Source organism: Calonectris borealis, chromosome 1, assembly GCF_964195595.1.
Source record: "Calonectris borealis chromosome 1, bCalBor7.hap1.2, whole genome shotgun sequence".
Lineage (NCBI taxonomy): Eukaryota > Metazoa > Chordata > Aves > Procellariiformes > Procellariidae > Calonectris > Calonectris borealis.
Genome location: NC_134312.1, coordinates 121,863,372 through 121,977,209, shown reverse-complemented (window position 1 = coordinate 121,977,209; position 113,838 = coordinate 121,863,372). Strand labels below are relative to the sequence as shown.

At 40.9% G+C, this 113,838-nt stretch overlaps 3 protein-coding genes across 19 annotated transcripts; 1 reads left to right on the top strand and 2 right to left on the bottom strand.

Annotated features, from left to right (window-relative positions):
• Nucleotides 1–1,783: 1,783 nt before the first annotated feature.
• Nucleotides 1,784–49,739, bottom strand: PKNOX1 (PBX/knotted 1 homeobox 1). 12 transcript variants are annotated; one of them, XM_075173273.1, is made up of 13 exons: nucleotides 49,621–49,736; nucleotides 44,046–44,100; nucleotides 38,331–38,413; nucleotides 33,628–33,729; nucleotides 30,814–30,941; nucleotides 29,615–29,786; nucleotides 18,051–18,221; nucleotides 16,489–16,588; nucleotides 15,327–15,424; nucleotides 12,844–12,972; nucleotides 11,751–11,827; nucleotides 9,984–10,156; nucleotides 1,784–8,999 (listed from the first exon to the last, which is right to left on the bottom strand). In XM_075173273.1, exons 4-13 carry the CDS (start codon nucleotides 33,676–33,678, stop codon nucleotides 8,788–8,790), a joined length of 1,311 nt encoding a protein of 436 aa, XP_075029374.1. In that variant the 5' UTR covers nucleotides 33,679–33,729; nucleotides 38,331–38,413; nucleotides 44,046–44,100; nucleotides 49,621–49,736; the 3' UTR covers nucleotides 1,784–8,787. The 12 variants fall into 12 exon arrangements, with proteins under 12 accessions (XP_075029374.1, XP_075029346.1, XP_075029322.1 ...); XM_075173245.1 differs by lacking the exon at nucleotides 44,046–44,100 and adding an exon at nucleotides 19,788–19,802 and having other exon boundaries at nucleotides 33,628–33,779; XM_075173221.1 differs by lacking the exon at nucleotides 44,046–44,100 and adding an exon at nucleotides 19,788–19,802.
• A 19,843-nt stretch (nucleotides 49,740–69,582) lies between these two features.
• NDUFV3 (NADH:ubiquinone oxidoreductase subunit V3) lies at nucleotides 69,583–79,111 on the bottom strand. 5 transcript variants are annotated; one of them, XR_012677171.1, is made up of 5 exons: nucleotides 79,024–79,111; nucleotides 78,607–78,703; nucleotides 74,173–75,153; nucleotides 72,116–72,245; nucleotides 69,793–69,859 (listed from the first exon to the last, which is right to left on the bottom strand). XR_012677171.1 is itself a non-coding variant. In XM_075173200.1 (4 exons), exons 1-4 carry the CDS (start codon nucleotides 79,069–79,071, stop codon nucleotides 69,693–69,695), a joined length of 1,293 nt encoding a protein of 430 aa, XP_075029301.1. In that variant the 5' UTR covers nucleotides 79,072–79,111; the 3' UTR covers nucleotides 69,583–69,692. The 5 variants fall into 5 exon arrangements, 2 of the variants coding, with proteins under 2 accessions (XP_075029301.1, XP_075029309.1); XR_012677174.1 differs by lacking the exon at nucleotides 69,793–69,859 and adding an exon at nucleotides 71,946–72,013; XR_012677170.1 differs by lacking the exon at nucleotides 72,116–72,245 and having other exon boundaries at nucleotides 69,583–69,859; nucleotides 72,862–75,153.
• WDR4 (WDR4 tRNA N7-guanosine methyltransferase non-catalytic subunit) lies at nucleotides 78,972–100,867 on the top strand. 2 transcript variants are annotated; one of them, XM_075173165.1, is made up of 11 exons: nucleotides 78,972–79,243; nucleotides 80,071–80,130; nucleotides 80,872–81,018; nucleotides 83,237–83,393; nucleotides 83,958–84,070; nucleotides 87,243–87,303; nucleotides 88,619–88,717; nucleotides 94,558–94,622; nucleotides 96,150–96,333; nucleotides 97,232–97,301; nucleotides 99,870–100,867. In XM_075173165.1, exons 1-11 carry the CDS (start codon nucleotides 78,999–79,001, stop codon nucleotides 100,046–100,048), a joined length of 1,380 nt encoding a protein of 459 aa, XP_075029266.1. In that variant the 5' UTR covers nucleotides 78,972–78,998; the 3' UTR covers nucleotides 100,049–100,867. The 2 variants fall into 2 exon arrangements, with proteins under 2 accessions (XP_075029266.1, XP_075029275.1); XM_075173174.1 differs by lacking the exon at nucleotides 78,972–79,243 and adding an exon at nucleotides 79,260–79,424.
• The last annotated feature ends 12,971 nt before the right edge of the window (nucleotides 100,868–113,838 follow it).

Below are 113,838 nucleotides of genomic sequence, written 5' to 3'. Positions count from 1 at the left end.
AGAAGAAACTGCAAATCATATCGCATGGTCGTAAGAGAAGTCCCGATTGTTAGATGTTCTCTGCATTACAAATAGCAGCTTTTTCTTCTTCCATGTGGGTGGGCGGGGGGGGGGGGGGGCAAAAATGTAGATTTAGCATTTAAAACAGATGTCTTCTAGGAAGAGCAGAGGAGCTGACACTTGGGTTATCTCAGTCAAAATTACAGAACAGCAGCAAGGGGCTGCACAAGAGGGAGTTACTGGTCAGGAGTTTCACGGCAAACTCAATATATGCACACTTGATGCAGTATATATTTTGCTTCTGAAATTTAAAAGACCACTTATTAAGTGTAATTTCTTTAAATTAAGGATTTGCATGATTTAAGGGAGGATTTTTGCATATTTCCCTAAGATGTGCATATTTTGTTATGCAGAGTATTAAAATATGCATTTCTATGCCTTAAGACCTTTTACTGGAGCAAACACAAACATTCTAAAAAAAAAAAAAACATGTACGTGACAAAAATGACACACATTCATTTGGGAAAATAACGTACAAATTGTTTTAGGCCTGAAGTGATTTAGCTTTAACGTTATGCATCTAAAGACAGCTTATTTTTAGTTATCATTCCAATACTACATTCATAGTAGCATCCGCAACTCAGTTCTGCAAAGTTGTTGGGCTTTTCCAGCAAAGCTGGCTTTGAATCTTGGAATGATTTGCAGAGTCATTATTCAACACTATTCACAGCTGAAAAGCTCAAGAGACACAGAAAAAGTCTAGGGCACCTAATCAAGGATTAATTGTTGCCAGCTTTCGAAGAAAGGAGAGGGGGAGAAAAAAAAAATACAAAAACAGTTGTTTGAAAGCAGAATGAAGAATCTTGGAGGAAAATTATTATTTCTGTAGCTACTTAAAGTGTCACGGCGTTTACAGGTGAGTCAGGAGTAGTGTTTCCCCAGCATCTGAAAAGCTGGAAAGGCAGCGCAGGTATTATCTAACAAATGCCAACGCAGTTCCTCAAAATCTCCGAGTTTCATTTGATGATGCTTCTTAAAATTTTCAAGAGCTTTCAGGTCTCAATCCAGCTATAGTACTGAGTTAAGAAAGTTAATCAGAATCAGCTGTGCAAAATAGTCCTTTTGAGTATCAAAAACCAACCAAACAAAAAACCCACCCTCTTGTTCCAATATAAAAATACAGTGAGACACCAGCAACAGAAATATTCCCTCTCTCTCCCCTTCCTGGCTTTAATTTGGATCTCACCCATGGAGCCATATATACTGCTGAGTATCTTAGAAAAATCGGTACCTGTGCAGTAATTGATTTTGCTTCTGTAATCATACATATAATTAAGTCTCCTTGTCTTTTCTGTGTGCTAGCCTCTGCTGAAAGAAAGCGGGCTAAATCTTAAAGACCAAACAAGGTTATAAACTGAGCTACGCAGAAATGCATAGTAAACAATTTGATGAACGTTTAGACGTTAAGAAGAGTCTCTGCGGTTTGTAGCTCATGGTGAAAGGCTGGGGAGGGGAGGCACAGCAAAAATGGCATAAGTCAATCACTAGTTTCTTAAGTATGACTATTAAAAAAAAATCTAAGTTTAAAAATGCTTAACAAAAATGTCTCTAAATTAAATTTTATTATGCATTCACATTTAGCGTATGCATCAGTTTATATTCAGGATTCAGCGATCAACTTAACAAAACGTGTGCTAGGAGTAATGGTCAGGAGTAGGTCCAAGGGCCTAATCTTCTGACTTGTGCAAGTAGTGACACCAAAGTCCAAACACCAACAGAGATGATAAATATCCATAGGAGATTTTCCCCGATTACTTCATAAACTCTGGATCACATCCTAGTTGCATGAGGAAGACAAACCAAACCTGACCTACAAAGGTCACACTGCTTTCAGATTTTAGTAGGGTATCTAAACCGTGGTTTGTAATTTCATTTTGTTTTTAAATACGCCACAGGCTTAATCCTGCATACCCTGCACACTCCCAACTTGCATGAATTTAAATATGGATTTTGAATAAATAATGCAGTACCTAGTACGTGTCTCAGCCTTATCTGTTACTTTTTGCAGAATCCTCATTTTACGTTGTGCGTGCAGTTTGTTTTCCCTCATTTTAGCATTGAGAATACGGCTCTGGTTTTCTACGACGAGGGGTATTTAGAAACAGCCCTAAGCTGCATGCTAAAGGATTACTGTTTTGTAAACAGGTGCTCCACAAAAGCAAACAGGCTCATCAGTTGCTTAAGACTATGCTTCTAACTCCTGTAAAGCCTTCTTGAAGAAAGGGATTCATCTTTCAGGGGAATTTGAAACCAACGGACTAGGAATACACTACACTGGACATAATTTAGGTGAAATAATCCCCTTTAACAGGGTTTTTTGTTTGCTTGTTTGTTGGTTGGTTTTTTATTCTCTTCAGATTAAGGAAAAAATTGCTCCCTGGCAGCAGTGGAGTTAAAACTATTTGCAACGATATCACCAGGAGTTATCCTCAGGCACTCTTTTAATGTCAGGCAGAGAAATGATCAAATACTCCTGTGTCCAGAACACATACTACTCCGTTCATCACAGATTAACCCTTTAAAAACAAAATATGGTTCAAAAATCCTTGGGGACATGTTCTGGCATAAGTAAAAAGCTGTAAAAATTTGGCAGGGCATCACAAGGCTGCACCAGCTCAAGCCAGCGCAGTCACACACAGGACCCCTTCAGCCAGGTGTACTGGCCTCAGGGCTGTGCTGTCTGGGGATCACACTCGGATGTCACCGTGCCAGGTGCCGGGGAAGCAAGAGGAGGCATCAATAATGCTTCAGTGCTAAGCAAAAGTACATCTTATCTTCAGAGCACCCACGTCTGTCTTCATCATTGCTGAGTAAGACTCACACACCGGATGAAACGAGTTTGAGTTTCTTGCTAGAGAGGAATCGCTACCTTGTGATAATAAGGCTGCTCATTTCCTGAAGATTTCCGATCTAGAAGAACATGGTAATTCTACAAATGCGTTACAGTCTATCTGGCTCAACAAGTTAACACATGGGACTTGCACAAGGGGAAGTCTTTTCAAATATGTCGCTACCATATATGCTTGGAACCATTATTGAAAGTTTGATGTCCATGCCATTTTAATTAACAGTTTTGAAACAACAACAAAAAAAAACCCCAAAGTCACACACATTACGGACTATTTACCTGCTAATGCTTCCTTTCGTTGAAGCTGCTCCTGCATTACAAAAGCGTAATAAAAATCCCCATACTGGTAAGAACTAGTAAACATTTTTCTTCATTTGCATAAACAAGAAAACCCAAACAAATAAAAAGGCCGAGGATTGTCCCTGGCCAAGAACAGGTTAACTAGTGTCAAACTATGCTCAAGATCTCTTGAAAACGTATTTGTCTTTCAGGCAAACAATACTGTTAAAGTAATGCGAATGCTTCGCTTTAAAAATGTGCTTTTTCAATTCACAGAGAACAGTAGTGTAAAAATAAATCATCCACGAAGCATATTCTGATTTTTAATTTTATCTCTCGATAGATCAGTTGCTTCAAAATCCCTTAACAAGCAAGGAAAAAAAAAGTTACACATTTTAAAGATTGTCGATTGTATAGACCAAATGTTGCTAACCCATGGAAAGATTTATGGGCGACTTCTGTCATGGCCTGAAAACACTGGATTCTATTGACATGAAGTCAGTATCTTTGTAGTAGTCTACAAGGTTGGTAAGGCATTTCACTGCTTTCTCGCACCTTGCTTTTCTCTGGCAAAAACAGCTGTGATCACTCAGCAGGTCCTAAAGAACTAAGTCACAGAAAAGGAACAGATTTTATATTTCCAGGTGACAAGAATGAACAAATAACATGATTTGGGCAATCACTTAAAAGCACATTAGTGCCAATTTCACTACACTTTACACTGGATGATCAAGTTACTTTAGGACTTAAAAATTAAACAACCCAAAACCTATTTGAAGGAGGTTAGCAAGCCAAGGGCGGGGGTGGGGGGAAGGAATCCACACTGAGTTTGAGTTTCGCAAAACCAACCTGTTCAGCTACACTGAACAGTAAAAGAGCAAAGTGTATTCAGCACGAGGCTCATGATTTGATCATTTGCACTCTACAATTAAACCTGCATTTTTCATGGATATGCTCTGTTTTTAGGAGGTGGTGAGAGTTTGAATTTATTATCAGGAAACGAAAACATTTCACTTAATTGTTTAACATGCGATATTTTCATGAGGGAATGAAGGTTAGTTACATTTCCAACAGGATTTCAAAACTACATTTTGCCTATTCAACTCTAAAAACTAAGCTGAATATAAGGCTGAAAGGTTTAAAAGACTAATCAAAGTAACAGAAGTCAGAAAGACAATAACAATACAGCACCTAAAAATGGGTAATTCACACATTTTTGACATTTATGTCTTGCATAGACAAATACTTATTCATTTTTTTCCTCCCAAGATGACTCAGCTTCAGAAAATAAATCTTAAATCAACTTTAATTACAATTAAATGCATGTGTTCCAATTTTTCAAAATACCAGGGTGTTTTGGGTTTTTGTTTGTTTGTTTTAAGTGCTACAAGTCTTACGGTTTTATGAAACTATCATCCCTTGGAAAGGCTTTGTTTCATCTTTTGGCCTGTCAAGTTCATAAAGTCAGGAAGCTGAACTGCCTTCTAATTCATTTTCCATGTGATTAGAGAAACAAATAGATATATTATTCATGCGTTAAGTCTTTGTGGCCCTACTCCACCAGAATACCCATAAACCTGAAGCTACTTTTAAAGCACAGGAACTGGGAACCCTAATTCCTCAGTGTAGGTCTGCCTTCTGGCCATATTTTGAACATCAAAACGGTATGTAGTGCACACCAAGTCAACATGAAATCCTGCCCTTCTAAGCCCTTCACCCATACCCTGGTTTCCACTAGAAGAAAACCTAGGTATGTAGGCAAGATAAAGTTGGAGGGCTCTCCAAAAGGTTCCTAACAGTGATCCGGGACCAGAACAAGGAACCAATTCTCTCGCAGGTAAATGCAGCCGGACAGGCAGCCTTATGGAGTTTCCCTGAGGTCAGCAGGACTCCACTTTGACCCAATATCCAGATCTAGGAAACTCTCTGCAGAGCCAGAGCCATGCCTGTCGATTCTAAATGTTTTTCAACGTGATTATTTCTCTGCAACAGTCATTTAAAAATATATCCTGATCAATTTGGAATTGATTTACTAAAATGCAATGTTTCTAAAGTCAAAGAACAACAGGAAATTGCCTTGCCTGTTACAGAAATCTTGGAAAAATTGGACTGAGAACCCTGTTTTGGGTTAATGATCTAGATTACGTTGAAAAAAATTTAAAAGTTTCAATAATCATAATTTCAGAAGAACTACAGTGATTTTAAAAACCAATTAGTTCTATTGCATATGAACATGACTTTAATTGGGGGCGGGGGGGGGGGAATTATACATGGGTTTAAAGTTAGGTCCCCTATAAATACTTTTTAACTTTAACAAAGTAAACATGTACCTTTCCTGAATAGTGATGCTTTGCTTAAACCAGCAATCTTTCTTAAACAGCAAAAAAGGAAAGACACCATTTTTTTTTTTCCAAATCGTGAAAAGAACAAGCACTTCTGTGCAGTTCATACCCGCTACAGAGTTCTCACTGAATTAAAAGATAAGGTGTGAATTCCGTATGTTAAACAATACCTTTGATTACATTGGTAAAGCCTTTTCAGTTTTAGCAATTCACATCCCTATGTTTTTATGTTTCTAATTTGACAGTAAAACTATTCCATCTTCCCCCTTTCACAGTAAATTCTGTCAACTTCACTTCCCAGGTATTGATAAACTAGCTGAAGACAAGGTCGCAAACGTTTCAGAAGAATGAAACTTTGGCTGCACGTAAGGTGGGGGGAGTAAAAAAAGCTAACCAGGTAACGGTTCCTTTCTGAAAAATAAACTTTCAGAAGTTTGCAAACCCTGATGCCTGGTTGTTTCCAACTGGGTTCCAAGTGGCACACAAACTACATTTTCCTGAATCCTCTTCCAGCCAGCTGTATAGATATTAAATTGTTTTACATACTCTCTCTCTTTTTAAGATCTCAGTTCTCATAGTTTTGAAGTGTGGGCAAATGCCCGTTGCCACATTACCTCCAACCACAGAAGTTTTTTGCCCATTTTGGCTTACCCTTCCCTTCACTGCTGGCTACTTGTTACCCCAACAGATCTGCCGGCTGAGCTGCTTCCTAGATTACCTCAAAGCAGGCTGGGGAAGGCTCTGCTGGTAGATCTGAGGCAGCAACTGGTCAGGGAGGAAAAGGAGATCCTGAGAAATGGCCTGTTCCTCCAGCACAGGTTGATTTGGAAAAACACATATTTGTCCATAGGCCTGTACACACTGAGAAGTAGACTATTCATCTGCCTACGTGCTAGAAGTACAAGGATTAACGCACTATTAAATATGAACAAGGGTAGCTGAATAAAAACCCCAAACAAACCAACGAATATAAGCTACTATATAATGGAAACTGTGGGGGTGATGAAGCACTTACGGAGTTAAATCAAAAACAAAAGAAAAATACAAAATCTGTGTCTCGGTTCTAGTCATCTCAGGTATCCTTTGTAGGAGCAGTAGGTTGAATGTTTCCAAACGAGCATAATTTGTACACGATATCTGTCTTTTTAAGTGTTTTGGGGTCAAACTGGATTTGACAATAGCCTTTGAGACAGTTATGCTATGTCAAAGCTTTCCTAATTGAATCTTTCATTATTCGTTTACTATGCTCTTTAACAAACATGGCACATTAGTTAGAAGAAAACAAATTCTTTAGAAATTACCACTTCAGCTGGAGTGGATCATTACAGCATTTGAACTAAGAAGCAAGATCCTCAGCCAGGAACAAGCGAAAGCCATAGCAGAAGCATCATCTGTGCTGAGTAAAACCCAACGCCAATTCTTCAAAATAGCTACTAGTCATTGAAAACTAGTATTATTTTCCATGTATGTATGCCAATGCTACTGACGTTTCTTTCTGAAGTTATTCTTCATACCAACTTATACTTGCCTTGGAAGACAATCTTTAAAGATCAGCTTCCAACCATTTAAGCATGTCAAAAAGCACACACGTTAATCCTACTGAAATCAATGTGACCTAAGCACATGCCTGAGTGTTTTGTGAAGCAGAAATTAAGTATTCAATTAAATATTTGCATCTGTCAAAGGACTTTGTTCAAATACAATGTCTAAAGATTCTAAAAGCTAACATCTTTTCCCCTGTCACGTTAGAAATGTGATTTGGTCTAAAACAGAAGGAAGTTCTGGCTTTGATCTAACCCAACATTGTGACAAATGGACAGGGGGAAAAGAGGACATTGATCTTACCATGAGACTCTTGGAGTCTGCTATTTGTACTTAACAACGGGAAATACAAAGTTCCAAAAGCAAGTGTTCATGTATAGACAGACACAGACTCCAAACTTTGGGAAAAAAAGAAATGAACAGTTACCACAAAAAAAAAAGGCATTTTCATCACTAGCTCTTAGTTTTTAAATGACACACAAGGATTTTCTACTCTAATAAAGCCTGCTGTATATTCTGGTAGTAACCTTCAGATTTGAAGAAATTTTATGTAAATCCATAAGTTATATTTCTTTTTGTATTAGGGGAAAATATTTCAAATGCAATAAAATAGCAGAGTGATAGCAGAATTCGTGACTGTACAGTAGGCAACTTTTCATTTTTCAGATTCAGATGTACAAACTATAAACTGTTAAATTTCTCTAATAACTGGAAAAGCTGTGGGTATTTGAATTTACTTACCTGAATACTCATTTAGCAAATATCTTCAGATACAATTCTAGATACAGAGTTAATGTAATTTGAATATTAGTTTACACATAATATAAATCAATGTTTGACAATATCAAAATCCCATCAAACAGTGGGCCCTTCTTATGCTATTATCAAATATAGTATATCACTGTGGGATAGCTGAGAATCATAGAATGCTAGCGTAGGATTGTTTATTAAATTTGGTCAGTTTTCAGACCTTCCAAATAGGAATACTAAACATTTATTTTTCCCCTCTGGAAATTCTTTTTTTTTTTTTTTTTTTTCCTCCTGCTTAATACAGTTGTCATCCCAATTCCTAGTGAATTTATAAAAATATTTTTTTATCCAATAACCCCGGCAAGGTAAAAATAGGAGTTTTTATAGCAAATGATAAACAGGCTCACGGACTATGAGAGAAACTAAACTTATTTAAAATTGCCATACATTCGCTACTGAATCACACATCAACATTTTCTTTTTATGTGTGTTGCTGTCCACCTCAGACTAGCAGTTTTTAAGGTGCAGAAGCATCTTTCAAATATATGCATCTAACTTAATGATCAAGTTCCACACACTAGTGTCACATGCTTTAAATTTACATCACCTGCCCATCAAGAGCTGTGTTAAATAACAGCACTAATTGAAACTGCATAATTCTTTAGAAATTGCAGCACTTCCAATTCATGGAACAACGGGGTGCTTATGTGGTTCTTTATATTACTAGATATAATTTTCTGAAATAAGAAAAGGAAAAGAAATGAAAAAACACATTTGAAAGAAGTTGCTGCACCTGCAAAAACACTCTTTAAGCTTACTATGAAATACAAAAAAGTGCACCCTTCTATATCTACATATAAAACATATTAGAAATAAAACTTGTGTAAAATGTTTGCTGTGCAAACTATAAAAACAGTCAGTCAGTCCATTCTTTTTCCTAAACATTTTGTCACACTCTCTTGCTTCCTACTGCAGAGAATCGCTGTTATCCAAGACCAGCCCACTGATATTTGTTGTTGAGAGATCTCCTCCATCATCTTCACCGCTGTCTACTGACTCATCCTCACTTTGCCCTGCCATCATAACTTGCTGAACAGCCAAAGTAGCACCATCGGATGACAAAGACTGGAGACTGTCTACATTCATGTTGACTGGAGCTGTAATTGTGACAACAGCACCTGGAGAAGCACAATCGTAGTACTTTAGCAACTTTCTTGGCTTCTAATTTTAAGTAATACATATTTATACATAACAGAGTTTGTTTCTAATCAACAGGAAGAAAACCTAAGGAACTAAATTAAAATAAAAGCTACATAGGCTGTCAAACACTTAAATATCAGGAAACAGCAGAATTAAGTTGGCCAGGAATCTTAAATTTAGCTGTGTTATGGACACCCATTACAGCAATTCTCCAATCAAATCATCACAAGACCATTTCTGCAAAGTATTCCAGCTTAATTCATTGCAAAAAAAAAAAAAGAGAGTGTTCATAGAGATTCAAAGTGACTTAAATGGATGTTGTCAGATCCAGCGGAGGCTAAGGGAAAAGTTGCTACAAACTGGAAAGAAATAAAGCAGCAGGCGGCAGGACAGAAAGGATGGTCCTGAGATTAAAGCAGTTATTTATCTTTCTTAAATTGAGTCTATTTGTTTGATCTGATGCTAAGGAAGTTACTTCACTCAAAGTCTTTGGAGGCTCTATTACATTTCTCTGCTTCTCAATGTTCAACTTGAAACACATGAGGCATATATAGAATTGCAGATGCTCAGTCCCTCTAGCAATAATGAAAGGAACGTGAACAGGATGGGGAGTCATGAAACTGAAACTGCGGTCCGATACTGCTAATCAAACAGAATGCTGCTGATGTGCATACACATACTGAGAGAATGTAGTTGCACATCTAACCTTTGTTCTGCTGTTTCACAACTTCTGAAACAAAAGCAAGAGCCTCTCAACATAAATTCCAACAGAATACCCCGCCAAAACACAGAAAATTTTTAAAGATGGAAAAATTGACACATTTGTTATGTTTTTCCAGATTAAAAACATCTATACTGAAATATCAAGAAGTCCCCCTCCCCCTGAAAGGCATGAAAACCCTTCATTTCCCTGTTACAGAGGAACTAACTTTATTATCTGTGATTTAGCCAGTTCTCCTTACCATCTGACATCGTGAGCTCGTTAGATTGCTGCTGAGCAACTCCTGAGGCAATGGAGTCAGGCCAGAACCTCTGAACCGGTCGGTTCTGAGCTGTTTTCTTCTTTGTTTTTGGAGTTTCAGAACAACTGGAATCCAGCATTGGCTGAAGAATTCGCCTTCTAGCATTGATAAACCTAAACACAATCAAAGGCAAGAAGTACTTATGACCAGTTGGCTATAAATTCTCTCTCGCTCAGATTGACAAAGTATGCAGTGGGGAAAAAAAAATTAGGAGTATAAAATCTTCCCCCTACCGGTTTGGCTTGACATTCTTTTTAATGTGTAAAACTGCTCCTAGAACACTGGCACCCTTTGATTTTGGCAAACTAGCTAAGAAAGTACTTCTATCATTTTGCTGCTAGCAGCATTTTTTCTCCCACCTCAGAAGGGGAAATTCTCCAGACAGCATGACAGATGTACATTTCAAGATCTTATTAAAAACTAAGCACCAGAAAACTTGCTGACAACACAGCTCACAAAGCTGATACTCGTCTCATTAGGGTTCACCTGAAACCTAGCCCCTGCCTAACCTAGTTTGTTTGGTCTGGCTTCGTTTACTTCCTTAAGCTCCTGAATTACTTATTTTATGAGCTCCCTGGCTTTCCAAGGTCTGGTTCCTGATCCAGGAGACAATAGCAAACACATTTTTCAGATCTTTCCCAATTCCTTTTCGTTCCCTGATTTTCACTTATTTACTTTAGCATGCTAATTGCTGCCCTTCCCCTTTCTGCTAGCGAACAAGAAACTTAAACCATGTCTCACTCAGCTACCAGCAGTTAACTGAATCAGTTTCAACGTAGCTAGCTGCGGCAACGAGCTGTGACTGAGGATAGCATCCCTTGCTAAGTCTGACAAAACACATCCAGGACCCATCTTTACCTGCAATGGAAGGAAGTAGGGTGCAGCTGGCACGTTTACATAGTCAGATCCCAGTACCACAGAGCTCCGTTACCACCATGTCACACAGGCATAGTTACACTGTTCCACCTTTGGAACCAGCGTACTGCCACTAACTTGAGTATTTCCCCACTGGGCCCCTCTGCAGCCATGCAGCCAGTGTCATATTTAAAATCTGAAGAAGATCCCTGTTGGACTTAGCTGCAGTAATTTTAAAACCAATACCACAAGCAGAATAGAATGCATGTCAGCACCCTCGCTCCTCTCTTCTGCAGGGGCAGGTGTATTATCTTAAACCTCTAGTGATGATAAGGCATGTTAAAACATGTTGAACCATGAACTAGAGTAGTTGAGGTACTCACACTCCCCATTCGGACATCACTGCTCAGAGGATAGCATCCTTTGATACAAGAGCAGAATGAATATCTGTTGACAGTAACTTCTTAAACATTTGCAACCATGATTACCAGAGAACACTTTTCAGATATTCAGGTCACTAAATGCCTTTAAACTTCAAATTTCTTTACTTGCAGAAGAGACATGAGAGTACTTCCATCTCTTTCAGCAATAGAACAGAATGTAATTCCTTCATGTTGCAAAGTTTTCTGGAGTCCTTATATAATTTAAATGGCACCAGTATTATTATACCTTACTACAAAAATAATATGCTTATGTATCAGTGCATAATTCTTGTATTTTTATACATATTTTGTAACATATGCAGAACAGTAAGTTCAACTCCAGGTGTCCAAGTTATACTCTTAACAATTTCTCTATGTTGTAAGCATGTGGAGACAATAACAGACATTAAGTGAGAGTTTTCGCTCTTACCAATTGTTAACCTGGAGTAGTGTCAGATTTGTTTGTGCTGCAATCTGTTTCTTCTCATCTTCTGTTGGATATGGATGCTAAATGGGACAAAAAAGCAAACAAAAAAAGCATAAGCTTGTTTCATCTCCTCATCAAAAATAAGGACTCCTTTATTACAACTGATTAAAGCTGCTAGATTAAGACCATCTGACTTGTTAAAAAACAAACTTTAGAAACCTCACAAACTTTTACAGATAAAAATCATTTAACAAAGAGTGCTTTACTACACAAAACTGATGTTATCCTTGAAAGTGTATATGATACCGTTAAACTCCTGATGTGTAATTCAGAAGAAAAAGCTTCTCATGACTGACAGTCTTTATTAAACAGCGTGATGCCTGGGCAACACAGCATGTGATAAGATTTGATTAGTTATGCTGTCTAAAGGCAATGTCATATGAGAGTACTGACAAGCATTTTCTAGTTAAATAAAGCTACTCTGAACTAAACGGATGGAGAGAGTGTACGTAACATAAGAAGCGTACATGCAGTTTCTCTGTGTTATTTGTCTGTTGTAAAATAGTTGTAAAAGACTAAATATCAATCAACCAAACATTGTGATATAACTTGAGACCCATTTATCCTTTTAGGATAAGTATTCACGCAAAGAAAAGACATTCTACTGAAAGCACAAGTAGATAGTAACACACTTGGTATGCATTAGAAGGATTGTTGGAAAGAAGATAAAGCCAGAAAATTTGGAATTCTTCTCTACAAAAAAAACCCACAAAACACAGATGGAACTATTTTTCCTTGTGCCATGAACCAGGGTGTAGAGAGCATTAAGTTCTCAACACAATGAAATGAAGAAAGATCCCTTTTAACAATGTTTATTGACATCATGAGGTACAAATGTAACATACTTATTAAAATAATAATAAAATCAACCGACATTAGACTGTGGAACTACTCCAAATGACTTCAGGGAAAACTGAACTGAGATTATACAAACGACAACAGAATAAATTCACCTTTTTTATGAAGCAAAATCATAAGAGACCGCATAAAAGAGTTACATAAAAACCTGTGACTCCTGATCATGTTCAGTCCTTACCCCTATGTGCTGAAAAAGCCATGACCTCATCACATTTGTAGCGTGCTTGGGAAGAACTCCTCTTTTATTTTTTGATGAGCCATCATCTTGATGCAAGATGCCTAGATCTTGGTTTAATTGCAACTGAAGCTGCACATATAATTTTAGAAGAAATAAGGCAGTTAACATAATAATAGCAGTATTCTGTATCAATATATGAATAACTCATTTATAGAAGGAATGAAAAGAAATTAGGCTTGAGGCATGCTGATTATAAAAAGCTACTTTATTTGCTAGGGAAGACTTACATTAGCAGCTCTCCTACAATAGCATTCCAAAATGTCTTTATCCAAGGAAAATTCTGTATCAGATTTCTGTAGTTTTCACATTTTACGTGACTTCTGTTTAAGAATTACAGCTGTTATCAGGCTGTGTACGTGATCTTGTGACAACAGCCAAATGCTGATTTACTATAGTTTAGAATAAAATCCACCCATGTAGCACTTCAGGTTAATGATCCTCTGTACTAATCTACACTACCCTAGGGACCCGATTGCCTTGTCACCCTGTGTAGTCATTTGCACATGTAAAGAGCAATTGAAAAACACAATGCTGAATATACTCACTGTGTGCAAACATAAACAACTATGGAAGCTGTAAAATAGTACTGATTTAAGACTTAAACGAAGCACTTAAAGTAAAATTAATTATTACGCTAGAGTTGCAAACAAAGATGCTAAAGGTCCTGCTAAATAAATGCATCTAAATTCTCAAAAAGCAAGAAAATATATATATGGTACTCTTAATTCACTTTATAAGGCTCTTACTATTTTCCTAAAGGTTCATAGTTATTTCTCACTTTTGCTTTCTTTTTCACTTCCTATGGATACATCAAATCATTTGTACATGGGTTATCTAAACATTAGGGAATACATTTTTAGATGCTTACGCAGAGATAAGAAGAAACAGCATATAAATTGCATATGAGATTATATTTCAGACAATTATAACTGAAATAATTCTAAATCAGGTTTTTTTAGACAATACGGAGCTATTTCTTCAAGCCAGTCATTATGTCTATGTCCTGTATGAAACAAGTTTTAAATGAGGTTTAAGCTATCAAACTAGAACAAATATATATTTGGAGCATACTCTTATTTCCAAAATAATGCTTTACATGCTAAATAATCCGTTTGTATACAGAGGCCTCATAATGAACTTTCAATAGCTCTCCCCCAGTATTTTCCCCTTAACTCCACAGCATTCTGAAACACTGAAAACGAAGAACTTGAAGAAGGATTTCCTATGGGAGACAAGGAATACAGGTCCAAACCTATGCATAGGTGGGTTTGGAGATTCCTATTAACATCAAGAGTCGTCACAGATATATATACAGAAGGTCAAGTCCTTTTTTTGTTTATTTTTTCATCAGAGGTATAAAAAGCATTTTTCTTCAAAAACACTTCAGTTTAGGAGAGTAATTTTACACATTTCTTTCTGAAAGGTATCTGAGGACAGAACTGCATGCATTCTAGGGAAGAATACGGGCAAGTACATACATGTTACTGCCAATAAAAAGAAGATAAGAATACTCTAAGCATACTTTTCCAGTTGGAAGGTCAGAAGAAGGAAGAAGAGAAGACAGTGAGTCAGTGACTACCAACAGATGGAGATGGTAGGTCCTCATTCACATTTTTAACTGACTCTGGATTCCTGGAAGATTTGATTTACCACTTCCCGCTCCAAGAGAAAGCTAGCAAGGTTTTCCGTAACTGAAGACGTCTAGTTTTCATGTTTCCTTTTCCTTAGTTGTTTTTTTTGAGTTCTCCAGATCCAACTCTAAAAAGCCTCCCCAAAAAAGAGTGCTGGCCCTTATTTTTTAGGGTATGATATAATGAGCCCAATGTGAGGATCTCCCATAGTCTCAACTGAGTATTTTGAAGGTTTTATGCCAAAATGCTTCTCAACATACGTAAGTTCTGAAATACATACAGTTTCACAGTACTAGTGGTTGCCATCATGATAAAAAGTCAGATTTCTGACAACAGCAGTGGGGCACCATAATGCAATATAGTAAATCTATCCAGCCATAAACCTAGTTCAACAATTAGAAAAGTTTTAATCATTGAAAAAACGTCTATTTGATTCAGAGGATTTTTTGGTTTGCTTTGGTGGGTGTTGGTTTGTTTGTTTGTAGGGTTTGGGTTTGTTTTTTTTTTTTTTAAATCCATGTACCTATACTTTTCTGTCATCAGTAAAAAAAAGATATTTAACAGGTAGGAACTATGATGACCTGTCTTGCCAAGGGAGATCTGTCTAGGACCTTATGCCATGTTATACAACTTGTAACTCCTATAGCAGTGCTTGCATTAGTTTTACATTAGTGACTATGTGTGTGTACAAGAGCTCATTCTGACAGCATGTCAAATTTAAACCAAAACTCTTAAAACCAGTGAGATCTATTTGAACGCAGAATACTATTCCGTGAAGCCCATGAAACAAACCTGAGAGTTCTGGATACGAATAGTCCCAGGTGACAGTGCTTGTGTCACCACTTGACCTTGTGGAGTGACCACAGTGACTGGCTGATACACTGTCCCCCCTTAAAACAGAACACCAACAAAAATTATAGGTAAGTAAAAGCCCTTCAAATATTATTCTCTTTAAACACACAAACACAACAGCACTGCAGACCATGCAACAGTTTTGATAATATATCAACTATTCTTTTCTAGTAAGTATGTAAGATATGCTCTCTGCTACACTAAAATTTTTTCATCCACAAAAACCTGTACGAAATTTGATTACATTTCCCTGTATTTTAGACATTCCAAATCTATTTTCAAAGGAAAATGCCATGACTATCAGGTTATAAAATAGCTCATCGTTTTGTTTTAACTGAGCTAACTCTTCAGCCAACAAGGATCACAACACCAAAATCACACCTATGTGTATTGACTGGTTAGGGCAGTCAGCTGGGTGACACCTAGGTATTTGGGTCAACTAAGGTGACAGGATGTTGGTGAATGCATAGGGGGTCCTAGGCACCAAAGCCACAAAGCCCATATTGTGTCTCAGGATAACCTCTCTGCAAGTATATGCTGTAGGAGCAGACTACATTGCTTTGTTGCATTTGTAGTCAAGGCTTTTTTTTCCTGTTTGTTTGTTTTAAAACCTTGCTTAGAAGCAAAATAAAACATTTCAGTTAAAATGTCATCTCCATACAATAGTAGAACAACTTGGACATCAAGGATTTCACAGACTTGTAGGAGTGGTTCCAAACTCTATAGAGCATGATTCAGCTAGCAAGTGCAGTATTTTAGGTAATGCATATTTTTGTCAAACAGAATTCTTTTTTTGAAGGAAAAAAAAAAAAGAAAGAGTAAAACACCCCAGTCTCTGAAATGTCTTTTAACAAAAGTAGCGTTGCACAGAAAGATCTCTTAATATTATATATACGTAACCTCCACTCACATACGCATACTCAGTACACATATAAATTAAATGAACATTCAGAAACCAGTAAGGGACTTGACTGTATTATAATAACTTTTCAGGTATTAGAGTTAAAACACATTTTTAAAAGTATTCATGTATTTTTTGTAACAACTATAAAAGAAACCAAAATGAAGAGCAAGGTACCAGTTTTTCTTTACTGTGTCATACCTGCTACTGTTGCCATAGTTACATTTCCCTGCTGCAATGCTGATGCTGGCACCATAATCCCTTGGGGACTGAGTGTGCCTGCAATGGCACTTGGAATTTGCTAGAAAAATAAAACAATTAGTTGCTTGTATTTTTTAAAGATTTTTTTTTTTTAAGGAGATAAAGCATGCTTGTGTAATTTTGGCTCTAAAAATACATTTGGAGTTCAATCACAGCATTAACTTCAAAGAGAAAAAGACTTCATTAGAGGTTCATCATTACCTACATTAACTTTCTCATTATCACCAACTGTTACCTTTGAAAACCCTCATGAAAGCAACTGTTAGAAAAGACATAAAACTATCTTGAGAAATTTTAGGGAGAGAAATGGTTCTAGGTGTACAAATATTAAGAGAAACAGTTTCCAAAAGCACAAGGGGAAAAGGACAGATGAAATGGACCCTTGATGCTCTTATTACAAGCATCAAAGCTTTAGAATTTTAGTTATTACCTTAATTCCTTCAATTTCAAAATAATGTATTAAGTACTCAAGATGCCCAGAATGTTTTATTCTGCTCAGGATAGTTCTTACTGAACCCTGACCATGCAAACTCTTAGATATTCCTTAATATGTATGAATAATCTCTATTGTTACCAAATACAAAATTCAGTCCCTCCTGTCTCTACAGAAGACTGTAACAGACATACAAAAACCACCTTTTAGAAGTTGTTTTTGTCTGATTTTAGACTCTCCTTTTCACACTTCCAGACACCAAAACCTAAGTAAGGAGTCCAGACAGTGAAGTTTAAAAGTCATTGAGGATTTTCAGAATATGTAGGATCAGACACATTAGTAAGTCAGAGAAGGACCATCCCCTAAGACAAGATATCTAGTCGGTACTCGGATGGCAGGGCTCACTTTCCAGCATCTAACAGCAGAAGCATCAACCATAACGTACTAACTGTTGTTAATTAACTGTTGTCAATTTACTACAAAAAATTGTATTTAGGTAATGTCAACAACATATAAACTGAAGTTCACATGTATAGAAATGGGTACTGTTCATAACTATACAGTCACCCCAGGTGACATGCAATGGCATACATCTCAAATATTGCAAAATAATCCATCAGACATTGTCTACTTGTTCCAGAATACAGACTGTGTATAAAAAGCGTCAGTCATCTCAATATTTTAATGAAGCACACTAGACTAAAGAGACCTTCGTAACAAGAAATTTTTTTTCTTCTCCTTTGTTTATTGTTTCCTCCTTCCAACAAAATAGCAAATCCAGGCTACTCTGAGTATCTCCATTTTCTGAACTCAGGGAAAAATCATAAAAGGAAGACAGACAAAAAAAGTGACTCTATGTTCTGACACATTTCAATAAATTTGTCCATCAAGCAGTGGCACACAGGTGTGCACAAAAAAAAATACAGCTCTTTCTACTCTTAAGAATCTATTTTGAGGAAGTGAAAGAAACTGCAGAAACTCTGATTGTAAACTAATAGCAACAGAAGTGTAGTTATAACTTCCTAAAGAAATCTAAGCAAAAATACACTTAACTGTATTTGAAACATACCTGAGATTGCACAGGTGAATAAGGACTTCCAGGCTCTCCACTTAATAGAGTTTCACTGTTCATTTTTGTCTTCAGGCAGGCAATGTAACGACTACAGAAATCCTTGCAGAGTTCATTAACCTTTTCTAGCTCAAGCAGATGGATACGTAGAACTTGGATTGCTTTTACCATCTGGGGAGAGAATTGGAAAAAAATTTAGAAACAAAATAACCATTAATTTAAAAAATATTTAACGTGAGATTTAAGCAAACACTACTTTCCAGTAACAAAGACCATCCAATTAAAGCAGAGTTACTAATTGCTAAGTGCTGACTAGAGTTCTCTAGCTCTGACCATTATGCTCCTGAAATGTGAAAGGAACATGTTTACACACAAAATCTGTATCCTTCCACTGCAGAAGTAAACTACAATACAGAGGAAACAAAACACGACAATAATATAATCTTTGTCTCTGTCACATGTGACACATTAGGTAGACAGAGCATAGTTAAGGTGTACACGGAGCACAGAATGAGCCTACATGTCCATGTGTTTTTATCCCCATCATTCAACTCTGGGTTGTACACCACACAAGACCGAAAGTGAAGGAAAGTAATTCCATCCACACCTGTTATTTGGAAAGCGTGGCTGGAACAGCCTTGGTAAGCAACAGTTGTCTTGAGCTACATATCAGAAATATCAGGTTCAGTTCCACATTACACCCTCACCCAAGAAAACCAAAAGTGTCCAGATGAATTTGAGATACACTGAGAAGACCCTTCTGCGACTTAGCATAAATTTGCCACACAGATTGCTAGGGAGGGCGAAAGGTACAGGAAATGCCACCTCACCTATAACAAAAACACAATACCTTTTATTTTTCTATAAAATTAGACTAAATAGGTCCCGAAGTTTGTCACATTGTTTAACAAAGCTTAAAGTAATGAAACAGTTCTTCAGTCCTAGAGCTTTGAAGCTCCTCTGCAATTGTATGTCAAAGATTAACAACTCTGGGGTAAAATCTTGTAAGAACTTTCAGGTGAGGAGACTGTTTCTGAAATATAAACCATTAAATACAAAGCACTAAGTCCAGTAACAAATCCACGTTTAAACAAAAATTGGAAGTACGGGAGATATGTATGTGACAAGAATACTTATCATGCTTATTGCGAGAAAAAGATTCGTAAGCTTGTATAGCTAATGGTATTACATACTGCATAAAAATAGTTTAGGTGATTGTAAAGGGTCATAGCAGAAGATCAAAAGCTAAAACCAAATCCAGATGGTCTAAGTTTTCATGAAGCAGTAGGAAATCCAGGACATTCAAATATGTACATAACACATTGGCAAAGTAATTACTTACTTTATTTTTTATACAGCGTGCTATGCCAGATCTCCAAGAAAAATATCCTTCAGTTTTATGAAATGGAATAGGTTATAATTTCGAAACATAGTGCAGAGCTTGATTTTAGCATTATTTTGAAAAATTTGCCCTATATGAAGGGTCGGTCATTTAGCTGGCCAGAGCACTGAATCCAATGACCAGAAATGATAGCTTCTAAGTAATCCACGTATTACTTCTAACTAAAGAAGCCAACTGGGAGCTGAAGTTGCCTTTCTTCAAAGCACCCGAGGGAGATGAAGGCAGGCAAACTCCTGTGTGTACTCCCCTCTCCACCATGACAACTTTAGCTTTCATTGTGACAGATCTTTTCCCTGTTTTTTCAGTAGAAGGTATTCCAGTTGTATGACACTCACCCAGTGTAGAAAATTCTATATTAAAATAAACAAGAGAAAAAAAATGAAGTGATAACAAAAAAGGGAATCTTACCCCTTCTCAGGGTTAAAAAGAAAAAAAAACATATATCTTTAAAAGCACAGCTGCAGAAAAATCTGAGCTATAGACTTGAGGCAGTTGATCCAAATTAAAATCCGGTAACTCTTACGACCTATGACACCAAAAGCCTTTGAAATAGTAAGTGCAATGGCCCAGCACTGAGGTATATAAAACAGCAATCTTCTAAAACAGCCCTCAGCAATGGTTGGTGTTTAAACTGTGTTTAAGTACCTTTAAACACAACCAAGTTAAACTATGCAAATTTAACTAGATTTTAGCACAAAACAAAGGTCATCTATGTTTAAAGATATTCTGCTCCTTTCAGAATTATTAACGAATGTTCTGTAATACTGCAATAGCCAAAGAGTTTCAGAAACAAAAAAACTTAAATTATAAAATTCTTCATGTGTGGCAGACCAACACAGAGCACATATTAGTGAATGCCTTGAACATTCAGCTAAAACTGAGGTAACAAAAATATGCCTTTGGGCATATAATATTTGACTGTATTAGTGATTAGTTTTGCTCAGTCAGGAGGGTTTTTTTTTCTTAAACCGTTACCCATATTTATATTACTTATTTATCAGCATTTGTTTGGAGGAAAAATAAAAGTTCTTTCTTCAGCTTAGATTCAGTTTCAAATTCATGGTTGATACTTGAAGTGAAAATTCAATTAAACTAAAAATTAACCATAAACCAAGAATTAGTAACACTATCCAGGTTCCTGCAGAGCCACACACAGTCTCACTACTCTTACAGGAAGCTGTGCTACTGTGGCTAGGAAGGCAAACAAAACTTTGTAAATATGCTATGCCTGTCACCAGGACTTACTTACTCATTTACAACTACACTACTGTGGTCATATGGCTCCCGCTCTCTTGCAGCATGGGTGGACCAAACTTATATTTGTTGGCAGAAGTTCACTTTTTCCTTGAAACTGAAAAAATCAAGAACTCCTGATAAAATCACCCATGTTGAACAAAGGTCATACAAAGAAATGCTTCCGGACATATCACAGCAGCAGTAATATTTCATTCCTATGTTCTTAAAAGGCACATCTTCAAAATCTACAACCACCGTGTTTTTGTTATTTAGTGCTACTGAGTAGAATATGCCACAGAACAATGAATTTTTATAACCCACTTGATTCAGCCTTTTCAGCTGTAGAAATAAACCTGAGCATCGTTTCAAAGAAATGCACAAAGTCAGAAGTAACCATGAGATGTATGTATATTGTTGAAACTGTTGCAAATAAAGATAATGGTAAACTATTAAGCAGAGAAAGAAAGATTATTGAAAAACTTCCAGTTCTTGCTAAAACTGCTATCCAAAGCATATTCACAGATAAATATATCATATAATAAATTTGGAGACATCTTTAGCCCTAAAAATGCTTTAGATTGTGCCTGCGTCCTGACTTTTCAGTGCCTCAAGCACATCGTGCAAAGGGCACAAAACACACTATGCACTACCTTACTCAAAATCCACAGCTCACCTTGTTTATCTAAAACATATACCCACAATTTTTTTACGGATTTCAGGGCACATAACATAAGCCTATAGCAAATACATATGTGGACAACATATGTGAAAGAATCTCTATATACTGACAAGTAATCTTCTCACTCAAATGATTCTTCTCATTTGCAAAAAAACAATTAAAATATGTACATTCACAGCTCACCTACCTTCCTGCGCAAATCCTCTGGGGCAATTTAGGTCTTCAGAGGAAGAACACAAACTCTGGGAGAGGGGGTATTTTGTTTTCATTTGTTTTGATTTGATAACCTCTCTCCCCTATTTTGAGCCCCCAGCTATGAGACATAGCTAGGAAAGGTATGACTAGAGGTTCATGAGACAGTTCTGCACATTACAATCGTAAGAACACTCTTCAGAAATGCAATAGCGTGGATGTTTACTCAAGAATATTCAAACAACATCAGCTGGCTTCACCACCACCACAACTTTTCCTGACACAACTAAAAATTCTATAGGATAGTCTTTGAGAAGAGGGTACTGAACCAAAAATCCTTACCCCAAACGAAACAAAAAACTCGGGGGTCTTCAAAAAAGGCAGTGTCCTGTTCAAATACAAAAGTGAGAGTATATTTAACAGTCCATGTTTTGTATTGTTCCTAGACTTGATAAAGCCATAAGTAACCCGCTCTGACTTCACAGCTGACCCTACTTTGTGCAGGAAGTTGGACTACAGACCTCTTGAGCTTGTAATCCAACCTGAATCATCCTATGGTCCTATGAATGTGGGGAAATTAAAAAAGCCACCCATATACAGGAAAAGTTTACTCTGAACAGAAGCTATAGAAGAGGTAGGAACCATCTTGAGGTAACATGATGTTTCTGCAATGGCTGGGTTAACAGTAAGCAACAAAGAAGTGTTAAGTACTGAATGTCTTAAGACATAATGTAACCTGGGAAAGCTCTAGAAATTATCTGCAAACATTCATGCCGAACAACTTCTCAGACATGGAGGAACCTGTCCATGTAAGTCCTAAGCACACAAGGATACTAATGGAGAAAAAAAAAGAGAAGTTGGTTCATTGGTTCATTCCAAGATCTGTTTTACCTGTGAAAATGAGATAGCGATGTCAAAGGGTAAGGGGCAAAGGGTAAGCAGCTCCAACAGATGATACTCCATGTTATGGGGATACAGCTGAGTACACTTGCAGAAAGAAGTACATGTACTTGGGAACCTCTGGCTAGCAATACAGACCACCAAGATCTGCTTCTTAACAGCAAACACATCTCTTCTGGTACTGATGCTTGATATAATAAGCACTAAGGTGGATGCAAAGTAACAATCCAAAAAGATAAGGAGGAAGTTAAAGCTCCAGGAAAGAAAGCACACTTTCAGTTTAGTAAGTAAAACACGAGCACAACCTTCAGCCTTCCACTTCCTTCCCACAGGGACTAGGCTTTGAAAAGGGGAAGTCTGCAGGACTTCTTGCAGCTAATCAGCACTTATATCAAGTTCAGAGAAGATCAATGGAGACACGGACAGCACGAGTGACAAAGAATCAAAAAAGAGAACAAAAAACTGTTGAAAATCAGAAGATCCCTGTAGGAGACATTCCAAAATAAAGGATAATTCTGGTTCCAATAATATACTGTGCCATGCATATCTATGAGAGCTAAATATTTACTGCAAAAAGATCATTACCTTGTACCTCTCTCTTTTACCTCCCTGAATAGTCTAACCTGTGTGGTCAGAGCCAGTGAAGTTGGAGGGGAAAAGCTTCAAAGTTCTGTTTGCGGCCAATAGTTCCTAAAGAGCAAACATGTAACTACCACAGAAAAGCCACTTTCTTTGTGTATTTATTAGGGATGGACTGGAACTCCCGGGAGAGTTTTAGTCCAAGGACAACTACCTCTTCTGACTGGAAGATGAATCTGTGTTAAAAGTAAAGACATACCTAGAATATCAAGACTTCCTAGATCTCAAAGCAAGCTGATAAAATCTGTCCAGGAGCTAGCACTGAAGCTCTTCCGTCTTCTTTCAGCAGATCTTAGAACTGAACTTTGCATTTTCCTGCGATATGGTCTTCCTTGGAATGAAAAGAGGCATCTTATCCTCTCAGACAAAGGAAGGGACAACAACTGAAAATTCATGCTTCAGGGAAGCCATAACACAGTTTTGTGGTTTTTTTTAGGTTTTGAACACAAACCGTTGCTGACTCTATTACATGAATGCACATACAGAAAAATAATAGGAACATAGCAATAAATCAAATAAAAAAAAATGCTTAATCACGGTAATTTCACAGAGTACCTTAAAAATTCATTTAAGGAAAAAAAAACTTCCACAAGAAAGTGCCATTTTTTCCACCTCTTTCCAAATTCTTATAATCTATTCCGAGAAATTCTTGTTCTTCTAAATATGCTGAAACCTAATACCAAAGTCGTGCCCTGATCTAGAAGCCATCAATATTTATAGAAATGTTCCCATCCATTTCACTGCAAACACCCTATTTTGACAATGTGTCTGACAAAGTCAGACTTGGGAAAGACACTGCAAAAGTAAAAGGCCTAGTAACCTATTTCTGTGTTGACCACAACCTTTTGCCATGCCGCTTCAAGATCACCAACTGATGCTGTTGAAGTGGTTAACTAGAAAGAATGGAATCCCTCCACCTAGATAATAAAAAAGGATTGAAACTTGGTTTACAGGCCAGGCTTAGCAATATATGGATATCCTTAAAATTAAATTTCAGGTAGATGCTATCTGTATTTCCCAGTGCTGAAATCCTTTATACTATTAATGCAGGAAACCACCAATCAATTTAGAATGGGAACCATAATACCAAAGTAACAAGGTAATCTAGACTGTAGCTTACTAAGAGCTACTCAAGTTAGAACAACCTTACACTGCTCTTAATGAACTTCTTTCTGGTCAAACTGATCTAATGCCTGTGCTGTCCAGATTAACATTCTGTGGTCCTCTGGATGAAAATCAAACTCTTCCTTTGGAATGTTCAAGGCATTTCAAGTGAGTGCACAATGTGAAATATTGCCAGGATTGTAAGAGGCCCTACAATCAGTACCTGTGACTCTTCACAATTTCTGTCATCTAGCCAATTAGCCTATAAGCAGTATGGAGCCTGAAATGATACTCTGCTGTTTTGGAGCCATTAGTTTAAGCTCTGTCACAAAAAACGTGCTGTGTAGTTGAGTTCTACATGCCACTTCCAAAAGAAGTAAAAGGGAAAAAAAAGAAACAGCTGAATTAGTGGCCAATTTCCTTCCTGTAGGCAGGCCTGTGACTCTTTTCAGATAGGACTTGAATCTGGCTCTTTGTAGCACTATAATGTTCAATTCATCTCAGTTTAGCTCTGGCTCCAAGTTGAATGATTGCTACCGAGCAAGCATTTACACCTTTCTTGTTTGACTCTGCTGGGGTCAGATAAGAGCACAGGTGGAAAGCAAGTAGTCTGGCCTACCCCCTCCACCCTTCCTGGCTTGTTCTAATTAGCAGTCTTCACTAGCAAGAAGCTTTCACTTTCAAGTGAATGGTTGATTTAACATTGGAGTTAAAAAGGGAGGGACAGCAAGAACAGAAGACAAAACAAAGGTGCACAATATTAGAATCCCTCTCTACTAAAAAGAGATTTTTAATCTCTACAAAAATGTATATATTTATGTGACACAAGGCAGAAAAAACTGCGCAGCTACCACCTTCTCTGTGCAAGCACCGATATTTCAAGCTGAAGAAGAGACTGAAAACCATACTAGCTATTTCACAACTTGACAGAAACTCTTCTGCTTATTGCCCCTGACAAAATGAACAGCCTGTCAGAATGTCAGCTGTTCAGAGTCCCCAGCCTTCAGGACAGGCAGAGGACAAGTTGCACTCAGATTTCATTTGGTATCTAGTAATAGAAAGTCATAGCTAACAATACGACTACAGAACAGGAGTTCAATGCCAAAGATTTTTGATTTTGCAATGTGGTTCCAGTTTCAGATAGTACTGACCTCAGCAGGCACAGAATACAAGACATAAACAAATACTTCCTCATCCAACTCAAGGAAAATCAGCCAGATTTGTGCAGCCCATCAACAAAGGTGAATACCACTTAAACCAAGAGACTTTGTCACCACTAAGATCACAAACAGGTCAATCAGCAGGAAGGACTATTTGAACACAGCGGACCCATCTACAACCAAAGTAAGCTAGATCTGAGAGAATGTTTGTGTACAACCAAAAGCATGTGAAGCAGGCCAAGGCATGCAGGATCTTTGGGAAACCGATCTTTGAAGGCTCACAGAAACCACAGAACAGCTGAGCTTGGAAGGGACCTCTGGAGACTGTTTAATCCAACACCTCTGCTCAAAGCAAGGTCAACTAGGGCAGGTTGCTCAGGGCCACATCCAGTTGGGTTTTGACTATCTCCAAGGATGGAGACTCCACAACCTCTCTGGGCAACCTGCTCCAGCATTCAATCACCCGTACAGTAAAAATATTTTTTCTTATGTTTTAATGGAACTTCCTGTGTTTCAATTTATGTCCATTTCCTCTTGGCCTTTCACTGGGCACCACTGAAGGGTCAGAAAGTCCATCTTCTTTATTCCCCCATTAGGTACTTAGATACATTGATAATATCAATGAACTGTACCCAGCACTCCAGATGTGTCTCATCAGTGCCAAGCAGAGGGAAAGGATCACGTCCCTTGACCTGCTGACAATGCTCTTCCTAACACAGCCCAAGTGTGTTGAATTTCTTCGCCGCAAGGATGCATTGCTGTCTCACATTTGGCTTGGTGTCAACCAGGACTGTCAAGTCCTTTTCCGCAAAGCTGCTTTCCAGCTGGTTGGCCCCCAGAGTGTACCGGTGCATGGGGTTATTCCTCCCGAGGTACAGGACTTGACATTTCCCTTTATTGAACTAAATAAGATTCCTGTTTGACTATTTCTCCAAAAGTGACAAAGTACCTCTGAATGGTGGCACAGCCATCTGGTCATCAGCCACTCCTCCTACTTTTGCAACATCTGCAAACTTGCCGAGGGTACACTCTGTCCCATCATCCAGATCATTAATGAAGATGTTAAACAGTGTTGGTTCCAGTATCAATCCCTGGAGTACAGCACTAATGACTAGCCTTCAACTGGACTTCATGCTGCTGATCGCAATCCTTTGAGCCCAACAGTTCACCTAATTTTCAGTCCATTTCACTGCTCATTTATCTAGTCTGTATTTTATCAGTTTGTCTATGAGAACACTATAGGAGACAATGTCAAAAGCCTTACTAAAGTCAAGATAAACCACATCCATTGCTCTTTCCTCATCCACTGAGCCAGAACTACTACATTCCAACTATTAGATTTCAGATGTGCTTCTGAAAAGAAACTGGGATTAGAGAGAGAAAGAAAAACAGTATATTTGTGTTGAATTCAGAGTTGCAAATGAAGAAAATAACCTGAGGCTCAGCAAGTCAGTGGATCTGCTTCATGCAGAACAGAACTCTCATTTTTGAGTCAAGTACTGGAGGCAAGTATATTCAAAAAAGTCTTTGAAGAAAGAGGCATGGAAAATTTTATTGGTGTCTTCAAATTCACAGCTGATGTGCAAGCAGCACTCCAGAGGTGTCACTGATAGCAGTAATAAAACCCCAAACGTATTACAGAGTGAAAGAGATAAAGAAAGAAGCAATGCCAAAATTATAAGCATTCCTGGTAGTTAACTTTCTATGTACCTGGTCAAACCACAAGATCCTGAAACAGGTATGTTATTTGGGGAATTCTGTGTGCAATTCATTCTTTAACAACCAAAGGTCCCACAATATTTTGTACATGTGCAAATTAGCATCCTTGATGAACTGCAGTTTTTAGCCTGGATTTAGTCTTCCTCAGAAACTAATGGCTCTTCCAAGTATTTATCTCCTTCTCCCTCAATAATGCACTTTTTTCTCCCCAAAAATTTGCCCGAGTGCTTTCCTGTTCAAGAAAGATCTAAAATGATGGTATCAGTAGCCCTCAATCTCCAAGAATTTCTGCACCCCAATGGAACAACCATACTCTTCACAGACAGATCACCTCATTATAACCATTCTGAAGTACTTCTTTCTGCTTACCAATGTAAGACAATCATTATATTGTGCTACAAGTATTTCATAAATGTAATATTACACCACTCACATTTCAAATAAAAGAAAAATTGAAAAAGCAAAGCACCTCACACCACTGCTGCTCACACTAGGGCAGTAACTAAAGAAGAGAATTACCGTTTATTTCCCCCTGCCTTTATTTTTCTTCTTTCATATTCTATTTTTAATTGCTACAGTGGCAACAGTCATTCTGCTACAGGGTTTATTCATGGAACTGTTTTAGTAGGTATGTCAATGCTTCTTTCTACTTAGAAAACTAAGTCACTGTCTGTATCAATAAATATTTCTCAGGTGAGCTGCATCAAAATTTGCCCACAAAGATCTAACGATTCAGATGTTAAATTGAGATTTTGGGGGTTCGATTCTGTTCTAGTTGTAACTTTGGTCAAAGTGGCCAATGCCTGTTCTTCAGTTCTTCATTTATAAACTGAGAATCTTTACACTAATACTGAGAGTATCATTATGTATCATATTATGCGTCCTCCTTTGGCTGCTTTCCCATCATTCTGAAGGACACTGTGTTAGGAGATGACCCAAAACAAAAACCTTATTTGAGCCTCAAAAAGTTTCCAAACTGAAAATAAAAGCTTTTCTATAACAAATAGCTCCACAGCCAAAGCTGTTAGAGAACTTTTTGAAAGCACTCTTGCACGTGGATTAGTACAAAGTGAATTGGATTAGTACAAAGTGAATTGTGTTAACTTGATCCATATTTGAAGAAGCTTTAATCTAAGGTGACTTTATATTCCCATAGACTAAGATCATTGGCACAATGCATTAAGATATTTCAATCCTGGGCACCTACAGTTAAAAGGATATAACAAGTAGATGAGATGGTAATTTTTTATGCCTCTTCAGCTACAGCTGTAAAAGCTTGCCTCCTCTAGAACATACTGTCTTCTGCCTTCTTTATTCTCACGCTGGTCTAATTATATATAGACACTCTCGTAGCTTCATTTTCCATGACACTATTTAAATACTATCTTCCCAGAACTTAAGTACACTAACGATTGGTCATAAAGTGCTTGGAAAGAGATCAAGTTATGCAAAATTACTATTTAGGCTGCTTGCAAAAGCAGCCAAAATTGACCCCTTTTTTGCGACAATATGTGCCCCTCCTAACATGCTGTTCACTGCAATACTCCTGCCAATTCTAAACAGAATCTCAGATTTATTTCTTGTTTAAGTCTTGGTTTTGTTTAAGAGTTTTCTCCAAGTACATTACCTTAGCCTCCCACACAGGACATTATTTGCCCACATAAATCTTTCTAGGTATCAGCTTTAAAACATTACCATTTCTGTTGTTTACAACCTCCCATCAATTTAGTTTTGTTTGTGAGCTTCAATATTTTAAGTAGCCTTTCCTCCTATGAGATAGGCTCAAGGATGAAGACTTATTTTATTACACAGTCCCCTTAAAGGAACAGTTTTTCAAAAAATGAAACAAAACACTTGACCACTATAACTCTAACACTCTTGAATATGATAAAATCTAGTTGTAACATGACTCTAAAGAGATGAAGGCAGGTAGACAGTTTAGAAACTAGCATGCCAAGAGAGGTGTTCTCTAGAGATGTGATTCAAGAGGGAGACTAACGGATTGGGGAAATCAAAGCTTCATCACACGCAGGACTTTCAGAAAGCCTAAAGGAGACAATGACACATAAGAAAAAATTTGTATATGTTAAAGAGTTTCTAAGCCCATGTTATAACAGCTCTTCTCCCACATTAACTAGATGAACCCTGATTAAAAAAAACACAGTTGGAAAAAACTTACATCGATTACATGTTTTTGATAAACATATGTTATACACTTGACACTCTAAAATTGATTTGCAGAGTCAGTCTGGCTATGGCAAGCATATGTTTCTGTTCATCTGTAATACACTGATTTCAGCCAGTTTAGAATGGGAAACAACTGTGATGGGCCCAATGTAAGTTTACAGATAAGAGGGAAAAAAGGAGTCAGAAGAAATTTTAAAAAAATGCTTCTCAGCACTAACATAAAGAAGAATCTCTTTCGTAGGACGAAAAATGTGAGGAGAAACTATAAGCACCAGTTGAGATCAGAAATTAGGAAGAGGCAAATATGATGATTGTTTCAGAAATACAAGAAACAGCTTATACTTACCAAATTATCAGTTTCTGGATCTTCACAGAAAAAGGGTTTTCCTTCTTTCTCCTGCTTCCTTACAAAGTTTTCAATATCTACATCAAAACTAGCAGAAGTTGTGCCTTCTGAGCCTTGTGTAGATTGTTCACATTTTTCAAATAATAGTGCTAACAAGGGAAATAGTGGGTGCCTAGAATAAAAGTTAAAGTACATGAACAAGTATTTTCACTTAGATGTACACCACTGAAAAGTAAGACATCTAGAGGCAAGTAAAGCAGTAAAATATGTATATTTAAATAAAGAGAACAATCACAAGCTAAAAAGCTATGACATACTATTTAATTCACTGTAATTGAGTGACAATTACATTAATACAGTGCATTAGAAATGAGGATTAGGATTTACAAATAAGATGAATGCAGATTTAAATTATGAAATAGTCTGATAAAATTCATTTATTCTTCAGTGTGGGCCTTATTTATACATCACAAATAACTTCACAGAACTGAGAATAGTACGCAGGCTGTACTCTGAGGCCTCCTATGAAATCATGCTCAGAGCAGAAGATGATTTTGTTAGCACAAGTCTGTAAATGAGTCAATACGTCCTTCTGCTTCAGGTTTTTGGTTTGTTTGTTTTTTTTTTTTTTTTTTTGACCTGCAAACTGGTAATAATTATGACTTTATAAAGCACTTAAAGTGAAAGAACACTTAACCTCATCAAAACTGAGCATACTGCTTACCACAGCACTTAACACTGGAAAATCTCAAATTAGTATGTTTATACATCAACATTTAATCCAGTTTGAGCTAATTACAGGGCAATAGATTGTTATCCCTAAAGAAAAGGGAGTAAAGATTGACCTAATTACAATAAAAATAAAATCTCACATTAAAGATAAAAACTACAGTATAACAAATAGTGACCATAGTTCAACAGTCTGGGTAGCTTGCTAAATTTCACTTGTGCTTTAAAGGCAGCCACCTTGAGAATACCCTTTAAAACTATGCTGAAACTGAAGAATCCCACAAAAAAGGGAAGATTTTTTTCTTGGCTGAAGACTGACAGTGAAGCTAATTTGATCTCATCCTTTCCCTGCAAACTACTGAGACAGTTAGCCAAGAGATCATCTGATTTTAAGCTGCTTATTATTAATTTAAAAAAAAAATTCCTCTATTCTTTACCCTTCAAAAGATAGAATACAAGTCCATTACTACCTGTAAATGGCCTGCTTGTCTGCATCCATTGGAGTTTGAGATTCTACAGGGGCAGGACTCACCCCTTCTGCATCAGTTTCAGAGCAGTTGGGATCTTGTTCAGTTTTTAACTCTGTTACTACTTGCATCTGTAGAAAAAGAGTAAGTTATAAGTAAATCTCTCTGCTTGACGTAAAATAAGTGTACTGTTTTCTAAGGAAATAGCAATGCAAAGGGCTACTGAATTGCCAGAAGGTTGGTATGACTTGGCAGTTACACAAAAAGCCATAGCAGTAACAAAACCCCTCTTTTAATCCTTGACACTTTTTGATGGGTAGTTTAAAGGTCACTACAAGTTTCAGCACTCGGCTCCAAAATGGGAATGACAGATATTAGTAAATTGTTAAAGCATTTTGTCTCTGAAGTGGCTATTTTTGGAATAGGCTGGAGTACATTGCTCAAAAAAATTTATGGGGATGTCTGCATAAAAAGCCTTTAGGATGAAAACAACAGAAAGGAAAGTTTCTACTCTTAAGTTTTTTTTCTTATTTCTTGCTGTACATTATGTCAGGATACAGAAGGAAAGAGATCCTGAAGTTTTTCTTGTCCATTAAAATGCACATTTTCTTACAAAGAACTGAAATATTGTGCGTCACTCCAATCTTTCAATTATCAGGAGCATAACCTCCCCTGACCTTTACCACTCAAATTTACATATTGTAATAATAAATTATTTTAGGAATATCAAGCTACTGGAGAAAACAACAGTAACTGGTTCTACAAATCCACTGAACACAGTTACACAATCTGCCACCACTGGAAAAAGAACACAGAGCCACAGCTTCTACTGAGCACCTCCTAAAGTGTACTAGGTGGCTGGTAATGCTTTCAGGTGTTTTGAAGGTGTTGAAAGTAGTTTTCCCATCACCTCCAGCTAAATATCTTTCAGACTAAAAGGTCTTAAAGGAACCTGACCTCTGAAAGTCATAGTTTCTACCCCTCAACAAAAACACCTTGGTTTTCTCGCCTTTGAGCACTGGGAACATCTGCACAAAGACAAGAAATCACTGCAATCTTTTTTTTCTACTTTAACCTTAACAAGTTTTATCTCGAGTAGAGGACAGACACTGTTCTAGATATCACCAGGCAGCCAGAATTCACACCTGCAGAAAGGAAGTGTACAGAATGCAATCCTCTGCCCTCTTTTCCCACGAGATGTACGTATCACATCACTCACAGGAACCCTCCGTGAGGAGAGCTGGCCTCCAGAAACTATTAGAGAACCTGACTCTGACAGAATTTAATCTATTTCCACACAACATAAGCAAAAGGAATTTATAGTATTCCCAACAAGAAGTCTGGGAGAACCAAAAGGTTTGTGCTTTATTACCTGTCGGGGCCAAACCATCTCCTAGCAAAATCAGAAACTGAGAAAATGCCAGCATATCCTACCCTATCCTATCCTACCAACAGAGCAGCCTGCCTTGCAAAAAAGATGCGACTAATGGACTCATTTCTTGGCTAATGACAAGAAGGAGGAGAAAAATAAAAGGGGATGACTCATACAAGTGATTATAAATGTTGAGCCATACGTCTGCAGAGTTTGAAGGGAGAGGGCATGTTCAGTTAGGCCTCTATCTCAGTAAAAGGAGGAAATAGCTCACTTAAAACTGCAAGCTATTTTCTGTGGGCCATTTCCAAACTACAAAAGCAGCAGGCACCCAAATTACTTGTCTATCTTGGTCACCAAGAGCTTAAAATACAAAACAAATAGAAAGAAAATGCTCTCTCCCAATCCGTTCTTTACAAAAACAGGTATTACTTTCACTGACGTGTCACAGGATGGCATGTATTTGCTGGGGGAGTAAAGTAAAAGATGTAAGGTACATGAGAGGAGAGAGAAAGAAGTTAGAACTGCAATAAAAGAAGCAAACAACAACAAAAAAAATCAACAATCCCCGATTGCGTTCAGATAAACGTCTTTTTATAAGAGATGGGAAAAGTTGCTGATTTGCTTCTGACTGTTCGCCACTGTTGCCATCTGCTGACAGAAGCACTTGTATTTACTGCTTAGGGCTGACACATAGTAACGTAAAAATGGGTCTTCAGAGTACAGGCCACAGCATGACTTGTCTCCAGTTAACAGTATTTTAATTTAGTAATTCAAATTGTTGCAATATACAGCCTGTTGTACAAAAAAGAAACATCATGACCAGACATATCTGAGTATGTTTCATTACTGTAGCTGTTTGTTAACAGAAATAAGAAACTGGAAGCCCAATGACCAGCTTTCTAATTAACAATTCTAATCAATAACCTAATTAAAATGAATTCAGGTATTTTATCAGTTTTCAGCCTGTAGCATAATTGCATCAATTTAAATGCAGTCAAAGTAGCATATAATTCTAGATAAGTAAATTTATCCTTCACTTGCTGAAGACCAGCAAGTCTATGACTGCGTAAACTTCCATCTGTCTACTCTAACTGCAGACACATAAGAACACTGAAGTATCACATACACAAAATATTACGGATGCCCATTTGACTTTCCTAAAAATAGGAATATTACAGCACACAAATTGTCTAGAGCAGATTCAGAAGAAAACCCCTTATCTAACCATTCTTCCAGAAGTTAAGCAAAATCATGCAAAGATTAGCTAAGCCTTTAATAAGTATCCAAGTAATAAAGAATAGCAGCTTATCACTTTAAAGATCTTGTTTTACAAACAGGAACAGATAGTTAAACAATGCCAAAGCAGGCATTAAGGAAAAAGTCACTACCTTTTTTCTCGTACTAACTGTATTTAGTTCATAGACAAAGAAAAACACACCTACCTGTTGTCCATCTTGATAGTTGTCTATACTTAATGTCTGTGTTGCCATCATGGTTAATAAAACGTTAATTACGTCAAATCATCATAAGCACGAACAAATATTCTTTAAAAAAAAAAAAGTCAGTTACAAAAGCGACCACTTAGAATCCAGTTCTAAAAGATAAAAAAAGATACAGATTTATGCACACGTCTGACCAAAAAAATCAGCTAGTTTATTGACAATGATAGTTATGTGCATTTTCTCAAACAAACAAAAAAATCAAGTTGGAAAGTGCAACAGGTTTCATCAGCAAAAAGTTCATTGTATCATTTTATATTTTAATGTAAGGTTTTTAATAAGAGGCTGAGGTTCTTTTACATTCAAACTTCAAGTAAACTTTTTATTTTTACACTACTTAACTAACTTATTCTGAGGTAATACATAAAATCTAGAAATGAGCAAAGATCTATGTTTCTGTGTTCTGAAAAGGCTAAAAACACATTGAGCATTACTGTAACTGAAATAATAATAGTCTCCAACCAAATGTAAAAAGTGCTAAGGAATACCCTATTTACTTCTGAGTATGAGTCCCATATTCTGAAGTTAGGGCCTGAAATTACTTTTAGAAACTGAAGTCTTAAATCACTTCTGACATCAGGAATCTACCATCCAAGTCTTTTAAGGCTCAACAAAGAATTGAACAATATCTAACAACTTTTAAACAATTGAGCCTCTCTGATTACATAGTTTCAAAAGTGACCTAGGAATTCAGATGTCTCATTTTCATAGACATTTGATACTTTGGGAAATATTAATTTTAATAGAATTTATAACACAAGTAAATTTATGCATGTTATTCCCTCTAAGCATTAGCTGGAGTTTGGTGCCCAGATGAGTTAAACATTTTTTTAGAGTTAGATGTTCAGTAATTTAAAAAAAAAAAAAAATTTAGGATAGCACCACCACCAGATAGTTTATCCATCAAATTACTATTTTACATTTCATTTTCTTGTCAGATTAGCAGCCATTATAACTGAAATCACATAATTCACTAAGCTATTACCATTAAATATTACCATAGAACTCAATTTTCCTTGACACATAGGAGTCCTAACGTTTAGCTACTATAAAAAATATTCATATTAAGAAAGAAGACAGAGGTCATGTCTTGGAAAAGATTACATCCAAGTATTAATTCCATGTTTTCTGCTCTCTTCCACTTACGTCAGTATCAAAGAACTAAGTATCAGAATTTTCACCAGTTTAAGATCTGAAATAAAAACTTTTTTCTTTGTAATGTGTTCAATCACTACAGATTTTTCAACTATTTAAAAATCTTTCCTTCACCATTGCATGCTACTACAGTATATAACCATTTTGAAAGCAATTTTTACATTTCTGGATATTTTCTCCTATAGATTATAATAGTTTCAAGTAAATGTTTAATCTAGGAAACACAGGATAAATGTCAAGATTTTGTTTACTTAACAGTTTCAGGCACAGAGACATACCTAACTCCTCAAGACAAACCTCAAGCCTTAATTTGCATCAAGTTCTATTCAAAGTGCGATTCCTAAGCATTACTGCAATTTCTTTTTTTTTTTAAAAACAGCTTTAAAGACCAGAGAAATTCACCAGGATGACATAAGCATGACTTTCTTTACAAACAATGTTATTGACCTTCACTCACTAATGCTTAAATGGAGCTGTTACTCTTTGGGAATATATGCCATTTTAGTCACACAAAAGCATCTTGGGAACCACAAATATGAGCAGACAGAGCAGATCTTGGTTCTGGCATTGGGTCATGAGCTTGCAGAGCTGAACAAGTTTCTATTTGTAGCCAACATGCACATATCATCTTAAATCGCTTGTGGAATACTAGCTAAAAGATATGCTACAGCTTGGGAACTCCTATGCTAAAGTATGTTTTTCTTAAGAATACAATTTACAGAGGAAAAGAGTAAAGAATGCATTTAGAGTTTTTCTAATAGCTTTAATGAAAGTATTTTCTGGTTCTAGTTTGTCTATCTGTCTTTATAGAACATCAGTATCTCTTTCTTTGAAACTCCAAAAATATTACTGATTTCTCCACCAAAATTAAAAAAAAAAAAAAAAAAGGGAACAGCATAAATGCACTCACTGATAGAGGTACTTCAGATTTTTGATTTTTTTTTCATGGTTATGAGTCATTTAATGTTAAAGTTAAATCAGCACTTGCCACAACAGCAAAGTGAGAGATATCTTTCAAAATACTTCAGGGGGACATATTCTAAAACATCAGTCCTGTAAGCATTTGCCTTATGTTTAAACATTTATTTTCTTTCAAAAATGGTAGCTTACAACAGGGGCATTAGTGTCTTTAGTTATAGAGTGAAAGGGCACATACAAAATGCTGCTTTTCTTCCTTCTCAAAAGGCACACATTTAATTTCTGACGGTGATATCCAAAGCTCAGACCGAACTACCCTCGAAATAAAAGCAGAACAGTTGAAGAGATCAACAAAGAAAGAGTAAACACTATTCAGTGATTGTCTTAGAAAGTGAAGAAGTTCCTCAAAATGCTGATAAAGAAATTGTCTGGCTGTGGGAGAAGAAGTTCTTAGTCAGAAAGGAGGAAATAAGAACAGGTAAAACAGTCATAGAAGAGGAAGTGAGATCGTATTAGTGACACAAAGAACAACATGGAGAAGGAAGCAAAAAGATAACACGTGTAAACTGGTGAAGAGAATAGGACATAGCAAGAATTTCTGGAGAATCAGACAAGCTGATTTCCAGATTTCCATAAGGAAGACACATTCCACATCTGGAAATCCCTCAGGCCACACGAAGGAAGAAAGAGGTGCACAGCTTTGAGCTAGATCCATAGATTATTTCATCAAGAAGGACTTCTGCCCCCCTCTCTCCCAGGGGAACGCCTGGAACCAATTCTACGTGGGTATATCCTTTATTTCCCGTAAGAGCTTCCCCTCTGACTTATAATTACAGTAGAAGAAGATTAAGCTATTAGGCAAGATAGCAACTGATGAGATTTAGTGAAGACAACTACTGCAAATCAAGAAGAACAAATTGAGCTAATCACACACTTAAATTGAGGCAATTAACTGAGGAATTACTTTGGTTCACTAAAGAGAAACATCTTCTCATTAGCCAGTAGTGGTAAGAGACAAACTATGTTAAACTTTAAGAAAAATAACTGAAAAGGTATTTACACATTTGCCTTTTATAACCTAATTTAGGATACAGCATCCAGTTCTAGTTAGCAGATACACAGCCTAAGCAGATGTTCGTTCTGCAAACAACGATGCTAGATGAAGCTGGTATCGCTCCCAGATGTTTATCACTGCCACCCTGCCAGAGCTAATTACTTCCACAGCTCTACCACTGAGCCCACAGAACACGTGAACGATTTCTGATCGTTTTTACATAAAGTCAGCTAGGCCAGTTCAACCCGCTGTTAAAGGTGGCTATGATGTAAACCAGCTGACTTTGTCTGAAGCACATTGCTGTGCACTCATACAACCCCTGCTCTTAGCTGACCTATTAGTGTGGTAATTTCTGGCTCATGTGTGGCGATTATCAACTCACAGCAGGACCATCTTTAACCAGCACAGCTATACCCAATACTATATGGCCTAAGGTATCTGAAGTGGGCCTAAGAACACATGACTTCTGGACAACTTAGCTTTAAAAATGCCAATTATTTGTTAAAGAAATTGGGAGTAGAAGGAAAACTGCATTTGTGTTATATTCAAAGAGTTACAAAGAAAAAAAAAATAACCCGAGGCTGAGAGAGTCAGCCAGTATGCTTCACGCAGAACAGAATTAAGTCTCATTCTATTTATTTTGAAAACAAAGTGTGAGGAAAACCCAAGGAAATGTTTAAGGTCATGTAAACTGGAAGCTGATGCATGAACTGCAATCAGAAACTCCATTTATATCTGTTGCGAAAGGGAATTCATAAAAGCATTGTGTTCTGCAAAACAAAACGAAAGGAAAAAAAATTCAAGCCTTTAATAAAAATAAGTATGAAGGTAAAAGGTAGAGTAGAAAGGAATCTAAATTAAGAGGGGTAATCATAATTAGAAATGTGGAGACTTTGTGCAAGTTAAGAAGTATCTAAGAGAAGAGATTAAAGGTAAGCTGAAACATGTACACAAAGTGATCACTTAACATACATCACTCCTCACTTGCTCTACTTACTCCTTCATAATTAAAGAGCAAAGGGACCACCCAGTAACATTAACATACGGTGCAAGTGAGCTGTTGGAGTTCAGTAATATCATTTTTAACATATACAAGCTACAACAGATGTTTGTAAGAGATATAAATAGTTATGCTTCAGGGTATAAACCAACCACTAACCGTCTTAGGGTTGTGAAGAAACTACCCAACAGACTTGTTAACAAGTAATCGTTCCTTCTAATTTTCCCCTATACACATTCCTTTGAAGTCCTTCAGAGAGAAATGGACCATTGGCAGATTCAGCATGGCTATTTGTTCATTCTTACTTAACTTTAGTCCTGGCACTTGCTCTATAACATAGATCCTTATATTCACACACAAAGTTAAAAAGAAACAAAAATCAAAACAGCAAGCCTGTTTGACACGTGAAAAGCAACTAGAACTGGCTTCACTTTTCATCAAAATACGTAATGACATTTGGTTCCAGAGCACACTGCTTTCTAAAGGAGATAAAATACTGGCCGTGAGAAACCTGCTCACCCCTTTCATTCAGTGGGTTGAAGACGACATTATTTTTTCCAGCAGAGTGAATCCCACTGATGTACAACGTAGAGGACAGAAACCTAAAAACCAACAGAGAAATATTCAGAAGGAGACAACAACATAGAACATATTTTCCAAGGCAATATGATTAAAGAAAATATTTTGGTTTATTACGTGGTTCCCTTCCCAAGTTTAAATAAACTGACAGGATTTTTTTTGCATGTTTTGCAAAATTTTTTTTGCATTTTTAATAATCTCTAATCACACCTACTACCCCATGCTATTATTTGAACTTTCCCTCATGTTATTCCATTAATTCTCCATATTTACCTTTGTCTTTGCTGACACCTGTAACAGAAGGCTACATTTGGACTGCTAACTCACTTGCTGTTCAACCTTTGTATTTTACTCTCTGGCTCAGTGTCTGACTAGACAAGACACATCCCAAAAATAAAACTACGAAATGCAAATAGGAATAACTCATCAGTGTTGTAAAAATCAAGCATGAAACCAAGAAAGGTGAAAGACTTTTTTTAGATTTAAATCTCCTTCATAATCATGCTTTGATTGTACCATGGAACGTATTCTAATGATGGCTATGATCAAGTAATCTACTACATGATAAAAACTAATAGACTATAGGGAGGGGCACGAGCCATTTTTAGGATCACATGTTCTGTGAAGACAAGTTCTGCTACGGGATTATTCAGCAATTTTAAAAAGCTTTCAAAACATTACCACTTGAAATTACTTGAATTATATTTATTTTAATAGCACCTGTTTGATATATTAAAGCTATTTATAAAAAGTAGTAATGATTGTGAAAGCAAAGTAGCAAAGATTGTGAAAATGTATTTAGAAAACACAACTGCTGAAAAGCATTAAAAAAAGCCTGCAAAAAGTTCCAGACACTAATGTTGCACAAAGGCCATCTGAAATGGTATGATGGCTAAAACACACACCTGAGATCTTGAATCAGATTACCTCCATCTCTCACACAAAGTTTCTGTGTTCCCAGTTTTGCCAACTGCGTAAGAACTGGAATGAAAGTAACTCAAACATTTCTGATAGTGAAATGAAGTTGGTATTTGGATTTGAGAACAGAATTTTATCTATGCATAGTGTAGAAGTAATGTTTTTCAGACAAGTTCACAGAAAAACAAAATGCTAAGGTCCACTCAATATAGATGCCATCTCTGGTTCATGAAACCTAGCTCTAAAAGAGCAGGGAAGATATTCTGAAGAGTTACAAGGTGGTATAAGCTTCAGTCATTGGTTAGAGATGAAATACTGAGCTAGAAGGAGTTTCGGTCCAAACTGATACAACTGGTCTTGAAGCCTCAAGGGGCAGATGACACATTAAAAGTTCTTACCACTTTCTCTTAAACTGTCAAAGACCTATGTCCCCAAACAATGGGCTTCTCTCATTTTTGTAACTTCTTAATGCTGTTCTGAGAAGACAGCGTACTCTCTTACTCCCTTCTTCGCATGCTATTTATCTTCTATAATTTTGTTACTCATTTTCACCTACCTCAACTTACTGGGCTATTTTCCAGTAGAGGACATCTCACTATTCATAGCACCTTATATATAGGTCACTGCCAGATAAATTGGGATTATCTATTCCTTGTCTCTGCTCAGACATAGAGAAGGACTACTTCACCATTGCAAATCTGAAAAACCTACTCCCTTCATTCAGAAACAACTGCAGCAAAGAACCGATTGTGCCACTGCTGCCAGATCTGGTCACTCAAAAATATTTCATGTATGAAGAAGAAAGTAGCCCTTGCCTGCAAAGCCTTCCACTGAAACTCTGGGAATAGGCAAGTTTCTAGAGAGTGTATGAGATATCGAGGGCAGAAAGAAAGAGGTACTGAAGAAATGCAGACCCAGGTGAAAGATGCTGCAGAGGAAAAGGTTTGGCTGAGAAGGAGCCAGAGGACATTGCAGTCATATTGCCTTCCTCCAAGAGGCACTTGACAGCAATTGAGACTAGAGTCTACCCTAAAACGTATCAGACAAGAAAACAAGAGAGGTCTGAGCTTGTGTGTTTTGTCCTCTCGCATATTCCAGTCGGGGAAAAACAGGGAGCCCATACACCTGCTAAAGGATGGAGACAATACCAAGGCACTGTGGAGCCTAAACTTGGAATTGCTATTGCCAATTCATTTTTTCCTTTTATTCCTCTTGCAGACAAGCTTTAAAGTCATGTTATCATAATAAAGACGACACTTAACTATGAAACCAAAACGAAGGGCAACTTGCTTTGTCACTTAAAAAGCATATCACAATTGAAGTTTTTACTACAAAGTAAAATATGACCTTGTTCATTCAAGCGTAGAAGAACTCTCTGTTCAGTCATTCTCTCATATTGCATGTCAGCTAGTAAGAAACAAAGACCTGTGCATACATTCACATATAAAAATATCAGCAGACATTAAGATCAAGATACATTTATATTTTTATAGATTCAAATAATAATAGTGAAGCAATATGTAGAGTACATATGACAACATGCCACCAGGGATTCATTCTACCTTTGCTGCAGTGGTTACCTATCCCTAACCTGCCTACAAAGAGACATTCACTAAAATTAAGACAAACAAATCAATATGAAGTTGATGCACAGAACGTCATTAAAACTGTGCTCAATGAGAAAGTACTGCTCATTCAGCAGCAAGGTGGCTTCCATTTCCTCTATCTTACGTACTTACAAAGTATAGTAATTATTTGGAATATTATACTTTTAGAAAGATGATGTTCCTGTTCAGGAATATAATATCAGCCTCAGGAAGTTACACTATGCAGACACAGCTATTACTGACAGCTACGCTGTCAATTTCCCTGGGAGACAAGCCCTAAAAAGCCACAAAACCAATTTTCGGCTGCAGTAAAATGAGATTTACTTCTTGTCACTTTTTTCCCTTTATTGTTTGGTGGTGCAATAACGTTATTTATGTATTAATCTTGATGAGTATGAGATTACATTAAAAAACTGAATGCATATTATACTTTAAGAAACTGAAAATTAAAAATAAATTAAAATCCACCACTAAGGTTAAATTTCTTCAGAAATACAGGCTGCACTACTAGCTATCATCAACCTTTCTTTGCCTGTAGGATTTTGAACATATATACTATGTCACACTGACTTTATTCAGCAAGACCTCTCCCAACTCTATATATACTGCTTTGTTGTCCCATTAATCTTTCATAGCATCCTCTTTTCATATCATCCCATTTCAGAACTTAACAAGCCATACTAAGTATTTATATCACTATCTTCCAAGCATCACCACACAATGTCACACAGCATGGCAAACAACAAACCATCTCATGAAAAGATTTGTGTCCTTTTAGCAATCCACTCTTTGTGTAAACTCTGCTTTTGGTATTTTAAAGGCATTCTGGAAATTCTCCTATTTGCAGGTACCAAATATGAAAAAAAAATTATAAAAAAAAGTGCCACTTTACAAGCTAAAATTGCACATGCAGTAACACTGATAAAATGGATATTAAGGATGCATAAGACAATATAAATTTCTCAAGGCACAACAACAAAAGCAGAATTAAGGGCATCTGGGTCTTTTGAAGACCTTCAGCTCCTTAATTCTGCATCCATCCTTTGTGTTTACACCAGCATATTTCTTGGGAAGCATACATAATCATGGTTCACGTTCATGGTTCATGTAATCACTAATTTACCATAGCGCTTCTTAACAAGAAGGAAGACAAAGATGAGAAATCCTATCCAATCTAGTCATAAAATAATGTCCCCTCAGTATGCTTAGGTATCCTGCCTCCAGGTAGCTCTTGGCATTGCAGAAGGAAATCCTCAGGTTGCTCTCCTACCTTCTGCAAAATGAAAACCTCATTCTTGTAACTATTAAAAGATTCTCAAATTCAAGAAGCTTCCTGCTGCATCTCAGTTTCTCCTACCCATTTCACACTGTAATTTGACCCCACTTATAAAGTAGCTCCATAAAGTAATAGTAAGGAATTAAGGGGACTAAACAGAAATTTTGGTAAAAGGAAAACAAAACTTGGCAGAAAGGAAACCTCCCTTCTTTAATTGCTCCAAGACTCAGGAGGGATTAGGGTATGAGGGAGCAAAAATATTTCCCATCGCTCCCTCATTCATGCCCAATATTCACATAGTAAATGAAGATTCCTTCAGGGGTTTTTTTTTCCTGTATTCTTAACACTGCAAACTGAAGGACTTTTACAGTTCTTGCTTGTGAATCCTAGCATACACATCATGATTCCTCACACATATCTACTTGTCACAGGACAGAGAAGTACTTTCTTCCCCCTCAGTATTTACCCAATGTGCTGTCATCATAACATTTTAGACCCAAAAATCAAGAAGATAGTGTACAATCTGCCTTGCTGCTATTGTGGTAAGAGAGGACTGCATTAGAAAGACTACCAAAAAACCCTTACATACCAGAGGATGTGTATCAGCAACAGCTGCAACTGACTGTAGTACAACTTTCCTACTTAAATGATATTTAATTACTTTTTCAAACACAATTCCATTTAAAAAAACCAACCAAACAAAACAAAAAAAACAAACAAAAAAAACCAAAAAAAAACCCCAAAAAACAGGACTGCACCCTCCACATTTCTCCAGCATTCCCCACATGGATAAACTACAGGTTTGTGTATGTGCTAGACAAAATTCCATCCCTTTGCCATTGAAGCCTTTGGAATACCCACACAAGCGTGTAGTGAATCTCTCACTTCTGGAGACACTCATTTTATCATATCCTTCCAGGTGAATTAAACCAAAGCAAAGGGAAATCCTATTTTAATCATTATTTGTATCAGCACCCAATCAACTATGACTGAAATTAATCTTGTTTGTGTTTATACTTTGTGGTTTCATAAATAACCACCAATCTCACTATGCCTTTATTGCTATTGAATGTTAGCAATGTTAGCAAGCAGTTTATGTAAGTATATGTAAGTTTTCCAACATTTTTATTATAAAACCGTAAAAGTTACTAATGATTTTTTCTATGAAAGACAATTCCTAATGCTACTGAAGTGCACTTAAAGGATGAAGAGGAGTTTTATTTAACTAATAATTACATTTAAAATGGACTTAAGATGTTGAATGCAAAAGAAAATCCCCTCTACACATTTTCGGCATTTAAACATTTCACCAAAATTAAGATGTTCCATTGTCAGTTATTTAATTTCTATGTCCTTTATGATTTCAGAAGTAACAAGCCTGTCAACGAACCAAGTGTTAACTTGAACTCGTTGAATAAACTAAAGTGACACAAAATCCTAGTCCTGCAGCTCTCTGTCAAATCTGGTTGCAATCGTTGGTAACTTTTCCAGAATCTTCCCTCTTTTGACTCTTTAACATTTGGTCGAACATGAACAACTTTGTTTTGCTGCTAAGTGTAGGCCCTAAAATGAACTGTTCTTTTCTTTTCAGAATGGTAATTAAACAAAAATTCTTCCTTTCCTGCTCCACTTTGTCCACAACTCTTTAGCAATGGTGAACCAGAAGCAAGCAGTTCAACTGCAAGGAAGATGTGCTGTGTTCTAGCCTCTTCCTGCTGCCAACGCTCTTCATGCTTCCTTACTTTCCTATCCGAACACCAGTATTCATCCCCCCGTGAGTACGACTGCTGCCTAAGCATTCTGGGGTTGGGGGAGAAGCACAGATAGGGAATGACTATTTAGGATTAAACTTACCCATCACCTACTGCTGTGGGATGCATCATGCTTAACTACTTGGTCCAGATGACGACTGCACAGTCAGGTGACATGCAAGGACCAACAGACAGGAAGATACCCGTGTTACATGGAAAATTCAGAAAGTTTAGTTAATAAATATTTGCCGAGTAACATGCATGAACCAGTTTTTCAAGAGTTATGATTTGTTGAAGTTTCTGGAGGAACAGCCATACGCTCCGTGTGAATGTTTACGCTCTCTTCCCCTCTCTCCTCTGCAATGCTAAATTCCAGAACTGAGGTGTTGATATGCTCTTAAATAAGCCAAACAAGTATCTTCCCCCCTTTTAAATTAACATATTTACTTTCTCTTAAAGTAATTTTCAAATGCTGAGTCATTTTAGCCTCAAACATACTCATTATGGCAAATTTCAGTATGACTAAGAAATAAGCTACTGAAAACAACATCTCAAAATAAAAAAAAAAAAAAAACAACAGGTAACCTTACTCCTGGCATCACTACTATCGTGGCCTAGAACACACACAAATGGGCTAGAACCCATATAAATTCAGTGATCATAAACTGGCCTGGAAGTTCAAGTTCTTTAGTTATAAAATATACAACATAGCACACTCATTTTCATTCCCATATTCTCTAGGCGTGTTAAACATGTATACTACTCCAATTTCTGTTTCATAATCGCCTCCATTTTCTTTGAATATGAGAGACTTGGACTTTATTTTTCAGTAATAAGTATTATAATATCCTCTTCCCTTTGTTTTGTTTGCTATGTAATTTGAAAAAAAGCTAAGCAGGATGTGAAGTATAGCCACATTTCCTAGCTTCCTCTGTCCTCAAGAAAAAACACAGGCAATTCCAAAAGGTCACATATAAAATATAAATTGGAATTTGGTGGTTTAAAAAAATGGATCCCTCTTTTAGCACACCAGCAGGAAGCTACCACATTCTACTTTTTTTCCCAAATTTACCGTCAGCTGCAGAAGATGACAGTTACAGATCCATAGGTATAGCAGGCTAAGGGACAGTACGTGATTACCAGAGTCAGCTCCCATTTTCAAAAATCACCTTTTGACTGTCTAAGTTCTTAAATGGCCTTCCTGTTTAACAGCAAATAGCTCTTTTATACACATATGTAGAAAAAAAAGGAGTAGCTGCTATATTAAAAACAAACAAGCGTGTTCATATGAAGGATGACAAGCAAGCATGCGACAATAACTAGACCTAAGTTTTATTTCCACTTCTAACACCAATCTCCTTTTTGTCCTTCAGCAACATACACGACTTGGTAACCCCACACTGCTGGCAGGGGAACCAAGTTACTGCCCTTTACCAACTCCATAAAAGCATGCCAGTGCTCCATTAACAACGAAGATTAGTATTTCCAGATTCTTGGTGTCGTCATTTTATTTTCTACCCCACTCCTAGTTCCGTTTGATGATACCTGTGTTCTACAGTTATGATATGAAACAATCTTATCGAACAAAGTGAAGAACCTGCTAACAAACGTGCATACTTCAGCATTCAATTATCTTAGGGAGAGCTCTACTGGTCTGGGTAAAATACTTTGGTAACATCTGGCAGCAAGCAAGCAAATGAAAGAACTCTATCAGCAGCTTTTTTCCTTGCTCTTGGAATCCTCTGGCTTAGAAGAGCAATAAGTTGTTTTACATTTTGTACAGCATTGAGCTGTGGTAAAATAACCCCCCCCCAGAGACTTATCATTTGTAAACCTACAGACTCTTTTAACAAGTGAGATTGAAGCAACCAGCTGCTGCAAGAGAGAAGTAACATTTGTGGAATTTTAAATTTCACACACACAAAAAAATTCAGTCTTACTTACACCAAAATAAAAATATTAATCTGCTTTATTGTAAGCTTTCACATGTGTGCCAGTTTTGCAGAGGTAACATTTGGCTCCCAGACCACTACATAATATTCTGAAATACAATTTGGACTACATCTCTCTTTATTCAGGACATTAACAGAGCCATTAGAACAAGCAGTTCCACTATCACAGTAGTGGTTCTGTGGATCATTCACCCTTGGCTGTTAGCACAGGGCTTAATAACAGCAGAAGAGTTATTCTTTTCCAGGAAATAGAATTGCTCCTAAACACTTCTGATTGCTACCACAGCAAGTTTAGAATTATTATGACTTTGTTACAGCACTGCATTTACAGTACAGGAAAAGATATGAGAAAAATACAGTCAGAAAGCAAAATTCTGAAAAAGAAAGTACAGCTTCTAGAATACATATTCATTTTATAAGACTGAAGTATTTAGAATAAGCACATATATTTAATTTATTCTAAACTCCTCTCAGTTGCACTAATGAAAGACTGCACGGACTTAGTTTTAAAACATTATTTTTATATTCAAAAGATAATCCCAATCTTTAAAATTGTATCTAGATAGAGTACAAATCAAGGCTAACTTTTTACATGCCAAAGCGAAATTTCCAAATACAAAATAAAACCCCAACCAAGTGTAACAACAACATACAAAAAATTTGAAGAATTCTCAGTTTTCCTATTAGCACATAGGAAATGGTAACAAGATAAATTCCAGTCCAGCAAAGCACTTTCACTACATGATAATAAGACCCACTTCAGATATGAGACAGGTATTAGTATTCAATTTATGTAGAGAAGGATACACAGGCATAGATAAAAAAATGCATGCCCCAAAATCACTCAGAAGATCAATGAGAATGAACAGTATCAGTCTTCAAAGTCTCAGCGCAGTGCAATAGCCTCTACACTACCTATCTTTACCCTGCGAATGAAGTAAATGGCGCTATGCCTTTCACCACTTAACTGAAGCTTACGTTAAGAAAACACAGCGAAACCTATACTGAAGTTTTCCTGTGGCTACTTTAATCACAAGATGACAAAAAAATATGTAAAGCGGTAACAGTCAACAGTAAAAATATACTATACACTTCATAAAATAAACTGAAGACAGAAGATACATGAAAAAAAAATCAGAATTACTTATTTTGGATAGATTGAAAACAACGACATACCAAGAAGTGTGAAACTGTTTCTTCAGTCTGAATACATGTCAAATGTTTTGGGTTTTTTCCTCACAAGTTTTTGAAAACTTAAATGTAATGATTATATATGGCTACATACAGACTCAGAAAGGGATAATTCTGCAATTTTATTTTACAGAACTATTTAGAAAATGCACTTAAAATGCATTTGCTGTTGCTTGATACTCTAGCCATGACGAGGTCTGGAAATACATAGAAGGATTTTTGATACAATCACAAGAATTTGTTTCCTGGTTCAACAGAATCCACAAAATGTGTACATGCAGCTAACAAGGACAAACCAGGACTCATTCTTAAACAAGACTTCAGCGCTTACCCAGCTGCAGAAGCTATATCACTTTAACTACACATATAGTAGTTATATATATATAGTTACACATAACTAAAGGCATATAACCCCATAGCACAGACAGACCGTAAACAGTTTATATCCCATAGAGGAAAGGGAACAACCTGTAAGTGTATTCACAGTTCAGAGAATTGCAAGGTGCAAAAATTTCTTAAAATATAGTTGTTACAATTCCCCTAATCAAACAATCTACACTGCTGAGACTTTGTGCAGAGCATGCTCTAGAATAGAATTATGAACAGTATTATGAACTAACTGTATGTGCATGTTTTTATAAAGACTAACAAAGAATTCTTTAGCTTTTTAAAAAAACAATTCGATGAGACACTTAGCATACATTGAAAATGATCTACACCCTCCTGCTATCCTCCATGGGATGCTGGCTCAAGTGTTTTCCAACATCCGCAGACCAGAACATATTGTCCATGCTCCCTACTCCTGTGATCCATTTAATGGCATGCACACACCATATTCCAAATAGAGGCAAGACAAAAATGAATCTTGCCTGGGCAGCTCTTAACTGTATGTGACAAAAAAAAAAAAAAAAAAAAAAAAAAAAAAAAGTAATTCATTGCATGACATAAAAATTCACTTATAAGGGTATCGTACCAGATCTAGAGTCTCATTCTCCCTCCCAAAACCATACTAGTCATTTACTTAGACGTAACTGACAAAAAGGGGTCACAAACCACAGCAGCAGATTACAAAAAAAGAATAAATACTGTGACTCTGTCTCTAAAATTACATTATACATTCCCATTTAGGACAACAGAAAATATTTAAGAAATAATAAAAAAATATAGTGATAAGCTATACAGAGACGTATCACATGGACATGTTAAGTACTTGAACTGTTAACTGATGAACTCTGGGCCATACAGCTGGCGTTGCGTGAATGAGGGAAAGCTATCGACTACTCCATGGAGACCCGGGACATGTGGCTAATTGAGACAATATTTCAGGATAAAACCAGCACTTGATTTATTATTGTTTACACACATCATAAGCAGGGCCTCTGGGCAATGTCAAGTTCCAGCTCCTAATTGCGGCTGTGTAAACACTCAGGAAGCCTCAGTCTAGGTGTCAAGAAGCCTCTACTCGTAACCGAGCCAACAGACAATGAGGTCACATCAAAAATAAAAAAAAAATAAAAAAAAAAAAGAGGAAGAAACCACCTCACGCCAGAACTGCGCACACTGCCCCAAGTGCCAGCCGCTAACAGAATCTGCTTTCTATGAATAAGAGGGGAGGCGGGGGGGAAGCACAGCCAAAGACGCGCCAGCCCCCGCTCTCCCAGGGGCCGGGCCGGGCTCCGCCACCGTAGCGGCAACGGAGCCGGGGGCAGGGTCTGGGGGTCACCACCCCACCCCCGGCTGGCACCCCACGGCGCCGGCAAGGGGACTACGCGCGGCCGCAGCGGCCAACTGCCGTCAGCAGCCCCCTTCCTCCCCCCCCGGGCCGCACCCGGCCGGGCCGGGGCAGGTGCGGATGGGAGGCAGCTGCCGCGGCGGTTTGATCCCCGCCACAGGCGAGGGCTCCCCGGGCTGGGTTGGGCCGGGTCGGGTCAGCGGGGCCTCGCACGACAGCGAGGGGAGGCGGAAGCGAGGCGGAGGCGAGGAGGACCCCGAAGAGCCCCTGCCCCCCCACCCCCAAGGAACGCCTGCCAACACGGCACTGGCCCTTTAAGTATCCCGTCCCCCCCTCCCGTCGCCCCCTCTCCCTCCTCCTCTTCCTCCTCCTCCTGCCCCCCCTCCCCGGCCGCCGCCGCGTCCCTTCCGCGCGGCGCCGAACAGCGGCCCGCGCTCCCTCTCGCCCCGTCTCCCCTCCCCGCGCGCGCGCGCGGCGCCTGCGCGCCCCCGCCGGCGCGCGCCCACAGGAGACAACGGTTACACGGCGGCCGTTCCAGAAATTTCCTCGCTCTCGCCCCCCCCCCCCCAACTCCCCTCCCCGCGCCTGCCCGCCACCGCCCCTAACCCCCCTCTGGGCGAGTTGCGGAGTGCGGGTGCCCCCTCCCCGCTGTTCCGCGTGCCGGGCTCGCCCCCCCGTTCCTTCCCCAACCACCCCCCCGGTCTGGTGGTACGCCTGGGCCCGGCCGGCGGCGGCGGCGGCGGGCGCGCCGTGATGGATGGCTGGCTGGCTGGCTGGGAGCGGGTTTGAGTGACAGCGCTTACCTGGGTGCCAATCTTCGTCACACTGACAAGCGGCTGCAGCAATCGGGACCCGCACCGCCGCGACACGCGTCACCGCGCACACACGCACCCAGCCAATCACCGGCCGCGCCGCCCGAGACGACAGCACGCCGCGCATCACGCCTCATCAATATTCACCACGGGGGGCGGGGCACGCGCCGGCGTAGGGAGGTGGCGCGCGGCCGCCCCGCCCCGCCGCCACAGCGGCGGGGCGGGGCGGCCGCGCGCCACCTCCCTACGCCGGCACCTCCCGGCTCGCCCTCATGAATATGGACGAAGGGGGCGGTGAAACCCGAGCGGACCCGGCCACGCCCCTTCCCGGGTCGGAGGTGGGGGGGAGGTGAAACCACCTCCTCGGGGGGGGGGGGGGGGGAAGGGAGATACCAAGTGGCTCTGCCATACGGGGCGAGGGCGGCAGCCATGAGGCGGGGGCAGCCCCCGGTCGATTCCCGCCGGCCCCTCTTCAGGCAGAGCCCGCTGCCCTCCCTCGGGCCGCCTCGCCGCCTCAGGGCTGGGGATGTTGGCCCGCCTGGCACGGCCTGAGGAGGGGCTGAGGGCTTGCGGGGGGGTCCCCTGCCTCGGCCGGCTGCCCTCGGCCGTTGGGTCTGCGCTTGTCACCTTGTCAAGTGGCCCCGGGGAGGGTGGCAGGAGGCGCCTGGGGCTGGCGGGGTGTCACCCCGCGCCCCCGAGAAGGCGTCCCCGAAGTCTGTACAGGCCTGTGTCCCAGAAACTCGGGGCGGGGCGGTGGAACTTCTGCTCAGCACAGTGCGTGGTGCAGCTGCCTGGCGAAACTGCTCGGCAGATCCTTCTGCCATGCTGTGCCCCTTCCTCCCCCAACTTGCCCCTGTCTTCCTCCAAACCCCCATCCCACTGCAGGCACTGCAACCAGCATATCCCCAGGATCCCGCCCTGAGGTCCTGCCGTGACCCGAAATAAAGGTGCTGGGTGCAGACGTCTGTCTTTTACTGAAACTGCTTCCTTTCTCCACTTCGAAGAAAACAGCACTATCACAGCTCTTCCCTCCTGTTCTACCACTGTTAAACATGCCGTTTCCCTAAACTGTGCCTAAGTAAGGAGCAGGAGAATCGGGAAAATGTGGTTTCCGACAGATGCATGCCTCGTGGCTTAGCCATTTTGCTGCTGGGATATTTTAAAGTTCCTTTCTTGTAGATTCTCTGCTGTGCAAAAGGGCTTGAATGTACACCTTTCAGTTAAGTTGCTGAGATGACCTCTCATCTCTACCTTGCTCCTCAGATTCTTAAGACATCTGAAGGATCATCTTAGCAACCTCTCCCTCTCTCTTTGAGGGCAAAAGTTATGAAGGTGGGGAAGAAGCTATAGGTACAGAATATATACAGAGCAATATATACAGAGCAAATCTCATCTTACGAAGCTGAGCTCAAAACCAAAGCAGGTTTAGTTTCAGGTGTTGTAGTCCCTCTGCAGAACAGCAGCTGGAAATCTACTTGATTACCCTGTACCCTGGTAAACTGGGAATGCCCTACATTTTTGCAAGGTCCATGCCGCTCTTCCTGTTTGTTTAACAGTAGCAAGCCACCTAGTTTGTTTTATGTAACACTTTCCTGGGCCAGGCCACTTAAAGAAGATCTGGCTAATAGACTGGTAATAGAAACGGCTAGTTAAATGTTCCTGCGAGCCAGGTCTGCTTTCAGTCCTCTGAGTATAACTGCTGGGTCAAGACCCTGCTCAGCCAACACAGTTGCTCTTGGTCTTCAGCAATCTAGTCACTCTGTGCACACTGCCACCATTTGTCCACTAACAAAACAGTCATTTCATCCTCTCGCCAGACCGCTTGGAGCCTTTACAGGAGTTCGTTTTCGAGCCGTTTTTCCCTGTACGGTCAGAACCACGTGGATGTCAGGCTTGTGAACAGAGAAAGAACTTGTACACCATGCAGAGAGAGGGGAAAGAAAATGAACTATGCTAATCCAGAGTGCTCAGGTGTGTGAATCAGGTCTCAAAGTTCATGTGAATGACTTATATAAACAAGATTTTAAAAAAATTCAACTCTTAGTTTGGTTTACTCACAAGAGCTTCTTTCTGTATTGCAGTTACACTGCTCTTGAGCTGTGTAACACCACCTCTAAGAGAGTTCCTGTGGCCAGGCTGGCTTCTTCTACCACAAGTTTCATCTCTCATTATCCCTGACACATTCATTAGTGACACATTCACTAAACAGTGCTTAAAATTAACTGGTTCCCATGCCCAGACCTGCCTCTTCTTCAAATTTGATTCTCCCTGCAAACCCTTTGTTCTCCTTCTGCCTTGCCTGCACTTCTTTGGATAGGAGTTCACCAATTTCTTCTGAGAAAGTACAGATTAAATTCAAACTAATTTAGTTTCTGTTTAATCTCTTCTCACAGTGATCTTCAAAGCCTTTCTTGATGCCTTTCCCACCTTGACTTTTCCCTTCTCCTCCTGCTTCCCTTTGCTTTTCCTTCCCTTCCTGCCTGCCACTTGCTCTTCCCCAGCTCCCCCCTCACACACGGCAGGTGTAGAAATTCCTCGTCTGCTCTCTTCCCCTCACCCCAGTAATCCCATCTCTTGGTCTCCTTTGTAATTAAGGTTACTCCATCCTTTACTCTCCTCAGCCTTTTACGCTTTTCATAATATCAATAAATGTTCTACCTCCCTCGATCTTAAAGCACGTGACCCCCCAAGCACCAGAATTAAGAAAGCCTGATTCCCCACACATTTGTGCCTATGGTTTGTTATCTTTAGGGTCTAAGGTGCAAGCTTTGACTGAAATCTCTTCCAAAGTTGTGGTGTACATAAGGTCTCTCTTTAGTTAGTGGGTGCTGTTGCCTAAAAGCTTCCGCTGCAGACTTTCCATTATTCAGGAAGTACATGATACATCTTCCCTGCTCCACAACTTATTTTCATGAAAGTTACAGGAACTGAATTATTCTGACAGCTTTAATCCTATTTCCTACAGTGCTGGAGTAAGTCGCTATGTTCAAATGTTATCAAACGACATGGATACACCCCCAAATATACCTGTACCTGTACCTACATGATATGACCATATAAACATGATTCCCATAAGAAAGTAACCTAAAAATCACCCTTGATCTAACTTGTGCCTTCCAGCTGCCCATCTCTAAACTCACTGAATGCACTGTTCCCAACCACTGTCGAGAGGTCCCTGCTTTTCATTTTATCTTCAGCTTTCTCTGATACAGCCTCTGCAGGCTCAAAAGTTAAGCTTAATTTTTAAAATATCACAGCTGAAATGACTCCAGGAGATGAAGATTTAAGAAAAGCACTAAAAATTACAAGACTTTTGAGAGAAGCCTGCAACATTTGGAAAATAGAAGGAACTGGGAGGAGAGGAGCAGCAGGGGAAAAGAATGAAGAAGTAACTGAGATGAGTGATTCAAAGGCAACCCCCAGCCCCCAAAAAAAAAAAACCCAAAAAGGGAAAGGATAGGTACCCTTTTCTTTCTCTGTTTCTGATTATCCAAACAAACTGTGTTGACCATCATCAGTTCTGCAAAAGGACAAGGGTTCAATACATAGGACGGAAGACAGCAATCATGAGGAAATTCTCCATACTACACATTTTATAAGGATTATTACACAACTGATATAGTTTTATGCTATGAACTTGCATTGGTATGGGTGTACTCACTTAAATGCAATGGTGAGAGTGCTGCTTTTTTTTTCTAAAAAAGCAAAACCTATATGCCAGGGTGAATGCCATTTTAATATTTTGTAATTGCAAATTACAAGTAGTAAAAATGAGGTTCTGTAATATTTAGGCTTACAACTGCAAATACAGAATACTCAGATTCTCAAACTTCTGCTACTTTCTTCACATTGTAGGTATTAAATTGCAGTACTACTGCAAGGAGTTTCTATGTGGGGATCAAGATGCTCATTAAGTACATCTCATTACTTAAAGCACGCACAGATATGTTTGTAGGGTCAGGACCTTACTTGGTTACTGACAACAGTCCCGGATATATAAGAGCATTCCTCACAGTTGGACCAAGTATTTGCAAACACTTAAGCTATGAAGGTCCCGTCTCACCAAATGAGAAAAGCACTCTCCCAAATCTATTCTCTGAAACACACTTTCAGTTGCGATTTAGTGATATTAGGATTGCATAAATGTATTGGAGGGCAAAACTAGATCCTATGGACAGTTGCTAGGTGAATTAGGCTTACTCTGACATCCTTTAGTAACTTCCAAGTTGTAAATATTACAACTGTGTGCATAATATAACATTCATACGCATTTAGCCTATTCAGAAAAAGGAAACTTCTCATGGCTTTTGCAAAGTGTACTTTGCAACTCTTTCATAATTAAGATTTCAAAGGAAACATTTACATAGAGGTGAAGGGATGGGCTTCCATGCAGGTGGCAGTAATCTGTACTCATAACTTACTGAATAAAGAGTGTAATTGCAGTGATAAGACTGGAATAATCTAAACAGAGCAGGGTTTTCCCCAGATTTCCATAAAAATCAGGTGAGTTTTTAAGTGCTGATCTCTTAACAATGGGAGGCCTTTGCAGCAAACCATTTTCTTCTTTCATCACTCCAAGGGAAAAAAGTATGTAATAAGACATGTCAACAACTTAGATGTCCTCTGGCTGTTTGGAAAGCACTCCAAAAAGCAACTTCTGCGCGCTTTGTTTGCAGGCACAGCACATTCACATCTGCAGCCACAACTTTACGTGGTATAGGAGGAGCCTGGGAAAAATGTGTGACTTACTTTATAATGGATATGGCTTTTAAGATTTTAAAGCTGAAATTAATGAGTTAACTCAGTCTAAATAAATTCAAGCTTTGCTTGAACTAGATCATGGAGATCTGTGTAACTCAGCTGGGAACACTCCCTCTGGAGAAATTAAGAGCTCATGTTCCACAGCAGGACTTGGGCTCGGACCAAGAGCTGGCACTGCAGTGCAGTACTACTGCAAGGAGTTTCTATGTGGGGATCAAGATGCAATCCTTTTGATGAACTATTATTGTCCTTGTTTTTCCACCCTCTCTGTTCAGTAGAAAAACCAACGTACTTAAAGCCTCCTTCAAAAAAGGAAAAATTATAAATGTCTTATTCAACATTTCTCCTGTTGTCAAATCAAATTTGAATTTCGAGAGCTGTACATTAGCTGAATCACTGGCTGCATACTACTCACTCCATCTGTTTATATGGTTGAGTCACTGCATTACCAATATCTTAACACGTTACTTGGAAAGAATTTTAGGCGATCTGGAGGATAAAACCCCAAAGCTCTATAAGATAATGTTCCCTTCTGTATGTTCTGTAGTACCATACTCTACATCGCTCGCTTTCTGCTATCGGAGATGTTAATTTGAACAAACTGCTATTTTAGGAGAAAGAGCTTATCATAAAAGTACAGCTTCCACTTAAAAGCTGAAGACTGAGCTGTGATGTGGAAATCCACTGCCACCTCCCCACATGCAACGCCTTGCCCTGGGAACTGCGCGAGGAGTTCCATGGTGATGGAACAAACATCTTTCACAACCCAACGTATCTTTTTTCCACTTGAGATACTATAAACAGATTACCTTCTGAGGGCAAACTGGCCACTTTTAATGATGCCAAAGTTGAGAACATCTTGTTGTTTGACTGCAAAGTTTCTTCAAAAATGTGTTATACTTAAAAAGACATTTTCATTTACCTCATTGCGGAAGGGCTGGGGTGGGGGCGGGGGGGGACAAAAAACAGGGCAGAGGGGCAGAAAAGCAGAGTCAGAAGGACAGAGGTGGAATTGCTAATACATATCTTGATTTTTATTTTATGAAAAACATAAAAAGATAATATTTTGTATCACTCCCACCATGGAGGACTATGAATGCACTCACGTTATTCTGGGAGTTGAGAAGCAGAAAGTGAAACCAACTGAAATAAAAGAAAACCAGTGAGACTAGTTTTACCTTCCAGACCAGGGGCTAGGTCCAACTCTCACAGAAGTCGGTGGAACAATTCCCGCCAGCTTGAGCGGGATTTGGATTCGGCAAAGTGAAATGCAGAAAAAGTAACCAGGAAGCATTAATGAGAGGTTCTCAAACACTGGCCTACAGAGCACTTTCTTCAGTCCATAGAGACCTGTCTTTCCTCTCCATTACTCGTTTACTTCCAGCTGCTTTTATGGGTTTCTGCATTTTGGAGAGGCGTTGGTAACAGGGAATGAGAATGCCCAGCCAGCCAGCCTGCTCCCGACACTGTTTTGCAAATAGAAGAGGAAAGAATTCAACTGGTGAACAAATAGAGAAAAAATAAAGAAGGGACTATCTGAAGGAGTAGAAGGCCATTAAGCTGAGAGGATTAGGTGGCCTTCAGTGAGGATTAGGTGCTTTGCTGCCTAATGCAACTGTCTAGCCAGGCACCTGAGCGGCTAGCACAAAGCAAGAGAAAAGCTGAGCTCCACACAGACGTCTGCACTGAGCTAAAAGCAAATAGGAAATGCCAAGGCAGAAGCGTTCCACAAACATTCCCCTTCTCGTCTCCGCCGAGTGGGATTTGTGGAAACTACCATGCACACCCACCCCTGGGCTGAAAGTAGACAAGCCTGTCTCTGATGGTCCACGCTGCAGTACTTACACCATGTCCTCCAGGCCCACATCCACATTGTCATTCCAGGTGTGACACACATTCCTACCACCACATCTAGCTGAAGCCCTTCCTCTTTGGAGCAGTCAGGCATCTGGACCTGATGGCTCTGGATCAGCTGATGGTTGATGTTTGGGGCAGCATTCCCATTAACGCTTTCAGGTTCTTCCTCAACATGAAGGGCTGTTGTCATCTAAGTACAAGGCTAACACGTGCACGCATGACAGCCTGGATGGACCTAGCTGGCACCCAGTTCTTAAATGCAGGGCAATCCTTCCTTCCACGTGTACATGTGGGTCAAACTATCTTGAGTCCAACAGTGGCCAGTAGTAAGTGCTTAATGAAAGAGTGTAAGAAACATGAAAACAACTGGGTCAGCCTTCCTCTGGTGTGTCTTAGGAGCGCCTGGGGTCGATAGTTTAGCACCTTTCTGAATCAGAAGTTGCAATCAGACCATCATATTCAATGGCCACTGGCAGACTTCTCTTCCACTAATTCCTTTATTCCCTTTTTTGAACCCATTTACAGATTGCAAATCTATAATGTCCTTTTGCCTGCCAGTGAGTCTCTCCTGGAGTTAGACTACCTAAGTCAGCCTTTCCTCACAAGAAAGAGGAGATATAGGAGATTTTCTGGACATTTTTTCTAAGATTTATTGATGAGAAAACATTCTAGGAAAGAAAGGACTCGTCAACAGCTTGCAGAGCAATAAGATACAGACATCCCTATATTGGCTATGCATGAAATAGCTTTGGATCTAGAAGCAGTAGGAGTAATACCAGCCTCATGCTGTGCCCAGGTTAGTTGGTGGGCTGAGAGGCAAGGCAAATTAGCTTGAGACTGAGCGCTATGCTAGCGAGGCAATACTGTTTCTGGGATCCAAGCCTGTGTCCCTGCCAAGGTCTGCTCCTTCTTCCGAGAAAGACTGGCCCATTCAGACCTGGGTTGGGGATCTGCAGCACAGGGATGCATTGTGCCACACTGGCACATCCCGAGAGGCATGCTCCCAAATCTCTGCAATGCCTGAGGATACAGACCCACCTCCCCCATGGCCCATCTAACCTGGAAGCTGCACGGCAGAGACTTTTCTGCTCTTTTGAGTTTGCAACATCCTGTTTATTTCCCAGAGCGGGTGCAGATTCCCAGGGAGAGAATTAAGCCTCCTCCCATAGAAGGGGTGCATGAAATCCTACAGATCTGCAGACCACATGCCTCATACCATTGCTATAGGGCCTCCTGGGACAGGAGCTGCACCCATCCATTACTGACATTCTTTCTCATCGCACACAGTATTTATTGACCATTGGAGATGGCGATGGAATGATGCTTTGGAGGATTATTTAAACACATCTGATCCAGAATCAGACCAGAAATAAAATTTGCCTTGTACCATGCCCTGATTGCTCTCACGCCCCATGTCCAAGCCAAGTCACATCCTGCATCCATCAGAAAGCCCCATCGTGCTCTTAGGAAGGAGCTGAAGTGCAGCCCCTGATGCAAGGTGAATTGCTTGGTGTGCCCAACAGCCCACTGCTGTCACACACGGTTTCCCACTGATGGGACCTTGGTGAAGTTCTCCAGCAGACTTTGGGCTGCTGACCAAGACTCATCCGGACTAAACGAGTAACCCTGGTCGAGTGAGCGGCATACCAGGGAGAGGGGAGACCTAGGTCCCAGCCCACAGCCCCAGCCAACAGCCAATGCAGTCATGCTGGCTGGCTTTTTTTCTCTTATCCAAGGAATTTTGAGTCCTGGAGACAAGAGCTACTAGCAACTCATTCCCTTTTACTCATGTAAGGCATAAGTCACATCAGCAAGGGTTGGAATTTTTGTTTTTTTAAATCTAATAAGTGAAGTTCATGTAGATTGAATCTCTTTTCTAATAATCTGTATATTTTGGTAGCTTTACTTTCATAAATATGGCATTGAACAGGGTCAGAAAGAACACACTGGAATCAGCAGAGGCCTTTCAAAAAGTGCCAGAAACAATACTGCTTATGGCTTTGTATCTGTTTATAGAAATCAAGAGTCAGCATTGCAGTCCATTTCATAACTAACCCATACACTCCATAAGTAGTTTAAAGCATCAGAAAAGGCAGCGACGAAATCCGCTCTTCCTTGAGATGTGACTCTTGTTATGCTCCCTCACCATTTCAGAGATTTACAGCTGTCTCTAGGGTTTGCTTCCCTCAGTCCTACTTTGTGAGTATTATCACCAAACTCTGTCAAGATTGTGCTTTTGTTTTGCACTGCCTTCTCCAATTCTCTTCTAAAAATGATCATGCTTCTACTTTTCCAGTCGCACAGGAATGAAAAAGCTGTATCAAACCCAGCATGTTTATCTCAGTCTGACGTCCCACGTATAAAATGTGTGCCTATTTCGAATGTCGATCTTCATTCTTTTCTTTACTTTAATCAGACCTAGGAAAACCATCACAAAACATGCAGGGGATTTTTTTGCTTCCTCAGTACTATTTCAGAGTACTGTATGCATCCATAGGATGATGGCATTCCTTTGACTGCTAAGCATATTCCCTGACTGCACCGTCTCCATAGGCAGCAAGTAGCCGAGCTCCCATGCTGCGCAGTTTGTGTGACGGACTGCATTTGCACAGTGAGATTCAATTCTGTCTGCATGTAGGGACTGTAGTTTGCTTTTTCTTTTTAAAACACGGGAGCAAAGTTTTACATTATCAAAGGTTTGGTGTTTTGTGTTTTTTACCCAAGTAGTATAACATAAGCTGCATGTAGCCAGAATCTGTGGTGACTATAAATTCCAGCTCCTCCCCTAGTAGACCACGTAGTGGTAGGACACTACTGATAAACATGAAAAAAATGAAAGCTTTCAGAACCCCCATTTTCCTGTCGTACCTAGACCCAGCCTTGCCCTTTCCTCATACTCCAGTTCAGTTTTGTATCACCACCTCCACTGCTGACAATACTTTTTTCAATGGGAATATCACAGCCGCAGCCACTGCCAGAACCTCTTGGCAAACGAGCTGCTTTCTGAGTCAGAGCCTAATGCCATTACAAGGTCTGCAACAGCTGCAGCAGTCATACATCTGCAAGTCATTTGAACATTTTATGATGAATAAAAACTATCCATTACATAGACCTATACATTATATATTAACCCTAATACTTATTCAGTTACACTAACAATAACCTTTTCCCTCTGCATGCTGTAAACTTCTTTGGCTATAGCATGTGTTAACAGAGATACTTAGAGCTCCGGTCCATGGTGGAGCAGTCCCGGTGTACATATTACCTAACTTATTCTACCTATTTAAACACAAAATAGGATGATGGAAAGAAAGAAAGAAAGTGAATGTAAAGCTATAAAAATTCATACCATGCATAAGGAAACCATTTTTATATAATTGCATGAGACTGCATATACTCATACAAATAGAGAGGATACGAAACAATGAGAAATGCAGAAGAATGAAAACATGGACTCAAAATATATAGTTAAGAGATTTGATTATGATATGCGCAGCTCTCAAACCCATCCAGATGTCCCCAGCCGGCAACCTGATCCTCAACACCGTAGCCAAGATTTGAAATCTAAAAAGTCAGAATGCTGAAGATGGGGTAGCAGGGCTTATGGAAAAAGAAATGAGAGTTGTGCGTAGTTAAAAACCTTTAAAATAATAACGATAATAAAGAAACATAAATGTGGTTTCATGAAGGAAATATATACACAGCCGCAAATTATGAAGTCTGCCCTTCAGGACATTACATTCCTCATGCAAGTTGCTGAGTCTGCTCAACATAAATAGGTGTAAAATACACTCACCGGCTTAGTGACTTCAAGGATAGAGTCCCATATGTGATTCCCCACCAGTGAGTCTTCTACATATGTATACTTTTACAACAGTAAATGCGAACTGGGCAAGACATACCTCCCTATGAGTTTCACCATAAGAGTTTTAAAGAGACAAGGCGAAAGTCTGGCATGACAGAAATCTATCATAATTTTTCCATGAGATTCATCCAGAGCCAGAATTTTACTAGCAACCCATATGCATGTAAATACTATTTCCTCTTCGTTCATTACCTATCATTTGCACATTCTTTTTGGATTCTCAGAAATACATTTCTATTGCTTCCCATTCACTTTCACTCTGTATTTCATGTACCAGTTCAGTGCCCTTCATAATATCAGTATCGCTTTGGAAGCAGAATGTCAATTAACTTGCACTTCCACACCAAGTTAAATGTTTGGATTAGTAAGCTACAAAATAGTGTAGGTTTTAAATAAGAAGCAGCTATTAGAATAGACTTACAGTTAGAGAAGTGACTTTTAGGAAATGTTTTCTTGACTTGATCTGCTTCCTTTATGCAGTCAGAGGCCAAACTGTTTATTTTACTGGCAATCCATCTTTATTGCTTGTGCTGGCTTTAATATTTCCATTCAAACAATCCACATTAAAAATGAAAAAGAAAATCCAAATAAGGTTACAAACAGTTCATTTAAAGGGGATTCGAAAGGCGTCCAGCAGAGATCTTTTTTTAAGGGTCAGAAAAGCATTACATTTCAGGGCTGAAAAACCACCTTGCCACTGATGAATGGGACGCTTTACTCGACACGGCCAAATCCCCGTGGTCAATTTGCGGAGCACCTACCTCCCGCTTAAAAAAAAAGGGAAAATCCTGGCCCTTCTGATGGCAAAGATAACTTACCAAGCGTGACGTGACGCAATGATGTCTTTCTAAGTCAGCAGCCGGCCAGCTGTCTCTTTGCTGCTGCTCCTACTTTTCCCATGCTCCGGCAGAGCGGAGCTGAGCAGCCAGGCCAGTTGCACAGCCGCTATCGAGTCAAAGGGCAAGAGCGAAGCTTAGAATAAACACGTTGTTTTCACTCGCTTGCTTGAAGTGCTGCCAAATCTCTTAACATTAGCGCACATAAATCGGTGAGTATCATGAAGCCCGAGGCCCGAGCAGCTGGAATCTTGTAGTTGTTACCTGAAATCGTAACGTCCAAAAAAATAGCTTCCCCATTCCTCGAGGCTATGTGGAAAATCTCAAAAAACACAACCATAAAAGTACGACTAACATCAAGGAAAAGAACTCCTAATTATTTTTTTCTTTAGTTCTCTTTTTTTATAGTCATCTCAAATTTGCGGGGGCGGGGAATGGAGTGTCTTTCTCGAGATTTTCAAACATGCTGGTTTCCCAAGACTGTGCCAAAGAGAGCACTCATCGATTCGAGAGGTAAATCCTAAAGTTATTCAGAGGGGAGGAAGACTATGAAGATAAGCAGCTCAGTGCCCAGCAGTAAACAACCGTACAACAGGAGCTAAGCAGCCGGAGGAAGGTTGATTTTTCTCTGCCCAACGGCGACTTTCAGGAGGTGGGAGTCGGGGAAAAGAGCGATGTTCCTCCCCTGGACAACAGCTTTGAAACGGTTCTTCAGCAAGGACTTGAGAGAAAAAGCTCCTGCCTCCTTCTCCTTATCCAGTCGCCAAGAGAAAAGGAGTTGAAAAACACCGAATCCTTATGGCTAATGGGAGGGTGATATAAAGATGGAGGCCATTGACTGGTGTCCAGAGACAACAACCTGGTATGAATTCCAGCACCATTCCACTTCCCAGCAGCTGGATTTCTCACCAGGGTGGATTGCTGGTTTTGGACACCTCCCCATTTTTTCCCGTCTGTTAACAGTCTTCCACTAGTAAGTATTTGGAACAGTTGTAAAGCTTTTTTTGTATCTAAATGGCCTTGCCATTGCCTGAATGCAGTTTCAAAATTGCTGGCATTTCTGCGCAGACTATCTGAAGTGTATTTTTGCCATGCTGTTAATAAGCGTTGTGTCTCCTGGGAGAACCTCAGCTAGTTCAGAGTTTCTAAACGACGTGCACGCTCGACACAGAAGATGTAAGAAAAAATCTTTCCCATTTTTTACTAGTTTTTATTCTGAGTTGCTCGGTAAATAGATCTGATGTACAAAGAGAAAGTTGGGACCACTAACTCCTCATCTATAAAGTGAGGATGAGAACCCAAGAAATTATGCGACTTGCCAACGGTTACGCAGGCAGCCAGGGGTCCCACAAATGATCCAGAGCCAGTCCAATACCTGAGTCATAAGGACCATCCTTGCTCTCAGTTCCTACATTATCCTTCTGTTTTCTACATTCCGAACTTCTTTCCAGCTCCCCTCACATTTCTCCCAGTCCTCAAACAATAGAATATAGCTCACTTTTAGGGATACCCCAGGAGAGTTTGGGAAACATCAATACAGTTTAGAATGGCCTAGTCTGGCATGATTTTAAACTCAATTAAGCGTAGGAGATGCTTTCTGGAAGAGGATTGCATGAAAATGAGAAATGAAAGTGTCAAGGGGTGGTTCTTTCGAGTCCCTTTCCAAGCCTCCAAGGAAAAGTAACTATTGCCCCCTTCTTTGATACAAGACATTAGCATTTGCCTAGTACAAGGTGTGTTGTGGCTTGCATGTTCCCCCTCCAGTGCTAGATAGATGCTGTCATAGATTTTAGAAACCAGCGTATCTCCACTGTGCAAACAGCCCAACGGAATACCAAGAGCACCTCATAACCATGGGGACAGGTAAGACAGAAACTGAAACTGAATCAAAAACTCAACCAACAAAAAAAGAAAGCATAAATAATCTTAATTAGCTTGTTTTTTACATTACTGGATATTAACGGCTTTAGGAACTATCTATCCGGACTTGATAAAACACTCAGATTTGAAAAGGGCTACTGCCAGACTGGAGAAACAAAGACGGCATGACTGCTGCTAGGAATTTTAGGCATTAATTTTAACTAATAGACATGACATGAGTTCTGTGAGTATTAGAAGTTAACATGCCTTTAGGCTGTATTCAGTGATACTACAGATTTACAGAACCATGTCCCTGTTCATCTATTTTGCAGTTAAAAGTTTGTTGAGAGCACAGGGGAGCCCAAAAGAAATTTTGAGAGCTGACCCAGTGTCTCCATACACTGTCCCAAAGTTTGTGGGATACTTTATTACAATAAACACACATGCTTAAGGTTATATCCCTAACTATACATTACACAGTCTTTTCTATCCCAAAGCTGCCACATATCCTGAGACTTTCAGAGGTGGGTATGAATTTCCAAGTGGAATTAAATGTGTGTAGGCAAAAAAATATAAGGGAGCTCAAAAATACATGCAGATTATATTGCGAGTGGTATCATCCTGAGATGAACACTGAGGATAATAGGTAAGCACCAAAACCATAGAATCATAGAAAAGATAAATAAGTATTTATAATTCCGTGAAATAGAACCACATGAGAGGAGAAGGATGATCTGGAAACTTGACAGGATATTTTGTTTAGAGTCCTAAGAGTTTAACTAAAATCAACCAGAGTTTAGAGGAGTTTCTTGCAAAGGACAAAATTAAAACACATAAACAAACAAAGGCACATTACAAGAACACCATGATAGTAAAATGAATCACTCAAACATTCAAAGCACCTGTACTAAAGTCTCTGTATTACCCTCATTGTGTTAGCTCCTTTTGCCTAACTGTGTATGCAAACAACAGCATACAATACAGAATAGCATAGGAGGGTTATAAATCACACGCATATAGCAAATACTGGGGCTAAGAATGATTCCAAGACTTTTTTTTTTGTTTTTACAGCAGGACACAGTGGGAACCTGAACCTGCTCCCCACTACTGTCGCTGGGTAGCATCTTGAGGAACAGATGTCTCCCAGGTTCCTTCCCATTCATATGGAAGATTCCACGCTAAAAATTAGGAAAATTAACATAAGCCCCCTTCTAGCATGTTATACCTTGAAGCATAAGCTATGGGGAGGAAGACAGACAGGGACCACTTAGGCAACCTGCGTGGCTACAGAACAGAGTAGGATGCGCCAAGGGTGCACTGTGACCACGCAAAGATGCAAATAGACCTGGAGCATGTCGCACAAGATGAGCCTGAAAGAACTGAGTTTATCTAGTCTGAAGAAGACAGTAAGGAGAACCTTATTACTACCTTCAACTACCTCCTAGGAGGGTACAGAAAAGAAAAAGCCAGGTTTGTCTGAGGTGTGTAGTAAGGATGAGTGTCAGAAAACCAAAAACTCCAATTAGATAACGGGTAAAGGTTTTGCTTACTGTTTTTTTTTGTTTTGTTTTTTTAAATCGCAAGGGTGTTAAAATGCTGGAGAAGGCGACCAGAGACATTGCAGGATCTCCATCCTTGAAGATATTCAAAACTCAACTGGATAAGGTCCAGGACAACCTGCTCTAATTTCACCTGCTAGAGAGCAGAGGACTGATTATGTCAAGAGGTCCCTTCCAACATCAATTTCCATGATTCTAATGTTACGATGCTACAGGATACTGTGAGCATGCTTTCTACTCACTCTGTCACTGCACAATAGTCATCAACTGGAATTAAAACTATTTGGAACAGACAAGTGGCTCTCTCACCAGCTTCTCCTACTCTTCCTCCCAAATGCCACAAGATCCCAAAATCTCACCAAAGCATTTTATGAGCTTTGGGATGCTGATCAACATAAAGCTTAGAAGTCTTGCTCTTCTGCAGATCTTCAGCAGACTTGGACAGTCTGGTGACTGTTCTTAGCTCATGTTCTCATTACTGTGAGTAGCTGAGAGAAGAACTGCATGTCATCCTGAGATAGTTGTGGTGGGTTGACCTTGGCTGGATGCCAGGTGCCCACCAAAACCGCTCTATCACTCCCCTCCTCTGGAGCTGGACAGGGGAGAGAAAAGTGCTCATGGGTCGAGATAAGGACAGGGAGCTCACTCAGCAACTACTGTCACAGGCAAAACAAACTCGACTTGGGGAAAATTAATTATCAATCAAATCAGAGTAGGATAATGAGAAATAAAAGCTAAATCTTAAAACACCTTCCCCCCACCCCTCCCTTCTTCCCGGGCTTAACTTCACTCCCAAGTTCTCTACCTCCTCCCCGCCAGTGGCACAGGGGGACGGGGAATGGGAGTTGCAGTCAGTTCATCACACGTTCTCTCTGCTGCTCCTTCCTCCTCAGAGGGAGGACTCCTCACACTCTTCCCCTGCTCCAGCGTGGGGTCCCTTCCACGGGAGACAGTCCTCCACAAAATTCTCCAACGCCAGTCCTTCCCACAGGCTACAGACCTTCATGAACTGCTCCAGCGTGGGTCCCTTCCACGGGGTGCAGTCCTTCAGGAACAGGCTGCTCCAGCGTGGGTCCCCCGCAGGGTCACAAGTCCTGCCAGCAAACCTGCTCCAGCGTGGGCTCCTCTCCACACAGGTCCTGCCAGGAGCCTGCTCCAGCGCGGGCTTCCCATGGGGTCACAGCCTCCTTCCGGCATCCACCTGCTCCCGTGTGGGGTCCTCCATGGGCTTGGTGTCTGCAGAGCTGTTTCTCTCACATACTCCCACTCCTCTCTCTGGCTGCTGTCGCGCAGCAACTTTTTCCCCTTCTTAAGTATGTTATCCCAGAGGCACTACCACCGCCGCTGATGGGCTCGGCCTTGGCGAGCAGCGGGTCCATTTCGGAGCTGGCTGGCATTGGCTCTATCGGACACGGGGGAAGCTTCCAGCAGCTTCTCACAGAAGTCACCCCTATAGCCCCCCTGTTACCAAAACCCTGCCACGCAAACCCAATACAATAGCCTTAAAACTTCTCATCATTTTTTTATCACGTTAAGAGCAGACTCGACATAACTACAAGTAGCTCAGATGATGGCATCTCGTGTGATGGAAGAAAAGACTAAGGGCAGATTTTTTATTGCTTATGAGTTTACAGGAACCCAGACAGAGCGAGATGCACTGAATGCATTTTGATTGTTGAAAGTTGGGGATATATTGTGTAAGATCTGTAAGTGCACTCAGTTAAAAGTCTCATTTCTCAAATCTAAAATAAATCTTGAAGATAGCATTACAGATTGCAGTGCTTACCATGACTGGATGCCAAAAGAGGCACCACGAGGACCAAAAAAATCTTGACCTTGTGTCGTGGTTTAACCCCAGCCGGCAACTAAGCCCCACCCAGCTGCTTGCTCACTCCCCCCTGGTAGGATGTGGGAGAGAATCCGAAGAGTAGAAGTGAGAAAGCTCGTGGGTTGAGATAAAGACAGTTCAATAGGTAAAGCAAAAGCCGCACACACAAGCAAAGCAAAACAAGGAATTCATTCACTACTTCCCATCGGCAGGCAGGGGTTCAGCCATCTCCAGGAAAGCAGGGCTCCATCACACGTAACCATTACTTGGGAAGACAAAATGCCGTAACTCCGGACGTCCCCCCCTTCCTTCTTCTTCCCTCAGCCTTATACGCTGAGCATGACTTCATATGGTATGGAATATCCCTTTGGTCAGTTGGGGTCAGCTGTCCCAGCTGTGTCCCCTCCCAGCTTCTTATGCACCCCCAGCCTGCTCGCTGGTGGGGTGGGGTGAGGAGCAGAAGAGGCCTTGATGCTGTGTAAGCACCGTTCAGCAGTAGCTAAAACATCCCTGTGTTATCAACTCTGTTTTCAGCACAAATCCAAAACACAGCCCCATACTAGCTACTGTGAAGAAAATTAACTCTAATCCAACCAAAACCAGCACAGCTTGTAATGACTAAAGTGATCACCACAAACTCTGCTTGCATGACTACTTCTGGACCTCGGATTAGTGAGTTTTTGACCGCTGGGTTCATAAGTTACTTTTGAAGGATCTAAGTGGAAGGAAATTATGAAAAGCAATTTTATTAACAGGAAACTTGTTTGCTACACCAAAAAAACCCCCCAAAGGACTTAAAAGCTTGAAAACCACTCCCTTTGACAAGGGAAGTAGTTGTTTCATGTTTTTAATGAGAAGTTAGTGGATTCCACTTGCCAGATTTTTATGTACTCCCACAGTAACACGCTACTTACACTGAAAACACCACTTAAGTTTATGCTAGTTCTGAAGAGCTGGTTTTCACAAAAACTAAGCCGAGACTTAATTTCTTTCTTTCACATTTGAGGTTTTCCAGGAATTATGTTAATATGGATTATACATTCTTTAAAACAAGGTCCCTGACTGTATCTGACAAGTGCCTAGCACAGCAAGACAAAGTTACTAACGTCAGAGAATTTGAGCATATTGTATCACATCCTGCTGGAAATCTAAATGCTAGCATATGACTCAAACACAATAACATCTGGTAATAGCCAAGTACAAAAAAAATGAAGCTTTTTTCATTGAAGTCCAGGAAAACACAACAGTGGGAAAAAGTCTTGGTGCCCTTCCTCACATTATCTGCCACTCCCAGAGCAGGCTGGTTCACTGAACAGTACAAACCTAAGACACGCACCGTATGTACCAGAAGAGTTATGAAGTTACTTGACTTCCAGGTTGATTTTAGAGGTGCAGAAAAGATGACTGGAAGACACCGAGACAGGATTACACAGACAGGAAGGGCATTCACCATTAATTTTTGCTGTAATCGTGAAACAAGGGTAGCAAAATGCCTAGCCCAAATACAGATTAGAATCGCCTTAGCTAGAAATGCAGCTAAGGAGAGCGCAGGAGCTGAAAGCAAGACACACTTCTGTTTCAACCCACTCCTCCTTAGCTGACTAATTCGGTGTTTGTAACACCAGCCCTCCTTAGAAATGAAAAGGGCACTAGGTGAACAAGTCTGACTCCAAACAGCTAACAATCACAGCTACTGTGGGTAGATTCAGTAAATACATAAGCAGATTAATGGACTACGTTCAACTTTTACTGTTTAGATTCTATCTGATAATTTGCAGCCTCCTTCCGTAATCACAAAACAAATAGTTAGGAACACGGTTCAGCACCAACGCAGATCTAAGTTACAGGGTTCAGGTTACTAGACGGAGTCTCAGCTAATAACAAAACACAGCAGCTTTACTGGGGCCCTCCGGTGGGCCCTTAATAAAGGAAGACCCTTTTCCTTATTCTTTCATGTTTTTAATGTTAACAGCAAATTTCTTTCCCTTTTACAAGAACAGCATACGCGGTACCACTGGTGTCTCAAAGTGACTTTCTGCTCTTTATTCCTAAGCACGTGGATTTATACATTTGCTGATTTCATAGTTAGAGTCAGTAATATGCTTTTTAGTTTTTACAGGACAATAAAATTGCTTGCCAGAAGTTCCCGACTTAAAATGCTACACAGCAGATTGATGTAGGCCTCTTGATCCTTCTTACCACATTTTTGCCAAGTTGGAGTATAAAATAGCTGTTCTACTAATTGCACCCAGGGATTTGCGTCCAATATCCAGATAGACTACTAAAGCTGACTCCGTTTTCCCTTTGATCTTGCGTATTCTGTTGCTTGAAAGAATACAGACAGGTGATGGAAAATGCTGGAGCTATTGCAAGTACAACTGCTCAAAGACCAATTAACACCAAAAAACCCCAAATGAACAAGAAGCCAAAATGGAACTAAACCCACAACAGCTGGTGGTCATCAAGGCAGTTTTCCCAGAGGGCAGAAGACTGTTACTAATAGGATGGAAATACAAAATTTACTGAGACCAACTGTAACCACTGATAACATATATTGAGAAGTGCCTCATTTCTCACATTTTCTGCAGAGTGAGAGTGAAGCTGGACAGCAATCTTAACTTTTATTGTGGAAAAAAAAAAAGTGGGAACTGAAATGTAGTCCCACTGAACAATTAGTACCAGGAGCTGATTTTAACATAATGCTATTTTCATCACATTTAAAAATAACATTCAAGTGATTCCACCCATAGAAATACGTTATTTCTCAGAGTTTAATCAATGTAGTATATAGTTCATTAAGAACTGCCCACTGAGATTCCCTTACATTTTAAATTATTTCAAGTACTGCAGAACCTGGATGTTAGAACCCCCAACAGAAGATTAAATGAAGCTGTATGTTCTCCCTTTACAACAGCAGAGGTTTTTGAGATGTTTCAATCACATTACATAAACTTACATTCCTCTACTAACACAAAACATACACTCTTGCCACAGGAGACAAACACTTCTTATACTGTTTCCAGCCAATGATTTTAACTTCAAATCCAGAGTAAACATAACCTCTTCAGAGCTGGGAACATGTTTGTGTGCAAGGAGAACAGCCCGCTGCATTACAGTGAGAACACCACCTACTAAAATCACGGCACATACCGAACAGACACATGCACAAGGGCCATTATGTTCTTTGACACGGTACTGAAAGAATGGTCAGTATCAAAAGTTTGGGGACATTGAAAAGTCAAGATTCTTTTACACTATCACCAAATAACATATATTGAGAGGTAGAAAAGCTATTTTTATTCAGTGATGGTTCATATGCATATATTCATGTCCCTGAAGAAGTGAGGGACGCCAAGAACCAAGAAGAGCTGTTCAAAAGCACAAGCATAAGTTATCATGCATTTATTTATTATTCGATTTATAATACAGATGAAGCAATAGTGCTAAATAGAACAATTTATCATTCTGCCTGGGCATTTGTTTTAAATGTGGTTCTTTCAGTGCCTTGGTGATGGTCTTCCAGAAGATGGCTGAGGCTGCCTGAATTTTGAGAGAACCGCAACAGAATCAACAAAGGTATAAATGTTATACTCGTGATGCTGAAGGTTCTTGTAAGTAGAATTATCGAATTCTTCTGGAGCAGGCTCAGCAGCTGCTGTGGTCTCTGTGAAAACAAACAGTAACTGGTGACTACAAGGATGCCACACCAGAGGGCAATATTCTTAATTACTGAGCCAACCTTCATACACTGTCAGATCCCTCATTCAGTTTTTTTTTTAAAAAACAAAAACAAAAAAACCCAAAACCTCAGCTACTATAACAAAAGGATAAGTTTACTAAGTTCTGCTGGTACCTCGTCCGATCCTAAAGCAGCACGTTAGTATGCAGTAGGGGAACAGGAATCAGTACAAGTCATTTAATACAGCACAGGTTTTCAAATCCAAACTACCACCTAATGCTGGGGGAGGACAAGGCAGAACATTTCATTTATATTTTGAAGACATGTGTCTGCATTTCCTGGCTTTTTCATAGTTGCCTTGGTTTTCACTCCAGCCAGAGTAGATGACATTCTTAGCAAGCCAGGAGAGGCAAAGAAGCAGTACAAATGATGTATCATCATGTCAAACCACGAGATACAGCTATTAGAACTACTTTACAGATTGAATTTTTTCCATGGGGAGAAGTGATGGAATTATTGAGATCTCCACAGTTTAATTTCAAATGTGGTTATACTGAACAGTAATATATCAAGAGCCTTTGATGTAAATTTCCTTTCTTCTAAATATAATCTTCTAAACTTTGTATCAGCTCCTCTTCCTAAAAGAATAACCTAATAAAGTTATTCAGGACTCCTTACTTCACATTAAAGCCAACATTAATTCTTACACTTTTAGAGTATTATGCAAATTTAGGCAGTACCATTTACATAAAAGGTTCCTGTTATGGGCTGATTTTACAACCAAGGAAATTGCAAGAAATAAAGCTTTACTCCCAATATTAATTTATTCTCATATACCCAGAGTTTTAACAATAGGAAAGACAGAAGTATAATCTAGCAAAAAGCTTTGTCATATAAATTTGTATATAGTGGTTTAGGTTAGATCGTATTAAGCTTCTTTTTGCAATACACCCATCTACAATAAAAATGCAAGAACTCAAGCAACTGAACATCAGAATTTCCCTTTAATTATAACATAATTATTGCCATGTAATGCTATCAGTTTAAGAGCACGTATCCATAACATCTAGCAAGACTTGCTTATAAAATGCAATGTAGTAAGCCATGGTTTCAGCAAAACAACACACACAACCTACGAAAGGAAATATCCCTGGGCCTACTACTCAGTTCCTACTGAGACAGCTTATAGGAGACAACACTACAGATATAAAAGCCAGATGATGGGGTCTTTGCTGCAAATAGCCCCAAGAACAGGCAAGCGTAGGCAAGTGTACATTCAACCTGCAAGAGACAGTTGTTCCAAATTAAGAGACAGATGCTCAGGAAGAAAAGCAGATGGAGTGTCATTTTTTCCTGCCCAAATACACTGTACATGGCTTCTTGAAGGAAAAATTTATCTCTGAGTTCATCCTCCCCATACTTCAGACTTCATCTATGCTTTTTCTCTTAAAGAGCAAGCATTTCACAGGATGTTCTTCCGAAATGAATCAGAGTTATATTTCTGCGTTACCATGCTACTATTTTGCTACTTAGCAGTTAAAGTCAGCAGTTTTTGCTGACTGCTTAGCATGCCTGTTCTACAAAGTGGATGACATCACTTTAACATCCAGGTTTGTAATGGAAAAAATTGCTTTTACAACTCCAGTGTGCCTGCTGCAGAGTTTGCAGATGAACAAAAGAACAGGACAGAAGTACAGATTACCGAAGATGATGATATTAACTGTGAACATTAAACATGGAAAAGCAGTAGCTGTTCTCAAAGGCGGCCTCAAAAGGAAGAAAGCACAAGATACGCCTGGAGATACCAGTGACGCTGTTGAACACGGTGTAACTAGGTTTGACTCTTGGCTACCCCCTGGCACCCAAAGACATTTCACCAGCAGTAAAGAGGTGCCTGTACTAACCCCCAGCCCTCCTACAGCCACTGCAGCAGAGTCCGCTAGTCGGGGCACAGCACATACCCAACAGAAACTTTCCTGCTGTCACAGCCTTACCACCTCCACAGAGCAAGAGGAGCTCAACAGCAAAAGTGCCGTTTTCAGCAAAGCCACGTCCTACCCAAAAGGGTTTTGCTGGTGTGGTTATGATGATGATGATGGATCTGAGGCACAGTGGTACTATTGCCCCATCGATATAGATCTGCAGGAAAAGTTTGTCACATGGTCTTAACCTTACTCTGGATTTACAGCATCAGAGTAGGGGAGGCTGTTTCATAGATCTTCAATGTGTCGTAATCCTCACCTTGATTAATTAGCACATTCTAAGACCGAGTCCTCCCTCTCATACTTGAAGTTAACTGAACTCATTTTTGGGGTCTTCATATCAGCTTCAACGTGAGAAAAAAAATAATGCTTGAGCATCTAGAAGTGCACTGTGGATGAATGGGGAGAAAAGTATTATCTGTAGATAACCACAAATAGCCTTTCCCGATTTTTTTTTTTTTTTACAGAAAGCTTCTGCTGCTGACTGCAAGGAGGAACAAGTAAATGAAAATGTCACTTGCAAACAGTGTTGCATTTTACCATTTGAGTTGCAGTCAGGGAAGAAGGTAAGCTTAGCTTCCAACTCTTAAAACAGATCAAATTATGAGCCAACTAACCGCTTAAAACAGAAGGCAGGTCTTTTACTCAGCACTGTATCCTGGAAACCGATGCACAAAAGCAATTATTTGTCACTTAACCTGGTTAGACACTTCACAGAGTCACAGAATGATTGAGGCTGGAAGACACCTCTGGAAGTCATCTGGTTCAAGCCCAAATACTCAAGCAGGGTCAGCTAAGAGCAGGCTGCCTAGGACCATGTCCAGACAGCTTCTGAATGTCTCCAAGGATGGAGACTCCACCACTTCTCTGGACAACCTGTGCCAGTGCTTCATCACCCTCACAATAAAAAAAAGTGTTTCTTGATGTTCAGGCAAAACCCTAAATTTCAGTTTGTAACCCCGTGCCTCTTGTCCTGCCACTGGGTACCACTGAAAAGAGTCTTACCTCTGTCTTCTTTGCATTCTCCCTTCAGGTATTTACATACATTGATGAGATCCCCCCCTGAGCCTTCTCTTCCCAGGGCTGAACAGTCCCAGCTCTCTCAGGCTTTGCTCACAGGAGAGATACTCCAGTCCTCTCATCATCTTAATGGCACTTTGTTGGACTCTCTCCAGTAGCTCCACATCTCTCTTGACCTGGGGAGCCCAGAACTGAACACAGCACTCCAGGTGATCTCACCAGGGAAGGATGACCTCCCTCAGCCTCCTCGCAACACTCCTCCTCCTAATGCAGTCCAGGTTACCATTGGTGGTCTTTGAGCCAGCAATGTGCTCTGGCAGCATGTTCAACTTGCTGTCCACCTGGACCCCCAGAGCCTTTTCTGCAAGGATTATCACTTGAAGGATGATATCCAAGCAGCTTCACAATTATGCTGCTTTTACTTCCAAGTAGGCAAATTCTTTAATTCAAAGCAGCAACCAGAAGGGGGGTCTTAAGAATGGTATGCTGCCTAATTTGAAAGGCAAGAATGGTGAGCCACCACAGATCAGGACAGAGGGTCATTTGCTATTGAAATACACAGAATGAGATAGTAGGTAAGTTAACAGGACGGGTAGTGAATAAGAAGGGTAAGTTAGATAAGCAAGTATAGCTAGGGAGATGATTACATGGTGCACGATGCTCTTTCCTAAAACATATCACTGTCTCCTCCCCAACTCACTACAAAAACTGGGTTATAAAGTCAGCTCTGTGCTACTTCAACACGACTTGCTTACAACCTACCAATCTCAGAATCAATACCTGTTTCTGGCATTACACTATGATTTCTTGAAGTCTGCTGAAATCTGAAACACTGCAAGATTTAAAAAAAAAAAAAAAAAAAAGAAAAAAAAAGAAAGAGAAAGACAGCAGGATTTAAGCAAAAATCAGATGGCATCGAATTTGGCTCAGGAGAAAGGCGGCTACCAAATCCTCCCGAGAAAAGAGGGAAAACAAGTTTTGTCATATAAAACCCATGATTTTGCTCACAGTGGAAACAATCTTGTTTTCATTTTATAACTAACTGGTTTATGAAACTATAAATACAGTGAAACGAAGACTGCTTCCTTTCACAGCATAACTGGAAACTGAGTAGTACTGAGCTCTCATAACAATTAGCAATAAACAAGAATTTATCTTCCAGAAAGTCACTGCTACACGGTTAGCTTCAGTATAAAGATCAGAGAATCATGAACAGAGACTATTTGTAAACCCTTTTAAGAAAATTAAACCCTAGCCCAGATGAATCAATACAGTTCAAACAATTTAAAGTTGTACCCTCTATTGTGCTTCTTTCTCCAGGCTGGGCTCCTGCTTCCTGAATGGTCATCTCCTTTGCTGTAGTGCCCATCACCAACATTGTGCTTTCAGAAGTCACTTCTTCTAGTTTAGAAGCAGTTAGTACTTCTGCTTCTGACTCCTGTGACTCCTTCACCTTTTTTTCTTCTCCTCTGGATACCAGTTTTTGCTTTTTGTCTTCCTGAGTCACTGATGAAGCTTTCAGCTGAATAGCTGCTACTTGGGTTCCAATGGACTTTTCCTCCAAATAATCAGATTTATGAGTGACATCAGTCAGGTCTTGGCTCTCAACCATGCGTGGTTCTAAGACCAGCTTCTGCTGACCTACTTCTTTTGGAGTTGCTTTTACTTTGGGGTCTCTTGCTTTGGATTTTGATGTTTCATGGCTGACTGATGTTTTAGAAAATGCAACCCGCTTGATAGGAGACCCATCAGTTTCTGTCTTCCATGGCTTTGGCTTCTTCTTAGCTACATATTCTTTGTGGGATTTCTGGGACAAGTTCTCTTTTGCTAGCATTGATGCCTTTACTGCTATGTTCTCAGAAAAGACGGAATCTCGTCTAGGAAACTCAACTTTGGTTTTAATGGCAACTTCTGAATCATCATCATCATCTTCTTCCTCGGAATCTGAGCTAGAATCTGAATCTGAGCTGGATGAAGACGAAGCTTCTTCCTCAGCTAACTCTCTCCTCAAGCCTCCTTCTGTTGCAGGTGTAGTGAGGTTTTCCTCCTCAAGGGAAGAAACAACTACTCGCTGAGGAAATGCAACCACAGTTTTTCTTGACATGAACATCCTCATGTCTTCAGCAGAAGGTTTTGAAGCTTCCTCGAGGTTAGTATTAGATATGCTCTCACCTTTGTTTGCAGATACTAGGAGAGAGCTAGAAGATAACATTTTAGGAAATTCAGCTGGTGCCTTGATGGCTAGCAGCTTGGTGCTTCCCTGTGGTGCCACTACATCTAGGAAATGGCATAAAGAGGATTATCATCATTATATCCGACACCGCTGTTAATTAGTGATCTTAGTCATACAATTTTAACTTTCTGAGATAATCTGGTACAAAAAGCAAATTGAAAGAAGTTATTATACTAAATACAGGCATTAAGAAGCAGAAGTTTTAAGACATTTTAAGTTAAAGAAACCAGAGTTCTAGTTAACACTTAGCAGTTTTTGCTGCTGCGATGCTGAAACTCATGAGATAATGCCTTTTGCTCCTTGCTTTGCCAGACTCCTCGCAAGAGCTGTTTTTCTCTGTGCTTCAATTCTGCATCACTGAAAATGGTTTACAGACACCTTCCTATCTCAGATGAACATTAAGACAGCTTGTTAGCCGAGCTCTTCAAATATGGTACTACAGAGATAATATTTGTCTATGAACAAGCAGGGAAGCAGAACACATAGTAAACAGACATAGCAATAGCCAGCTTCTTGCAATAGTTATCTTTAAAGCAGTAAGGAGGGATGACTCCCAAGAGACAAAGTAGCGGAATAAGAGATACCTGAGGCCATACATGAAAGTATTACTTGTTCATATGTCCATGTGACCTACCAACTGAATTGTGTCTAACACAGTTTAACATTATTTCCCCAAAACTTTATCTCCTACAGTCTTCACTGTCTCCACTTCCTATTCTTGGTTTGAAACGTCTTTGTAAAACAAGTCTTAGAAGATCTCCTAATGTTTCACGTTAGCCTGCCTTTATTTCTTCTCCCTCATGGATACTTTCATTAAGCTAAATTCTCCAGACAAGAAGCCAACAGTTGAAGAGAAAGTAGCAACTTTCAGGCCCTTTCAGAAAGTACCAAATACCCTGTGGATGCTTGTGCCAATGATATCCTCAAGAGGCTGATCAACAGTGTATACTGTTGTGGTTACAGAAAACAGGAGGACAAAGAGGACTGGGAGCACATTAAGAAGATACACCACCACTGAAATTTGCTATAGCAAAGCCAACTCCATTATGAGTTGCACCACTTCCGAACAGCAGTGTAATTCAACAGATTTCCAGTCTACTGTGCAGAAAAACTGTTTGGAAACCCAGATCTACTTCATAAAACCATAAACTAGATGCATTTTTCCCCCTTACTAGTATTTTACAGTAATATCTTGTATGATCCAAGGAGTTACTATAATTAATTCTGAATAAAAGCAAGTCTTTAGCAATGTCCAAATGAAAACATCACAGAAGAGACAGACACATGAAATTAAAAGCCAAGTATGTAAGAAAGAAATACAGAGTTCTTAACATAAGTACAAATGAAAAAAAATATTTACTATACAAGTAATACTTTTTGAATAATTTCAGACACATACTTCTCTCTGCCAGACGGAAGGTGCAGGGCAGGGAGGGAGGGCAGGGGGAAGGAAGAGGATGGGCAGCCGCCTTTGAAAGAAGCCTGACTCCCTGTGCAGACTGACACAGCCAAACAGCAGCCTGTAGAAACTAATGCGTGAGGAAACACCACTCAGGATTGAAGAGTTCTTCAAAGAAGTGTACAGGAAGGTGAAACTAGCACAAGAGTGCCCAACGGGATGACAGACAAGTGAAAGCTGAGCAAAAGTTGAAGAAGTATTAATGTTAAGACATCCTAAGAAACCAAGAAGGCAGGTAACATTCAATTTGACCGTTAACAGTAGGTGCTACTGGAAAAATACTTTAAACAGTAATATTTGGGTACATGAAAAAGATACGTTTCAGCTTTTAATCATAAAGCCTAATAAAACTGGTACAAACACTTTAATTAGGGTACTTCAAACTTTGTACCACCTGATCTGTATTTGCATCGCTTTGTCAAAAGAACAATACATCTAAATCAGTAACAAGAATATTATTCCCAGATACATTTTTACTGATGCTTGTAACATCAGTATCATTATCAGAACATGTTTAAAACATGTTAGCACTCAGAAAGGTGGCACTCAGAAATTACAGGTCTATTCCCCATCACTGACTTCATAAGTAAACATGACCATTTTATCGAAGCAAAGAAAATTTGCACACCCTGTTCCAGCTAGAATCTGAAAGACAGCTGCATGCTATACACCTTAACTAACCTTAACCATTTGCAGGGGAAGCAGCTGGCTGAAAGAGGTGGCCTAACAGGTCTCCTGACACCTTCTGAAATCAGAGCTGCACGACAATGAATCTAGAAACTGATGCTAAAGTACACCTCAAATATACTTACAATAATGCAAAAAAAAATTTATAATAAAAAGCGATTCGTTGTTCAATCAAGCTTATATCAATCTATGCAGCAAAGACTTTCTTAATGGAACAACCAAGCTTTTATTTGCCCTGACATTTAAGAAGCTAACATTAGAAGCCAAAAGTCTGCATTCCAACTACTCTTTCAGTGATCTTTTCAACAGTCAACAAGTCTGATTATTCCTACATATGGTCCCATGGAGCTTTGCTGTTTAAGCACCTGGATCTCTAATTTGGGATAGGAATCCTACTCACTGGATCAGTGAACCTCTATTTACAAACAGGATTTTGCACAAGATATCCCTCTCTGAAATTTGTATTCATGTTTTAACTTTGCTCAGGGACAGAAGGGGTTCAAACACTTCTGAATGTCGAATGCACTGCAGCATCCAAACCCAGGTCCATATATTGCCTTGCTTGCAAACCTGTGAGGCAAGAAGCATTATAGCTAAATTTAACGCAACAGGGCTGTGGTAGTTTTCTGCAGCTTCTTGACACTGTTGCCTGGAGCAGATATTCGGATGTTGGAAGTCTTTCTTGGGATGCTTTTTGACCCTCATAATCCAAAAATTTCAAAAGACAAGGGGGAACATCTAGAGTTCAAAACAGGTTTTGCCCCTCATTAAAGAAAGTAACTTGCTACACTCATTTCCATCAAATTTCAGGCAACTTGCAAAGCTTCTTTATATTAAGACAAATGTAACTAACACTCTCCTTAAGTCTGGTCAAGCATCACAGCAGCTAACATAGTAAGGTGAAGGTAAACAGGAAAGAAGTGTCAAGCTCGTAGCATGACCTATGAATATAAATATATCCCATGCAGACCCATTCCTACCAGACCTTTACTTTTAATTTTCTCAGTACGTTTGAACAGAAATCCTTGTTTACATGGTGATGGCCTTTTACTTTCTTGGCTGACGTAGCAGCTGTTCAGAGATGTTGCCGTGAGCATTTCTAAGCTCTTCCTGCCTATTTAATGACAACCAGAGGGACCTGAACTTCAGATGGGCGCTCCCCAGACCTACAGGCAGATGAATTTTTATGGTCTGGGTGCAGAAACCTCCCGAGGCTGGCAGGCTGCAGGGCAAGGCGGTTAGCTACCCTGCTGGTTTAGCACCAGAAAAGGAGGCTCTCCTACGAGCAGCCGTGCGCCCTTTTGCTTTTATTTACACCCCACCACCGCTCAGGACGAAATAAGCATCTTACTCGTTGGCGGTGGCATCGTCCCGGAGCCCACCGGCCTGGTGCAGAGCGCCACAGAAGGGGTCGCCCCTCGCAGCCCCCGGGCCTCCAGCCGCAACACCTGCAAGGCACCGTATAAAACGAATGAACGAAGCGGGACAAAAACGACCGACGGGGACAGGGAGCCCCAGTTGAGGCCGGGCGCCCGCACGGCGCGTGCGCGGAACCACCGCCAGCCCCGCGCATGCGCATCTCACCTCCCCGGGCCCGTTGCGCAGGTGCCGGCCGCCTCGCCTCAGGCACCTGCGCAACGGGCCCCGGGGAGGTGACGTGACCGGCCCCGTACGCGCTACCGAAAGGAACCGAGCAACCGCACGGGGGTAGGGGCGACCCAAGGAGCTCCTCCCTGCCCCTCCATGTGGCGCTCACCCTGCCCCTTACCTTGCGGCTCGCCGCCCGCCCGCAGCCTAGCAGCGAGGGAGCGGCCATCTTGCCTTGGGCTGCGCAAACACTGGGGGCGGCTCCGGGCTTTCCCGGTGGGCGTGGCCTTAAGCGATGAGGCTCCGCCTCCGCCCGGTGGCAGCCGAGCCCCTTCCGGAGGGGTGGGTGTTTGCGGGCTCCCTCACGGTGTCTCCGCCGCCGCGCAGGCGCAGCACAGCCCGTACGTCATTGCCTCGTGCGGTGACGCCTGTACCCTGCGCCCGCACGTGGCGGTGTTGACGCATGGAGGGTGGCGGTGGGGGGCGCAGCCCCGGTCCCGGGCCGGCGCTGGCGCTCCGCGGGGCGCTGATGGCCGCCAGCGGCGGCGGCCGGCTCCTGGCGGCGCGATACAGGGAGGCCGGGTCAGTGCCGGGAGGGACGGCTGCGGGGTGGGGCCTGCCCCGCTGACGGGCCGGGGCTTGGCGGGGCCGAGCGGCAGAGGCCGCCCCGCTGCTCGCTGCCGGGGGCTGGCCGCACGTCCCCTGCGGCTTCCGCAGTGAGTGGCGGGGCCTTCCTGCGCTGTTGGCAGCCGGGGGAGGTGGTGGGAGCGTGCGGGAGGCTCTGCCTGCTCCGGCCTCTCGGGAGAGCCCTGCGTGGCCGGGCGCAGGCCTTCAGGCGTGCCTTGTGTGCGTTTTCTGTTACCCAATACCACTTCAAAGCTGTTTAGTCTTGACGGTTTTCTGGCACGATTATGCACCATGAGATGCGCGTCACTCGTATGTGAACAACAGGGTAAATGCTAGTGACAAATATTTAAGTAAACTACCTGTTTGCCAACAGGCGACAGTTTCTTTTTTTTTTTTTGGCATGTGTGTATAGTCCAAAGTTTTAAGCTTCTACCGCACCTGTAGCACTTTGGGAGCCCATTTCACAGGAGTGGTTCCTCGAGATAGGGGTCGGTTGTGCAAATAACCACGAAATAATAACATGTTACAAAAGAGTTGACACTCTTCATAGTTGTGGTTGTTCTAGTTCCAGGGTTTTTAGTCTGTTGTTTTTTATTTGCAGTGATGATAGTCTCTTCGTGTACGATTGCATCAATGCAGAGAAGACCTTAGGAAATAAAGGGTGAGAAAATCTGCTTAGGCAATCTGCTGTTTTCCTAGAAGGTGCATCTCCTCCTGAGGTTATGTGGCAGTGGAAATAATAAAAGAAAGTCACAGGATGAATCCGTGATCAGGTGATGGCTAGGTCGTTCTTGCTAACCCTGATGGATATATATGTATGTATTTTTTTGTTTCTGTTTCATCCCCGAGGGGAGGGAGACTGTACACCTTTTTCTTTCTTAAAGAAACACCAATAGTATAATCAATGATTCTGTAGGACTCTTCTTGGTCAAGACGTTTACAGGAAAATGCTGCATTTTTTATTAGACCTTCTAAGACAGAAAAAAACCCACAAACCAGTTACATAACTCGTCCTTCAGGTCTATTCTCTATGTCATGAGATTTCAAAACCTGAAACAGTCTTTTTCTTAGTTTAAATTCAACCACTGGACATTGCTTTACCTGTAGGCAATTTTACTGTTTTCCCCTAAATCTGTATCAAGATCTGCTAGCAAAAACCCTAGAGGTTTTTTTTTTAAAGCAGGTAATGATACAGGCTTAGATCTTACATCAGTTTCCTTTTTCTTGGCTTTTTTCTTTGCATTAATTTTCAAGTTGGCTCAACATTTTAAGCACAAATAAAACTTTTAACATTGTACTTTGTTCTTCATGCTCCTTCTTGATGGTGTGAGAGCAACCTGCTCTTTTTAAGGATTTCAGTAACTCTCAGGTTGTGAGCTGTTGTTCCTCTTCTCTCTGTTAGGCAGGATGGAAAACTGACAGATAAAGGAAGTGATGACATCCTAGCTTTTGCCTTCTCCCCATCAGGAGATTATTTTGCCTTGACAAATGACAGCAAACGTCTGATTTTGTTCCATACGAAGCCTTCTTGGGAATGTGTTAGCGTCAGGTAAGGAAGCAGGATGTTGCATGGCACTTCGTTATGGATTTATGGCTGATTAATTTAAGAGTTATAAAATAGTAGTACTTGGATGTGGCCATTTGTTATCACTAAGCTGCCTCTTTTTTTTTTTCCCTTGTACTTGCTCAAACAAATTTAATGTTCTTGGGAATTCAAAGATGTTTGTCAAGAAGCAGTGCGTGGTATGCCCCACACCAAGAATGGGAGTGCAGATGTTTATATCAGTGGCCAAGGAAAGGATAATCTCTTTTCTTATTCCAAAAGACAGTATTTGCATCTTTAGGAACTGAAACTTTACCCACTTCTAGTGAACACTAAGGTTGGGCCTGTAAGAATGATACTGAGCAGTTTAGTGAATGCACTGTTGATTTGGAGGAGAAGATGTTTTGGGGAGTTTGTGAACTCTCTTAAAAGCATATCTTTAAAGATGCTGCCAACTGTTTCCCTTCTGTAGTATAGTCCTCTTGAGAAAACAGTCTGTAGCTGTCCACCAGAGGTCCTCCAGTTACAAGTTTTCTGCTGCTGCTTGTGACAATTGTCTGTAAAAAAGAGGACCATGAAGGACTTCCAGAGAAAGTACCTCAGCATGTGATGTCTCTGCTTCTGGTGGCCTCTGACAAATGCGAGCCCCTGGTTGCAAAACAAAACGGAGTCTCTGTCAGCTTGGCTGTGTGGGTAGGGTACATGATGGACCTTTGGTGGGTTAACCAATGTTGTAGGGAGTAAGTAATCACCAAAAAAAAAACCAGAAATGGCAAATTCTGTTCATTCTGCGTTCTGTCTTCCCTGCTGCTCTGCCCTGTGTGTCTTGCCCATAATATGCCATGGGATAATTGTTTGATGTTTCAGTTTTCTGCTAAAAGATCAACTAGGACCACAGCTGGATTTTTTGGGAATGTCACGACCTCTTACTAGGAAACTGGGAATACAGGCAAAAGGGTCTCTGTGTGAAAAAAAGAATGCCAAAGTTGAGCTATGTAACTTGCATCAGTGTTTTGTGGCAAGCTTTATGAAAGGTTTCACACGGTGCTAGCTTTTTTAGTCAGCTCATTTTAGACAAGGGGAACTTTTGAATCTTTGTGTTTAAGATCAAAGGCAGTACAATGAACTTGGAGCAAGACTTTTTCTTGTTGGCAAGGTAACCTGTTTTGAAACTGTGCTGCCTGAGCCTGCAATGTGTTAGCAGGCATTCTTGTCCTATACATTTCCCCATTGTTATGGTGTTCCTTTAAACAGTCACTAAAAAGTATTAGAATTTCTGTCTTCCTACCTGAAGTACAGTATATTGTTCTTTTGCTAGACGGTCACTGAATTTCAGAGTAGGTGTACAGAAATGTCCATGCCCTATGGTCCCCAGTATCCACAGTCCTATGTTAACACACAGGACGTAGAGGGGTTTGGAAAAGAGGTGTTATGAAAAGAGAAGAATAACAGTAATAACAATAGCTGTTAAGTTGCAGAAGCATTTTCCAGACTAAGTGATTAAACCTTTTTTAAAACTTGTTTTCTGACATATATGGTCCTTACATTTATCTGAAAAATTGTAAGAAAACCGTTACCTGCTACACTGGCAACTGGAACTATAAGATACAGGCAGATGGTGAGGGAAAGTCAGAGTTCAAGTTCAGGGCTTTGCCTGCACAAGGTAGCCTGAGACTATGGCTCTCTGACCTTGGATGCGGGGAGGAAGAGTCCTTGAAGCTCACAAGGAAGGGCTTCCTTTTGCAGGACGAAGTGGCAACTGGAGAAGTAGTTTCAACACAGTTTTTAGATGTACTGCTGCAAAGGACTTTTACTAGGAGAACTCCTACCTTGTTCTTCTCTTTTCTGCATGTTTAACTTGTATTTTTATTATGGAGAGTGCAAGAAAGTCTACCAGCTTTCTCTAGAGTACTGGCAGGCTGCCTAGGCAAAATGCTGAGTTGAGAAAGTACCTAAGCAAAATGCAGGCATACAGCTTTAATGGTCTCCTTTTTTTCTCCCACCCCCCAGGTGTTTGCTATTACATAGTTTAGTCATTTAATAGGTCTCAAAAGTGCTCTTTCAGTCCCATACCCTCCCTTAACATTCTTCTCATTGCTGCTATTTCAAGAATGTTGCATCTGAGAGCTTTTTGTCCAGTCTCTTGGTCTGTTTAACTGGGTCTGAATCCAGACTGCTGAAGCTGCCATCCAGAGCTGTTCAAACTGTGCCATTTTTCTTTCAGGTCCGTGAGCAGGAGATGCACTTCCCTGATTATTACAGCTGCAGAGGATAAGATTCTGGTTGCAGACAAGTCTGGTGATGTCTATTCTTTCTCAATAACAGAACCCCAAGCAGATGGAAAACTTGAGCTGGGTCACTTGTCTCTGCTATTGGATGTGGTAAGTACACGCCTCTGTGTAGTTAGTGTATAAACCTGCATTCCTGCTTGGGTTTGGGTCTTTCATTGTTGCACTTGTCCCAGATTTGGGAGTTCCTTTTTTATATAACTGAAGTATGCGGTCTGGATTTCTTCCTACTGAGCTTACCAAAGGGTTATCTATTCTGGGAGTGTGAGTGTTCAAAAAGTCTTCATTTTACAGGCGCAGAAGATTTGGTGATGGAATGTATATGGGAATTCACCCAGTCTGTCATGTCAGTTGAGTGATTCAATGTGATAACTAACTTTCTTTTTAAGACACAGTGGAACTTCCGCCTGTACCATTGGAGCTCAGTGGCTTTCACTGGACCCAGTAGTCAGTGTTGCTTGTCTGAGCGAGAAAGTTACTGTCATAAAGATTTATGCTTTCATTGTTGGTGGAAAAGCATGGCTTGATGTTTGCACCTGCCATTCAGTCAGGAGAAACAGATAGTTTACTGCTTATCTTTTTTTCTCCTGGTTAGGAAGAATTATATTAAAACAAGCATTGAACTACTGGGCACTAAAACTCTCCCTTTACCAACAGGCATTGAGTCCTGATGACCGGTATATTCTAACTGCAGACAGAGATGAGAAGATCAGAGTCAGCCTGGCAAAGGCTCCTCATAATATTGTATCCTACTGTCTGGGACACAAAGAGTAAGTTCGTTGTGTAGAAAAGGTACTGTGCGCAGCTCTTCACTGTGCCTCAGTGGATAAAATGATAGTCTCCTCAAATCATATTAAACAACAGGTAGGTCTATGTTAGAATCATAGAATGGTTTGGGTTGGAAGGGACCTCACCTAGTCCAACCCCCCTGCCGTGGGCAGGGACATCTTCAACTAGATCAGGTTGCTCAGAGCCCTCTCCAACCTGACCTTGAATGTTTCCAGGGATGGGGCATCTACCACCTCACTGGGCAACCTGTTCCAGTGTTTCACCACCCTCATCATAAAAAATTTCTTTCTTATATCTAGTCTGAATCTACCCTCTTTTAGTTTAAAACCATTCCCCCTTGTCCTGTCGCAACAGGTCCTGCTAAAAAGTTTGTCCCCATCTTTCTTACAAGCCCCCTTTAAGTACTGAAAGGCTGCCATAAGGCCTCCCTGAAGCATTCTCTTCTCCAGGCTAAACAGCCCCAACTCTCTCAGCCTTTCCTCACAGGAGAGATGTTCCATCCCTCTGACCATCTTCATGGCCCTCCTCTGGACCCGCTCCAACAGATCCATGTCTTTCTTGTGCTGAGGGCTCCAGAGCTGGACGCAGTACTCCAGGTGGGGTCTCACCAGAGCAGAGTACAGGGGCAGAATCACCTCCCTTGACCTGCTGGCCACAAGAGACTCCAGAGCCTGGAGATTGTTAGTTCAGGATGGAGCCTACCTTTGTCTTAGGAAGGAAAGTCTTTGAGGTTTGAAGAGATGCTACTCTAATGGCACCTCAATGCAGAGCTAGGAGTTGAAGGTTCTGTGGTAATACAAAAAAACCCAGCTGTATCAATAGAAAGGATAGAGCACTCTTTCTGCCTGGACATTAGACTGCGGTGAGCTAGAGGCTGGAAAATGGTCCCATAAACTAGATTGAAGGAATCGCGCTTCTTAATGTAGTTACCTGGCCTTTCTAGTAGCTGAGAAAAGGGACTTTGTGTTTTCCTTGAGGTTGGTTCTATTGCTATGAGCAAGAACACTTAGCAAGTAGAAGGATCTGTGGAAGGTGGATCATAGGGGATATTCCTATAGAAGGATCATGTGCTGCTGTGTTACTAAATCTAGTAAAATGGAGGGTTCACTCTGCATAAAAACAGGAAGGATGATCTTTCCCTTCTCTTCCTTTTTCCTCCATCCTGAAGTGAAGGTCCTTGTAGTTACAGTGATCTGAAGAGTGGAAGGCAGCAAAGCAACCTGCTGGCTATACTGATGTGATTCAGATATGCTCTGACTTGCTAGGAGACCGGTAGTTCTTTTGGTATAGGAATAGGCATTGTCTTCCAGCCACTTTATTAGGACTTCCTTTTCAGCCTACAGGAGGGACCGTACTTTCCCTTTTCTTCTCAGTAGTCCTTTTCCCATGAAGAAGACTCAAATGGCAAATAGACTTTAAAAAGACTTTTCCCTCTACATTTTGCTGCTTAAAATGTCTACCAGTTGTGGTATTTTAAAAGTCTCTTGACTTTGACTTCCACCTGTATGTGGTTTTGTGGGCTTTTGGAGGTTTTTTTATTGTTGTCGGTTGTTAGGGTTTTTGAGTAGGGTAGGGGGGTTGTCCAAGTTTTGTTTTGGTTTTTTTTGTGCGTGACTGCTGCTACATTTTGAAGTCCACAGTGACAAAGTAGCAGAGAAGATGTGACCTGCATAGGGTGGAGAACGCATGTAATTCTGCTTGTCTGGCTGCTGAGTTACTTGGGCATAACAACACCCTTCCAGGCGCGTTCTTCCATAAGATGATGCAATATGGTGCAGTCAACTCACTACATCAGAAACAAGAGTTAAAGAAAGACGGTGTGACTGGGGAACTTGAGATATGGTAGCAACCTATCTAAATTTGCCCACCAAGATATTTTAATAGAGCATTTAGGTCGCAGATTAATTTGGAGTGTCAGTGTGATTTTAATAACATCATTTGGTAGGCTAACCTGTGTAGAATTGGCATAGTATAAAAGCAAGAGACTACTCATGTTAAAGATCTAAGTAGTCTTTGATCAGGTCAGTTTCTATAGCATGTTTACAGAGCCATGTCTGATGTTTCCACCTACTGTGTACACAGTTGTACTTTCTAATGAATAGAACTTGATGGTCAGAAAGACACATTTAAACGGGGGCTGTTGTGTCTGCACAAAGAGTTCATTAGTGGCTATAGAGTGGAAAGGCACTTAGTGTAAATTGATTGAAATATATTTTAAAATTGAATATTTAAATTAGGAATGAATAAGCAAAGGATTACATAAAGCAGCTATAATTGTCGTGTTTCACGCTCCTGGATTTTCTTTTTTCAATGGGGTGCATGGTGATTGTTGCTGGACCTATTATGCATGCATGCATCTGCCATTACTGCTTTGTCATGAAAGTTTGTGTTACAGTGACCAAATCTCTTCCTTCTGTTTTTTTTCTTTCCTTTTTTAATGGCCTTAAAATTATGCCCATTTTCAAAAGCAAGACTGTCCCACTCAGGTAATGTTCTGCTCAGGTTACTATGTTTTAAGTTGCTGAGCTCTAAGATAATAACGAACTCCAGAAGTTCAGGTCCTCATTACTCAGCAAAGACAAGTCATGGTAGACACATCAGTATTACATATTTCTGAAGAACAAGGTTTCTGGCTGAATGTAGACACTGGTGGTAAATTGCCACATCCTTGTTTTAAAATTTTGTAAAGATTGCTTTTGAATGATCCCCAACTGTGATGGGAGAGATGTAGTATTGTGACAGCTGAGTCATCACTGTTGTTGTGTTTTAAAAGCATCTGTTCATTCATATTTTTATTGTGCATCATGAACCGAGAAAGGGGAACATGCTACCTGAGTAAATCTGTATCCATTGGCATTTTTTGGTCTAAATGGCAAAGTTCTCAGTTGAGAGGAAGTCAGTAGAATTCCTTGAGTGCAGATGGGGAAATGTTTCTTTTTCTATTAAGTAGAAAGTCAGTAGTTTGTGTAGTATATATACTATGTTAAGTACCGTAGACATATTTTTTCTTCCTCCTAGTTAGCTTGATGTGGAGAATCTGTTTGTTTGTTTATCATAAGGTTCTCTTTAAAATTGGTGTTTTCTCTTACTGTGTGTGTTTAAAGACCAGAGTGTCATGCAAGAGAGTTTAACTTTTGACTACTTTCCCTTTAGGTTTGTAAGCAAGATACTTGTAATACCCAACTGTCCTGATCTGCTGTTGTCAGCTTCTGGGGTATGTATTGCAATTTCTTCAAAAAAGTATTTTTCTTGAAAATTTAGACTTTAAAAGCATTGTTTGCTTGTATTTTCCCCAAGTTCCTTGGGTTACTTGGAAAAGTCTCTCATGGTTTACAGCGTGCTCTCTCTCTCCCTCCTTCCCGCCCCCTCTCAGCTTTCTATTCTGCCATTCTATTGCTAGAACATAAGAGCTGTTTACTCTATTTATAGCAAAGCTAGCTTCTTATTAAGATCTTTGGAATGGAGAAATCACAAAGTCCTCAGTATTTCTTCATCTTGCTTTGCAGCACAGACAAATGTTAATCATTGGACTACTAAACAACTTTGAAGTGAATGGGTATTATGCCAGCCTGCCACGATAATGAGTGTCTTGAGAATGAATGGCCTTAGAATCACAGATTTTTTTTTTTAGAGCTTTTAAGATGAGAAAATTGTTCCCTTTACACCCTCCCACTTGCTTTCCCCTGTGAGACTTGTTCTGAATTATGTCCTTGTCTGTATGTCCTCATAGTATGTCCAGTGCGTGTTGTGTAGAGATTGCAGTGCAGGATGAGGATTGAAGAAGTGAGTGTTCCCTCCTTTCTCTCCCCCCAGCCCTTTTCTTAAATTGATGGCATCCTGCTGTCATCCCAGACCTGTACAGAGTGAGTAGATGGAGTTGGTCTAAAAGAAAGGAAACAATATTCTTTGTTTCCCAGACTACCAAAACTGCATAGGAAACAAATAATGTTTTCTGTGAAGATGTGAAGATCGTAGTAATTCTTAGCATTTGGTTTCAGCTGCTGTTCTTGCTTCCCTAAGGCTTTTGTCTCTTGTTCCTCTAATTCTTTAAGCACCTCTAGCGTTAGTGCTGTGTGTGGCTATATTTAATTCTTAGCAAATGCTCTTTGATGACTCTGTTTTTCCAGAGAGGTGTTTAGCTTCTCTAGGAGGTTACTAAATCAAATGAGAATTTGGGTGATAACAAGAGTAGGGGCGGAGAAGGGCAACCTGAAAGAATTGCCATTAAAATGCTGAGCACATGTATTACCATGCTATTTGAGACAGACTTGAAATGCTGTCCTCCAGCTACCCAATTTCCACTTCAAAAGGAGAATTAAAGTTAGCATGATTGAATAATTTAGAATGGAGGGGAAAAATTATGTTAATTAAAATGCTTTATCTGCAATTTGAGTCTTAACTAAGTGACTATTTAGCAGCTTGTGTGGGAAGCTCTTCAGGGAAATAGGATTTAGCTGAAGGGAACGAGTGGCCTCTCTTTGCCTGAGGTGCTGTTAGTAATAGACTTGTGTCCGCTTCCATCTGTCCAGGACTCGACTCTGAGACTTTGGGAGTACAAAAGCGGGGAAGAAGTGTACTGCTGTCATCTAAGCAGCATCTGTGGGCCTGAGACAACCAAAACTGACCAGGTACGCCCGTGTGTATTAGTGCTTTTGCTATCCTCCTGATCCTTGTGACTCCCAGACGTGTTTGTTGCATTTTGTTAGGAGTGCTTCCCTTCTGTTGGTGGGTTTGGAAGTTACGTGATACCTAGAAACTGTTACAATAGCCTGGGATTTCAAGAAAGGAAGAAAGTCCCTGAAATCCATTCCTGTGTCTTGTGTGCATTTCTAAGAAGTGCCAAGCAGTGACCAAAGAAGCTGTTTGTAATTCTTCCCAAATAGAAGTTCTGCACACTGGAAAAATTTTCAAGTGAAGGCTTTGTCCAAAAACACAGGTGCCTTAGTCTCTTGGCCAGAAAATATCTTGTAACACTGGAAAGATCTAAAAATTCACCTATTTTTTAAAAAATAATTAGAATTTCCAGTGTTAAAGTTGCAATTTATCTGAGCAAAAAGAAGCTTTGTAACATTTGTAACCAGTCACCTGCAATAGTACTGCCCTGTGGAGTCAAAACACTGGGCTTGTTCCTTTGGGTTGTTCTGAAGCTGGGCAGTGTCCAATATTAAAATGTGTAAGTCCTACATGAAAACGGAATACCCCAGGAGCTCTCCTGACCTTGCAGCCTGTACATGAGTGGTGTCACACGTACGTGTTAGGGGTGCTACTGTGATTTGGGATGCTAATCTGATGTGAGGAGTGGTTCTGGTAGTACTTGATCTCTGGTTTTGTTCTTTCTTGTCACGTGAATTGGCATATGACCTATTAGCAGTGAAACAGCACTCGTTCTTGTCCCTGCTGTGTACATCATTTTAAGCCAGCTGCTAATCTGTTGGGTCGTTTAAGAGTTGTTCATCTTACCACCCATCCTACTGCATGTGTTTTTCATGTGAATCTCTAAAACCACTTCTTTCTCTGAAGACCACACTTGTCTCCCAGTTGTTGGGTGACTGGGAAGCCTGTAGCCATGCATGGCTCTTGAGGCAAATCCACCGTGGAATTCATATCCAGGCTGAAATTGAATTGAAAAGTTCTGTCTTTCCTCCCTTGTGTTTTGTTGTGGTTTTGGTTAGTTGAAGTGTGGTGTGCTCGGCCTCTCCCAGCAGTCGGGAGCCATTCCTGGGGATCTCTCGGAGATTCTTTGCTGTCCCTGTAGGTCTGGCCTGATCTTGTTAGTGAGATACCCAGTTACTGAACTGGGAGCACAACCCATGGAAGGACCAAGCTCCTCGGGGCAGACCTGGCAACTCAAGTTTTTTTTTCTGTGCAGAAGATATCAGCAAGTTGTTCTTTGTGTTGGAGTAATAACGTGCAACTTTGTGTCTATAGATAAGCCCAGGAAGGCAGCCACTTGCATCGCAGCATTCAAAGCTCAGATACTGGAAAACTTGGTTTTGGCCTACGGTTCCTGTTAGCAGGAATTCAGGGCAGTATCTATATGGACAATTTAACCTGCTCCTGAACTTGAAACTTTAAAGCACACCTGACCCAGAGACCTCTCATACACATTCACAAGGTCTCTGGCTCATTTCAGCTTGAGTCTAGTGCTTGAAATCTTTGGAGTAGCTATTGCTGTTTTTTTTCACAAGCAAAAAATGGGTGTACCAAGTTAGGTGACAAGCCCATGTAGCTGGTATCCTCTTATGGTCTGGGTGCAGCAGGATTTGAGTAAAGAAGGGAGAATTAAGATTGAGGCAAATCTACAAAATCAATTTACCACATATAGCCTTCTGGAAATAAGTGGCTTGGGGAGTTTCAAAGCTGAAGTGGTTTATCTTTGTGTTCTAAAGTAGCTAATGAGAGTGTTCTGTTGAAAAAACATGGTTTGGTAGCCATCGAATCTATGTCAGCAGTAATGTTGCAAGGCATTTCTTTTGGAGGGAAGAATGGTTTTATTTTAAAATACTTTGCCTTCTAACTTTATTGGACCATTGAAGACTAGTAAGCAACAAGCTGTGAACTGGGGAATCCTATTATTAATTTTAAAAATGCTACTTGTTTTTTAGACTGGCTTAGCATTTAGAAAGGTAGCTTGCATGTAAATTAACGGCGCTTGATCTCACAGTGAATCCTAACTCCATTGCTTACAAAGAAGTTTATAAAAAAAAATATTAAACTATATAATGAACCTTGAACATAGCATTGGATAAACTAACAAATGTTAGAGGAAAAAAACTTGTTGCTGCAAGCAGGAACTGATTTAAAAAATAATCTCCAACTCTCTTAGAATGTTTTTGAAGGCTTTTGAATGTAGTTTAGTAATACTTGCCTTGTCTCCTAACACACCTGATAAAGTCCCTTCGATAGGATACTCCTTATGGTGATGGAGTCTCTCAGTAGAAATTTGGGGTGCCCTTTGACTGTTAGAGGAGTCTCTGTTTAGCTGCTTTACCTTGGTGTGAGTAAGCAATGACAGAAAGAGAAAACCCACAAACTGTGGGTTAATAAATGTAACACAGCAGTTAATAAACTCTATTTCTGCAGTGTTTTGCAGTTCTTCTGTCCACAGCCATATGTGTCTCCTAACGGTGGTCTTGGAAGCCTTCAGGCTGGTCTGTTCCTTGAATCTGTGAAATTCTGCTTACTGCCCAGAATTACAGGCGTTCTAAAATCTGTCTCCGATGACACTAAATTTGCACGATGCTTGAGGGGTGCAGAAGACTCAGATGACTTCCAGAGTTTGTACATACTTGGAACAGTGATCAGGCAGTGTCCCAATGATTGCAGACAGATAAAAGACAGATTTAAACCTTAATGCGGTGCATTGTCACCTTTGTGCTGCGTTGCTACGCAGCTGTCAATGTGTACTTCTTTCAGAACAATTACTGTTCTGATAGTGAGAAGGACCAAAGGGGAAAGGAGACTTGTGTTTTGCTGGCATCATAGTGCTAGAAATGCCAGAGATGATGTCTGGTTGTAGTATGTAGTCGTGCTGTGCATCCAGGTGTATCAAAGATCATCCCTGCAACCTAGTGTGACATTTATAGTCTGAATTTAAGAGAACAATCTCTTGAGTCGGCACTTTGTAGGTTGTAACGAGCGTACTGTCTGCAAATGACTCTGGCAACCAAAGATCAGATGGGGTATAAGTGTTTTTTTTTTTTTCCTTTTGCGTTGCCTTTCATTTTTACCGTTGATAGCCACTGTGAATGCACTGAAGCTTGAAACACAACCTGAAGCACAATGATAATGGAATCATCAGTAATGGTGGGTCATGTGAGCACATAAATGTGGGCTTATTTTGCTTGGCAGATGATGAATATAAGTCTGTTTGGGAATGTAGGAGTGTTTTTGAGCAGTGTAGCATTGGTTTCAGCTGATGGGTTGCAGATCCTCAGTTCATTTTCCCACTAGAATGGGAGTAATTCTCTAATTTCTTAGTGCTATATAAATATTTTTCCTGCTTTGGAGCTTTCACCTCATCTGATCCTCTTGACAGCAGAAGCTTGTTTAAAGTCCAGAACATGAATTGCACAACTCTACCCCAGTGCTCTAGTACATTAATTTTTCATAGGGTCACCTCTTCTCACAGATGACATCAAAAGTTAATTTTAAAGTGTTGGCAGGCTGATAACAGTGTCATATAAACGCTGAATAAGTTCAGAGAGTATCAAGTGAGCATCTGTTTATCACAGACTGCTCTTGTAGCTTTTCTTTAAGTTAACTGATTTGATAGGCTTGTCCTTGAACAAGATACTACTCTGGGGCTTGCGTTCACTTTGCTGATTGTTAACTTACCCACACATGGGAAGGAAAGAGCTTGCAAAGAAGATGCATTTTCTTGTCTCTGTCCAGCTGTGAATAACACTTGGTTCAAATCAAAAAAGCCTCCTCCCCCCTCCCACAGTGAGGGTGGGGGAGAGCTGCTGCATACTTCAAGTTCACAAAACCCTCTGACAAAGCACTTAGCTGTGTAGGTGGGCACTTCCCATCGCTGCACTTGCCCTGCATGTTTGTCATGAGACAGGCAGAGAGGCAGAGCTTTGTTACTAGAAATAAATATCACAGGTTTGGGTTGTTTTAATATATATATATCTTGGCTTGTTCCCTTAAATGTCTAAAGAACCCACTGGTGGTTTACAGTAGGAGCTGTCAGTTCTACTCTAAAGCTGTGGTGTAAATGGCTCCATACTGCAATAACTACATTTAGACGTATTTGCTACAGAGAACCTTTCTGGTTCAAACCACTCATCCTCATCCAACTTATTTTTATTTGGAACCGTAAGCATTTTTTTATGTCCGTGTTAAACAGGGGTTCTGGGTCGCAATGCTAAATATGGACTAACAACTTAGTATCTCTGCAGAGTAGCAAGAGATTAGTCCCATCTGTTCCCAAGAGCTCTAAAACATACCATCCTTTTGATAATGTTTTTTATGAAGTGCTCCTTTTCTGTCCAAACAGACAATCGAGGAGTATGTGAGTGAAAAGTGTGGGGATGCTGTTGTAGTTGCTTTCCCCCCATGAGATTGTATCACACAATGGATTTTATTTTTTTTCTCATGTGCTGGAGATGCACTGTGTAACCCTGGTTTTCAGCTATATTTATAGCACTAATTAACTTTCTTTCCTGCAGTTGGTTTATCTTTTAGTAGTTGCATCATGTACTGTTGACAAAATAGTTAGCTTCTGGTATTAAACTTGCTGACTTGAATGTTTGGAAGCTGTAGAGCGTCTTTTGCAAAGATTGCATTGATTGCATTGATTGCAAAATTCCAAAATGAGCACCCTGGCAATGCCTATACATCAGCTGGTAGCTCAAAGGTAAAATCCCGTGGTTACTCCCAAATTCAGCTTAACCCAGTTAAGAGGTTCTGTCTAGTGGCCAGTGTCGTGTTAGGGAAAGAGGTGAAGGCTAGAAAGGGGGTAAAAGGAAAGAGGACTTGAGGATGCATCTGAATTCTGCCAGTGGAGTGTCAAGAAGATGTATTTTCCCTGTCCTAAAAGGAATAACTCATTACTTCTCTAGTAGGAAGGTTTTATTAACCAGAAGTGCTGGTGTTACTGCTACTTATAAAATATACTTGAGAACCAGCCTTTTGGCTTTGCAGTTTCGTCTTTCACGTTATGTAACAGACACTTTTGAAAAAGCACCCTAGGGCATCTTCTTGCAGTTTCTGTCCTCCTCCCAAGTTCTTACTTCCCACTCAAGGAGCCTCAAATCAGTTATATATTTCAAGTAGTATGGCTTGTGCAGCAAAGGTATTTCTCTGATTCTCTCCCAGATAAAACTATACATGTTCTAAATTAGGAGTGTGGTGTGGGGTTTGTCGTTGTGGGATTTTTTTTTTTTTTTAAAAAAAAAAAATTAGGAAAATGGCCTCAGGCAGTCTTGCCTTGTTCTTCAGAACACATTTTCTGTTAAATGGTACGGCTTTACCCCCAGACACAGGTTGAAAACAGAGACAATGCAGCAAGGTTATTAGCGATGCATCAGTATCTTCTTTTTTTAACAAACATAAGAGCAGCTAATGGCCTGTGTTTATAATCTCTAAGCTGCTAGTGTGATATCCTGGCTGAGCAGGCTTAATGTTGATGTTTTTGCCATTAGCATTGCAGGAGAGAATGTTTGAAGGTGGTGTACTTTTCCTTCATCTGTTAGTTTGTCTATTAAGAGTAGTTCACTCAAACCTTTACATTTGATCTCTGTTTGGATGGCTGTGAAGGGAGAACTGTGCAATACTTCATAAAACAGCACACACTGGTACAAAAATATACTTCACTGCAGTTTAAAGGTAATTACGTTGCTTGACTTGCTGTAAATTAAGACATCTGCTAAATTTTAAAGGCTAAGACATGAAATGGAATGTGAATTTTCTGCCCATAAATGGTCTTAACTTACAAGGATGTTTCTTTTTCTTTTCCTAATAGAAATACCCTGTGTCAAGAATATCCTACTGCTGTCAGGGTGGTTATGTTGCCATTCTATGTGACTGGTAAGAATAAATGGAATAATGGCTAAGATCATCACAGCTCCTGCAAAGGCAAGAGCAGCTTTCCCTGTTGGCTGTCCTAACTTCCCCCTAGCCTGTAGTACTTGTTCTGTGGATCTCCGAGCGTCCCAGGCATGCCTGTGGCCTCACAGGGAGCCTCTGGGTCCTTATTGTACTTGGTCTGAGTGCAGAAGTGAGTGCAAGGGTTACCCAGCTAAGTTAAATTTTGCAGACTTCGTGATGTCTTTCCGTCACGGGAGGAAACGCAAGGCTAGGGTGCATGAGAGCCCTGCTCGATGCTCAGGATGTCTCCCTAAATCGCTGTGCCTGACCTGTGTGTTTTGGGTCCCATTTTTTTCAGGATGCTGTGGCGATGGAGCGGCACTTCTTGACCGTATTCTGCTCCTGTAAATGGGTTCAGCCATTCTGTTTAAAACCACAGTGTTGCTTCAGTTTAAAAATGTGGAGAGGCTACGTTGACTTTTGGGTTTAAATGTATGTGTTTGCGTAAGGAGAGAGTGCTCGGGAGCCGAAGGGACAGTTACAAATCCAACTGGCGAGGAAATGTCTTGCGGGGATAGACAAGCCCTCTTCCCCTCTCTACAGCAGCTTAAGCCTGCCAAGGAAGCTGTTCTTCCTGACAAAAGCTTGCCAACAGGAAAGGGGGAGATTGCCAGAGCTGCCTGTACAGTGAAATCGGCAATCTGTCCCCTCAGCGGACTTGCTCTTTGCCAGAGTGAGGAGCCTTAGCTGCTTCCCATCATGCCTTCTGCATGGGCGTCCAAACTGGCCCTGGAAGGGGAGCCCATGTCAGCTGAGGGCTGTGCCCATGTCACTTAGCCCAGGGGCCGTGCCATGCTCTGCGTCACGCTTTTATTTCCAGCTCCACAGCCCAGCATTTCTAAACAGTGCTATCATGTGGACCCGGTAGGCCACTCAGGAGGGAACCGAGGTGTCCTACCTGGCACACGGGGAACCTGTCCGAGGGAGGCTAGGAAGTTCTGCGTGTAGAGGCTGTGGCTGTTAGGGAAGTGAGTGTTGATGGGAGAGGTGGAGATGAGTGCAGTGTCAAGAGTCCTGTTCTTCAGCCCTGCCAAGGTTTCCTGTCCCTCTCATTCCCTCCTCCCCTCCCCGGCATGTAATTCCTTTCCCATTTTATTTTGACTGGTGCTCAGCTACATATTCCTTCAAGTGAAGCCCTGTAGGCCAGTGTGCTGTGATGCAACACTCCTTAAGTAAGTCCTTAGTAATGCTTATGAAATGCCCTTTACTACGTTTTCTTTTAAAGAAAAGGCAGCGTTGACTGCTTTTTCTTTCATATAACGCTTCAAAAGCCATTTGATGTGTTAGGTATTTACAGCTTCTGCCTCAGATCATGTAAGCACTAGAGTGCTAGAGTATTTTTTGCAATTCCTAATGACTTTGCTTTGGCTCTGTTTGGAATTAGAGCGGGTGTTTATAGTTTGCTGTACAAGTGATGGCTGTAGGTGGATTGGGTAATAATGGTAATTAAGTTTTTCCTCTCAAAAGTATTCCCACAGTCTACGTCTTTCAGCTTGATGCCATTGCCCAGCAGCTGGTTTACAGACAGCAAATCTCTTTGAAACATAAAGGTTGGGACGTTGCATTTGAGGAAACGGGAGATCTATGGGTTTTGCAGGAAGACAATGAAGCTCCTCTTCAATTGTACAGACCATGTGATGGACAGTGGAAGGTAGATGCTTTCGTTATGCTAACATCCTGAATGTTTTGTGTTGTCTTGTGGCCATAATAAAAATGGAGTAAACTTCCATGAAAGCTAAATGGCACATTCTCTATTTATATCTTGAGATGGAGTAAAAGTCATAGATACACATCTCATTCTACTTCTCACCTGCGTATAACACAAAGCTGCTGAGAGCTTGTTATGAATACCAGTCTCTTCTCTGGTAAAGCTAATGTCTGGCATAGCAGGATCGAGCAGAGTGGTTGTCAGCTGTTGCACTCAGTACTTTAAACCATTGCCTGTGCTTTCTGTGTGCTACACTTGAATATTTAAAAAAATCACAACAACAAAATCCCTTTGTGGTTTGCTGAGGAATGCTTTCCACACAGCCTTCCCTGTACCTGCCTCTAAGGGATCCTTTGCGGGACAAGGCATTCTGGGAGCATTAAGGGGATTTCTTTTCACTGAGAACAGGGAGTCACATTTGAGGGATGTGGCTATCAAGTTCTCTGTAATAGCCTATTAAACAACTGGAAACTTGCTTGTTATCCTTGTAAGTTCCCAGCTAATTATAGTATAGTTGTGAAGTGGTTTTAAATGAAATTTCTAAGTATGTTCTTTGACTCTTACGTGTTCCTTGTGATATTCCTTCTCCTCACAGATTAGTAAGTGGGAATCCATTTCCTTTTCCTTCAAGCTGAAAAGCTTCCTCAGCAAAACATGTGATCTCAGGCCAGGCTTCTGTAGCAGTCCTGGAAAAAAGGAGCCTAAAAGAGATCATGGAGGGCTTACGCTTGCTCTCCTTTCACTGTACTTGCCTGAAAGCTGTTGCATTTTTCAGTGTGCTGTGAAACATGAGATTGTTTATTATTCCCAAAATATCATGCAGTGATTCTTCTTTTCCCAGGCTGTAACTGATGACAAAGGATTACAGAAGATGTCAAAGTATCTTCAAGACAACTGGACAGTGTTTGAAGGTGAGAAATTTGGCCTAAAGGCCTAGGAAATGCAATTTTTACAGCTAAAGCATAAGATTTAGGAGCAAGATTAGAGTTCAGGTCAGTTCAGCTGGCTGTGGAAGTCACTTAATCTTTCAGTTTTCTCAGTTTCATCACTCCATCTGGTATGGAAGTTAGTATAGATCATGAAGCGTGTTCAGGTTACTATTACCACAAAATGATGTAGGTATTTAGATCTGAATTGTAGCATTATAACTGTTTTACATAGACACCTTATCACAGGGATGTATCTAAACACTCTGTGACAGAGCTGCTGGAGTCTCTCTTGCTGCTGTGGTATCGAATACTGTTGTTTGTCGTCTTGGCTCTTACCTGGGCCTGATGCTTCATCAGAAGTACAGTGGAGACAGTGAGAATGGAATAGCCATGGGAGGAGCGGCATCGCTGTAAAGATGGGCCATTCGGGTCCACCTTGGCAAGGCAGATTAGGTGGAGCTTGCTGTGGCTGGAGAGTGTGACCCTGGATATCCCTGGTATCACAGATGAAATTGATTTCTATCAGGGTTGGTTCATTTTGTTCTTGATTTCTGCCCCACCCCCAGTCTCTGGCAGAAAAACAATACACGGTTTACTAGTTCAGAAGCACCCTGTGTTTCCAGGATTTTTTGTGTTTAAAAACCACCCAACTTTATTTAGAAGCTGAAATTATGGCAGTGGTGGCTGCAGGGTAGAGAAGAGTTGCAACATGTGCTAGTGGATGTCTCGTTATGTATTGAGAGTTGATGAATTGAAATTTCTCTCCTGTACTTTGCTGGGAGACTGGGAACCTTCCTTAAAAAAGGTGTTACAGTCCCCACCGGTCCTTTGGTCTGTTCTCAGTGGTCATACGTAAAGATGGAAGAGTTGCAGGAATGTGCAGTCTAATGTAAAGTCTCCTTAATATCTAGTGTTGGATGTGGGTGTAGCTGTCATTAAGTTGGTCGTTAAGTTGTCATTAAGTTGGTACAGTCTTTGAAATCTAAGAGGAAGTCAGGTACTCCTTTGGAAGGGAGAGTGTTTGCATGTAGATGTTGCAGACTTGATAGTTACAGCCAGGCAGATAATTAGAAGTATGAGGTCTGAGTGAAAATGAGCAACAGAGAAGTAAAAAGAGCAGGCAGGGGAAGAGGTTCTGAGCATAATTAGGCAGTGTAGCAAATTACTGTGATATACGGTAGCCGGCTGCATCTGCAGCTGGGAAAGGAGGACTGCTCAGATGACAGGGTCTATTATTGTTAATTAGTAAGGGGAGGCTTACTTGATGAGCACTTATTCCAGTGCATAATTACTGCTTGAAAAGGTAGTTACTCCTTTTAAAAAAGGTGATCATTATATTGTTTAAACCCAGTCTTAATGCCTGCATATAGTCCTTTTATAAACTTGTTTCACCTGATTGCTGATTCTGTAGGATTTAAGACACGTAGGTCAATCTTGAAATACACGTTGAACAGTTTCATATTGTTATAACTGATCCCAGAAAAAGATAGAGCAAGATTTAGTGCAGACTGATCAAGTAGAGAGTGGCATGGATATTCAAACTGATAGCACGCAATTTCTCCCAGGGCTAAAGGCCAATAAATTGGTTACTATGTGAGTGCAAGACCCTCGAAAGTAAAAGCATGCGCTTTGCTGAGTACCAGCAAGGGAAAGTAGCTTTGTTTGGCTACCAAGAGACAAGGGGTTGCTGTATGTACATTACTGTGGAGTAGCACACTAGCTTCAGGACCAAACCCTAGCAAATACTGGATTTCCTTGCATTTGCCCTTTAAGATCAAGAATTTTTGGAAGTTGGAAAAGGTAGGAATACAAAGAGAACTAGAGGTAACTGGCTGTGTCAGGTACCACTAACAATTCTTAGAAATGTGGACCTAGCCAGCTAGTCTCATTCTGTATTCTCTACAGAAGCAATCTGATTGGGGTTTTTTGGATAGCAGTTAGTTCCCTGTTAAACTCGTCTAAGCTTACAGTCTTAGAGATGGTGTGATAAATATTATGCTGAATTCACAGAAGATGTAACAAAACCATTGAAGTGAATGCTTAGAAATGTGTATGTGCTGTAGGACATCACTGTTTGAAGTCTACTTCTTTGGACTTCTTTTAAGTTACTAGTCTGGGAGACAAGTCAGCTAAGCACAGTTAGGTAGCATATGCCCTTTGCAGTGCTTACATCTTGGGGAACAACTCCAATGGGATGTCTAACAGTAAGTTGAGACAGCAGTCGTTTTAAAAACAGAAGCCTTGAAATCTGCAGGTATCCAACATGTAAGGAGAGCTGCCTGTTCTCTTTGCTTCAGTGTCAGGTGCTTGCCTCTGTACAAATTTTTTAGCCTAAAAATGGAGGCTATGCTTGGCTGCGTGAATGCTGAACAGATGCTTACCAACACAAATCAGGCTTACATGGTGTAAATGCTGATATTTAATAAAGTGGATAGGATCACAGTAAATGAGTTGAAATGCCACTATCTAGAATAACAGTACAGGAAGTAATTGATGAGACTGCTAAGGGAATTAACACCTGTCTTGTGTTCTTGCTTTGCCAAATTGCAGGTTTTGTTGGCTCAGAGCGCCACTACGGCAGTCTCTACAAGGCTTCATTTGATAACATGGCTGCCTATCTACAGAGGAAGGAGGAAAGGTTACAGCAGCAGAAAAAGAAAAGGCAGGATCTGCAATGTGGTTCAAATGGACAAACAAAAAAGATGAAGACTGAAGAATCATCGCTATGACACTGTTGTTAGTTTGTTACTTTTGCCTTGCTGAAAGGAACTGATCTGACTGCGGACTGTTTTTAAATGTAAAACAAATTATGGAAAAAGACTGGTTTAAACTTTTATTCAGATTCAGGTTTTCAGGTAGCCTGATATGACAATATCCTGCTTGCGGCAGATAATGCATTTACAATATGCCTAAGCTTCTAGCAGCATACAAGTGTTAGCAGTTCAGTCCTAGGAATCTCTAATGCATGATATATGAATATTGGAGATGGTATTTTCCTTGAAACAGGATTTTCTTTTTGCCTACTGTGTTCAGGCTTTCTTCTTCAGGTGGAAGTGCACTGATTAAAGTTGATGTAATTTTTTTTGTTTGTTTCTTTTGGTTTTGGGTTGGGGTTTTTTTTTAACTTTTTAAAAGGTCTGTTAGTTAATGTAACTAACTTAGTGTACCTGGCTGTGGGAAAGGGAATGTAGTAAAATTCGTGCTGTATATGAAAGGTTTTAGCTCGGACTTCGCCATCTCTGTTTTTACCCTTTACCTTCAGTTTATATGGTAGGGATTCTGCCTAGCTGATTAGAAGCTTCGTGCTTGTGGCATATTTCTATAGGAAGAAGTGCAAAAATAGATTTTATACACTGGAAAGTAAAAGTAAAATGTGTCAGTCAACTTTGTGTTATTGGAAGATCCTTCTGTTGCAATATGATCCTACTATGTCTGTGAAAATGATTTGAGGGGCCTATGAGCAAAACTTGGAGTGCATTCTACTTTTTTCAACAAGAACTCTGTTTCATGTTGCAATTAGCCAAGAAATACAGCTTTTTGAAAAGTTATCAGTAAGAGCCTTATGGGATCCCTTGTTGCTTCATCATGGGGCAGAAGATACGCGTTAATCTACCAGATGGCATCATGTCTATATGGAATATAATGTACTTCGTAAAACCAGGTGTAGAAATCTGTACAATCCATTAAAAGTATTCAGAATTAGGCTATGAACTATGAATAGTTCTCTAGGTCTCTTTATATAGCTGTCCTCTCTGGAATATCTGGACACTTAAAAATTTTGCACTCAAATTTTAGTTACGCTAACGTGTAAGACATTTTTGAGATGTAGCTTGTTTTGAGAATATCAGGTGTTTAGCAGTGAAGCAGAACTTGCTGCTTGTGTCTGCTCAAAATTGCAGTCTTGTCCTTATTGTGTGTCCCAGAGGCCACGAGTCTTTCTCGTGCTGTAGGATGTCACATAGATTTTCATATTCCTTCTGTTTGGAAGTGCCTCCTTAAGGATAGAGTGTTGAGTGCATTAGTACAGAGCCAGTCCTTCACCTCCAGGGTGATTTCTTTCGGTGATTCCTTTTAAATAAAGAACCTTCTGCCTTGGCAAAGGTCTCTGGACAAAACTTGTGAAGTGTCAAGAGTGGTATTGTCGGTTCTGGTTAAAAGTCTCAATTCCAGCAGGAGCTGCCTTGGCGCGAATAAAATGTGAAGTAGTTTCGGCTGCGTGTACAGTTACATGACGTGAGAATGCAGTGTCACGTCCACAGAGATCATGGTCTCGTGTAGCAATTCAGCCCCCTCTGTCCCATATCCGCCTCCCCTTCTCCAGTGGAAGATGCTGAATGTCAGTAATGGAGCTCAACAACAGGCAGGCAAATTTCCTGGTAGTTTGCCTACATCCCATGCTGATGAGAAGTTAGGATTAAGAAACCCTGTAATTTCAGTCTTCTGAAGGACAGTTGCATATATGAGGTGAAAACCTTTTGACTGTGTCTGGAACAGTAAATACGTAGGTACAACACTGGTGATGCGTATTTTTCTGGGTCCTCAAGAAATGATGAGAAATTGCCATCTGAAGTGCTTGATATTATGGGTAGGAATGGTAACTCGGAGACTTGAGATACCTCCTGTATGATGGTGGCTATTAAAACTTTGTAGGTCTTGTATTCATCTAATTTAAGAGGGGGCTCTAGGGAAAACAGCTGGGGAAGCAATTAAGGAAACTCCAGCCCCAGGGTGTAACTTTGTGATTGTTCAGGGAAGGGGTTTGGTTGTGCACAGATTCAGTAGTATGATCTTACCAGAAACGGGCCAGTACTCACGCTGCTTGTGAACTAGACAGAACAGGAGGAAAAAGTTCTGACTAGTTTTTTTTGCTAGCTGTTGGTGGAGAAATGATTCTTTACCCAGCACGAAGCGTGCTGATACAAAGCAAACTGCAACATTTTTGAACAAATTGGAATCTGCAGCAGGAGTCTGTATTGGATCACTTTTGCATGTCACGAGGTAATACTGTTTTTGAGGTGGTGGTGTGAGCTAAAGGCAGGTCTTTTTTGTGTCATCAAACCATTATTTTAGCCAGGTCTTCTGAGATCTTGAGGGCTGGTCCCAAGAATTGCTCTGATGCTCTTACCTGAGCACGGGAGAGATGCGGGGACGCTGGAGGCTGTGAGCGTGCTGACAGGGCAGGTCACCTGTTCTCTGTGACACTCCTGCTCACCGCAGAGGTTTCTGTCCAACTCTACCTTCTCTGTAGCAGCTTTGATGTTGAGTGTTATGAGTCCATGTGGATAAACAAAACCATTTACTCATAGAGGAGGAAAATCTTCTGAGGACAACACAGGTAACTGCTTTCAGTGGGCTGGTCGCAGATCTATATGGGGTTTCAGCATGAACGTCGGTATTGTTACACTTCTAAAGGATAAGAGACTGCCACATCGGCAATTCCTACCCCTGAGGGATGTTTTTCCCCAGCTGTTTTGTCAGCGCAGGATAGACCTCGGCAGTGATCTTCACTGGCTGTGAGGTGCTCTTGTGATCCTCAGCCTGCCTGCTGTCCTGGAAGAAACCCAAAATTTCTTCCAACGCTTGAACTCATGACAGATCGTGGTGTGTGGCAGTGACATGAGATGTGATATCTGGCAGACAATTCAGGCCTTTTTGTTCTTTTTCCTGCAAGTTTTTCTTTCCTATTCCATTTCATGTTTCCTTTTCTGCACGCGACAGTTCCCGAGCTTAAGTTGCGAGGCCATGGACTGCTTTGAAGGGGTCTGTGAGAAGTGATCAGAGAAAGGAAACTTGTTGGAAGGTCTGAATCCACAGTAGTGTCCCTGCACCTTGAATGGAAAACGGTTAGACACCTGCAAATCATTAAAAAGGAGTGAATACCACTGCTACAGAGAGTGAGACAACACTCCTCTCCCTGGTATTTGAACTATTTATTTCTAGTGGTTAAACCTGATGTCGCTTGCTTGTGTTTATTTTCTGAACTTGAACCGAAGCATGTATGTGTGTCTGGCAAAAAGGGAATGGGTCAACTAGGGTGTAGTTTTATAGCAGAACTGGGAACCCTCAAACCACTCTGAGGGGTACTTGTAGGCCACGTGAGTTCACCTCACACTGCGCTAGACTTTTTTGTGGTGATTGTGTGACTCCCCTGCTTCTCTTCTGAGCACTGACAATCCAAGGAGCCTTTAAAAATTCAGGTAAGGAAGAAGTTGAAGCAATACTGAGTTTCTTTTTCTCAGCGTTTTAAACCAAAACACGCTTCCTACCCCCATTGCTGGGATTTCACTGAAACCCCTTCAGCAACACGTTGAACAGAGTGACCTTTTATCTGTCCTAGCAGGAAGGAATCCTAATCAGTAGCAAATGCAGCCCAGTAGCATGCTTTAGAACACTCCTTACATTTTTAACAAAACTTCAAAAGCATATTTACGCTATAAACAAAGTGTCTGTAAACAAAAATGTTCCTTTCTTTAAAAAAAAAAAAAGAATCCCAATAGAATACAGTCGCTTTACCTTCAGGCTAATAAAAAGTTGCTGCCAATTTTGATACACTCCAAAGTCTGCTTCAGCTTTCTTTGCTCTTTGCTGAAATACTTTGTATGAAGTGCTTTGATCTGAAAAGGAAAAGCCCTACAGGCTTAACTCTTACCGGTTGTCCCTGCTGCCATCAGTCCTGGTGATGTGGTCCTGGTGAGGCCAGGATGACTCAGCTGAGCGTGGTAGTTCGCAACTATTTGTCAATAGTTGTAGATGCAGAGGCTGGAAAGAAAAATGGCTAGAGAATTGAATGGCTGTAGAGGCCGACAGATCTCAATTTCCGTGTTTGTATAAGTTACCATGCACCTCTGAACACCGGGGTTCTGGAAAGTCCTGCAAGAATTAGAAGTAAAGGCTCTTCCACTCCTGAAGTGGGTCATTGCTTGATACTCCACATCAGCACTTTTTAACCCAGTGACCTTCTACACATCCCCTTCCCTCAGTCAGGTCAAGGTTGGAGTAGAAGTTCTGTGGAAAAAACCTCTTGGTGACTCTGGAAGGCAAAGGAGCAGCTGAGGGATAAACCAAAGGCTGCGAGGAGATGAAATGTCCCTGCAGAAGGCAGGGACCTGCAGGTGAAGGCTGCAGCTGAGGGCACACCTGTATGCACATGTGGTGCTTTGAGCAGAGGAGCAGGGCGCAGAGCACAGCCCGGCAGCAGCCTGCAGGTGCGCTGATCTCCACCCCTGCCACTCAAAACACGAATTCACAGCCTTTTTGCTCTGCACTATGATTGTTTTTGTCATTGCTTTTCTCCCCGGCAATCATCCTTCGCTTCAGGCTGAGTCACCCACCCCGGCAGGGGCTGCGGCAGTGGCAGTTCTTCTCCTGGGCACCTTTAAGCACAAGCCCCGTTTCAGTGCTGAGGTCCTCAAGCAGCAGCGTCACGGCTTATGGCCAGTGCCGGGGATACCATGCCCAGCCCGTGGGCAAATGCACCTCACCACCAACCGTGACTGCGCACGTCTCGTGGAGCGCATGACACTCGGCAAGCCTGTGGTGTAAGGCCACCGCATCCTGCAGGGGTTAACAGCTAGTATCTACCAGAGCTCATCTCCAAATTGAGCTAGCCTGGCTGTGGGTGCCTCGGAGGCTGGACCACAGCTGTGAGTAACCACTATGCAGATCAAGAACGTGTTGTGTGACCTGATGTTTTGTGTTCAAGACAGATCACAGCGCCAGCAATGTGCTTCTTTTAATACTATTTTTTTCCCTCTTCTGTCCCTTTTCTGTTAATAGGGATAAGGGATGCGTTTATGCATGCATAAGACCGAGGTGTTCCTGGGTGCGTAACTTGAACATCTGGGAGCAGCTACCCACCATTTTCTAATTGGTACTTACAGCCTTGAGTCTCAATGACTTTTGGTAAGAGTTTATTAAAGTCTGTGGGACTGATGTTCATTGGATATGGAAGTTAGGTACTGTTGGTTGTTTAACTCAATTTTTGATTCACACAGTACATGATAGCTTGGTGGAGTATTAATTCCAGAGAATCAGCATGAGGCAAACACTGGTAGCAACTATGACATTAATGCAGTCATGGAGCCCCCCTGCTCCTATTAACAGCAAGGCTTGGGCTCTCGATGGAAAACCTTTGTACGCTCGTTCACTTGTCTGAGATCGATCACATTTACATCCTCAAGCGTGATATAGAACTTCTCTATGCTATCCATAGGGATATAAAGAATAATTTAATAGTCTCATCTGGAAAGGAAATTTTAATTTTGGACCATCAGACCTAGTCATATATATGTGTCATATATATAGAGAGAGAGTGTCATATTTATATATATAAACAAATATAAATATAGTCATATTTATATATATATAAAGAAACTCAACAAACAAAAAAGCCCCACCATTAGTAGGAGACCCAAAGTGTTTTCTAACACAAAGTAAGGAGACCCTCACCTTGTATTGTATCTTGTTGTCATCCTTTGGCTTCAATGTCAATTGTACATGGAAAGAGGACATCACCCATTAAACAGCTGTGGCCCTCACCCCTCTCGGTCACAGTGGGAGGGGAAGGAGACAGCCTAAATCCTGTGCGGTAGCCAGGGAGCAGTATATGCTGGCACTGTTGAGTTTTCTATACCTTGTGTTAAAGAGAAGAGTACGGCGTAAGCAAGTAGCTGTTGCTGTTAATCCTTTCTGAAGTGGCTACTGGGGAAAGGCAGTTACGAAACACAGTACTCAATGTGAAAAACAGCAATTAAAACGTCCATTTCAGCATTCCATCTGTACAGGTTTTTAGGCACGTAGCTTGATTAACTGCCTTTACAGCTGTGTTGTAACCCACTAGGGTTTTCTGCTTTTAAATAAGAACTGTGTTACTATATTTTCCCATCAGCATGTTGTCAAGGTGGCAGCATCTGATATAAATTCTAATTAGTTCTCTGCAATGCTGGGTGTTTTGGATTTCTCCATTGATTTTTCCCCTTTATAATTGCAGTATTTCACATTGCAGTGCTTCCTTTGCTCTCTAATGTTCCAAAGCTCAAGAAAGGTAGGATGAGACACATCAGCTATTTAAATAAAAACAACATTGGTCTGATTTTTTTCCTATTTCCTGGTCTATGCAAGAATTCATATTATCTATTATCTATTCATATTACCACTTAGATTTACCCGAAATAATAATTCATCATCATATCTAAGGTCAACAGTATTCAGCAAATAAATCAGCCATTAGAAAGTGAAGGCTTCTTATCGTCAAGAAAATAATAATTGTAGTAATTAGTCACTGTCTTAAGATTTGCATGTACTGCATTTTCAGAATACTTTACCAAGAAATTGTTTTGTAAACAAGGCGGAACTGTTTTGTGTCAGGCAACTTCTAGTAAGAACAATAAAAATCAACCAGTAGTTCTCAGTTTTCCTGAAATTTCTTAAGAGAGTTTCTTTAGAGAGAAGAGTAGTTTCTACTTGCTTGCTTTAATACAAAGACATAGGAACTTTTGTCCTTGTGTCCTGAGTTTTCAGCCTTTTCCCACTCTTGCTACTGCCTTCATTAAAAAACAAAAAAGCTCTCCAAAAACCAAAACCAACCAAACAAAAAACCCACAGACAAATTAGGACAAAATACACCAGGGATATACCCTCTGCTCAGTGTAAAGCCAGCTACATAAGATTTTAAATTGCTGGTCAAAAATAGTCATATCAAATGAGGCTCTGTCCCTTCTCTACACTGCATGGTACAGCCAGGAGGAAGTTTCAGCCAGTCTTTGTCTTGTTTTGGTTTTGTAACCCAGCACAGGTAGGATCTACAGTAAAAAGAAATACAAATAAAACAATTCTCCTGACTATTTCACCTTTGCAGCTATAGAGAAAGTCCTCTGCATAAAAGGTTAATGGCTTAAAACTCAAAGTGCTCGTTGGTCAGATGCAGCAGCTTGGGCAACAGTTGGGTATAACAGCTCCATTTGCACATGTCAGGTACCAGCATGGAAAAGCTGCAGCTTCTTGTTAATAAGCGATGGGTATATTTAGGAAGGCACTGAAAATGTGAATAAATCAAAAAGCAAGAGGCTTTTTCACCCTATCTGCTTTTTTTCTGCTTGCTGGGAAGCAAGCAGACTGCAGCATTATCTAGATAGCATAGGGGAAATCCATGCATGAATTAATAACAACTACTGTAATTCTTAGGAGGTTCCCAGTTCATTTATTGCCCTGTGGCCTCACATGGGGCTTTGCTGGCACCGCATAGGGAATGCTCTGTCTCGCTCTTTGCCTCCCCTGTGCCACCCTGCCCTGGCACCCATCTTTCTCCATGCTGGTACAGAGATGGCAAAGTTGGGGGACCCAGTCTGTGGCTGGGCCTCCCGCTACATCCCCTTCTGGGAACACGCGGCACAGCAAGAGCTGCTTCTTGCCTGCTGGGCGTGGGAAGGAGACTCGTGTCCCTGCTGGGCGATGCCGGACTGCGTGAGCCGTCAGAGCCCTATTTCCAGCTCTCCCTTTGGCCCGATGTGTCTTCTCCTCTGCTTAACTCCCCTTTGTGCACGCTGCTTGTGCTTTGGTGCAGCGCCCGGTGCTCCTGCTCTGGTCTGGGTTCTGACATCTCGTATCACGCTAACAGAAGTGACAGGTATCAGGCTCTCCCCACAGATGTCACTGGCATAATTCATCTTGCTAAGCAAGGTATGCAATTGCACCAAACAGTTCAGTAATGAGAAACAGAGAATTCGCTCTCCCGTTAGGGCTCTCTGGGAAGAACCGTTGCCTTCCCATTCCCACACTCATCCTTCATTGCTCGGTGAGAGATGCCACGTCTTTCTTCTGCAGGCATGGTCAGGCCTGCATACCTTGTGTGCATCTCAGCTCTTTTTGTAATTGTCACTGAGAATCCAGTTGATCTTACTTGCCTGAGAACAATTAACATGTGCAAAGCCTATTGGTCAGCCTATTTAAAAATTGTGTTTTTTCTTAAAATAAACTATTTTTTAAAATAGATCACATCGAAGTTGCAAGAGATGAAGAAAGGGTCAGGAAACGGTGCTCCCTGGTAAGCAATGAGCGGCATTACAAATGTGGCTGCCGCTTTATTCCTGAGTCGGAGACGTTAGGGCTGAGAAGATATTTCGCCACTCAGACGTTCAGTCCTTTCTGCTGCCCTGGGGAACGGCATGGTGGTGAGAGGGCTACCCACTGCCCTTGCTGATCAGCTCCCCTTCATAACAGCGGGCCTGTGGGAGTGAGCCTGGCAAAGGCAAACACACCGAGACATGCCGACAAGCTGAGGGAGCTGGCTGCGGCTGGCCATCACGCGGACGCAGAGAGAAGGAAGTATTGTGACTGTGTTGCGAGCTTGCTTTTGCCATCTATTCCTGCCCCTGAGCTGCGGGCAGGGGAGGCAGGTGGGCAGATAGTGTCACTGAGGCTGGGAGCTGATCCCACCCGGACCACCTCTAAGCCACGGAGGACTTCTACGGAAGCAGATGCCAGAAAAGCCAACCTGCACTCAGGCTTTACTGGCAGTGCTGCTCCTGAGCTGGTCCACCCAGTTCACAGCACCGTGCTATCTAAAGCTGCACGGCCACTACCCACACCCAACTTACATTGGGCGGGCTCCCTGTCGGGACAGAGCAAGCTCCTATCTGCCTGCAACGTATCACGTAGACTCAGCCCAGTCTGCTCTGGCTGAATGAGGTCCCGCAGGGCCTCAAACCAAAGGGCGTTTAGTCCTAGTGAGCACTGACTGCTTGTTTTTAGCTGTGGCAGGAGGAAAGCCAGCTCCCCTCAGAAGAGACACAGCTGCACCACCCCTGCAGCGGGTGGTACTTTAATGAGCCCTGACTCCCCCAGGAGGTGGCAAAGTGTGTGAGTGTGTGACCCTGCGATGACATTTCTGCCCTGCTCCGGGCAGTAGTAGTCACTGATTTCCAGCTCACATGCCCGTGGTTAGTCAAGTACACCTCGATTTACAGGAAAAGTCTTTCCTGGGGAGGGTAAAGGCAGCCTGTTTTTTGCCCCAGTGTGCTTTGTCCCTGTGAGTTTCATGGGCTCTTTGCACTTAGCTGGGCTGAACACAGTGTTCCCAACTCAGCTCATCCACTTACAATAAAATTATGTAATTCAGGAGGAAAGCATATCTAAATTATCCTGATTTAAAATCAACAGATAAGCTAAACATGCAGGAGTAACACAAGGTCCAGCAAGATCTAGGGGAGGAAGGGAAAGTCTTTCTGGATCTGAGCTTTCAGCAAAGATCCTCCGAGAAGCGAACAGATCACCCCTGTACAGAGTTATCTAGCAGGCTTCTGTCCCGGTGCAAAGGAACTGCCTGAGCCCCTGCATGCGCTGCCATGGCTTGGATTGGTGCAATCAGCAAATCTTTCCTGCACTACAGCAGCAGAAACATGCTGTGACCATCACTGCCACAAGCCAAGGAAGAAACTTCAGCTGAAAAAATTGCAAATGGGCTTGTTCTGGTAACTTCATTTTCGAGAAATGTAATTAGTGTTTTACTGATTGTGTTCTGCACCCCTACGACTTTCCCGACTTTCCTCTCAGATCTCTCGGTGGCCAAAGATGGCACCAGCTCTGTATTCACACAGAGGTTAATGAGAAGGGCCTACACGAGGAATGAGGGCGGGGGGAGGAGTCTGCTGTCCCTGCAGAACATTCACCATCATCAGAGCGCTGCGGTCATCTGCTCACTCGTCCTAGGGCGTGTATTGCACCATTCGAATTTATCTATGTCCCATTTTGGATTATGCTGTCCTTGAGGTAGAAACTATGCTTCTCTTTACATTTGCAGACTGCCCAGCAATTTGGGGCTACCACAGTATGAAGTCTTCTTCCAGCAGGAAGTAATATGTGGGATTAGAAGTGAAAAGAGAACTAATACATCTACTCCACCCTCCCCTAGGAAGGGGAGACACCCATTTCCATTTTATCCTTACAGATGTCTGTTTCCTGGTGGAACATGGTTGTCCCCGGAGAAAACTGGGTGAATTTTAAACTGAGAGGCTTCCAGTGAAATGTTACTGTTTTATGTACCCATGTGGATAACCGCTGTAGAAGTGTCCTTATTAAAGCTAGACTGAAGAAGCAGTGTTTATATTTGATAGATATAGTCTAAGATTTGAGGTCAGGGTTGCAACTGAGCCAAACCCATTTGGGATGATTCGCATCGGAGACCCTCACTAGGATCTCTGATTGCTGTAAAATTGCCAACTGGTTAATCTCAACTTGATCTAGAGGAAGAAAATACTGATGGTTTCAGTGTTGAGAGGGTAAGCGTTGGCTCGATCTCTAGCTGTCGTGGCTTTAGTGGCTGTGCAGCTTGTGGGGAGCTGTGTCCTTCTGGAGCCACTCAGAGCTGCAGCGTGCAGGTGGCTGATGCACATTACTTATGGAAGCGTATTCCTGGCAGAGACGTTTGAAGTGATCAGGGCCTTCTACAGACATATGATAGCTAGAAAAGTTGTTTATTGTCAGCACCATGTAGTCACTGAGAATAGTGGCTATTATCCTCTCCTTCCTGCTAACTCCTTAAGAATCAGAAAATTTAAAATTTTGCCTAATTTTCTTCTCTGATCCTCCCTTGGCAGTTTTTTAACATAACGGTTGTGCAGCTGGGAGTGAGGAGACTGATGTGGGTGTCATCCAAGGGATTTCAATGTGTTTTGCGAAAGGATAATGAAATGGCCTGCTTGGTGCAGCATGCTTCCAAAGATGGAGAGTCCTTTCAAATGATTAGTCCCCTTCACCTGTGAAAAGACAGACATCATTAATATTCTTCTAGGATGTTTTGAACAGTAAGTACCAGCATGAAAAGAAACGTCAGGCTCCTATATGTTTCCTTGTTATTATGCTGCTTTTATGTACATGAGAATATATTTAGATGGGCTAAAAAAGGGTTCTTAATGGAGTAGAGTAGATAATAATATAATTCTGAAAAAATGAGAAACTGGAGAAGATAAAAGGTTTCAGATTTGGACAATGTGGGAAATGGATGGAGCTGATGCAAGCTAATGAATCCGTATTTGGGCAGAAGAGGGTATAATCATGTCTGATGTAAACACTGCAGCCATCACGTAGCATAAAACGGTACACCTGTGAGGCCTGTGCATCTGCCATTCTTGCATGCACTGAATGCTTAATAGGAATTTTGTCTAATGAGGCCAGTATGCAAATTTGTATGCAAATCTAACTGCCAAACCTACTTTGTTAAATGCTGTATTGCAACTTGAAAAACACACCAACAGCATGAAGGCATTTAACTCTTTTGTCCAGGTGACCAGTGCTTCTTATTTTCTGTGTTGGTTACTTGGCAGTAGTGTCCGGCACTTTGTTCCTTACTTAGGGCCAGCACAGTCCTCAGTTTTATTCTTTACAGGCAAAGCCCAGGTAAGGGGTGCCAATGTCCTATCTCCCTCTGGCTTTGCAGGGCCAGCTCTTACCTCCGCTGCCGTGGGAGGTGCATGTTGCGTAGATGCCGTGCAACAGGAGGTCCTCAGCAGGGACTCCACTGCGCTTCCCAAGCCTGATCTCCCCTGAGGATCCCAGCAGCACCAGCAGAGCAGATGTGTGCAGCCTTAAACCTGGGATCCCTCCCCCCCTCCAGGAAGACTGGAGGTGAAGCTGGGGCATGGGATGTGGATTTTGGGGGTGCCAAGTTTGCTCTTCCTTTTGCTAAAGCTGCATCCCTGCTGCAGGGGCTACATCTGCCCTGGCAGCTGGCAGCTTCCCTATGTGGCCGTGCTGCCATCCTTAGCTGTATCATGCCTTGGTCATTGCCATGTCTACCACCCAAAAAAGGGTGAGCTGTGCTACGGTGGTGCTTTAAGGGGGCTGGCCTTGCTGGGAGTGCAGACCGGAGCATGACCTCCCCTTCTTGCAGACCAAAATGCACCTGCTGTGTGCTGAGGGAAACGGTAAAAAGGTTTGGCTGCTGATAACCCTCTAATGCCTACTGTGATACCTCCTCCTTCTCCTCTAGGCGAGGAAGGAATGGGGAGCCCCATGGCACCGAGCATCCGTGGCTATGCTACCAGACACCTGGCGGTAAAAATACAGCAACCGTTGGGATAGCAGAGTAAGGGCAGCATGTGCACACATACCCAGGGTTAATCCAGGCACTTTTATCTGCTCTTGATTATCTGGCTTGTTTACAGAGAAGCTGATTTTGCAGGCAACTAGTTGGAGGTACCTGCCCACAGCTTCAGGAAGAGTGCGTTGTGTAAACGTGCATTCAGAGGGTGAATTCTGATATAACTTATGGTGGTGAAACTTAACCTTTTACCGAGCTCTAAACAAGGCAGGGCTCAAAAAAAATTTTAAAAAATCAAGCAAACCCCATCTGGGAAAAAGGCTTTGATTTTCACCCCGCTGTATGGAGAGCAAATCCTCACGTGCAGCACAGCACAGGCTTCACCTCTTTTTTGAAAGAATGTCCCGGGGGTTGTTACTCTCTTTTACAGCCTGCAAACACCATTCTTACTCTGCAGACTTTGAGTTCCTCTTGTAAGTCACGCCACCGAATCCCCCTCCGTGTGCAATGTGTCTTTCAAGACAATTATTGTCTCCCTAGTTAAATTTTAACAGCTGGGATGAGAAAAGGCCTTTGTCCTAGAGATAAATTCAGAGGTGTTACAAGGTTATTACACTGGAAATAATAGATTTAATCTCAGTTTTGAAAAAAGTAAGGCTCCTGAGTTAGCCTGCATAGTTGATGTTTAAAAGGGAGAGCTCTACCATACTAATTGGTACAAACTTTTTATATTAATCAGCTTGTAACCTTTTCAATTTAATTTTATCTATTTTCATGCAAAAGACATATGTTGAGCCTTGATTCTGTAGAACACCTAAGTGAAGCTATATGTATGCCTATAATTCAGTGCATTTCAAAACTGTGGGCGCCACTATCTGAGTGTTCACCATTTTCTCCTTAGTCAAAATAGTTAAAGAAACACATAAATCAAATAAGATGTATGCATAAGATGATTGCATTTTTGCTGCTTTTTAAATGTCCTTGCCAGGGGATGAAGCTTGATGCCCTGTCATAGCCCTGTCTCTCATAGAATCATTAAGGTTGGAAAAGACCCCTAAGATCATCGAGTCCAACCGTCAACCCAACACCACCATGCCCACTAAACCATGTCCCTAAGGGCCTCATCTACACGTCTTTTAAATACTTCCAGGGATGGTGACTCAAACACTTCCCTGGGCAGCCTGTTCCAAGGCCTGACCACTCTTTCAGCAAAGGAATTTTTCCTAATGTCCAGTCTAAACCTCCCTTGGCACAACTTGAGGCCATTTCCTCTCGTCCTATCGCTTGTTACTTGGCAGAAGAGAATAGAATCATGAAGGTGCGTAGCACTGAGCAGTGATGGGGCAGCAGCTGACGCTTTCTGCATAGGTGGAAATGGCAACATGAAGCACAGGTCAATGAATAAATCACCAGACACGATGAATAAACGAAACGGCTGGTAGGATAAAATGAAACACTGTAAATAAAGGGGAGATTCCTGTACTT

Excerpts from the sequence above, each read along its gene's own strand:
- WDR4 (XM_075173165.1), top strand. The coding sequence starts at position 78,999 with ATGTGGCGCTCACCCTGCCCCTTACCTTGCGGCTCGCCGCCCGCCCGC. Across the intron at positions 80,131-80,871 it reads AAGACCTTAGGAAATAAAGG|GCAGGATGGAAAACTGACAG; the intron begins GTGAGAAAATCT and ends TCTCTCTGTTAG. Across the intron at positions 81,019-83,236 it reads TGGGAATGTGTTAGCGTCAG|GTCCGTGAGCAGGAGATGCA; the intron begins GTAAGGAAGCAG and ends TTTTTCTTTCAG.
- PKNOX1 (XM_075173245.1), bottom strand. The coding sequence starts at position 33,678 with ATGATGGCAACACAGACATTAAGTATAGACAACTATCAAGATGGACAA. Across the intron at positions 29,787-30,813 it reads GACAAGCAGGCCATTTACAG|GCACCCACTATTTCCCTTGT; the intron begins GTAGTAATGGAC and ends CTTTTATTCTAG. Across the intron at positions 10,157-11,750 it reads CTACTCCAGGTTAACAATTG|GTTTATCAATGCTAGAAGGC; the intron begins GTAAGAGCGAAA and ends GATTGTGTTTAG.
- NDUFV3 (XM_075173200.1), bottom strand. The coding sequence starts at position 79,071 with ATGGCCGCTCCCTCGCTGCTAGGCTGCGGGCGGGCGGCGAGCCGCAAG. Across the intron at positions 78,704-79,023 it reads GGCGGGCGGCGAGCCGCAAG|GTGTTGCGGCTGGAGGCCCG; the intron begins GTAAGGGGCAGG and ends GGTGCCTTGCAG. Across the intron at positions 69,860-74,172 it reads AGAAAGAAGCACAATAGAGG|AGACCACAGCAGCTGCTGAG; the intron begins GTACAACTTTAA and ends TTGTTTTCACAG.